This window comes from Tachyglossus aculeatus, chromosome 3, assembly GCF_015852505.1.
Source record: "Tachyglossus aculeatus isolate mTacAcu1 chromosome 3, mTacAcu1.pri, whole genome shotgun sequence".
Lineage (NCBI taxonomy): Eukaryota > Metazoa > Chordata > Mammalia > Monotremata > Tachyglossidae > Tachyglossus > Tachyglossus aculeatus.
In genome coordinates this window covers 22,047,783-22,170,294 of record NC_052068.1, presented here as the reverse complement: position 1 = coordinate 22,170,294, position 122,512 = coordinate 22,047,783, and the positions used below count along the sequence as shown (strand labels likewise).

The window sequence follows — 122,512 nt, the reverse complement described above, 5'->3', positions numbered from 1 at the left end:
GTATTTCAGTGTGGTGGATCGGGTAAACAAGGGAAGGACCGATTTCCTGTTGGACTCAGCCAACACATCTCCCAAACAGTGCCAACATTTTCCCCATTCCGGCGGCTGACGGCCAGCGTGAGCGGAGTAGGCTGGTGGAGGAGCGTGTGGTGTCACGGGTGACAGTGGCAGGCTGGACCCAGGCAGAGAGGTGGCCCACAAGCTCCCTCCGCCCAGGGCTTGCCTCCCCCGGGAAAGCAAGTCAGGCCAGCAGCCACGTTTCGGAGTTGCGGGCCTCCCCGCCACATCACACGCCGGAGAGGGGCAGGCCATTCCGATGGCTCAGCCCTCGTGGGAATGGGTTCACAAAGCCCGTTCTGTCCCGGGTTGAACGGGGGCGTGGGGGGGAGGTGGGGAGGCCCGCTGGCTGACATTGCTTATAAATGGATGAGGAATGCTAACAGCAGGCCAACCACAAAATTCCAGACAGGTCAAAACCTCACCGCCGCGTGCCCCAGCCCCGGAAAAGCCAACCTCTGGGGAAAGTTGGTGCGCTACTTGGGGCCCTAGCCTCCGACCAGAGGAGCTCCCTGATGGTTCTATCTACCTCAGCCATGACCTTTCACCCCAGGGTTTGGGGTCACTGACACCGGGTCAGCGGGGAGAGGGGTCACTTTAGGGCAAATGACTGGTTCAGGATGAATCACCGAATCAGAGGCCTGCAGGGAAAAGCTGGGAACAGCCTGTTCGGGAATGTCCAGTCCAGTTCTGGCATCAGACCTGGGGGTGGCCCTAGTCCCCACCTAGGACTCAGAGACATTGGCTTACTTCCAACATAGCTATCATTCATCAGATGCTCTCTGCCATTCCCCTTGTCTATGCGGAAGCTGTAGCCTACGCTAATTACAGCTGGGATCACCAGGATGTCAGTCTTTGTTTGTCACCTGTCACTAATGAGTTGACAAGCAGAGTTGCTGAGGCCAATCCAGAGCCTAAGAACGGGGCCACAGTAACGGTCACCTTTTCCTCCTGGCCAGGGCAAACCCACAGTCACGGAATCCCTGAGGACGAGCTGAAGGAGGGCAGGCTGGCGGCCAACAAGCATTCTGTGCTAGAATAGGGCAGAAAAAACTTCTGGAAAGAGCAGATAGGACGCCATCCAGCCTGGAACAGCCAGAAGATGTGACACCAGCTGACTCTTGCCACTGAAACTGCCTGTGAAAGGCTGAAATGCTGTCAGAAAGGGCGAGCACCCTCCCTGGGAAGAAAGCTGAAAAACCCATTTCCCTTTGCTGGTTCTAAGGTGACCTCCCAGACCCAAGAAACAAAGAATATAAAAAAATAAAATCCCAAACATCTGATAAGTAGAGGTATAAGAGGCCCAACAAGCTACGCCCAGAGTACCATCAGTCCCCTGGCCCTTGGTTTCAGACCATCCGAGATGGAGCTCCTTCCCGCAGGCCTGAAATAGCTGCCTTACCCACATCAGATCGCAGGGCTCACAGGAAGGGGAAGAGGGCTGCTCTGTGAATAATCACAATAATAATCATAATAATGGTATTTGTTAAGCGCTTACTATGTGCCAAACACTGCATTAAGCGCTGGGGTGGATACAAACAAATTGGGTTGGACACAGTCCCTTATCCCATGTGGGGCTCACAGTCTCAATCCCATTTTACAGATGAGGTAAGGAGGCATATGACTGTGGTATTTCTTAAGCGCTTACTATGTGCCAGGCACTGTACTAAGCGCTGGGGGGGGGGATTAGGAAGTAGGGTTGGACACAGTCCCTGTCCCACATGGGGCTCACAGTCTCAACCCCCATATACAGACGAGGTAACTGAGGCACAGAGAAGTGAAGTAACTTGCCCAAGAAAGCAGACAAGCGGCAGAGTCTGGATTAGAACCCAGTTCCTTCTGACTCCGACCCATGCTCTATCCTCAATGCCATGCTGTTTTTCTCGGCCGCAGTGGGCACAGGGTCCTGACCGATCACGTGTCCAGCCGGGATCCCAACCACGGCTGCGGTGACAGCGAGGGACGAGGGCAGGAGCGGGTGACGCTGGTCGACCCGTCGTTCGGCTATGGAGGTGGTTAGCCAAGATGGGGCACCGAGGCTAACCGGCAGATATACACAGGGGGTCCTGAGACTTGGCGGCCAGGAAACAGGGTTCAGGCAAGTGGGTACCACCTTGCGGGTAACGCTGAGGCCTGCCTTCACTGGCCTTTCCTAAGGAGGGTTATTAATCTCTCTGATCACGAGCTCCGAGTCGCAAGGAAGTGAGACGCTTGGCCTGGCCGAGAGCCCGAGACAACCCGTTCTTGCCACCTCAGCACCCTAATGCCCTGGCACCACGACTTCTCTCCATTTGGCGGGACGCTCCAAAAGCACTGAGAAGGCAATTTTGAGATTGGTAGGGTCTCGGTTGAAGTCTTTGATTTGTTCTCTGTCCTTTAGGAAATCTCCTTGCACTGCCCAGAGCTGTTTATTTTACCCTGGCTGCTCTTGGTCTTAATGGATTGTCGGCAGTGGCCTGCCAAGCGCTGCTGGCACAGGCTGAGATGATTACACCAAGAACATCCTGCGTGCCAGACATTTCCTGAGGGCTGACAGATGAGAGGGTGATGGGTGGGGAGGGGAGGGCAAGGGGTGGCAAGTAAGTCACTGATGTCACAGGTGGGCCATGGTACCAATACCCCACAGTAGCAGAGGCCATGCTCGGGGGCCTCTGGGAGGGTGATAGCTCAGGTCAAAGCGGGGAGACGTGAGAGCACCAGGCTGTTGTGACGAAGTCCAGAAGTAGGTCGCTGCCGTGGATGACGACAGAAATGAAGCCAACGGGTCCCAGAGCTACACGTGCTAGAAAGCAGGCTTTAATGTTGCTCTCTCCCGTTACGTCAGTGTTGACATCCGGATCCCGGGAAGCCGTCCTCATCAATGCCGGAACGGCCCCCCGGCTGTATCGGGCCAGAGGCGCCGCGGGCTCCCAGATCAGCGGCCACTCGAGATAGATTTTGTCCCTCGGACCGGCCGGCAAGCCAGAAAGCGCGGCACTTGGTGTTGGGCACGGCTCAACTGTTGGGCCGGGTGGCCTGGGCAGCTCGTTGGCACCATGGCTCTGGCTCCATCCGTCGGCTTTTCCAGCGATCCCATCCTTGCTGTGGGGAGGTGCCGGGGACTGGCTCGGAACTGTGGGTCGCAAACCCCTCTCCTTCTCTCCAGGTCCTCTGGAGGTCTGTGGATCTGCAAATTCCCGATGCTTCCGGCTGAGAGTGATGGTGCTTACTTAACCAGCCAGGGTCCCTGCTCAAGCCCGGGCCCTCTCTGACCCCAGGGGTCTTTAGAGAGGGATAAGCTTCCCAGGCTTCCTCTCGGCTCCCGAAGCCCGATTAATTCCAAGCTGCCAAAATGCACCAACTGGGTCTGAGAAGCCGAGGGACTATTGTGGAAGTCCGCCTGGCTCTCTGAACCCAGACTGGTAAACATTCACCTGCACACGCTCCAAGCGCACAAAGCTCAGGATGGGCCCTCTTGCTTGAAGACTCTCAGGATGGGGTTGTGCGAGTTCAGGGAACTGCCCCTTCCTCCGGGTGAGTCTCAGTCGGCGGCCGGGTCCCGGCCTTCCCACATGGCCTCCCGTTGCTTGGCCTCCAGTCGCTTTCTCTCTGCAAAGATGGGCAACATTAAGGAGATTCCGCACTTCCAACCCACTGGGCCCAATCGGCACCTGTCCTCTCAACCCAAACCGAGCAGCACCGTGGCTTAGTTTTTTTTTTTTTTATAATGGCATTTATTAAGAACTTACTATGTGCAGAGCACTGTTCTAAGCGCTGGGGAATTTACAAGGTGATCAGGTTGTCCCAAGTGGGGCTCACAGTCTTCATCCCCATTTTACAGATGAGGGAACTGAGGCCCAGAGATGTTAAGTGACTTGCCCGAAGTCACACAGTTGACAAGTGGTGGAGCCGGGATTTGAACCCATGACCTCTGACTCCAAAGCCTGTGCTTAGTTGAAAGAATACACCTGGGAGTCAGAGGACCTGGGTTCTAATCCTGGCTCCGCCACATTCATTCATTCAATCGTATTTATTGAGCGCTTACTGTGTGCAGAGCACTGTACTAAGCGCTTGGGAAGTACAAGTTGGCAACATATAGAGACGGTCCCTACCCAACAGTGGGCTCACAGTCTAGAAGACTGTCTAGAAGACATGCCGGCTGTGTGACCTGGGGCAAACCACTTCGCTTCTCTGTGCCTCCGTTACCTCATCGGTAAAATGGGAATTCAATACTTATTCTCCTTCCTACTTAGATTGTGGGCCTTGTATCTCACCTGATTATCTCATCTTCCCCAGAACTTAGAATAGTGCTTGACATTTACTCATTCATTCAATCGTATTTACTGAGAGCTTACTGTGTGTAAAGTACTGTACTAAACGCTTGGGAGAGTACAATATAACAATAAACATATTTCCTCCCACAACAAGATTACACATAGCAATCACTTAACATATACTGTTATTATTAATGTTGTTATTAAACAACAGACCGGCAAGGCCCAGGAAAACTCCGGGAAGCTTTCCCGACTTTCCCTGACCTCATCCCCTTTGACTACAAAGGGTTTCTAGCGGGACACCTCCCTTTGGTCTTAGTGGTCAACCCTAATGTCCCGAAAGAGAAATCCTAAGATTTGAGACAGCTAGAAAAGGTTCTTCCCAAAGCTGAGATCAAAATCTACCCCTTGTTTAGTTGAGAAGCACCTTCCACCAGTTCTGTTCAGTGGGGCTCCCTTCTTGCCCCTCCATGCCCAAGCCACTGGCATTCAAAATGCCTTACATTCTTCAGCTCCCCTCTCAGAAGGAGCTGTGTTTGAAAAAAAGAACACGTTTAGGCACTCTTCCCACTGCTCCAGGCTCAATGAGAACAAATATAGAACCATCAGGACCAAGTCTTCCCTTCCTATTACTGCAAAAACCGAGACATATTTCTGAAGCCAAGCAACCAGAGCTGTTGAGTGCTCTCAGATCAACCAAGAAGGCAGGGAGTTCTGAAAGGACACATCCCTCAGATAGAGGCAGGCAGTCCGACGAAATGGAGATAATAATAATGGCATTTATTAAGCGCTTACTATGTGCAAAGCACTGTTCTACAAGTTACAAGGTGATCAGGTTATCCCACGGGGGGCTCACAGTCTTCATCCCCATTTTACAGATGAGGGAACTGAGGCACAGAGAAGTTAAGCGACTTGCCCAAAGTCACACAGCTGACAATTGGCGGAGCCGGGATTTGAACCCATGACCTCTGACTCCAAAGCCCGACAGGTGTTTGCTAAGACGAGCACTGAAAATACTCCTACTGTAGAGGGAGCTTTATGCTCCATTTTTATTCATTCAATTCATTCATTCAGTCTTATTTATTGAGCGCTTACCGTGTGCACAGCACTGTACTATGCACTTGGGAAGTGCAAGTCGGCAACATATAGAGACAGTCCCTACCCAACAACGGGCTCACGGTCTAGAAGGGGGAGACAGGCAACAAAACAAAGCATGTGGACGGGTGTCAAGTCATTAGAAGAATATTTTAATATTTTTCACTTACTAAGGGAACAGAAGTGGGCATCCCTCCCCAGGCCAAGAGCTGGGAGCCAGTCATTGGGAGAGAGCCTCCTGACAACTTGTGATTGGGCTAGCGATGAAGTTTTTCATGTGCAATAAACATCCTTTTTTTCTTCTCCCCACAATTTTCCAATTTCCCACGTTCATATCGCTTGGCATATTCAATCAATCAATCAATCAATCAATCGTATTTATTGAGTGCTTACTTTGTGCAGAGCACTGTACTAAGCGCTTGGGAAGTACAAGTTGGCAACATATAGAGACAGTCCCTACCCAACAGTGGGCTCACAGTCTAAGAGGGGGAGACAGAGAACAAAACCAAACATACTAACAAAATAAAATAAATAGAATAGATATGTACAGGTAAAATAAATAAATAAATAAATAGAGTAATAAATATGTACAAACATATATACATATATACAGGTGCTGTGGGGAAGGGAAGGAGGTAAGATGGGGGAGATGGAGAGGGGGACGAGGGGGAGAGGAAGGAAGGGGTTCAGTCTGGGAAGGCCTCCTGGAGGAGGTGAGCTCTCAGCAGGGCCTTGAAGGGAGGAAGAGAGCGAGCTTGGCGGATGGGCAGAGGGAGGCCATTCCAGGCCCGGGGGAGGACGTGGGCCGGGGGTCGATGGAGGGACAGGCGAGAACGAGGTACAGTGAGGAGATTAGCATTATTCATCACACATTATGTAAGCACTGGATTGCGAAAGGAGCAAAGAGCCCAACTGTTTCATGCGGGCACAAAGGTACGGCAGTTCCTGCCACTGAGGTGGACATTCAAAGATTTTCGGTCCAGGGCCACAACCTGAAGCTCAAACTTTGGCCAGCCTGCTGCTGGCTACAAGGAAACAGAAGAAGCGTGCCCTAGTGGAAGCCAAATGGGCCTTGGAGGCAAGGGACCTGGGTTCTAATCAGAGCTCTGCCGCTTACCTGCTTTACGACCTTGGGTGAGTCACTTAATCAATCAATCAATGACATTTACTGGATGTTTTCTGTGCGGAGAGCACTGTCCTAAGCACTTGGGAGAGTTCAATACATAAGAGTTCACAGATTCGTTGGAGAAGCAGCGTGGCTTAGTGGAAAGAGCCCGGGCTTGGGAGTCAGAGGTCGTGGGTTCTAATCCCGGCTCCGCCACTTGTCAGCTGTGTGACTTTGGGCAACTCACTTGACTGCACAGTCCTTCTAGACTGTGAGCCCACTGTTGGGTAGGGACTGTCTCTATATGTTGCCACCTTGTACTTCCCAAGCACTTAGTACAGTGCTCTGCACACAGTAAGTGCTCAATAAATACGATTGATTGATTGATTGATTCTCTGGGCCTCAGTTACCTCATCTGTAAAACAGGGATGAAGCCTGTGAGCCCTATATGGGACACCCTGATTACCTTGTATCTACCCCAGCGCTTACAGCAGTGCTTTGCCCATAGTAAGCGCTTAACAAATGCCATTATTATTATTCATTTCCTGCCCACAAGAGGTTTACCATCTCTAGGGGAGACAGACATTAAAATAAATTACAGACAGGGGAAATGGCAGAGTTTAAGGATACTTATGGAAGTGCTGTGAAGCTGAGGTATCAAAGTGCTTAAGGGGTACGTAGCCAAGTACATGGGTGACACAGAGGGGAGGGAGAGAAGAGGAAATGAGGGCTTAGTCAGGGAAGGCCTCTTGGAGATGTGATTTTTTAAAAAAGGGTTTTGAGGGTGGGGAGAGCGGTGGACTTTCAGATATGAAGGGGGATGGAGTTCCAGGACCAGTGGAGGATGTGGGTATTGGGTTGCCAGCGGGTGAGGTGAGACTGAGGTAGAGAGAGCAGGTTGGTGTTAGAGGAGTGAAGTGTGAAGATTGAGTTATAGTAGATCAGAGAGAAGTGTGATGATTGGGTTGAAGTGGGAAATCAGTGAGTGCCTTAAAGCCTATTGTTCAGAGTGCCTGCTTGATGTGGAGGTGGATGGGTGCCCATTCGAGGTTTTTGGAGGAGTGGGGAGATGTGGACTGAACGGTTTTTCAGAAAAGTAGTCTGGATGGCAGAGTGGAACAAGGACTGGAGAGGGGAGAGAGGGGAGGCAGGGAGGTCAGTGAGGAGACTGATGAAACAGAGGTAATCACGGTGGAATACGCTAAGAGACTGGATCAGCATGGCAGCAGTTTGGATGGAGAGGGAAGGGAGGATTCTAGAGCTGTTGTGAAGGTAACGACTTCTCAGTCCTTCAATTTCCTCATCTGTGAAATATGGATTAAATGCCTGCTCTCCTTCCTTGTTAGCCTGGGAGCCCCATGAAGGATGGGGATTGTGTCCAACCTATCTGGTGTCTACCCCAGAGCTTAGTACAAGGCTTGACACATAGTAAGCGCTTAACAAATACCAGAGTTCTTCTTAATGCCGTTATTCTTCAACAATTTAGCACAACCCGTAACCTCAGGGAAAAACAACTCTAGGGCATAGCCTCCTGATAACAGGATGTGCCCCTGAACCCTCTACAGGTAGGCAGTCGAGGGCTTTGGTCCCCAACAAGGTTGCCATTCTGGGCAACTGACCAGTCCTCTAGCAGGCTCACCCTGAAAAGGCACTGCTAAAAAACCAGCCGCCTTGGCTAAACCAGGCTCACCAGTATGAGTTAGCCTTGAGGTACACAGGGGATAACTGTGTACATTTCATAGGTTAGAATTTTCACACATAATAACAATAACAATTGCAGTATTTGTTAGGCTTAGAACAGTGCTTTGCACGTAGTAAGCGTTTAATAAATGCCATCATTATTATTATTATTATTATTATTATTATTATTATTAGGCACTTATTATGTGCCAGGCACTATACTAAGCACTGGGGAAAATACAAGCAAACTGGGCTGGACGCAGTCCCTGTCTCCCATGGGGCTCAGTCATAACCCCCATTTTACAGAAGAGGTAACTGAGGATTAGAGAAGTGAAGTGACTTGCCCAAAGTCACACAGCGGACAAGCAACAGGGATAGGATTAGAAGGCCGTGCTCTATCCACTATGCCATGCTGCTTCTCAACATGCTCTTACCAAAGACAAATCTCTCTCCATCGAGAGCCTCAGCTTTACAAGTGAAGAAGAGCTCCATATATAATTTCAGCACCTAAGGAGGAGTAATACCAAGCAGGCCTAGAGACCAAAGCCGTAATGAGTCCTATTTCCAGCTATGTCCAGACTCACTGGGGAAGAGACATGTTCAATCAATCAATTGTATTTATTGAGCGCTTACTGTGTGCAGAGCACTGTACTAAGCGCTTGGGAAGTACAAGTTGGCAACATATAGAGACAGTCCCTGCCCAACAGTGGGCTCACAGTCTAGAAGGGTCACCTTCTCTAGCCTTCAGTGTTCCAACACGAAGGATGGGGATAACAAGGTTTCCTATCTAACTTCCTAAGGAAGGCCGGCACATCCTGTTCACAGAGGGAAGGCCCCTTGAGTGGGAGGATCAATGGAGGGGGGGCATCCACCACTCCGGGGCAACAATTCTGGGGGTGCGGGAGGTGGGTCCCATCTCACACTCGGCAGCCTCCACATCCTGCTGGGAGATCGGTTCAAAAAACGGTACCGGGAGCTCCAGGGAATGGATATGTGCACTCAGGCCCAGGCCTAAGACAGAGGTCTGCCCTAGGAAACACTGGAAATAATAATAATAGCAATAATAATAATAATTATTATTATTATAATTGTGCCAGGCACTGTATTGAGCTCTGGGGTGGCCACCGCTTTTGGGCAAGTCACTTAACTTCTCTGTGCCTCAGTTACCTCATCCATAAAATGGGGATTAAGATTGTGAGCCCCACATGGGACAACCTGATCACCTTGCACCCTCCCCAGCACTTAGAACAGTGCTTTGCACACAGCGCTTAACAAATACCAAAATTATTATTATTACTGTTATTCAAGCAAATTGGGTTGGACATGATGCCTGTTCCACCTGGGGCTCACAGTCTCAATGTTTATTTTACAGACGAGCTGAGGTACAGAGAAGTGAAGTGACTTGCCTAAGGCCACACAGCAGAGAAGCAGCGGAGCCGGGATTAGAACACATGACGCCCACGCCCATGCTCTATCAACTACGCTGTGCTGCTTCTCGGGAGAATGCAGGAGGGGCAGTCAGAACCCCTGAGCTGGGTGAAAAGCGGCATTAAATACCATTAGGAGAGACCCAATAGGCTGCCTGAGGGCCCAGGGTCAGATTATGCTAGCCCAGGGGGTTGTAAAAATTTCACGCTTGTGAAGGAGACTGCAATCCGTGAATAGAAGAAACTCCACAAAGCGCAATAACTGTTAACTATAAACCCTTCCGATTCTTGCACATCTCTGTAGCCAAGAGAATGAGTCCTCAACTGAATCGATCACCGCACTTTTATGGACAAGAAGGAAGGTCTGCATGATGGATCGGCACCGAGAGAAGCAGCGTGGCTCAGTGGAAAAGAGCACGGGCTTTGGAGTCAGAGGTCATGGGTTCAAATCCCGGCTCGGCCACTTAGCAGTGTGACTTTGGGCAAGTCACTTCACTTCTCTGGGCCTCAGTTTCCTCATCTGCAAAATGGGGATTAAGACTGTGAGCCCCCCGTGGGACAACATGATCACCTTGTAACCTCCCCAGGGCTTAGAACAGTGCTTTGCACATAGTAAGCGCTTAATAAATGTCATCATTATTATTATTGTTATTATTATTATTATCATTGAGCAGCAAAAGATTCATTGCTATTTGAGCTCCACCTTGTGGGGAGACCTGAATCCAGCAACGGAGGTGCAAAGGAGGAAAAAAAATCAAGCTGGTGGATGGACACGGAACAGAATTTGGAGAGAAACAACTATCTGAACACCTCCCTGCTCTTCATCTTCAGAGGCTGGCCCAGTTCAGGCTGTTTTAGTAATAATAATAATAATGATGATGGCATTTTTTAAGCTCTTACTATGTGCGAAGCACTGTTCAAAGCGCTGGGGGGATACAAGGTGATCAGGATGTCCCATGTTGGGGCTCACAGTCTTAATCTCCATTTTACAGATGAGGGAACAGAGGCACAGAGAAGTGAAATGACTTGCACGAGGTCACACAGCTGACAAGTGCCCGCTGTTGGGTAGGGACCGTCTCTATATGTTGCCAACTTGTACTTCCCAAGCTCTGCACACAGTAAGCGCACAATAATTGAATGAGTGAATTAAGTGGCAGAGCCGGGATTGGAACCTATGATCTCTTGCTCCCAAGCCCGGGCTCTTTCCACTGAGCCACGCTGCAAAGTTCTAGGCACTGCAATGTGAAGGTCTCCGAATATGGTTCAGCCAACCTGCCGATACATCATCATCATCATCATCAATCGTATTTATTGAGCGCTTACTATGTGCAGAGCACTGTACTAAGCACTTGGGAAGTACAAATTGGCAACATACAGAGACAGTCCCTACGCAACAGTGGGCTCACAGTCTAAAAGGGGGAGACAGAGAACAAAACCAAACATACTAACAAAATAAAATAAATAGGATAGATATGTACAAGTAAAATAAATAAATAAATAAATAGAGTAATAAATATGTACAAACATATATACATATATACAGGTGCTGTGGGGAAGGGAAGGCAGTAAGATGGGGGGGATGGAGAGGGGGATGAGGGGGAAGGAAGGAAGGGGCTCAGTCTGGGAGGGCCTCCTGGAGGAGGTGAGCTCTCAGCAGGGCCTTGAAGGGAGGAAGAGAGCTAGCTTGGCGGATAGGCAGAGGGAGGGCGTTCCAGGCCCGGGGGATGACGTGGGCTGGGGGTTGATGGCGGGACAGGCGAGAACGAGGTACGGTGAGGTGACACAGAATTCAAGGAGCTGATGGGGTTACGTGCCTGCCCTGATCGACCTTTCTAATCAATCAGTCAGTATTGAGTATCTACTTGGGAAGACAGCATTGACCTAAGTGTTTGGGAGACTATAATACAGTCAGCACACTAGACCTCAAGGAGCTTCCAGCCTAGCAATCAATCAATCAATCAATCGTATTTATTGAGCACTTACTGTGTGCAGAGCACTGTATTAAGCGCTTGGGAAGTACAAGTTGGCAACATATAGAGACGGTCCCTACCCAACAGTGGGCTCACAGTCGGGCGAAATCTCTCTCTGGGGGTGTGTTTCTTGCTTTTCATTTTCCTAAACATTATGGTTGGTTTAAGGAGACAAAATCTTTTGGTGAACGAGTGTCTTCCCAGAGGCCTAGGGGATTTCAGGGTGGGCTCTTGGCATTTCTTCCCTTGAGGCAGAGCCGGAGGGAGAATATAGGAGGCTGAGAGGCATGGGGACAGGGAGGAGAGATGGCTGGCTTCTCTGGGGAGTGTCTATCACATGGTAGAGCGGAGGGGGGAAGCTGCACGACCCTGAAACACTGGCTTTTATCTTCCCATCCCCCATTCTTCTCCCTGCTTGATGAGGAACAGTGTTTGCTCAATCAAACGTATTTATTGAGCGCTTACCGTGTGCAGAGCACTGGACTAAGCGCTTGGGAAGTACAAGTTGGCAACATATAGAGACGGTCCCTCCCCAACAGTGGGCTCACAGTCTAGAAGGGGGAGACAGAGAGCAAAACCAAACATATTAATAAAATAAATAGAATAAATATGTACAAGTAAAATAGAGTAATAAATTTGTATAAACATATATACACATATACAGGTGCTGTGGAGAAGGGAAGGAGGTAAGGCGGGGGGGATGGAGAGGGGGAGGAGGGGGAAGCAGGGAAGACAGACACTAAAAATAATTACAGATAATAAGTATTGGGGTATGTGAGATACATTACAAAAGTGCTAAAGGAAGTTCCGGCTCTGCCACTTACCTGATGTGTGTCACAACTTCTCTATGCCTCAGTTTCCTCAACTGCAAAATGGGGATTAAGACTGTGAGTCCCACGTAGGACAACCTGACTACCTTGACTTATTACAGAAGCAGCATAGTATAGAGGATAGAGCACAGGCCTAGGTTCTAATCCTGGCTCCGCCACTTGTTTGCTGTGTGACCTTGGGCAAGTCACTTCACTTCTTTGGGCTTCAGTTACTTCATCTGTCAAATGGGGATTAAGACTGGGAGCTCCATGTAGGACAACCTAACTTGTATAACAGTGCTTGGCACATAGTGAGCGCTTAACAAATACCATAATTATTATTTTTATTGTTATTATAAATACCAGTTTTCTCCTACTCAGACTGTGGATCCTATGTGGGACAGGGACTTTGTCTGACCTGATTAACTTGTATCTATACCAGTGCTTAGTACCATAAAAAATAAACAGAAGGTCTAGAGGAGATGAGATTTCAGAAGGGTAAAGAAGAGTTAAAGACCAAAAATAAAAGGCAAGCTTCAGGAAAAATGGCCCATAAATTAATCGAATTAAGGGTTCTAAATTGAGACAGGCATGAAATAAAGAATATACATTTTATATGCCTTGTTGGGCCTCAGTTTCCTCATCTGTGGAATGGTAATAATATTTCCCTCCCTTTCCCAGTCAAATGCTGTGCGGGGTAAAAACACAAAGGCATGAGAAAAAATTACGGTCTATATCGTCCCTTTATTTGGTGGGAAAGGAAAACTGATAATACGTGGCATCAAAAAGGCAGAAGCACTTAATGTTTTCTTAGCTCTCTTAAACAACAAAAAAACCTAATTGAAAGAAAAAGCCCAGGGCCATAAAAATTGGAAGAATGGAAAAGCAAGCAGGCAAAGGATAGAACCCGGTGAGCAAACACTCACATAATCTTGTAATATTCATATTTCCAGGCCCAGATGATTTACATTTTAAAATAATTAGCTAAAGTCATTTCTGAGCCACTACCTGTCACTTCAGAAGACTGATAGAGAACTATGGAGTTGTCTAACTAAATATTGGGAAAGCACAGATAGCCTGCCTACATCTTTAAATAAGGAATAAAGATCTGCCTGGAAAACTGAAACTTAAAAGTTTCTACCCAGCCAATAATCAATCAATCGTATTTACTGAGCGCTTCCTGTGTGCAGAGCACTGTACTAAGCGCTTGGGAAGTACAAGTTGGCAACATATAGACACAGTCCCTACCCAACAGTGGGCTCACAGTCTAAAAGTAAGAATCACAACATAAATTTGCAAACACCCTGAAAAGGTGAGAATACTGAATAATTAAGAATATATTCTACCAGATGAGTATAATATTCTAAAAGACTTCAAAGTTGGCCCCAAATCACCATTTCCAAGAAGAAAGGGGTGAGAAGGTGACTATGGAAAATAGCAGGGAATGTGACTGCTTTTCTTGGCAAGATTCTTGTGAGAATCTTCCCCAACAAGCTACTGAAGAACAACCTCAACCTTCGGTTCAAAATGCAGCCCCGTATATAGGGTATTTTCAGCATGACAGACACAAGAGAAGTGCAGAGAGAAATGCCAAGACCTCTCTACTGTATACATTGATTATACCAAAGCATTTGACTTCACCGACAGGCCACGGCTCGAGAAATTACTAAGCAAATTTGGCTGGCTGCCCAGGATAATTCACCAAGAGAATGGGGAGAAGCAGAAGCCCAGTGGAAAGAGGCCTGGGAATCAGAGGACCTGGGTTCTAATCCTGACTTTGCCAATTGGTTGTTGGGTGACCTTGGGCAAGCCAGTTTAATTTCTCTGAGCCTGTTTCCTCATCTGTGAAATGGGGATTCAATGCCTGTTCTCCCTCTTACTTAGACCCTGAGGCCCGTGTAGGACAAGAACTGTACCCGACCTAATTGACTTACATGTAATAATAATAATAATAATGATAATGAGGTATGTGTTAAGCACTTACTCTGTGCAAAGCACTGTTCTAAGCGCTGGGAGAGATACAAGGTGATCAGGTTGTCCCACGTGGGGCTCACAATCTTAATCCCCATTTTACAGAAGAGGTAACTGAGGCACAGAGAAGTTAAGTGACTTGCCCAAAGTCACACAGCTGACAAGTGGCATAGCCGGGATTAGAAACCATGACCTCTAACTCCCAAGCCCGTGCTCTTTCCACTGAGCCACGCTGCTTCTCAGCACTTTGTATATGTTGCCAACTTGTACGTCCCAAGCGCTTAGTACAGTGCTCTGCACACAGTAAGCGCTCAATAAATATGATTGAATGAATGAATGAATGTACCTCAGCACTTTGAACAATGCTTGACACAGAGTAAGCGCTTAATATGACAACAATAATAATAATAACAGATCTTTAGGCTACTCCATGACTGCATGACTGGCCAAGCCAGAGTTGAAGTTGCCCTGTCTGACCTTTTCCTCATCACTGCCAGAGAGCTATAAGGTTGTGTGGTAGGTCCCGTCTCCTTGCTCAACCTAATCTATGCTATCATGCGAGAAGATGTGAGAGAGCTGAAACTTGGAATCGGAAAAAAATTTCTGAGCCATTCTTCCAACCCAGAAGCGTACAAGCATCATCAAAAGTTTTAGAAACAGGGGCTGAGAAACTGCAATATGGAGATGACTGTGCTCTTGGAACACATTCACAAGGAGCCAAGCAAATCGGTCGCTTTGAAGATTCAGCAGGGGGCTATGGATTGGCAGTAAGTCTGGAGAAAACTGAAGTGATGTCCGGCCCACCTCTAGGAACATCCACAAATAAACAGAGATTTTCATCAGCAACCTAAAACTTAATGCTGACATCTAATTCTGCTACCCAGTTGGTGTAACTTTCAATAATGCAGAGATAGCCCAAAAGGTAGAAAACAAAATTAGATGCAAGACAGAGTGTGGGGCACTGGGGCATTAAGCTCCATGCCACTTGTCAGCTGGATGACTTTGGGCAGGTCACTTCACTTCTCTGGGCCTCAGTGACTTCGTCTGTCAAATGGGGGTGGAGACTGTGAGCCCCCCGTGGGCCAACCTGATCACCCTGTGACCTCCCCAGCGCTTGGAACAGTGCTTTGCACATAGTAAGCACCCCTCCTTCCTCTCCCCACCCCCCCCGCCTTACCTCCTTTCCCTCCCCACAGCACCTGTATATCTGTATATATGTTTGTACATATTTATTACTCTATTTATTTGCACATATTTATTCTATTTATTTTATTTTGTTAATACGTTTTGTTTTGTTGTCTGTCTCCCCCTTCTAGACTGTGGGCCCGCTGTTGGGTAGGGACTGTCTCTATATGTTCCCAACTTGTACTTCCCAAGCGCTTAGAACAGACAGTGCTCTGCACGCAGTAAGTGCTCAATAAATACGATTGAATGAATGAATACCAAGTTGAAGGTCGAAAAGGCTGTTGTGGTATCATATCTTCTATATAGCCGTGAGATGGAAATCTCTTACAAAAGTTACACGGAGCTCCTTAGTTTTACCAATGCCTCCTACAAACCCTACCCAACATCAAATGGCAGGCCAAAATTACTAACTACAAGGCCCGGGGATGGAGTCAGCTCACCAGCTCTGAAGCGATGCTCAAAAGAACACAGCTTTGCTGGAAGCGACAAGGGAGGAGAATGGATGATGGCAGAATAACCACGTGGCGACCGTGTTAAGTCTTAAAGAAGGGGGCAGGCAGGATAAATTATTTAAAAGGCATAGTAGAGCAGAGCCTCAAACAACTCGACATCACAGTGGACTGTGGGGAGATCACTAGATGAACCAGGCTGGTGGGCAGAGTCAGGAGAGATGCTGCTCTCCTTGAGAAAAGCCTTGGCAATGATCAGAATCTTAAAAGGCGAGCTGGAAAACCGAGCCTCTAAGGGTCAAACCCATCTGCAAGGAAGTGCTGGTTGTACCTTGGTCTTAGCCACACTCACATATAGTCATAGGGTCAGAGTCAACTTTGAAAAACAAAGGACAGCCATATATAATATCCTCCTCTACCAGAGGAACAGGCCTGGTAGATAGCAGGCTAAGCAAAGAAGTGATCTATCTTGACTTTTAAGGTTTTATACTGAGCTGCAATGACACAGTCATCAATAAACTGGGAAAATATGGCCTAGACTACAACACTATTGGGAGGGGGCACAGTAAACAAAATAAAGCTCAGGATAAGCATACTTATGCGAGAAAAAAACACGGAAGACAGAGAAAAATTGATCATGAGTCAGCACTAGCATCTGGTCATTTAAAAGCCAGGCATGATGAGATGCAAAAAAATAGGAACCACGAAGGTAATCGCTCATTATTCTAAGCCCTGATCATATCCATTCAAGAGGACCGTGTCCATGTCCAATTCTGGGCTCCATAATTTTAGAGGGAGGAAAAGAACTGGGAGACAGTTCAGAGAGGAGCCATAAGGATAATAATAGGGATGCAATAGGGATGCAATCCAATCCTGGTGGGACTGTCCAGAACAATCTGTGATTTTCAGATAACTGGTCTGGAAATGTGGCTACTCCAGTGTGCTGAAGCATCCTGTGGGGGGGAAAATAACCCAAATAAACTTGGGGTTGAACTGGCCTTTTGGGACTAGAAACAAGATACAGATACAGCCTAGAAACAAGATGGTCTCCTAAGTGCCCAACAGCCATCTTTTTGTCTCGTGTGTCTGAATAAGTGTAAGTTCAAAATACGATTCGGTCCAATGACTTCAATTTCTAGAAGCAGTCACTTTTTTTTTTAATCATATTTAGTAAATGCTTACTACATGGCAGGCATTGTACTAAACGCTGGGGCTGATCAGGTTATCAGGTGGACACAGTCCCTGTCCCACACAGGGTTCACAGTCTTAATCCCCATTTTACAGGTGAGGTAACTGAGGCACAGAGAAGTAAAGTGATTTGCCCAAGGCCACACAGCAGACAAGTGGCAGAGCCGGGATTAGAACCAAGGTCCTTCTGACCCCGAGGTCTGTGCTCTATTTACAAGGCCACGTTGCCACTCTGTAGTATAAGAACCCAACCCCTGCTCTCTCAGCCCTTGTTATGGCTACCAACTTAAAGATCAGCCTATGGTAGGAGAAAAATTAAGAGAACTGCATTTCTTTAGTCAGAAGAAGGCCAAGGGGTAATTTTTTTACAAAGGTCTTCCAATAAATGAAGGGCTGTTCAATGGAGAGTAACCTCTGTCTCCATGGAGAGCAGCGAGAGAAGAAATAAGCAGAGCTGATAAGTATGGGAATAGGTAGGATCATTTTTTCGTTTTCTGGGATATATGTAGCCCTGTTTGAATCGATTAATCAATGGTATTTACTGAACATTCAGTGTGCGCAGACCACTGTACTAAGCGCTTGGGAGAGTACAATTCAGAATTGGTAGACACATTCCATGCCTACAACAAGCTTACAGTCTACTTTGAAAATGGGAGATATCCTAAATGAAAGAATCTTCCAGTCCACAAGGGCATTATTTTGAGTTTATATTTCTTATTCTATTTGCTCTGGATTATAGTGTGTGTGTGTATCGAGGCCGGGGAAGGAAACAAGAGGGGTTGAGAGGCTGTGATGTCCAAGGTGAATAACCTCCTCCTCCATTCAGTTCATGTTCACAGGAGGAGGGAGAATTTGAGAATTCTGAACAAGAGAATAGCCTGGAGAATGGGAAGTAGTTGGGAAATTAAGAAGTGAGAGAACAAAAGGCGAACGAAACATGTGAGTGGAGGTTTCCTTTCTCAGAGATTCAGTCAAATGGAAGTTTTTTCCTCCAGGGTCTGGGGAGATTCTAGAATCATTATACCAAGCAAGGTTAATCTGTCTGAGATGTAAAGTTCCTAACTCTAAATAAGGAGGTTGCAGGAGGAGGAAATTTGTCTGAAACAAGACACTCTGCCAGTTGGGACATTGCTTCCCATTTCTTTTGTATATTAGCTGTAGCTAGTTCCTCCTCTGGTGCAAGAACTGCAGTTTCTGCCCCACTGAAGAATTTAAGAACAGCATCCTTTCCCATAGGGAGAACCCAGGGAGAATCCCAAATTTACAACCCGATAACTAAAAAGCCCGGAGATGCATTCACACCTGCTCAATAAGGAATGAAGCTGAAGAAAGGAATTATCTTCCAGCAAGCAGCTTTCCATACCCGTGTTCATCCCAGCAGCAGAAACTGGAATAATTTCTTGGGGCGAGAAGAAAGATTCTTTAGAACGACCAGCTCCACCAGATAGGAACGTGCCCCAGAAGGTCACTAGCATGAGGAAAAAGGGACTTTTCCTTATGCAAATCAGCCCAATTTTTAACTGCATCAACTAAACATCATTTGCACAGCCAGGTGATTAAAAATAGCACCCGGAGGGAGACCGTATGTGGAAATGCCAATGGAGAGAATGGGAATGGGGAGGTCTGCGGGTGCCCTCCGTATGGAGTAAATGCAGAATCCTACAAGGAGATGCCCGGGATGCTTTACTGGCAAAGAAACGCAATTCCCAGAGGGGAAGACATTCCGCTGCACTTATGTGAGAGAAGTTTTCTCATCAGCAAAGAGTAAACAAAGAGCTCAGAAAGGCAAGCCCCTGCTCTTCCTAACTGCCCAGATCATCAAGGCCCTTACCTCCTATCACCTTTAAACCCTCAGGGATTCTCGCCTGCCTCGGGTGCGGCGGTGGATGCGGAGGGGTTCAAACTGGCCCGCTGTAGTCATTCAGGCTTCCAAAACAGTAGGTTCTGACTCAAATTCCTGCACCCACCACGGCCCACTCTGTCACTGGTTATCTGGCCTGTGCAGCCGAAAGGCCACAGGCTGCCTGTTATCACCAAAGCAGAGTGGACAGGAGGTATTAATGGCCTTGTTAGACTGGCCATAAACAAGGAGTCCAAAACTTCTATTGGTTTAATGGAAAAATGAAGTGACTTTCCGAGAAGCGGAATGCTTGGGATAAATCGCCATCACCAAATTTCTCAGTTCGGGAGTGGGGGCCATGAGGTGGCCTGGGTCCTGAATGGGGGCAAAAATGTGAGTAGGTTCTAGACTTTATACAAGTCAACTGTCGGTAAAGGAGGAGAAAATTGCCACTCTCAACATCCACAGTATTTACTGAGTGCTTGCTACGCGCAGAGCACCGTACTAAGCACTTGGGAGAGTACATGCAACATACTTGGTAGACACGTTCCCTGCCCACAGCGAGCTTATGGTCCAGGTTCTCGGCCTCCAGGTGGCCTGGAGCCCTGGTTACTGGTGACTCAACCCCATGGGAACCTCACTGTTGCGCTGGCCTGTTCAGAGTTGCCACAGAGAAGAAAGCATCTCTCCCCAAAGCCACTAATACCCGCCCCTGATCTTTCTTTAGCTTCCCTCTCCTCTAGGGCCTGGGAAGAGCTGACCCAGCTAAGCAAGAAAGTTGTGGGCTGGGATTTGCCACAGTAATAGAAGTCCAGGCCATACCGAGGTGAATTTTCTTTCCTTTGGGGGAGAGCACTTTCAATGACTTTGGAGTCCCTTGAGGAAGCCGTCCTCTCAGCTTGAGCTAGGTCATCATTATGTTTTAAGAGACATGTTCATGTTCACAGAGGGGCCTACACACAGCATGCGGAAAGGGTACTTCAATCCCGATATGAGGGAGCAGAAATAGCTAATAAGTGCCAGGATGCCTTGCTCCTGAGGACCAGAATAAGCTCATTACCGGGGAGAGTTTTCCCAGCTCGGGTCACGTCAGAAGGGAACGTGCCACTCTCTCTTCCTCGTGAGTTCTGAAGTGAGCCCCGGGGAAGATTCCGAAAAGGACCAGTGAAGGAAGCAATGGATTCGCTCACCTCGGGCTTCCTGGAGCTTCTTGCGCTCCGCATCTCGCTCCGCTTTGGTCTGCTTACTTCGGACCCCGAGGGCGTTGACCACCAGCCTGCGGGCCAGAGCGGCGGATGTCTCGGGACGCTCCTTTGCTGGCTGGAGAAATTCTGAGAGGGAACAAAGGATCGGGAGTGGGAGACGAAAGAGGAGGCACTTTAGACTAAGTGATTTAACAAAGTAATTAATGTGCCAAATAAACGAACAAGGGCTGCATCAGCAGTAATTAATACCAGAGGAAATGGACGTGGAAAAACCGAACTGCTGAAGCTCCTTAGCTTCTTCATCTTCCATCCACTGGCCTGAGGGGCCAAGAGGAGCGGCAGGAGCATTGCCAGTAGAAGAAGGGAATACAGTCTTTCCTGCAACTGGCTTCTGCCACAATCCCACATCACGGTGTGATGGTGCCAGGGTGTACAATTCCAGCTTTTGTTGTTTTAGGGACAGAATATTTTTTTTAGTTTTAAGACCCTGTTTTATGGAGTGAGTAGCAAAACTACTTTCTCGAGGAGCAACCCTACAACTCCAGGGGGAGTGTGATTTCCGGGAAGCAGCAGGGCGTAGCAGATAGAGCACAGACTTGGGAGACAGGAGGTCATGGGTTCTAATCCTGGCTCGACCACTTGTCTGCTGTATGACCTTGGGCAAGTCACTTCACTTTCCTGGGCCTCAGTTACCTCACCTGTAAAATGGGGATAGAGACGGGGAGCCCCACATGGGACAAGGACTGTGTACGACCCAATTTGCTTGTATTCACCCCAGGGCTTAGTAATGTGCCTGGCACATGGTAAGTGCTTAACAAATACCATAGTTACTATTATTATTATTATTCTGGGGAGCAAAACCCCAGAGAGGGACTGAACTTACCAGCACAGGCTCTGGCTTTGGCCTTGGCTGCTCTCGTTGCCTGAGACAAGGGCCGGATCTTCACCATGGTATGTTTGCTGCCCAGGGCATCTCGAGCTGAAGATCAGATTTAACGTTAACAAGTGGAGACAGAGTGGCATCAAGCAGATGAAAAATTAAGGCTAGCTCTCTGGAGTTGCTTGATGGCAGCATGACTGTCCCCAGACAAGTTGAAGAGGCTCACTGTGGGAAAGGAACATGTCTACCAACTCTGCTATACTGTACTCTCCCCAGAGCTTAGTACAGTGCTCTGCACATAGTAAGCACTCCATAAATATGATTGACTGGACAGCAGGCAGATCCTAGGAAATCTCTGGTAGGAGGTAGCATGGGACCAATTCCTGGAGATGTCACAAATTCATTCAATCGTATTTATTGACCGCTTACTGTGCGCAGAGCACTGTAGTTGGGACTCAACTTTGCCCGTTCCACGAATATGTCTACCTTGGATCCTTCTACTTTACACATGTGATTAGATCCAGACCCAGACAATAGTTGCTCTTTTTTCCAGGAGCAACAGGATAAATGGAGGTGAAAATGAGGACCCTATTCTATATGACTCTCTGAGTCTTCTGCTTTATTCAGTCATATTTACTGAGCGCTTACTGTGAGCAGAGTATTGTATTAAGTGCTTGGGAATGCTTAGTACAGTACTTTGCACACAGTAAGTGCTTAATAAACACTCTTACTATTACTACTACCACCATTCCCAGTGATCAGTAACATACTAGCTTCCAAAGGATTATAGGAAGGCAGTCACAAATCTAAGTTGATTTACCTGCACTAGCTTAGGCAGTTCTTTCCCCACCTTCTTCATCTTCACCCAACTCTCGTTGTCCTGGAAGGAATTCAGTCAAAATCCTTCACCCAAAAAGCCCCGCAATTGGCCCACTGCCCCGACAAAAAGTCCAAAAGAGCAGGGAGAAGAGGGAAGGAGCCAAGCAGTAGAGAAAAGGGCAGGCAGGAACTAAGCAGGGGAGATGCAAGTGTCAAGAAAGAGTAAGGGGATCTGGGGTGGGGGGTATGAGGAGCGCATACCTGCAATGGGGCTGGAGAACACTCCTAGGGCATGCGTGTCATCCACCCATTTGATGTCAAATCCTTTCTTTCTGCAACAAGAGAGCCACAGTTTTTTTTTCCTTTTAAAATGTACTTTATGGAACACCTTTCACATAAAGACCCATAAAACACTCCACAAAGAGAGAAAGGAAAATAAACAGATGGGAGCCTCGAACAGGTATAAAGAGGATAATGACAGAAGGAGACCAGCTTGGACGACAGAAGCAGCAGCTGAATTTTAAAAGCAGTAATAATATCGCCGAGCGCTGCCCGGCAGACTCTACATTCCCAGGCCTTTATGGACATCAACTAATTAATCCTCATGTGCCCCTTGGGGAGGCAAGTATAAAATGCCTTATTTTATTTGGCCAGAGGTGCTCTTGTGGACAGGAGACAGAGAGAAACAGGCAGAAGGAACACAGGTACTGAGGAGAAGGGGAAAGCCGTTAGGATGGAGGTGAATGTAAGAGGTGAAGATCTGGGGAAGGTGAGTGGGGGCTTGATGCCAATGAAGGTTGAAGGACACTGAAAGATTACACAGCAACTTTACAGAGTGGAGAGAAGAATCAAACTATGGAAAGAGAGGGCAGGCCAAGTGAAAGAGATGTAATATTAATATTAACAATCATGATATCTGTTAAGTACTTATTGTATGTCAAGCACTCTTCTAAGTAGTGGGGTAGATACAAGTTATTCAGGTCGGACACAGTCCCTGTCACACATGGGGTTCTCAGTCTATGGGGAAGGGAGATTAGGTATTGAACCCCCATTTCTAGACTGTTAGCCCACTGTTGGGTAGGGACCGTCTCTATATGTTGCCAACTTGTACTTCCCAAGCACTTAGTACAGTGCTCTGCCCCCAGTAAGTGCTCAATAAATACGACTGAATGAATTTTACAGAGGAAATGGAGGCCCAGAGAAGAGAAATGACTTGCTCAAGGTCACCCAGCAAGCATGTGGCGGAGCAAGGATCAGAATAACCCAGGTCCTCTGATTCCCAGGCTTGTGCTCTTTCTGCTGCCTTCGTTTCTTCTTTCTAGCCCAGCCTGCCCAACTTGGGGTGAAGCAAAGAGGAACTCATGATGTACAGGAACCAAGATGGAAGTGATTGACAAACATGAACACAACTAGGGAGGGTTTACCAAGTTGGGCTTTGTGGGAGTTTCTGTGATGCCTGCCTCACTCCGGCCCCTAGGTAATAAGAAGCATCCACCACGGAGAAGCAGAGTGGCTCAGTGGAAAGAACACGGGCTTGGGAGTCAGAGGTTGTGGGTTCTAATCCCGGCTCTGCCACTTATCAGCTGTGTGACCTTGGGCAAGTCACTTCACTTCTCTGGGCCTCAGTTCCCTCATCTATAAAATGGGGATGAAGACTGTGAGCCCCCCATGGGACAACCTGATTACCTTGTATCTACCCCAGCGCTTAGAACAGTGCTTGACACATAGTAAGCGCTTAACAAATACCAACATTATTATTATTATTATTATGGCATTGGCTCTGCGTGACCTCAATGCTAAGGTGGTACTCACTACCTCAAAAGAAACACCATCCCCTCCCTACCACCTTGAATTCTGTCAGATAATCAGAAAAATGACTCCCTTTAAGGGGAGGAGATTGAATAAATAATAATAATCATTGTATTTGTTAAGCACTTACTAAGGGCCAGGCACTGTATTAAGCGCTGGGGTGGATACAGGCATATCGCAGAGGAGTGCAGATTAGCTGGAATGAAGAACTTGGTCGCTCTAAAGGCTATACCATCATCATGCTCATCCATTAATGTCTTTCCCAGATTGCAATAAGAAGAGGGGCAACACTCATATGTCTGAGATGGTTTTAAGTACTACCAGTTAGAGAATCAGGGAATGGGGCTCAGGCCCCTCCAGGGAAGGCTAAATTCCACCTCAGTAGTCTCAGGTATGGTAGAGAGCAGAGCAGAAAATCCAATATCATTACTTTGGGTTTTTTCGCACCTCCTGAAACCCCTGAAGCCCTGGGCAATCCCTGCTCTGCACCACTCCCCCAGGGAAAATGTGCTACATGGGTGGGATAAAGAATTCTTAGAGTCACCTTGAGGCTACTGGAATTTTGGGAACTCCTGCACATTCTCCTTGATCTTAGGAGGCTCCAGGGAACTTAGTATGCAGGGAGCACCTACTGTTGCAAGAAAGCAGCATGGCCTAGTGGATAGAGCATGGGCCTGGGTGGCAGAAGGACATGGGTTCTAATCCCAGCTCTGCCACATATCTGCTGTGTGACCTTGGGCAACTGTTGGGTAGGGACTGTCTCTATATGTTGCCATCTTCTACTTCCCAAGCGCTTAGTACAGTGCTCTGCACACAGTAAGCACTCAATAAATACGATTGATTGATTAATTCTCAGGGCCTCAATTACCTCACCTGTAAAATGGGAATTAAGGCTGTGAGTACTATGGGACAGGGACTGGCTCAACCTTGATTAGATCGACTGTACCCCAGGAATTCAGTAGATTGCCTATTTATAATCAAGTGTCATTGAGTCACTTCCGATTCATAGTGACTGTGGATATATTTTCTCCAAAACATCCTTGTCTTCTGCCATAATCCGTAACCTAAAGGTTCTTCTGTTATTGTTGTTCTTTGTCCATCTAGCTGCTGGCCTGCCACTTCCAAGTTTTCCCTGGACGTTTCCTAGCATTAGTGTCTTCTCCAGGGAATCAGTCCTCCTGATTATGTGTCCAAAATATGCTAATATCCAAAGACTACTTTGGCTTAATTTGCTCCAAAATCCATTTGTTTGTTTTTCAGGCAGTCCATGGACTGCAAAAGCCTGCTCCAACGCCACATTTCAAAAGGATCAATGTTCTTTCTATCCCTGTCTATTCACTGTCCAGCTTTCAGATTCATACATTGCCACTGGAAACACCACAGAATTGACAATTTGTACTTCTGCGGCAATTGTACAGTGCCTGGCACACAGTAAATGCTTAACAAATACCATTTTTTAAAAAAGTTAATTCTTTATTTTCCCTCCTCCTGGTACCAGTGTTTGTAAACAATATGTGTCTCCCCTGTTGGATAGTAAACTCCACTCAAGAGAAGAGACTGTGTCTTTTACTTCCATTACACTCTCCTGAGCCTTTTACTCAGCTGTGCTCAGCACATATTATTGGTCCAATAAATCCAACAGAGTGATTGATCAACACAGAGTCCTTTCAGTCATGGAAATCCACACAAGTGTTGCTTTGTAGAAATCTTTTCGCAAACGAGAGCCAGAACCGAAAGCCTCTCAATAGGGAATTACAGAAAACCAATAGAATGACTACCAGTTAAAACCTTTAGCCCCCGGCTTTCCGATGCAGTCATTTGCCAATCACAGTCACACAGGCTTCCAATAGGGTATCTCATCAAATTGACTGGTTTAAAAATGTGCATACATTTCATAGGTATCATCCCTTCCATTTTGGGCTTGGAATAGGCTAGAAAGCCAGGTCTGGCCTGCTTTCCTGCGGCCCAGTATTGACCTCACCTCTGAGCCAAGAGGTCTGTGCATTTAAAAAAACAAAAAAACAAAATAAGATTAAAAAAGAAAAACCCCAGGCGGTAGCACTGAGGTGCTCAGAGCACCCCCACACTTGGGTATTGAGGGCACCACGGTGTCTTGTTTTAGGCCGCTTTATGAGATGGATGCAGCACAGACCACCCTAGTTGGGGGCAGAGCGGAGATATACATCATACAGTCTGCATTAATTCAATCGTATTTATTGAGTGCTTACTGTGTGCCGAGCACCATGCTAAGAGCTTGAAACCAAGACCCCACAATAGTCTCTAAAGTGATCCAAGCTTCAGGGTGAGCCTAGAAATGACCCAGCCTCTCAGGTCAGGAGTCTATTTGGGGGCAGTCTACATACAGGACTCTAGACATTTACTTTTGAAGTGAAACTGCAATCATGTGGAGCAGGATCTGTACCTAATTCCCACATCAGTACAGCACATAGTAGGTGCTTAATTGCTTAGAACAGTGTTTGGCACATAGTAAGCGCTTAACAAATGTCATCACTATTATTACTACTACTACCACTACTACAGCAAATTTATGGTACTCATTTGGGGAGATTTTTGAAAGAAAGACCTAAATCTCCTAATAATAATAATAATAACAACAGTATCTGTTAACCACTTACTATGGGACAAGCACTCTTCTAAGTGCTGGGGTAGAAAAGTTATTTGGATTGGCCACAGTCCCTGCCCCCAACAGGGCTCACAATCTTGGACGGTAGGAGAACAGGTACTGAGTCCCCAATTTACAGATGAAGAAACTAAGGCACAGGGAAGTGAAGTGGCTTCCTCAAAGTCACTTAACATGCAAATGGAAGACTGACATTAGAACCCCAGTCCTCTGACTCCCAGGCTGGTGCTCTTTCCACTAGGCCACAACGCTTTCAAGCTTTTATGGAACACCTGAAAAATATGGCTTAAATAAAAACTTATTTATAGACTACCATTTATAGGGGTGTTACACAGAGGTCTAGAGGCACAAATGTTAACCATAATGGTCAAAGCCCTAGAGACAATAAATCTGTCCCAGCTCTAGAAAAAGACTGCAAATAATAATCATGAGTATTTATGATGTTTATTTTTCCCAAGTTCTTTCGAATCAACTACCTTAACCTTGAGATATGGAGAGTGGTAGATATTATCATCTTCATCTTACAGAGGAGGAACCTGAAGCACAGAGAGGTAAAGTGATTTGTCTGAGGTCACACGGCAGCCAGTGGTGGAGCTGGGACCAGAATCTATTTTTCTGGCTCCCGCATTTGTGATCCTTCCATTAGGCCTAGCTGCCTTCCAATCTATTTGCTAATTATTATAGGTTTGAGTGGCGAGCAGCCATGAACAAGGGAGGTGGTGATAGAAAACTTTCTGAGGTGAACAAGAAAGAGGAAAGCTCATGGTGAAAGATCGAAGAAGGGATTTAGAATTTTTAGCTAAACCTGAGCGAAGAAGGCCAGCAGCCCAGTCGAACGAGAAAGAACATTAATCAGAGAAGAGAGCTTTCAAAGGCATTTAGAAGAAAGAAATTTACGCAAAGTCAGAGGAGAGAGAATCCAGGTGGTCAGTTTGGCTGAAATGTATGTTTTCACTACTTGTTTTGGGTCGAACGTGACAGATTTAGGGAATGTGTTTCTGACCTATGAGCGTCTGCTGGAAGAAACGATTGGTCACCTGTGCTTGTCATTCACTCATTCAATCGTATTAATTGAGCGCTTACTGTGTGCAGAGCACTGTAGCATATAACATGGCTTCCCCTTAACTCATGCTCTGTCAGAACGATAACTTCCACATTCCAGGGGAACTGACAAATCCAGGGAAGGGAGTAAGGGGGGAGATGACTCAGGTGAACAACAAAGCCAGCCGGAATCACTCCACCCACTCCACAGGCTGGACGACGGGAAGCAACGAGACAAAGTGAGCTTCTGGAGAGCTGAGGCCCAGAGGGGCTGAGAGGCTTCCTTCACATTCACCGGAGGCAAGATGTTTGAAAGCGGAAAACGACTCCAAGGAGAGGCGCTGCTGTCGACATTACTGAGAAATACTCCAGGTAGGAGTTGAGGGGACAAGAAGCAGATCTGAGGCTTGAGGGACTGGCAAGAGGAATGGGGAGCGGGGGGAAGAAGTACTTAAGTGGGATCCTGGGGGTACGTCCATCACTGTTACCATCACCCACGTGGGAACACTCACTGGTAGCTGCAGAAGACACGCAGCAGGTCCTCGGTGCGGAATTCCTGAGGGAAGTCATAGATTTCGATGACATGAGGCAGTTCGCAATCACTGAGGTCAAGTTCGGGAGCTTCGTAGTTGTAATAGTCAAATCGAGGATCCTGGATGCTCTTCCTGCTCTTCACACTCCCCGATAACTAGGGAGGAGGAGGAAGCGCATCAGTGATGGGTACACCAAGTCAGGAGCTAGTGGAACTCCTTTCCAGGGCCATCCCTCTTCCCTGATTTTTATCTTATGTCTCCTCTGCTCCCCCAACCTCCCTGCCACACACCCCTGCTCCCCGATACCCACCCCCCACAAGCCCTGTCCTCATTCTGTTCCAAGGCCAGTGATGGGAAAGGGCTATCACCAGGTGTACGCTGAAGCCTTCCGGAATACTTGGACAGTTGGAGAAGCCCCAGTGAGGACAGGCAGAAATGGAAGCTAAATTTCCACCTGTCTGTTAGCAAGTGAGGAAATGCAGACTGATTAATGTGGTGAGTCACAAGTGGAGCATTTTGGGGCCTGAACTCCGGACACTGGCTCAGGAGATGGATGAATAGCATTTGTTATATTTGGACTTATTGATCAGGCCCCTCATGCAGCTTGTTTTTCCCATTAAAGGGAGGGGGGAGAGAAATTCCCTCTAGCTCCCTTTTCATTGGCTGTTTCAGAGAGTGAAGGACAAAAGGATGAAGTGGTCTCTCCCAGAAGCAAGCAGCTCTTAGGCTAGGCAGATGACGGCTAGTCCTAGGATCACCTGCCCTAAGAATACCAAAAGACATTCTCAAAGAGGATTAAAGCAGGACCAGAGAAAAGGGGTAGGAGGTAGGTCCTTGACCGGCCAGATCAAGGAGCCCAAGTGCCTTCTTAGCCTGCTGATCCTCAGTCAGATGGATTTGGTGTCTCTGGTCCCTGCAGGACCTCACTTAGCACAGGGTCCAAGGACTGCCAGCCGGACAGCAGAGGAGCCACTGCGGAAGACCCACAGCTCGGTCAGGGTGGATGGGCGGGACACTGCTTCAATGTCGGCTAGACAGAGCCACCGGCCTGTGGGTCCAAAAAGGCGCTGCTCTCATCACTGACGCTGCCACATTTACCACCACCGCCTGAAATCCTGCTGAGGAAAGAGGGTTCTGCTTGTAGGGGGTGGTGGCGGAGTCCAAAATAACCCACAGCCCGAACCAGGCCTTGGAATTAAAGTGATGGATTCACTGAAGGTTAGAGAGGGAAACGATAATAACTATTAAGTTACAGCACCCCAAAAGTCAATTGAAAACAATTTACTCAGCCAATGGGATGCCTAATTAGGTGCGAAAGGGAGAAAGAGGCTGAAACTTAATGATGGGAAATGGAACAAGCAGACCACTAAATCTCAAGGGAGAGGACCATTGTGCTTACCTCGCCCTTCCTTTTCACTCAGTAGCAGCAGAATCTAGTTGGTGGCCGCCCAGTGTTCCCCTGATAACGGTTTTAGTAAGTGTGTAATGGGGGAGATGGGAAAAGAAGAGACACAGAGCAGGAAGAAGGCTGGGGAGGGAATAAAGGACTCAGAGGCCACCTCCACATTCCTCCTACACCCACTAAGGAGCAGGTCAAGACACACACCCTCTTGTCAAGGCTAGCGGGAAGAGGTAGAAGGTTCTGGAGTTCCTCCATGCTTGCTGAAGCAGGATGCAAATGATAAAGGAGGAAAATCAGTTGAAAGAGAAGAGGCATGAGGAGTACGAAAAAAGAGGTAAGTCACGGAAAAACAGGGAAGGTGAAGGGAGGCCGAGGGGTAGAAGCATAAGGAAATTCATTCATTCATTCATTCAATCGTATTTATTGAGTGCTTACTGTGTGCAGAACACTGTAGTAAGTGCTTGGGAAGTAAAAGTTGGCAACATAGAGAGACGGTCCCTACCCAACAGTGGGCTTACAGTCTAGAAGGGGGAGACAGACAATAAAACAAAATGAAAATCACCCTGCACCTGTGGACACAGATCTCCAGTTCCACCTTTAATGATGAGATTTAATGACTGTATTTATTAAATGCTTACTCTGTGCCAAACACTGGGGTAGATAAAAAATAATCAGGGAAGATATAGTCCCTATCCCACATGGGGTTCCAGTCTAAAATGTAGGGAAAGCGGGTTTCTTATCCCCATTTTAGGTGAGGAAACGGGAGACCAGAGAGGTTAAGGGGCTTGCTTGAGGTTACCCAGCAGGCAAGTGGAAGAGCCAGGAATAGAATCCAGGGTCCTGATTCCCAGTCTTGTGCTCTTTCCACGAGGCCATACTGCTTCCCAAGAATGGTTGAGGGCTACACATCCGGAGAGCCGGGCTCTGAGTTCCAATTTCACCTGAGTTACTGACCTGCTACTTTGGGCACCCCTCTATACTGATGTTTACCCATTTGAGAATGGGGAAATCAACACAAAATCCTATTGTCAGAGGACCTGGGTTCTAATCCCAGCTCTGCTAGCTGCCTGCTGTGTGTCCTTGGGCAAGTCACTTAACCTCTCTGGGCTCCAGCTTCCTCATCTGTGAAATAAGATTTCAAAACCTGTTCTCCCTCCTCCTGTAAGCCCCATGAGGGACAGGGGCTGTGACCACCCTGACAACTATTTTTTTAATGGTATTTGTTAAGTGCTTACTATGCTTCAACCACTGTTCTAAGCGCTGGGGTAGGTACAGGTTAATTAGTGGGACACAGTCCCTGTCCCACATGGCGCTCCCAGAGAGCCAGGATTAGTTGAGGAAACTGAGGCAGAGAGAAGTGAAGTGACTTGCCCAAGGTCACAGAGCAAGCAATTGGCAGAGCCAGGATTAGAATCCAGGTCATTCTCACTCCATGACCCATGGTGCTTGACACATGGTAAGCACTTAAATACCATAAAAATTAAAATAAAATATTGCAAAGGCTGACGATTGTAAAAAACCTCAGTAATTATGCATGCTTCATAAATGTCAATTTCAGTGAGGAGTGATGGAGGCAGCGTGGCCAAACAACTAAGCTGGTTGGGCTAGGCTGGGCTTTGTAAGTGAAATTGGATGGGTCGTTTCCCTCTATACCCCGGCCTTCCCCCGTCTACATCAAAGGATGCGGGGAAGACGAATGAGGGGATGCCTGTTGAGCATTTTGACCTCATCTGAAGAGGGTAAGAAAATACAAAACATGGACAACTGTGAAACATTTGATTTTGTTTCTACATCTAATAGAAAAAGTGGCACAGACCCCCTGGGTCACTGACTCTATTCTGTGGGAAAAGCTCCTAGAGAAGCATCACCCCTTCTCCTTGTTCCACCCACAGCTCCCTGATGGTCTCCCAGCCAAATACTCTCTGAGTCCCAGGGCTGTTTATCAAATTGGAGATTTTAGCCTTTGCTTTAAACAGATTTATATCATAAGGGTGTGCTCTCCCCATGGCATGAAATCCCTTTCTGCTGTAATCAGTATCCTGATTTCCTATACTCACATTACAAAATCTGCCCTATTCTTTTCATCACAGTGGCATGAGTCAATATCACAACACAATACAGAAAGCAGCATGGCCTACTGGAAAGAGAACAGGATGGGGGGGTCTAAGCCTGGGTTCTAATCCAGCTCTGCCACTTGCCTGCTGTGACTTTGGGCAAGTCATGGAACTGCTCTGGGCCTCAGTTTCCTCATCTGTGAAATGGAGATCAAATCCTCCGCCCTCCTTCTTAGTCTGTGAGCCCCATGAGGGACAGGGGCTGTGTCCAGCCTGATTATCTTGTATTTACCCCAGTTCTTAGTACAGTGCAGGGCACATAGTAAGCACTTGACAAGTACCGTAACAACACATCAAGTGTGGTATTTTTTTAAAGGTATTTGTTCAGCACTTACTAAAGCACTGTACTAAGCACTGGGGTAGATAATAATAATAATGGCATTTATTAAGCACTTACTATGTGCAAAGCACTGTTCTAAGCGCTGGGGAGGTTACAAGGTGATCAGGTTGTCCCACGGGGGGCTCACAGTCTTAATCCTCATTTTACAGATGAGGTAACTGAGGCACAGAGAAGTTAAGTGACTTGCCCAAAGTCACACAGCTGACAATTGTACAAGTTACTAAGGTTGAACATACTCCATGTCCCATATGGGGCCTCATGGTCTTAATCCCCATTTTACAGATGAGGTAACTGAGGCACACAGTGACTTGCCTGAGGTCACAGAGCAGACAAATGACAGGCCCAGGATTAGAACCCAGGTACTTCCGACTTCCATGGCCAGCTCTATCCACTTGGCCATACTGCTTCTCAATGTTTTGTTTAGGACATGTTTAGTTTGAGATGTCAGAAGACATCCCATTGTTGGGTACGGACCGTCTCTATATGTTGCCAACCTGTACTTCCCAAGCGCTTAGTACAGTGCTCTGCACACAGTAAGCGCTCAATAAATACGACTGAATGAATGAATGACATCCAGACAAAGATGACCTGATGGTAAGAGGAAATGCAAGACTGTAGAGAAGGCGAGAAGTCAGGGATGGAGAGGGAGATTTGGGAATCATCCACATAGAGAAGGTAGCGAATAAAAGGGAGTGGGTGTAAATGGACAGGAAAAGGCCACTCAGAACTGAGACTTGAGGGCTCCCAAAGTTGGAGGGTGGGAGGCAGAGGAGAAGCCTGTGAAAGGAACTGAGAAGTAGGCAGAGATAAGAGGGGAACTGGAAGACCACAGTGTCAGTGAAGCCAAGGTTGGATAACATTTCAAGGAGAAGGGGGTGGTCCACAATGACAAAGGCAGCTGAGAGGTCGAGGAGGATTAGGTTGGAGTAGAGGCCTTTCGATCTGGAAAGAAGCAGGTCACTGGTGACCTTCGACAGGGCAGTGTCCACGGAGTGAAGAGAGCACAAACCAGATTGGAAGGTGTCAAGGAGAGAACTGGAGGAGAGAAAGTGGAGGTAGCGGGTGTAGACAACTAATTCAGGGCAGGAGCAAGGGCAGTTTTAGGGAGTTCATTCCTGATGGTTTCAGTTTTACCCATAAAGCATACGGTCAGATCACTAGGGGAAAGAGCTATGTGGGAAGCGGAGGGAACGGAGGTTTGAGGAGGGAGTTAAACATCTGGAACTGTTGTTGCCGGCAGTGGGTATGGGAATCAATATGGATGGAAAACTATTGTTGTTGGGCAGAGGAAAGGGGAGAGTGAAAGCAGGTGGGGATGAAATTGTAATGGACAAAGTCAGGCTGGAATCTAGATTTCTGCCGGCAGGGCTCCACAGCTGGAGCACAGGAGTGGAGGAAGCATCCTGCGGAGGTGATCCAGGGTTTAGCCTCTTCCCCACCTCCCACCATTAGATCATAAGCTCCTCGAGGACAGGTCCATGTCTCTACTCTTTTGTACTCTCCAAAATGCTTAACGCAGTGCTCGGCGGATAGCAGGCACTCGATCGATAAGGAGCAGGTTTCCTTTCTGCACAATACTCGACACGCTCTGAGTCACGTATTTGGGCATGCTGTCCACTAAGCCAATTTAAAATCTTCACTTTGTAAGTGTGAAAAGCACTTTAAAAAGATCTTCTGATTTAAACAAGAGCAATCTGAATTTGGGGAACTTGATTCATTCTGATTAATTAGCAGCTCACGAATCACGAATCACTTTGAACACCTCGGTTACAGGCCACATCCCACGTGGAGAGCGCAGTAGCCTTGTCCTCTGTTTACACCGGTGTTTCTTAAAAGTGGGGTCTTTGGCCACACTGCCATTTCCCACATCCAGAGCTTCTCATCAATCAATCAATCAATCAATGGTATTTAGCGAGTGCTTACATTGGGGAGAGCACTGTACTAAGTGCCTGGGAGAGAACAATATAACAGAGTTGGTAGATACATTCCTTCTTACAGTGTTTCACCTCCCCATCGTCATTTTTCCCAAGAAGAAAGGTCTTGGGATATGATGGTCTGCAGGGAATCAATCAATCAATCAATCGTATTTATTGAGCGCTTACTGTGTGCAGAGCACTGTACTAAGCACTTGGGAAGTACAAGTTGGCAACATATAGAGACAGTCCCTACCCAACTGTGGGCTCACAGTCTAAAAGGGGGAGACAGAGAACAAAACCAAACATACTAACAAAATAAAATAAATAGAATAGACATGTACAAGTAAAATAAATAAATAAATAGAGTAATAAATATGTAGGGACAAAGTGATCCTTTGACCCAAAAGTTTGAGGACGGCTAATTTACATACCAAGGGTCAAACCTAAGTTCTTTGCAAAACAGCTTCCGCGAGGCAAACATAATTTACGTTGGCCTTTATCTGTCTAGTAAGGTCACTTCTGAAAACGCCAAAAACTCCTCGAGTAATCTGTACCCGTAATAACTTATCTACTGCCCTTCAGCAGACACAATCTGGGAACATGAATGGTGCTTGGCCCAGTATGTTTTTCATTTTAAAAAGGGAAGCGGCATGGTCTAGTGGAAAGAACACGGGTCTGGGAGCTGGAGGACCTGGGTTCTAATCCTTCCTCTTCCAACTACTTGTTGTGTGACCTTGGGTAAGTCACTCGGTGCTCAGTATGAAGCCTGAAGCATAGAAGGCACCTAACAATGCCATATAAAAAAAAACCCAAAATTTTTATTTGCCTCCTTCTTCTGTTCTCTCTCCAACTTAGACTGTGAACCCCATGTAGGGAAGGGATAGTGCCCAACCTAATTAACTTGTACCTTAGAACAATAGTAAGCAGTTAATACCATAAAAAAAGGAGGTGGGGGGGAGCAACTGGAGCCAGCATTTGCAGTTTCATCAATTCCATGTCCCTCCTATTAATATCAAGGCAACAGACAGCATCTTGACCATAATCCCAGTTGGGTAGGTAAGCAACAACACCTGTAGCCTGTCACCTTACCCTTTCTGCCCAGATTAAAAGATACTCTGGGGATGATGTTGACCACTGAAATGGGTAGCTAGCACTGACCCTCTCAAGGGACGTAAAAACAAAACCAACATCTACTGATTCCCAGGTCACTGGCCTCACGATAACCAAGGCCGAATACCTCTTCCCAATTCATTTCACGTAAGCCCCTGACGCCCCTTGTCATCCTGGATTTTCAATCTGGCTGTATGTATAAAGAAACTACTTTGGATGATGTTTTGATTGGAAAATATATATAAATTGGCACTATTTTACCCATCTCTCAGCCCATAAACTCAAGTTCCCCTGGTAACCATGAGTCCTGGGAAAAATCAGTGCTAATAAATTTAAAAAGGGAAAAATTCCAAAAAGGTTTTAAAATAGATATTCTAAAAAATCTGACAGTGACGGTTTTAAAGACATGATATTTTACAGCCTGCTAGGTATAGACAGACAGAAATGTTTTTTGGCTTTTGGAAAGCCTTGAAGTCTCTCTCCTTCAAGGGAATAAAAACACAGTTTCTACCACTGACAGTTCACAGAACCTGAAACCTGCCACTTTGGTTGAGGAATAAACATAGTAATTTGTGCAATTCTGTCTCAGTCGAAACTTCGGTTGGCATTTGGAGAGGTCAGGATGGGAGGAGGACCACATTAATTCGGCTACTTTTAATTAAACATATTTAATAAATTATTTTTAAATGGCAGTTTGGGAAGAAATGGATACAATTAGGATTAAGTTATCCTCAGGGAAGGCACAGAGTTGAATGAGGTCAGGAGTGCAAAATGAATGCAGTTGATTCCTAAAGAATTGATTCAACAGTCATCTACAGCATTAACGTACAGCACAGTGACACACTCAGTTATTCAGGAACTGATTATCCAGTTTGTGCATGATTTGGGCTTCCCTTGTTTTTTACTCTTTCTGGTCATTTCACTACTCATTCTCCACTGGGGTGGGAGCCTGAAGGGGGAAAGATTGCAGCTCAAAAACAGTACGTTTTACTAGTAGGGAGACCATTCTGAAATTACTGGCGAGGACGGAGATTTAGGTTGTCGTGACTGCTCTCCTTATCCCTCATTGTTTCAGAAAGAGAAAAACATCGTTTGCAGCATAGCCTAGTGGATACACCATGGGCCTGGGAATCAAAAGGACCTGAGTTCTGGCTCCAACTCTGCCACTTGTCTGCTGTGTGACCTTAAGCAAGTCACTTTACTTCTCTGTGCCTCAGTTACCTCAACTGCAAAATGGGGATCAGGACTGAGAGTCCCATGTGAGACAGGGACTGTGTCCAACCTGATTAGCTTGTATCTTCCCCAGAGCTTAGAACAGCACCTGGCACACCATAAGCGCTTAACAAATACTTTTTTTTAAACGTTTTTTTTTCAATCCCTCGGGACCTAAGGACAAGGTGTCATGCCTCCTATAGTTAATTCTAAACCTCTACAGGGAGCCTGTAAGGAAGAAGCCCCTTGAAGGAACCAATTCAGTGCACAAATCCCAAAGCAGAGCAGGAGCTGTTAACTGGAATCGTGTGTTTGCTTTGTTAATTGCCTTGGGAATGAACACTAACAAGAGAAATCCAGATTTCTTAATTCCTATTTTAGCAGATCAATGGCTGAAGTGAATAATATGCTCTCAATTTTTCATTTTGCTACTCAAGGCTGTGAATAATAACAACCCGATGTACCGACTCTGGCCATTATTGCTCATGTCCCTGAAGCAGCCGTAGTCAAAAGTTGCTGGTAGTGACCAGTAATTAACTAGATATGGGTGCCCTCAGGGCACAGTATGTACATTTTGCTTCTTTTGTAATACTTTCCCAAGCATTTGGTAATAATAACAATAATAATGATGGTATTTGTTAAGCGCTTACCATGTGCAAAGCACTGTTCTAAGCCTTAGGGAGGTTACAAGGTGTTCAGGTTGTCCCACGGGGGGGCTCACAATTTCTAATCCCCATTTTACAGATGAGGTAACTGAGGCACAGAGAACTTAAGTGACTTGCCCAAAGTCATCATCATCACCATCAATCGTATTTATTGAGCGCTTACTATGTGCAGAGCACTGTACTAAGCGCTTGGGAAGTACAAATTGGCAACATATAGAGAAAGTCCCTACCCAACAGTGGGCTCACAGTCTAAAAGGGGGAGACAGAGAACAAAACCAAACATACTAACAAAATAAAATAAATAGAATAGATATGTACAAATAAATTAAATAAATAAATAAATAGAGTAAAAAATATGTACAAACATATATACATATATACAGGTGCTGCGGGGAAGGGAGGGAGGTAAGATGGGGGGATGGAGAGGGGGACGAGGGGGAGAGGAAGGAAGGGGCTCAGTCTGGGAAGGCCTCCTGGAGGAGGTGAGCTCTCAGCAGGGCCTTGAAGGGAGGAAGAGAGCTAGCTTGGCGGATGGGCAGAGGGAGGGCATTCCAGGCCCAGGGGATGACATGGGCCGGGGGTCGATGGAGAGACAGGCGAGAACGAGGTACGGTGAGGAGATCAGTGGTGGAGGAGCGGAGGGTGCGGGCTGGGCTGTAGAAGGAGAGAAGGGAGGTGAGGTAGGAGAAGGCGAGGGGATGGACAGCCTGGAAGCCCAGGGTGAGGAGTTTCTGCCTGATGCGCAGATTGATTGGTAGCCACTGGAGATTTTTGAGGAGGGGAGTGATATGCCCAGAGCGTTTCTGGACAAAGATAATCTGGGCAGCAGCATCAAGTATGGATTGAAGTGGAGAGAGACACGAGGATGGGAGATCAGAGAGAAGGCTGATGCAGTAGTCCAGACGGGATAGGATGAGAGCTTGAATGATCAGGGTAGCGGTTGGGATGGAGAGGAAAGGGCGGATCTTGGCAATGTTGTGGAGCTGAGACCGGCAGGTCTTGGTCACGGCTTGGATGTGAGGGGTGAATGAGAGAGCGGAGTCGAGGATGACACCAAGGTTGCGGGCTTGTGAGACGGGAAGGATGGTAGTGCCGTCAACAGAGATGGGAAAGTCAGGGAGAGGACAAGGTTTGGGAGGGAAGACAAGGAGCTCAGTCTTCGACATGTTGAGCTTTAGGTGGCGGGCAGACATCCAGATGGAGATGTCCTGAAGGCAGGAGGAGATGCGAGCCTGGAGAGAGGGGGAGAGATCAGGGGCAGAGATGTAGATCTGGGTGTCATCAGCGTAGAGATGATAGTTGAAGCCGTGGGAGCGAATGAGGTCACCAAGGGAGTGCGTGTAGATCGAGAACAGAAGGGGACCAAGCACTGAACCTTGGGGAACCCCCACAGTGAGAGAATGGGAGGGGGAGGAAGAGCCTGCAAAAGAGACTGAGAAAGAACGACCGGAGAGGTAAGAGGAGAACCAGGAGAGGACAGAGTCTGTGAAGCCAAGGTCAGATAGCGTGTTGAGAAGAAGGGGGTGGTCCACAGTGTCGAAGGCAGCTGAGAGGTCGAGGAGGATTAGGACAGAGTAGGAGCCATTGGATTTGGCAAGCAGGAGGTCATTGGTGACCTTTGAGAGGGCAGTTTCCGTGGAATGTAGGGGACGGAAGCCAGATTGCAGGGGGTCGAGGAGAGAGTTGTTATTGAGGAATTCTAGGCAGCAAGTGCAGACAACTCGTTCAAGGAGTTTGGAAAGGAATGGTAGGAGGGATATGGGACGATAACTAGAAGGTGAGGTGGGGTCAAGAGAGGGTTTTTTTAGGATGGGAGAGACATGGGCATGTTTGAAGGCAGAGGGGAAGGAACCAGTGGAGAGTGAGCGGTTGAAGATGGAAGTTAAGGAGGGGAGAAGGGATGGAGCGAGAGATTTAATGAGATGAGAGGGAATGGGGTCAGAAGCACAGGTGGCCGGAGTAGCACTTGAGAGGAGGGAGGAGAGCTCCTCTGAGGACACTGCTGGGAAGGATGGGAGAGTAGCAGAGAGTGTTGAGAGCCGGGGGGATGGAGAAAGGGGGGAAGAGACTTTGGGGAGGTCGGACCTGATGGATTTAATTTTGTTAATGAAGTAGGAGGCCAGATCGTTGGGGGTGAGGGAAGGAGGAGGGGGAGGAACCGGGGGCCTGAGAAGGGAGTTGAGTGTACGGAAGAGCTGGCGGGGGTGATGGGCATGGGTGTCAATAAGGGAGGAGAAATAGTTTTGTCTGGCAGAGGAGAGGGCTGAGTTAAGGGAGGAAAGGATAAACTTGAAGTGAACGAGGTTGTCATGGTGTTTAGACTTTCGCCAGCAGCGTTCGGCAGCTCGAGCATAAGAGCGAAGGAGGCGGACAGTGGCAGTGATCCAGGGCTGCGGGTTAGTGGTGCGAGAGCGGTGAAGGGAAAGGGGAGTGAGTGAGTCTAACTGAGTAGAAGGGGTAGAGCTGAGAGCAGTAATCTGATCATCAAGACTGGGTAAAGAAGAGAGGGCGGCGAGGTGGGGTGTGAGGCGCTCCGAAAGATGGGTGGGGTCCAGAGAGCGGAGATCTCTGTGAGGGAGTAATACGGATTTACAGGGGAAAGGAGTGTGAGTGAGGAGGCAGGTGAGAAGATTATGATCAGAGAGAGGGATTTCAGAGTTGGTGAGGGTGGACACAGTGCAGCGGTAGGGATGATGAGGTTGAGGGTATGACCAAGTTGGTGAGTGGGTGAGGTGGGGTGGAGGTAGAGGTTGGCAGCGTCAAGGAGAGATAGAAGGTGGGCGGCAGAGGAGTCGTTAGGGATATCCATGTGGATATTGAAGTCTCACAGCTGACAGTTGGCGGAACCGGGATTTGAACCCATGACCTCTGACTCCAAAGCCCATGCTCTTTCCACTGAGCCACGCTGCTTCTCGTGAGCACTCACTAGGTACTCAGTAAATACCACTGATGGATTGAGGTGGGGAAAGGATGCCTTGGGGAAATGCTCTGCTCCAGAGCAGCCCAGGGACTATAGCTGGCCTGCCGACTGACATCACTGCACATCAGGATTCCTCATTAAGGTTTTAACAGCACATTCTGAAAGTTGCAATGTGTGTGAAAATGACATTGAGTTCTTTACATAACACCATACCACGTTTATTGATACGTATTACACCTTGACACGTCCTAGACTGTAAGCTCGTTGTAAGCAGGGAATGCGTCTGTTGTATTGTTACAGTATACTCTCCCAAACGCTTAGTACACTGCTCTGCACACAGTAAGTGTGAAATAAATGCACTTCACTCACTGACTCTTCCCACCGAAACCTTGTCCTCCCCCGACCTTCCCATCACTGTAGGCAGCACCACCATCCTCCCTGCCTCACGAGTCCACAACCTTACCCTCAATTCAACCTTACCCCCATCTTACCTCCTTCCCTTCCCCACAGCACCTGTATATATGTATATATGTTTGTACATATTTATTACTCTATTTATTTATTTATTTTACTTGTACATAGCTATTCTATTTATTTTATTTTGTTAGTATGTTTGGTTTTGTTCTCTGTCTCCCCCCTTTAGACTGTGAGCCCACTGTTGGGTAGGGACTGTCTCTATATGTTGCCAATTTGTACTTCCCAAGCGCTTAGTACAGTGCTCTGCACATAGTAAGCGCTCAATAAATACGATTAATAATAATAATAATACTAATTCATCTTACTCCTCCATCCCACGTATTCAGCCTGTCACCAAATCCTGTCCATTCAATGTAACTAAAATCCACCCCTTCCTCTCCATCCAAACTGCTACCACATTAATCCAATCACGTCACCTACCCCATCTTGATGACTGCATCAGCCTCTTTGCTGACCTCCCTGCCTCCAGTCTCTTCCCACTTCAATCTTTACTTCACTAGGCTGCCCACATTATTTTTCTACAAAAACATTCAGTCCATGGTTCCCGACTCCTCAAGACTCTCCAGCGGTTGCCCATCAAACAGAAACTCCTTACCATTGGCTATAAAGTACTCAATCACCTTGCTCCTTAATAATAATAATTAAAATAATAATAATGATGGCATTTGTTAAGCGCTTACTATGTGCAAAGCACTGTTCTAAGTGCTGGGGAGGCTAAAAGGTGATCTGGCTGTCCCATGGGGGGCTCACAGTCTTAATCCCCATTTTATAGATGAGGTAACTGAGGCACAGAAGTTAAGTGGCTTGCCCAAAGTCACCTAGTAGACAAGTGGCAGAGCCAGGATTAGAACCCACATCCTTTGACTCCCATCAAGTGCTTACTATGTGCCAGGCACTGTACTAAGCGCTGGAGTGGATGAAAAGAAATCCAGTTCGACACAGTCCCCTGACCCGCACGGGGCTCACAGTCTCTATCCCCATTTTACAGATAATAATAATAATAATAATAATAATAATTATGGCATTTGTTAAAGTGCTTACTATGTGCAAAGCACTGTTCTAAGCACTGGGGGGGGGGATATAAGGTAATCAGATTGTCCCACATGGGGCTCACAGTCTTAATCCCCATTTTACAGATAAGGTAACTGAGGCACAGAGAAGTTAAGTGGCGTGCCCAAAGTCACCCAGCAGACAAATGGCAGAGCCGGGATTAGAACCCACATCCTTTGGCTCCCAAGCCCGTGCTCTTTCCACTAAGTCATGCCGCTTCTCTAAGTGCCGACCACTTCGAAACAGAGCGGCTCAGAGATCTACTGGGGACAGATGAGGTCACTGAGGCACAGAGAAGTTAAGTGACTTGCCCAAGGTCAAGTGGCGGAGTCAGGATTGGAACCCATGACCTTCTGACTCCCATACCATACTGCTTCTTACCTCCCTGATTTCCGACTACAACCCAGCCAGCCCACTTCACCCCTCTAACTCCAACCTATTGGCTTTACTTTGATCTTTTCTCTCTCGCCCCTGATCCCTCATCTACGTCCTGTCTCTGGCTTGGAATGCCTTTCCTCTTCATATAATAATTATTATTATTTTGGTATTCGTTAAGCACTTGCTATGTGCAAAGCACAGTTCTAAGCGCTGGGGAGGATACAAGGTGATCAGGTTGTCCCATGTGAGGCTCACAACCTTAATCCCCATTTTGCAGATGAGGGAACTGAGGCACAGAGAAGTTAGGTGACTCGCCCAAAGTCGCACAGCTGACAAGTGGCAGAGCGGGGATTTGAACCCATGACCTCTGCCTCCCAAGCCCGGGCTCTTTCCACTGAGCCACGCTGCTTGTCTCTCTGACAATCACTTTCCCCACCTTTAAACTTGTTAAAAGCACATATCCTCAAGAGGCCTTCCCCGACTAAGGGAAGGCCTCTTCTCATTTCTTCTTCTCCCACTCCCTTCTGCACACTTTATTCACCCCTCCCTCAGCCCCATGGCACTTTACTCACCCCCCCTGCCCCAGCCCCACAGAACTTATGTACATATCTGTAATTTATTTATTCATATTGGTATCATCTCCCCCTCTAGACTGTAAACTCACGGGCAGGGATTCTGTCTGTTATTACTGCACTCTTCAAAGTGTTTAGTATAGTGCTCTGCGCACAGAAAGCGGTCAATAAATACTGACTGACCAACGGATAGAATACAAGGTTGGACACGGCTCAGTGGAAAAGAGCATGGGCTTTGGAGCCAGAGGTCATGGATTCGAATCCCAGCTCCGCCACATGTCAGCTGTGTGACCTTGGGGAAGTCACTTCACTTCTCGGAGCCTCAGTTCCCTCATCTGGAAAATGGGGATTAAGACTGTGAGCCCCACGTGGGACAACCTGATCACCTTGTATCCCCCCCCCCAGCACTTAGAACAGTACTTTGCACATAGTAAGCGCTTAACAAATGCCATCATTATTATTATTATTATGTCCCAGATGGGGCTTGATCTCCATTTTACAGAGGCAGTAACTGAGGCACTGAAGCGAAATGACTTGCCCAAGGTCACCCAGCAGACAAGTGGCGGAGCTGAGATTAGAAGCCCCGTCCTTCCGACTCCCAAGCCTGTGCTCTATCTACTAGGCTCCACTGCTTCCCTAAACCTAAGTCCCAAGCGAAACTTTGCAAGGAGACTTTACTTCGAAGTGGTCGCCCAATAAAAACAAGAAAGCAATTTGTTCATGTTAATCTGATGAATCTACCTAATGTCCACGATCCATAGGTGAACTGGAGATCTAATCATCATCCTGTAATGGATTAGACTGCAGCTCTTTGTGCACAGTATATAATTCAATCAGACTCCTTTCCTGGGGCCTCAAGTGATGGCACCAGAATATACCGCGGCTGGAAGGTGAAAGTCTATAAATCCCCACCCAAGCGGTCAATAGAAAATGTTAATTCAGACAATTTTACAATGAAGATGAATTAGAGATGTGTTGAGATGGGCTGGAGCTGATAAAAGATACTGCATGAATAGGGGTTGGGGATAAGCCTGAATTATGAAGTGTTTAGGGTTGGTTGGTGTTATTAAAAAAAAAAGTCAGTTATACCAGGCCAGAGAAACGAGACTATTGAGGAAATGCAGCACTGCAGGCAGGATAAAAACAGAATCACCCCAAACTGGGAAAACAGGCAGGGAGCTCTTGAGATAATTAGACCTGAGGAACGGCGGGTTTGTGGCATGAAGAGAGTAAACATTTTTCGGGATGTTTTAATGCCCATCCTGAAACGGCAAGAGAGATTAACAACTTGGAGACCTCTCTTCCTGTTCGTACCTGGAAGGCCCTTAAAGAAGTGAGATCAGCCAACTGAGGAAGCAATCAATGGTATTTACTGAGTACTTTCTGTGTGCACAGCACTGTACTATGCACTGGGAAAGTACAATACAACAAAGTTGGTGGACGTGCTCCCTGGTCACACGGCACTTATAGTCTACAAGAGAAGACGGACATTAAAATAGATTAGGGATAAGATGATAACTAGTTCTGGGAGTACCTTTAAATACTGTACCATTAAATGCTGGGTTCCTTCATTACCATCTGGAGACCTACCTTCTGATCCGTACTTGTCTGATCCCCAGGCCAGACAATACGATAACTAGTCCTTTAAATATTTGGGCTCCTTATCTGCTTCAGTCAACGCAGTAGCTATTTTCAGAATTGAAACCTATGCTGGCCATCATTCCCTATCAAAAAAGTCCCTCAACAGTGCTGCAGGAAGGGAAGGAATTGAAACTTCTCTCAAAATATGTCAGGAGGCCTCATAATGGGTATCCTCAGGAGCTGAAAATAATTCCCCGGCTTTCAGGGATATCCCACATCAGGACTGCAGACACCTGAAACAATCCCTGGTGGTTTGGGCTGCAGGGAAAGTCTGTTCTAAGCTTGGATTTATTTTACGGTTACATGGGCTGGATTGGCACCCCAGGCCACTAAGTGACAATTGTTACCTTAGAGCTTTACGGACCACTGAAAATTGTTTTAGATGCCTTTAGGAAGCCACTCCCTTCCCTAAAGGTGCACCGTTCCCTCCCGGTACAGGTGACTAAATAATAGTAATAATAATAATGGCATTTATTAAGCACTTACTATGTGCAAAGTACTGTTCTAAGCGCTGGGAAGTTTACAAGGTGATCAGGTTGTCCCATGGGGGGCTCACAGTCTTCAACTCATTTTCCAGATGAGGGAACTGAGGCCCCGGGAAGTGAAGTGACTAGCCCAAAGTCCCACAGCTGACAACTGGCGAAGCTGGGATCTGAACTCATGACCTCTGACTCCAAAGCCCGTGCTCTTTCCACTGAGCCACGCTGTCATGATCTGAAATATTCTAAATTTTTAGACACTAGAATGCAGGGATTACTGTCATGAGCCCCCACAGGGGGATTGCTTCCCCTTAATATCAGGCGCTCGACCTATGAGCCCTTCACCAGGGATCTGACTCCCTCTTTCGTTCATTCATTCTTTCAATCGTGTTTATTGAGCACTTAGTGCAAGCACTGTACTAAGCGCTTGGGAGGTACAAATCGGCAACATAAAGAGGAGGTCCCTACCCAACATCAGGCTCATAGGCGCTCCATTTATGAGCCCTTCCCTCAGGATTACCTCCCCTCTAAATTCAGGCATTCAATAACTCGTTCCAAAAACAACAATAATAATAATAATGCCATTTGTTATGCGCCTACTATGTGCAAAGCACTGTCCTATGCGCTGGGGAGGTTACAAGGTGATCAGGTTGTCCCACGGAGGGCTCACAGTCAATCCCCATTTTACAGATGAGGTAACTGAGGCACAGAGATGCTAAATGACTTGCCCAAAGTCACACCGCTGACTAAAATTCCTACATTTCACTCCTCCAGCCACTGCAAGCAAGACAGACAGGGAAATTAGGTGACTGCAGCTTTACAGGATAGACAATCTGCTCTTTTGGTAGAACATGTGCGAAGCAATATAAATAATAAATTAAGAGTAATAGTTACCAAAGGACTGTTACTACTTTCAAAGCCACGAGCAAGTTTTAAAACCAAAGAAGGGAATACAGTTGAGAAGATATGGATCTTTACCCTTTTCTCGGTTTGGAGATGAATGTTTTCTATCTGCTCTCTTGACACCCTTGCCTGCCGAGTGTCCTTGCTTCCACCTTCATCCCCCCTCCTTGTCCCCTCATGACAAACCCTCTTTTCTTCAGGATCCTTCCCCTCTCCCCATCTAGAATGTCAGCTCCTTGTAGGCACAGAACGTGTCTCCAACTCGGTTTTATTGTACTCTCTAAAGTGCTTACTATATGGTGCTCTGCATACAGTTTTTCACTTGTACATATTTACTATTCTATTTTGTTAATGATGTGCATCTAGCTTTAATTCCATATGTTCTGACGACTTGACACCTGTCCACATGCTTTGTTTTGTTGTCTGTCTCCCCTTTCTAGACTGTGAGCCCGTCTCTATATGTTGCCAACTTGTACTTCCCAAGCACTTAGTACAGTGCTCTGCACACAATAAGCGCTCAATAAATACGATTGAATGAATACAGTAAAGCATTCATTAACTACCTCTGATCAACTGACTGACTCTGTCTTCAAACACAGCTACATACTGAATCTTCCAACTTCAACTACCCGCCCTTCTTCTAAAACGGTCATGATAATACAATATTTTACTGAACTCCTTCTTTGGACAAAACCTGAGGTAAGACACAATATCTAATGGACTTGGCAGGGGGTGGGGGAGAACGGGGAGGTATCGATATAAGAAATAACATTTCCAGGCACTTCTCATTGAAATATTTCACTGAGTTACCCTCCTCCCTTATCTTCAAAAGATAAATACCAGCAGTAAGATAAATGGTAGTAGTAGCAACAGCAATAAGAGCAGCATGGTCTCATGGAAAGAGACCTGGGCTCTAATACCAGCTCTGCCAGTTGCCTGCTGGGTGACCTCAGGCAAGTCACTTAAGTTCTCTGTGCCTCAGTTTACTCATCTGTAAAATGGGGACTGAATGCCTGTTCTCCCTATTTAGACTATGAGCCCCATATGGGACAGGAACTGTGTCTAATCTGATTAATTTGTATCTGCCCTGGTGCTTAGAATAAACAGGGCTCGTCACATAGTAAGTGCTTAACGAATATATATATTTGTACAGATTTATTACTCTATGACTTGTACAGATTTACTATTTATTTTGGTAATGATGTGCATATAGCTTTAATTCTATTTGTTCTGACGATTTTGACACCTGTCTACATGTTTTGTTTTGTTGTCCGTCTCTCCCCTTCTAGACTGTGAGTCTGTTGTTGGGTAGGGACCGTCTCTATATGTCACCGACTTGTACCTCCCAAGCGCTTAGTACAGTGCTCTGCACACAGTAAGTGCTCAATAAATTCGATTGAATGAATGAATACCATAATTATAGTAATAGTATTTATTGAGTGCCCACACAGCACAGTGCGCTGATACGAGGTGCTTATCAGACCAATGATCCATTGCACTTAATAACTGTGGCCCTGTTTTCGATATCAATCAATCAATCAATCAATCGTACTTATTGAGCGCTTACTGTGTGCAGACCACTGTACTACGCGCTTGGGAAGTACAAGTTGGCAACATTAGAGACAGTCCCTACCCAACGGTGTGCTCACAGTCTAAAAGGGGGAGACAGAGAACAAAACCAAACACACTAACAAAATAAAAAAAATGGAACGCTTCATGAATTTGCGTGTCATCCTTGAGCAGGGGCCATGCTAATCTTCTCTGTATCGTTCCAACTTTAGTATATGTGCTGCCGATATCTATTCCAATGGTTTGAGCCTTCCTCCAATATCCCCATTTTCACTCAAATAATCCATTATGGTCCTCTTTTCCTCAAGTTTATTTAAAACCCATCTTCATCATTCATTCAATCATATTTATTGAGCGCTTACTGCGTGCAGAGCACTGTACTAAGCACTTGGGAAGTACAGGTTGGTAACATATAGAGACGGTACCTACCCAATAGTGGGCTCACAGTCTAGTAGGGGGAGACAGACAGCAAAACAACACATATTAACAAAATAAAATAAATAGAATAGTAAATATGTACAAGATAGAGTAATAAATATGTACAAACATATATACAGGTGCTGTGGGGAGGGGAAGGAGGTAGGGCGGGGGGGGATGGGGAGGAGGAGGAGGGGGAGAGGAAGGAGGGGGCTCAGTCTTGGAAGGCCTCCTGGAGGAGGTGAGCTTTCAGTAGGGCCTTGAAGGGGAAGAGAGCTAGCTTGGCGGATGTGGGAAGGGAGGGCATTCCAGGACCGGGGGATGACGTGGGCCAGGGATTGACGGCGGGACAGGCGAGAACGAGGCCCGGTGAGGAGGTCAGCGGCAGAGGAGCGGAGGGTGTGGGCTGGGCTGGAGAAGGACAGAAGGGAGGAGAGATAGGAGAGGGTGAGGTGATGGACAGCCTTGAAGCTTAGAGTGAGGAGTTTTTGCCTGATGCGTAGGCTGATTGGTAGCCACTGGAGATTTCTGAGGAGGGAAGTGACATGCCCAGAGCATTTCTGCACAAAGATGATCCAGGCAGCAGCATGAAGTATAGATTGAAGTGGGGAGAGACAAGAGGATGGGAGATCAGAGAGGAGGCTGATGCAGTAATCCAGTCGGGATAGGATGAGAGATTGAACCAGCAGAGTAGGGTTTGGATGGAGAGGAAAGGGCGGATCTGGGCGATGTTGCGGAGGTGAGACCGGCAGGTTTTGGTGACAGACTGGATGTGAGGGGTGAATGAGAGAGCGGAGTCGAGGATGACACCAAGGTTGCAGGCCTGTTAGATGGGAAGGATGGTAGTGTCGTCAACATTGATGGGAAAGTCAGGGAGAGGGTAGGGTTTGGGAGGGAAGATAAGGAGTTCAGTCTTGGACATATTGAGTTTTAGAACATACTGATATTTTTGGCCCACATAACTTTCTCAGATCAACAATCTCCACATGTCTTCCCACCTACTCTGAGAGGAAATGTTTCATCTTGTTTTGTACCTAACATCTGTGTATTTCAGAGGGTGCTCCCATTACCATGACATTGTGGAATTTGTACAACAAATCCATATTCTCTCAACATCATTCACGATTCCACATGCTTCACTATGATCCCCTCAGCTTTCATCCTTCAAAACTGTAGAATCCTAATCTTTTCAGTCTATCCACATACAGAAGGTTCTCTACTGCCCTGATCAACTTAGTCTGTTCTTTTCTGAACTTTCTCTGGTTCTATTATGTCCTTACTACAAAACAACAACCAGAATCAATTAATCCATCATTCCAGAACTACTGAGAATATTCTTGGGGTATGTTAATAATAGTTTTATGAAGAGTTTTATTTTCTAAGTTATTCCTGCTGATGCTAAGTGTTGTGCTGACCTTTTAGTTACTCATACACTGAACTGAAGGAATAGTCCACAGAGGTTTCAAAATCTCCTTCTCTCCCTCTCCCGTAGATTAGGAAGCAAGCATGGCCTAGTGAAAAGAACAGAGCCCCGGGAGTCGGAGGATCTGGGTTAATCCTAATACCACTCCTTGTCCGCTACTGTGCACAGTTTTCTCATCTATAAATGGGGATTAAACATCTCCTCTCCCTCCCACTTACGACTGTGAGCCCCATGTGGGGCAGGGACTGTTTGACCCAATTTTCTTCTATCCAACTCAGGGAATAGGACTGTGCTTGGCATGTAGTAAAGTGCTTAACAAATACCACAATTATAGTAATTATTAGTATTGGATTGTGAGTCCATTTTAGAACAGGAACCTTAGTGTGTGCCAGAAGCTGTACTACTAAGTGCTGGGAAACAGTTAACTGGTGGGAATTAGACATGGTTCCTGGACCTCAGAGAGTGCACCAAGGTCATAATGAATGCCTCAAATATATGAATACACCTCTTTTTTGGGAGTAATTGATAAATTTGAGCTCCTGTTCATGGATTATTTTCATCCAGGCTCGTTACCTTGCGTTTGCTCATACTGAACCAGCCATTTTTCTACCCATGAGTTCTTTTTGCAGTTTATCACCATGGGCATGGGCACTTCGCCACCCAGAAGAGTTCATTACCATTTGGAGGATGTCACTGGGCACTCCCTCTTCCGGATCATTTATGAATATGTTAAACAAAATGGCTGTAACACCGATCTCTGCAGTACCCCACTATTCATGCTTTTTCCTGAAAAGAGGCCATTTATCTCTCCCCTTCATCTCCAACCGATTTTATCCATGACAAAGCATTTCCTTCAATCTCATTAAAGGACTCACCTCGAAGACTCTTGTGAGAATCTAAGTACAGTCTGTCTGCTGATAACTCTCTAATTCCATGCTTGTTCAACCCTTCCAAGAATTCCATCTGAATATAGGGCTATGCTCTCCTCACCTCACACTGGCCCTGACAACCCTCAACAAACTCTCTGATCTCTGACCCTTAATAATCCAGTTCCTGTTGACCTCACCATAGTCTTCAATGATTTCCTTGCAGTGAAAGCCAAAGGTCTCTAAAACTTCCTTGACCTCTCCCGCTGGGTTTGATCCGAGTAACCTCTCTCCACTTTTCTTGAGACTCTCTTCAAACGAAGATTATGAGGCATGGTTCTGTGAATCTGAAGGATCTGGGTTCTAGTCCCAGCTGTGCCACTTGTCTACTGTTTGACCTTGGACAAGTTACTTAACTTCTCTGAGCCTCAGTAAAATGGGGATTAAGACTGTGAGCCCCATGTGGGACACGGGACATGGACTGTGTCCAACCTGATTAGTTTATATCCACCCCGGTGCTTAGTACAGTGCCTGGAACATAGTAAACACTTAACAAATACTATTTTTAAAAAATGGTTCTCCCCAGGATCCCCTCAAGTTACTCCCTCTGGGGCATCCTTCAAGCCTCCTCACGCCTTCCACTAACAGAGTCTCCCGGGTCCCCTGTTCTTTACACCTACTCTTCAAGGAAACACATCAATTTCTACAGTTTTAGCTGCTACCTACATTCAGACAAATCCTAAATATACCTCATGCCCTACTTCTCTCTGTTCAATCCCAATACCTCCCAAAGTCTTTACACTCTTTACAAACGGACAGCACACCTTACAGTATGCCCAAGTCAGAGCCTTTTATCTTTATCCTCAATCCTCTCATCTACCTAACTTCCCCATTTATATAGCTAACACTCCACTAAGTTCTCACATGGGCCAGCTCAGGGGGACACCCTGTCACTACTGAGTCATCCACTTGCATATATTTTTTTTAGGTTTCCCCCCACAAAAGCATTCAGTGCCCATTATATAGCCCCAATTCTTTAATCTATTCAAGAGACAGTTCTCCATTTTGGACTTGACTGAACAAAATAATACTTACCCAATTTAACAACAATTATAGTACTTGTTAAGTGCTTACTATGTGCCAAGCACTATTCTAAGCTCTGGGATAGATACGAGTTAATCAGATAATAATAATGATGGTATTTGTTAAGCTCTTACTATGTGCAAAGCACTGTTCTAAGCGCTGGGGGGATACAAGGTGATGAGGTTTTCCCATGTAGGGCTCACAGTCTTCATCCCCAGTTTACAGACGAGGTAACTGAGGCACAGAGAATTTAAGTGACTTGCCCAAACAGCAAAGTGGCAGAGCTGGGATTAGAACCCATGACCTTTAACTCCCAAGCCCGTACTCTTTCCACTGAGCCACACAGTCCTTGTCCCACACTGGGGCTCACACTCCCCATTTACAGATGAGGTAACTGAGGCACAGAGAAGTGACTTGCCCAAGGTCATACAATAGACACGTGGCAGAGCTGGGACTAGAACTAAGGTCCTTCAGACTCCCAAGCCCGAGCCGCTCTGCTTCTCCGACAGTCTTCTCTGCAGCTCCATACCTGCAAATCTACTTAGGGTTTCTGCTAATATCAGCGTGAGCCTGTCAGCGGTGAATTCGGCCATGCTATAGCTAAAAGGTCTTGGAAGCTCAGGATCTGTAAGTCTCCCCAGTCTCAACCACCTCCATCTTAACCTACCTCTTCCAGAAGTCGTGGATCCAGGCAATCCCCGTCATCGTTGAACAAAGCATCCCAGCTGCTCTCCTCGGTGACAGTGCTCCCGTCACTGTGCGACGAACGAGTCACTTCTAATTCCATGGGTAGTTCTGGGGATGCCGTACCTTGATCAGAACAGGACATAACACGTTCCGTCTCCACTGAGTCACCTTCCTTCCTTATCTGGAACTCCCCACCTGTCCTCAGCTGATGTAATGACCTCGTGATCCCATCCACACCATCCAAGGCCTGCTCCTCTCCTGCCCCATTTAGCAAGCCATGCGCAGAGTCCAAAGAGACAGAGTCCCTGATCTTGCTTCCATGTACCGAAGAGCTACAGTCTGACGAGTCTTCTGTTAAATTCCCTGCTGACCCTAATAAACTGGATGCCATTTCCTCGGTATTCCTGGAAGTGCAGGGTCCATCTGGGGGATCTGCCCCCCATTCCAAGCTCTGAGCCACAAAAAAAGAGGCTGCAGGTGTAGTCAATCTACACCCTTTTGAGTTGTCCAGGCTACTGTCTTCCTGCGTAGCAATGCCATCCACCAGCCCACAGGCGTTTCCCACTCGGGAAGGAACTACCTGCTCGGATTCACTGCCTCTATAAACTACGCCAGCACACCCATCCGTGTTCTCAGGTTTGCGGCTCCCAAACAATTCATCACTAATGCCATTCTTGTTTTCCGATCTTCCAGTCATGCAGGCTGGCTCAGCAATGCCATCGGCACCATCCAGTTCACTGACCGAGCCTGGCTGGACAGTGATGTCACCACCAATACCTGACCCGCTGCATACTCCTTTATGATTTGAGACGTCAGAAGTATCGCTCAGGTAGGTTTGGTCGGTCACGTCACCCGCAGTCTCAGGATCGCTGCTGGCGTATGGCTGGGTGATGTCATCAGCCGTCTCCTGAACATCCACTACCCTATCGGGATGTCCGCCAACAGTCTGTAACATGCCATCGGCAAATTCCAGTGGCCTGAAAGGGCTTTCCTGCGTAATTCCAGGGATGGAGGATAACTGCGGAGGCACAATCACATGCTCAGGCTTTGCCACACAATTGAAGCCTCCAGGCTCAACTGGAGGCTGAGTGCCACGCGCTTTCTCTGATTGTTTGGAATCAGGCCTAATACTGCTCAAATCTTGGTCTTTGGGATTCATCCCATTTAACTCTGGCTTACCAAGCGTCCAGAATGATTCACTGGGAGTCTCACAGGGGTCACATTCAGGTTGGGATAAAAGTAGTAGCTGCTGCCCTGCCATTTCACTGGTTTCTGCCTCCGTGTACTCCTCCTGCTTTGGTTTGAAGCTGCTTTGAACAAGTGCATTACAAACAATATCAGGATTCAGGTGTCTCTGCTGTACTTCTTTGGTCAATGCTTCTTTGGGCTTTATGGCTTTCTTCTGAATCCTGACCCTTTCCCTGTTTCTGTCCGACAAGAGTGTCTGTCTCCTAGGTTTCGCATTGGGTTTCTTTCCCTCCCCGGCTGTGTGACCAAGGGTGCCAGGATTAGGGTCAGGTCTTTGATGGTCAGAGATGTCTCTGAAGACCTCCCCCTTCGGGAGGTGACTTTCTTCATGGCCTTTTGGTGTCATAGGCTTGGGGTGACAACCGCTTCCCTCTGTGTCACCTGAATTTTGGGGTGCTGCACCTCGTCTGGCTTTGGGAACATATAGGGCCATGTCGGGCTTCCTGGATCGAGATCTGCTCTTCTCTCTCTCTGGCTGCATAGCGCTACCTCAACCTGCAACAATGGGAGAGGGAAAATTAATTCTCAGACATTAATGACTATATTTAAGCCCCCAAATCACTGCATGTTTCCTTAAAAGAGTCTGGATACTAGTTCGTGAAGGACCGGGGTTACTAGTGTATGTAAGGAGATATGTGTTGGAGGAAAAGATCCTGGAAAACAAGGAAATACTTATGGAAAACATATTTCAAAAGGCTTGAGTCAACCCAAGAATCTCACCCCTGCTGTTCCTGTATCATTTTATTTGCTCCTCACCTCTTCACAGAATAATCCCTTCTCCTAACAAGCCCCGCTTATACCCTTCTGCAACAGAAAGTTTCCTGCAAAGAGGGAAGGAGGGAGACAGAATGGGGAAGAAAGGAGGGGGTGGGAGGGAGAGGGGGACAGGGAGGGGAAGGAGAGCTACAGCAGAATCTATGGCTAATCCTCTTACACCTGTTTAGACAAGAGCTCCATTTTCTCCTAGGGACAGTTTCTGAATTAAGGCCCCTTGGCCTGCTGGATGAAGCTTGTCACTTTCTTCCCTAAAAGCAGTGTCAGCCCCTCAGAGCTAGGCTCCCCATAAAAACAGGAACAAGAACTACGAGGAGGGCTTCTGAGTTTCAAAAGCAGATCTATACCAGCATTTGCATGTTGAAATAAAATGAACAGAATATTTAACAAGCAATTAAAAAACAATCTGTGGCTCTGGGACTGGGTCTATATTAAGACAATAATGCTAATATAACTTTTTTTGGGTGATCCTCCTGCAGCAGCACCATCTTTGAACCAAAGGATCATTCTGCAACTATTTCACACAAACACTAACAAAATCACTTCTGTCCGTACGAGACAGCCCACGCAGACAAGCGGCTTCAGAGGTGCAGAAATGAAATCACCTGCCCGCCACCTGGAAAAGTAAGGGTGTACAAAGGGTGTCCCATGCTCTTGAAATAGATGAAAAACAATCTATCCTCTGGTTGAGCAGTTTCCATTAGCAGCCTTGGAGATTCAGTAGATTGAAAAAGTTGATCGATCCATTAGCAAAAATACCTGTGCTTCCTGCAGGTGTGACAGACAGACGGCCATCCTCAGAGAGAGGCAACAGAGGGCTCAGGGGAGAGGTGACAGTCACAGAGAGGAAGCAAACTTTTGCTGCCCTGTCCTCCGTTCCACCTGCCTCCAAAACGGAGGCTGGGCTCAAAGCGAGTATCTCCGTGGCTTCCACCAACCTTAGCCAGCTGGTCCTGCTCCTAAAGGAGGCAGAGCGTAGGGTGAGGTGGCAGCAGCTTGACCAGTGACAGAATAATATCGCCCCAATGAAGGGGCTTTTGTTGCCTCAATCCCGCTCCTTTCAGAGATAGGGCTACCGCAATCCAGAGAGGGCCCCAGCCAAATGCCACCAGAGTTCACAACATTGACCCACTTGGCCCTTTACATATAAATCCCTCAGTATAACGGCTCAAGTCACACTTAAAGAGGAGTAAGCCTGGTGAAGTGCAACACCAGCATTGTGGAATTGTAATTCAATTTTCATTAAAACGCTTACTTGCTTCATGATTTCATTCAGGCCCAACCTAATTCCTTCCAGGATCTGGCTTGTGCTAATTTGCATGGCTGATCTAGTCAAGATAGAGGGCTGGCAAAGAAGTCAGAAGCTCATTAGTTCGAACACTTTCCGGGTGACATTGGGAAAGTCATTTAACCTCTCTCTGCTTTTCACTCCTTTACAAGAAGCTCAAAGTTGTGGTAAAATAAAAAGGAAACCCAAGTGGAAAGCTAAGCCAAAATCGTTAGGCTGAATAGACTTATCCTGCTATAATATGTGAAAAGCACGCAGCCTCCTGAATAGAAGGCCCCTCTGTGTGATTTAACCAAGTTGTGAGTTATTTCCATAAAATTGTTTGTATTTTCTGAGGTTCAAATTAGTGTCCTCAGGGCCAGGAGATGCTGCTAGAAGGATTAAGACCTTGAACAAAAAGGGTTAAGGACCAAAAGTAGACACTTGAGAAGATGCTTTGAAGGAACAGGAACTAGGACAGGCAGAGGAATGTAAGGGGAAAGAAAGGGAATCTTGGATCCACCGTAGAGGAAAAAGAAGCACTGTGTGGGTGCGGTGGGGGGGAGGAGAAACAGATATAGAACCTAAAAGGTAGCCCATGAAATCTGATTAAATAGAAGAGGTCTTCGAGAGAGAAAAAAAAATTGGGGTTACTGGAACGATCTTTCTTCGCAACCTCCACCCCGCTACCTCTCCTAAGAATAATAATAATGATGGCATTTGTTAAGCGCTTACTATGTGCAAAGTACTGTTCTAAGCACTGGGGAGGATACAAGGTGATCAGATTGTCCCACGTGGGGCTCACATCCCCATTTTACAGATGAGGTAACTGAGGCACAGAGAAGCGAAGCGACTTGCCCAAAGTCACACAGCTGACAACTGGCGGAGTCAGAATTTGAACCCATGACCTCCGACTCCCAAGCCTGGGCTCTTTCCACTGAGCCACGCTGCTTCTCTAGTAGCTCTCTAGTAGCTTCTTTAGTAGCTCAAGTAAAACATGTGCAAATAAGCTTAAGGAAAATGCCCTCCATTTACAGAAAAGGTACACATTAAGACACGCTTAATCCAAACAAAACACAGAGACGCTAGTCTGGGACATAGTAATCGGAAAGGTTCTACTTGGACAGCAGAGATATGGCTTCACATTTAAATAACTATGGGAATTGCTAATGAACCAAAACTGATTCTGCTGTAGTTTTCTTAATGCACCCTCCCGTAAATGTCCCGGCGCCAGTTAATACAATGAGATATTTCACACTTGGAATCACAGAATAATTTCCATGTCTGCTGGAGAGTTCAGTTCTCACTTCCGTTCGAGGTGCAGAGCGGAAAATACATTATTATATTTTAGATCAATAGCACAAAGTCGGCAACTCGTAACACGGCTACTATTAAAGTTTATGGAGAAAGAAAGTGAGAGTAGCCAATTTACGGATCTCTAAAAAAGAGGATCCAAACCGGTGGGAGATGAACTTCCAAGAGGCTTGGAGACAGTTTAGGAGTATTTCACAGAGAAAATCAAAATTAACAGCAGCTGGATAAAACTGGGCTGAGAAAAAATGAGACACGGCAAGGACACCGAAGCTACGACAACATGGATTTACCAGAATAGATGACCAGGCTCAGAATTAACAGCACTGTCAGGGCAAAGAAATAGCCCTTAACATATTGGTTGGGGCGGGGGGAAGGACCCCCACTCCACTTTTCACAGAAGAGCAGAAATTACAACCCGGAGATTTGGCAAGCAAGAAGGTGGACGATAAGGAATCTTGAAGTCAATCGTGGACATTGGGCCTAAGACGGCAAGCAATAAAACAGCAGCAGCAGTTGTGGTAGTAATGCTATTTACTGAACGTCCACTTCTGGCAATGCAGAAGGCGTGCTGCCCGCCCACAAGGAGCTTAATTCTAATGGGGGATGCGGGCATGCAAATATTTACAAATAATGGAATCAGAATAATACTCTATTTATTTATTTATTTATTTAGAGCAGTGCTTTGCACATAGTAAGCGCTTAACAAATGCCATCATTATTATTATTATTATTTATTTTATTTTGTTAGTATGTTTGGTTTTGTTCTCTGTCTCCCCCTTTTAGACTGTGAGCCCACTGTTGGGTAGGGACTGTCTCTAGATGTGGCCAACTTGGACTTCCCAAGCGCTTAGTCCAGTGCTCTGCACACAGTAAGCGCTCAATAAATACGATTGACTGATTGATTGAATGTACAGATGTAAGATACATAAATGGCAAGTGCTGAGGTTAGGTATGAATAAATATGTAATGCTGGAGATGGCTTTGGGTTGATATGATTTGGGGTGTTGGGAACTGTAGCCCATGCAAAGTTCTTGGACTTAATAATAATAATACTAATGGCATTTATTAAGCACTTACTATATGCAAAGCACTGTTCTAAGCGCTGGGGACGTTACAATTCATTCCTTCATTCATTCAATCATATTTATTGAGCGCTTACTGTGTGCAGAGCACTGTACTAAGCACTTGGGAAGTACAAGTTGGCAACATCTAGAGACGGTCCCTACCCAACAGTGGGCTCACAGTGTAGAAGGGGGAGACAGAGAGCAAAGCAAAACATATTAACAAAATAAAATAAATAGAATAAATATGTACAAATAAAATAAATGCATATTTATATAATATTTGTATAAATAAAATATTTATAAATAAAATAGTATAAATATTTGTATAATTAAATACAAGGTGATTGGGGGAGACAGAGAACAAAACAAAACATATTAACAAAATAAAATAAATAGAATAAATATGTACAAATAAAATAAATACATATTTATATAATATTTGTATAAATAAAATATTTATAAATAAAATAGTATACATATTTGTATAATTAAACACAAGGTGAACAGGGGAGACAGAGAACAAAACAAAACATATTAACAAAATAAAATAAATAGAATAAAAACGTACATATAAAATAAACAAATATTTATATAATATTTGTATAAATAAAATATTTATAAATAAAATAGTATAAATAGTTGTATAATTAAATACAAGGTGATCAGGGGAGACAGGGAACAAAACAAAACATATGAACAAAATAAAATAAATAGAATAAATACGTACAAATAAAATAAACACATATTTATATATTTGTATAAATAAAATAGTATAAATATTTGTATGATTAAATACAAGATGATTGGGGGAGACAGAGAACAAAACAAAACATATTAACAAAATAAAATAAATAGAATAAATAAGTACAAATAAAATAAATATTTAATATTTGTATAAGTAAAATATTTATAAATATAATAGTATAAATATTTGTATAATTAAATACAAAGTGATCGGGGGAGACAGAGAACAAAACAAAACATATGAACAAAATAAATAGAATAAATATGTACAAATAAAATAAATAAATATTTATATATTTGTATAAATAAAATATTGATAAATAAAATAGTATAAATATTTGTATAATTAAATACAAGGTGATCAGATTGTCCCACGGGGGGCTCACAGTTTTAATCCCCATTTTACAGGTGAGGTAACTGAGGCACAGAGAAGTTAAGTGAGGGGCCTAAAGTCACATAGCTGACAATTGGCGGAGCCGGGATTTGAACCCATGACCTCTGACTCCAAAGCCCGGGCTCTTTCCACTGAGCCACGCTGCTTCCCTTGAATCAATCAATCACTTCACATCTCTGTGCCTCAGTGACCTCATATGTAAAGTGGGAATCGAACCCCTCTATGCCCATTCTGTTGAGCACTAATGGGCATAGCGGGGTTCAATTCCCACTTTACATATGAGGTCACTGAGGTACAGAGAGTGCTCAACAATGTTGATGATGCTCTGCACACAGTAAGCGCTCAATACGATCCATGTCTACCTGTATATATGTATACCTGTATATATGTATATATGTTTGTACATATTTGTTACTCTATTTATTTATTTATTTATTTATTTATTTTACTTGTACATATCCCTTTTATACTGTGAGCCCACTGTTGGGTAGGGACTGTCTCTATGTGTTGCCAATTTGTATTTCCCAAGCGCTTAGTACAGTGCTCTGCACATAGTAAGCGCTCAATAAATACGATTGATGATTGATGATGATTGATGGATTGATTCATTCATTCATTCATTCAATCATATTTACTGAGCGCTCATCACTGCCTGCTAAATCTGGGGTTCCCTGGGAAAAACCCATCTCTAATCCCTTCAATTTACTCCTGTAGCTACTCTATGTGTGAGCCCAACCCACAGTCCCACTGGGAGCTCCACAAGCTTCCCAGTCACCTCCCAATTTACACACCGCTTGCCTGCCAAGAGGCTGGTTCCATCCCTGGCAACCGGTTGTCAGGGAACTTTGAAAGTCTGGCAATTAATCCAGAGGTGAAAGAGACTCAAGAGATGCTAGTTTGTTTTGTTTTTTTATGGCTGAGGGACGGCATTTGCACCTCTGCTCCCGACTGGATGGAGATACTGATGGAGAGGGTACCGCTCAAGAGCTGACTTTGTCCCGGCTACTCAATTTCAGCAATTCTTTTCCAAACCTTAGGTTTTCAATACCTGTGATGTTTTAAACATTTTTTTTCCATCTTCCCCCAACTGCCTGGTTGTGCCATCCCATCAGCCACCTCAATCTCACATCTTTGTTCATTTACGTTTGATCATTTGTACCTACTCTCTCACTTTTTCCAATTATAGATTCAGTAACTTGAACCGGCTTTTCTCCTCTAATTAGCTCCTTAATAATAATAATAATAATGGCATTTGTTCAGCGCTTACTATGTGCACAGCACTGTTCTAAGCGCTGGGGAGGGTACAAGGTGATCAGGGTGTCCCACGGGGGGCTCACAGTCTTAATCCCCGTTTTACAGATGAGGGAACTGAGGCTCAGAGAAGTTAAGTGACTTGCCCAAGGTCACACAGCAGACATGTGGCGGAGCCGGAATTCGAACCCATGACCTCTGACTCCAAAGCCCGGGCTCTTTCCACTGAGCCACGCTGCTTCTCCTTAAGGGGAGGGAAGGCATCTTACACATCAGGAAAGCAGCATGCCCTAGTAGAAAGAGCACGGTCCTGGGAGCCAGAGGACCTGAGTTCTAATCCCGGCTCTACCACTCGTCTGCTGTGTGACCTCGGCCAAGTCACTTCACATCTCTGTGCCTCAGTGACCTCATATGTAAAGTGGGAATCGAACCCTTCTATGCCCATTTTGTTGAGCACTAATGGGCATAGCGGGGTTCAATTCCCACTTTACATATGAGGTCACTGAGGTACAGAGAGTGCTCAACAATGTTGATGATTATCAATGACATTTACTGAGCACTTACAAAGTGCAGAGTGTATATATGTTTGTACGTATTTATTACTCTATTTATTTATTTATTTATTTATTTTGCTTGTACATATCTATTCTATTTATTTTATTTTGTTAGTATGTTTGGTTTTGTTCTCTGTCTCCCCCTTTTAGACTGTGAGCCCAATGTTGGGTAGGGACTGTCTCTATATGTTGCCAATTTGTACTTCCCAAGCGCTTAGTACAGTGCTCTGCACATAGTAAGCGCTCAATAAATACGATTGATGATGATGATGATGATGCACTGTACTAAGCACTCGGGAGAGTACAACAGCTATACCCGCCCAAAAGGAGTTTATAGTCTATGGTGACTGCACTGTCTCCTCTAAATGACTGTCCACTCAAAGGCAAGGACTATTGTATTTTTTACCCTAGACTTTAAGTACCAGTAAGGTGCTAAACGCTGGTGATAATTGCTGTGTCCCAAGCCAGGGCCCAGGATGGAGTGTGTTGGGTTTTAATATCCTTGGTACGTCTCAAGTGAGTCCCGACATCTCTACCCCACTGAGACATTCAGGAAAAATAAAATGCTACTAGAGCCTTTAAAGATACCAGGAGTTGTTCTGTAGGTGTATTAAGCACTCCATATAAATCTTACAAGAGTGTTCCTTTTTAAGGGTCCAATGGTCACCAGCAATAACTTAATCAGAGGAGGCCTGGAATTAACAGAAAAAAAGGGGAAATTCACATCAAGTTCAAACCCTTATTGCCTGCCCTAAGCTTCTGTCACAAGCATTACGAATTGAAGCCAGTGGTGAAATGATCATTCACCATGTGGTGAGGCCAATTCCCAGAGAGATTTACTCATTCATTCCCTCATTCAATCATTTTTATTAAGTGCTTACTGTGGGCGCTTGGGAGAGTACAACAATAAACAGATTCCCTGCCCACAACGTGTTTACTCCATCAACCTTGGGCGAGGCACAGAGGGACAGCAATAATAATAATAATAACGGTACTTGTTAAGCATTTACTGGGGCAGTGTGGCCAACAGATACATCCCAAGCACCAGATGAAGAACAAGGCAGAAGAAGGGCCAAAGCACCAGAGCCAGACAGACAGACAGAGAAAAAAAAGGCCTATGCATCTACTTTGAAAGCAACTGGCCCAAGAACTAAGTATGAGAACCTCCTTTGGAGAGGTCTTGATATTTCTGGTTCCTATCTATGAACAAGGAATAAATAGCCTTTTGCCTTCTGAGAAGTGTAGTTCCCTTTAGGAAGACCCTCTAGCCCAAACTCTTCTGCCCCTAACTCTTTCAGCTCCATTCCCACCAAGAGGCTGAGTGTTGTTTGCAAACAACACGGCCCAAAAGAATGTCCCAAGAGCAAGGATTTTTTTTTCTTTAGGAGACAGGAAAATAAGTCCAAGGATGCTCAGAGTGGCAGAATCTTTGGAAATCCAGAGAGAAGTCCCAAAGGGAAGTGACTCCCACCAAGTGACAAGTTTTATGCTCCTGGGAATCAGTGGGATGCCCTTCCTTATCTCCAACAACTGTCAGTCGCTTGAAATACAGACTATGAGAGTGCACAGTGAGGGCAGGTGAACTCTATTTGCCCGTGGATCATCAACTTCGTGATATAAAGGAGTCGGAGGAAACACTGTAAAGTGGCAGTAAAGCATGGCCATCACGGCTGAAAATTGGAAGCCATGAGCTTGGCTCGTGGCCATCATGAAAGCAGTGGATCTTTTTTGAGCAGAACCTTTAAGAAAATGAGGAATCAAAGAGACAAAAACAGTTCTGGCACTGCAAACAACAAGCGGGTCGGCACAAGGGACAAACTCTGTGTATGTGGTGAGGTCAGGACTTGTTCCCCGCATCATTTCTCTCAGTCGCACTTAAGCTCCTAGGTAAACCTCACTGGTGATCTGGGAATATAAAGGGCAACTATATATCATCATTTTCAGCAGGATCAATAAATAGTTAGTGCACACGTACGCAGTCAAAGCAGAGCTCTAGGTATTATATAAAATCTGATTAAAAGTTTATGGTCCCTGTCTACTAGAGGCTTCAAATCTCTATATAAAACACAGATCATATAAGCGTAGAGAATGAGGTGTGAATAAACAAATACACAAATAAACAAATAGAGAAGCAGTGTGGCTCAGTGGAAAGAGCCCGGGCTTTGGAGTCAGAGGTCATGGGTTCAAATCCCGGCTCCGCTAACTGTCAGCTGTGTGACTTTGGGCAAGTCACTTCACTTCTCTGGTCATCTGTAAAATGGGGATTAAGGCTGTGAGCCACCGTGGGACAACCTGATGATCTTGTAAACTCCCCAGCGCTTAGAACAGTGCTTTGCACATAGTAAGTGCTTAATAAATGCCATCGTTATTATTAAATACATTTCAACCAAATATACAAGAATACAAAAATAAAGATTTTGTGGTGGGGTGCACATTCTCATTCTAGGGTACGTGAGGTGGGGCTGAGGAGACGGCAGAGAGAGACAATATATCTGAGAGGTGATAATGTGGATTAGGTCCCATTCATGCTGGGCGGTCTGAGCTCTGAAGAGAAAAGCCTGGAAGGTCAAACAAAGACTGGGAAGTCATTCATTCATTCATTCATTCATTCATTCAATCGTATTTATTGAGAGCTTACTGTGTGCAAAGCACTGTACTAAGCGCTTGGGAAGTACAAGTTGGTGACATATAGAGATGGTGCCTACCCAACAACGGGCTCACGGTCTAGAAGAGGGAGACAGACAACAAAACAAAACATGTTGGACAGGTGTCAAGTCGTCAGAACAAATAGAATTAAAGCTAAATGCACATCATTAGCAAAATAAATCGAATAGTAAATATGTACAAGTAAAAGAAATAGAGTAATAAATCTGTACAAACATATAGACAGGCTCTGTGGGGAGGGGAAGAAGGTAGGGCGGGGGGGTGGGGAGGAGGAGAGGAAAAAGCGGGCTCAGTCTGGGAAGGCCTTTGGGAAGTCAGAGGGGCCAGAAAGAGTAATCAATCAATCAATCAATGTTATTCATTGAGCACTTACTGTATGCAGAGCACTGTACTAAGCACTTGGGAAAGTACAGTACAACATAGTTGGTAGACATGTTCCCTGCCAACATGGAGTTTACAGACTACAGGGGGAGAGACACTAAATTAGATAAGGCATAGGGGAAATAATAGGGTAAGCAAGCACTTGATAGTAGAATAATAATAATGATGGCATTTGTTAAGCACTTACTATGTGCCAAGCACTATTCTAAGCACTGCGGGATACAAGGTAATCAGGTTGCCCCACATGGGGCTCACAGTCTTAATCCCCATTTTACAGATGAGGCAACTGAGGCCCAGAGAAGTTAAGTGACTTGCCCAAGGTCACAAAGCAGACAGGTGGCGGGGCCGGAATTAGAACCCAAATCCTCTGACTCCCCCTCCTTCCTCTCCCCCTCCTCCCCTTCCCCATCCCCCCCCGCCTTACCTCCTTCCCCTCCCTGCAGCACCTGTGTATATGCATATATGTTTGTATGTATTTATTACTCTATTTTATTTGTACATATTTATTCTATTTACTTAATTTTGTTAATATGTTTTGTTTTGTTGTCTGTCTCCCCCTTCTAGACTGTGAGCCCACTGTTGGGTAGGGACTGTCTCTAGATGTTGCCAACTTGGACTTCCCAAGCGCTTAGTACAGTGCTCTGCACACAGTAAGCGCTCAATAAACATGACTGAAAGAATGAATGAAAGCCCACGCTCTTGCCACTAGAACATCCAAGCAGAGTAGTTGCGGTGTGTATCACAGTGCTTAAGGGGTACACAGCCTGACACTGTGGAGAAGCAGCCGTGGCTCAGTGGAAAGAGCACAGGCTTTGGAGTCAGAGGTCATGGGTTCAAAACCCAAGTCACTTCACTTCTCTGCGCCTCAGTTACCTCATCTGTAAATGGGGATGAAGACTGTGAGCCCCCTGTGGGACAACCTGATCACCCTGTAACCTCCCCAGTGCTTAGAACAGTGCTTTGCACATCTCCCCCTTCTAGACTGTGAGCCCGCTGTTGGGTAGGGACCGTCTCTATATGTTGCCAACTTGTTCTTCCCAAGTGCTTAGTAGAGTGCTCTGCACACAGTAAGCGCTCAATAAATACGATTGAATGAATGAATGAATGAATGAATGACACAGAAGGGAGGGAGGATACAGGAAATAATGGGCTCAATCTGGGAAGGCCTCTGGGAGGAGTTGTGGTTTTTGGAAGGCTTTGAAAACGGGGAGAGAGGTGGTCTGTCAGATATGAAAGGGGGAGGGAGCTCGAGGTCCGTGGGAGAATGTGGGTAAGGGGTCATAGGTGAGAAGCAGTGGGGCTCAGTGGAAAGAGCCCGGGCTTTGGAGTCAGAGGTCATGGGTTCAAATCCTGGCTCCGCCACTTGTCAGCTCTGTGACTTTGGGCAAGTCACTTCACTTCTCTGGGCCTCAGTTCCTTCATCTGTAAAATGGGGGTGAAGACTGTGAGCCCCCCATGGGACAACCTGATCACCTTGTAACCTCCCCGGCGCTTAGAACAGTGCTTTGCATATAGTAAGCGCTTAATAAATGCCATTATAAACAAGTTACACAGCTTCAATTGTGTAAGGAGAGGGGTGTGTGGGCTGGGTTGTAGTAGTGGATTGGTGAGATATGGTAAACAAGTAGAGATGTCTGTAAGGAAGGAGTAAATGTGAGGTTGCAGTCAGTGAGCCTCGGAGGATGCCCCACAAAGGAAAAACGTTCGGTAGGGGATGAGGGGAGTCTTTCTCGGGGAGGAAAGGGATTTCAACCAATCTAGAGCATTTATTGAACACCTTCTGTGTGGGGAGCATTGTACTAAGTGCTTGGGAGACTACAAAAACTTAGATTTGATTTCTGTCCCACAGAGACTTTACAGTCTAGGAGACTGTGAGCCCGTTGTTGGGTAGGGACCGTCTCTATATGTTGCCGATTTGTACTTCCCAAGTGCTTCGTACAGTGCTCTGCACACAGTAAGCGCTCAATAAATATGATTGAATGAATGGACAAACATTTAAATAAATTACGTCCTCTCTAATTCAATGAAAATTCAAGTGTGTAGGTGGCACAGAAGAGCTCAAGTGGCAGTTGGGGGATTATAAAGTGGGGAGTATGACAAGGTGAAGGGTTAGGTATGTGTGGGGGTGGTGGAAAGGGAGGGGGAGTTGGAAGCATCTGTTTCCTCAAGTGAGGAATGTTCAATGAGGTTGTGCCATGGGTTTTAAGGGAGGGCTTGAGCTGACAGCAGGGAATCCCAGGCCAACAGTGCCTCATCTCCAGGCCTCAAGAGGCCAGATGTGTCCAGTCTCAACCTGTTCCAGTTTGAAGGGACAGGGCCCAGGTTGGAGTATCCTGGGAAGAACTGTATTCTCTGAAAGAACCCTAAGTAACTCTTCATTCTGGAGCAATCTTAGAGGGCTGAACTGGATTCAAAGTTTCCCTGGAAGTTCACTTCCAGCAGATCTGGATGAGCATTTTCTTAATGGATCTGAAGTCGACACCAGAGCCAGCTGAGGGATTTCTTGGCATGAGAGACCTGGGACAGGGCTAAGGTGACTAATGATAATAACAACAATAGTAATAATAATAATTACGGTGTTTGCCAACCACTTATGTGCCAGGCACTGTACTAAATACTGGGACTGATAAAACATATCAGATTGGACACAATCCCTGTCCCACATGCGGCTCACAATCTCAATCCCCATTTTACAGATGAGGGAACTTAGGCCCAGAGAAGTGATGAAATTTTGCAAATGTCACATAGCAGACAAGCAGAGGAGATGGGATTAGAACCCACAACTTTCCAGGCCTGTGTTCTAACCACTCACTACGCCAGGCTGCTTCTCATCAGAACTGCAATTAAACCAGGTAATGAGATGAGTTGAAAGGGAATAGTCAGCACAGCAGTGGCTTTGATGGGCTTTGGGCGGTTGCATCCAGAGGCCTGGGAGTTACAGGAAGTAGTGAGAGGGACACGTGTTTCTGAGAGAGAGCCCTGTACTTTTTGAGTTCCCTTTCCTTTGCGTCGGGTACTCTCTATGTTCTCCACTGCAGTTGCTTGCCCCCTACATTCATTCAATCGTATTTATTGAGCACTTACTGTGTGCAGAGCACTGTACCTGCACTTGGCAACTAGATTTTTCTGCACGCTAAATGTCTTGTCATTGCATGAGATTTTTTTTTTCCAACCCTTCTGCTTATGCTTAGTTCTTCAAAAGGGCAAAGACCTGGGTGAGACATTTACCATATATATACATATTGGGAGGGAGGGGGGACAGGGAGAGAGAGAGAGAGAGACAGAGAATGACTAACAGGGACCTGCCAAAAACATTTGCAGTTAACTCGGTACCTTTCATGCAGGTAAAAAAGCTTCCAAACTCTGACCTCTCCCCTCTGCCCTCCGTACCCTCTTGCTCTGTCACTAATTTGCTCATCTCCTCTCCTCACCCTGGCTAGGGCTGGATATCCCAAGCACTTGGTACAGTGCTCTGCACACAGTAAGTGCTCAATAAATACGATTGAATGAATGAATGAATAAGGGGACGTACCAGTGAGTGTGCTGCTCTTGCTCCTATGGCGGGATGGGAAATCCATGTCTATGGTGACCAGAAGAGAGACAAGGCCTGCAATTACATCTCTTCCCTTCCCAAATCATTTTCTACATGTTCCTGAGCTGGCTTTCTGCTCCTGTAGAAGGTAGCGTCTCCAGGGAGGTGAAAGACAGTGGCAGAGAGAATGCCTTCACCTCCTGCCCAGGACTGGAAGCACCACGGATCCTCTCTCTCTCTCGGGGCATGGAGAGGTGTGCTACCACCACTGACTGCCATCGCTATCTCTGGTAGAATTTGTACATCTAGATTAGGGACCGGGGATTGCAGTACACTGGGTTAACTGAGGCAGCAGTGAACCAGGGCATTCAACAACACCAAGACCTGTTCGTAAATCTGACATCTCTAAACGTTCTTGCTGCTAACAGCTTCCTGGCAACCAGAAGTTTCCAGCTCTATTTCACAGACTTGGAACCACTTACTCTAACTCATCTTTACAGAAAATAAGCATTTTGTGAGGCTTGTAGAAATACCATGCTATCCTGGATTTAAGAACAAATTCATAACCTTTTAATTGCCGCTTGCTTTGTAACATACAAAGGAGGAGCACTAATGTGTATTAAACCACTGCTTTACATTTTCTGACTTATGGGTGTGTAGCCATGCAAATTAAATCTTGCATTTACAGAAAGATTAATGACAAAACCAGCCATTTAAAGGTGGGGCTTCTTCAGATTACTTCCCAAGTGCTTAGTACAGTGCTCTGCACACAGTAAGCGCTCAATAAATACCATTGAATGAATGAATGAATGATTAGCCAGAAAGACCCTGATTTTGCAGAGATCCACTGGAGAAAGTACCCTCTGAGGAGACAAATGCACTCCAGGAAAAACCTGAAATGAGCGAGTAACACTCCAGCTTCAATGGAGAAAGCTCATCTCGGGAAAATGCCATCCAGACACGCACTTTCCGAAGACCTCTGACTCCTCAACACTAAACTCAGGTAGAACTTGATATTGTTTTGGTCCATGGTTTGGAGAGAATGGCCCGGAGAGCGGAAGCTCTTTCAGGGCAGTGACCTGATTTTCCTCCTCTTTTCGAAGTTCCCTTTCTATCTCATACAGTGCTTGGCACAAAGTCAGGGCTCAAATACTTCTAAAATGATGGTTAAAATGGAGCAGTCTATTTCCATTCAGGCACTCTCCAGGAGGAGACACCAGCCTGGAGTTTGGCAGTAGCTGAGGAACCTGGAAAGGGGAGTCCTATTGTTCTAAGAGAAAGGGTCAAGCTTTAATGGAATTCTGACCAGCAGAAGCCAACACTGTCTTAAAGTTGGGGCAAATGGGAAATCCTTTCATGGAACCTAAAAGAAAAACCCCATCCATTAGAAGTTGCACTGACCCTTTAGTAGCTGATTCTCAGCTTAAGGACTTGCTGGTATGGAGGCCAGAGAATAATTAGTGCAGTCTTAATGAAGTTACATCGGCAAGCCAGAGAATCAATTTTCTTATTAATGCTTGAGGCCACAATCTCCCCTACTGTGATACTGCAGTCAGTGTTTAGAACTTCCATTGACTTATTAAGCTTTGCCTAAGGACTCGAGAACTGAGCCCCTGAAGACCGTCAACCCTATTATCATCAATCGTATTTATTAAGCGCTTACTATGTGCAGAGCACTGTGCTAAGCGCTTGGGAAGTACAAATTGGCAACATATACAGACAGTCCCTACCCAACAGTGGGCTCACAGTCTAAAAGGGGGAGACAGAGAACAAAACATTATCTTCTTCACAGGCACCTACCCACACCCTTGCTCTTTCGGCTCCCTGTCTTCTGAGCACCTGAACTTCTTCAGCCTCTTTCACTTGAGGATGACAAGAAAACTCTTGTTGGCTAGGCCACCAAATCTGAGAGAAAGCAGTTCACAGTTTCATTCTGCAGACCATGTACCTGAGCAAGAAAATGTTCAAGTGACCTGCCTAAGACCAGAAAGTCCACGTCAGAACCCAGGATTTCTGATTCCTAGACTTCTTCCTCCGCAGCGCATCTCAGGTTCCCGATCAGTTTTTCGCAAGTTGTTTTTGGAGGGCGATGGTTATGGGCCTCTCAGATTTCTGTAAGAGCTGCCAGATTGCTCCTTGCCCCGTGCAATCTTGCCTGGTGCCCCTTTCTGATGGGATGATTTATTTTTTATAATCTTTGGCCCAAGCACTAGAATGCTATCTGCCAGGCCCATGCCCCAATAAATATGCATCCGCAAACGTTTATGGAGATGGATGGCCAGGGTGGGGGGTAGGTGCTCCTTGGTCAGAACCCAATGCTGGCCTGTGGTTACGGGGGGGAAAGGAGAGTGGGGGAGGGGCGTGCCCCCATGATTAATCACTGCCCACTCTGTTTAGGGGTATTCATCACAGCCCGCTGTCAGGTAAATCACTGGAAAAACACCACTTCGGTAATTAATGTGAAGTGACGGATGGACAGCCCCTGGGCCCATTAATCAGGAACATCAGCAGCCTACTGAGATTATGAATGTCAGGATGCATAAACTGCCGGTGGATCAATAGGGCCAGGAATTCATCCAAGGCTCTCATTTCCGAGGCATCTCCGGTACATTAGGCTCCTTTCAACGCCCCCCCACCCCACCCCTGAAGCCGAAATGAAAACGGACCCTTCGGAACAAAAGTTAGGCCCAAAGTCGTGAAATGGCCCAGGGCCCCCACGTGAGCATACGGTCCGAGGAGGCTGGCCCTGGCAAGGAGAGGTACTTGTACACACCTCAGGAGCTACCGGTTCAAATCAAGCGCTTTACGAAGATTCCCGGAGCCGTGGCCGAACAAAACCTCAGCTCTAATTCTGATCTATCCTCAAAAATTAAAAAAACAAATCAAAAAACTACTTCAAATGTTTCCTTCGACCTGGCAAACTGGAGGGCAAGACTGCAAGCCAGGAACTGCTTTCTCCACCCCCACAATTCACTGAGATGCCAATCAAAGTCTGTCTAGGGGATCGGCGCTGTTTTCCCTGCCTTGAATTACACGGCACCCCGGGAGAGCAGTGACGGGAAGGAGATTACACTTGCTGCCACATCCTGCCCAACACCAGAGTTGCACTTTGCGGTCAGACCTCGGCCATGGCTGCAACCGTTGGTTAGAAAGTGTCTCGGAGTTACTCCTGCCTGTTCCGCTAAATCTCATTTCATCCCGCTGATGGATAGATGGACAGATGGCTGCTCGGTGAAAGCAGCATTATCAGCCAGCTTCTACGGAGCCTCGGCGTGATGGATAGCCCTTTCTCTACTTTCTCCAAACCGCCATCGATCCAAGCCATATTTCAGCGGTCAGGAGCCCAAGAATATTAAGTCACACAGACAATTAGGTTAAGTTGCTTGGGACATAAAACCTCTGGAAAAAAACAAACACACCACCACCTTTGCTTGGCCGTGCGCTACGGTCGTGTGTCAGACTGAAAATGTCAGACTCGTCTTCAAAATGCTGACCCATCAGGCCCTACAGATTCAAATCCCAGGGTGAGGTGAGTGAGGTAAGGGAGGGAACAACTAGATTCAACAGCTTCAACTAAGACTTGGAAAGGAACCTGTTATTGCCCCAGTCAACCTCCTTACCAACCAGGTAGATAAAAATCACCTCGCCACCGCCACACCAAACCTCAGTGATTTCTTACTACAATCCAGCACATTCACTCGGCTCCTCTAACACCAACCTACTCACTGTGCCTCAATCATGTTTTCCTCACTGCTGACGCCTCACCCGTGTCCCGCCTCTGGCCTGGAAATCCCTCCCCTTCCAAATCCTACAGACTCACCCCACCTCCAAAGCCTTATTAAAATCACATCACCTCCATGAGGCCTTCCCCAAGTAAGCCCCCTCATTAACCCTACTCCCTCTCCCTTCTGCATCGTCCTTGTACTTAGATTTATACGCTTTAAGCACTCGATAGTCATCCCACCCTCAGTCCCATAGCACTTAAGTACCATATCCATAATTTCTTTTTATGTCTGTCTCCCCTCTAAACTGTAAACTCCTTGTGGACAGGGAACATGCCAACCCATTCTGTTTTACTGTACTTTCCTATGCGCTTAGCATAGTGCTCTGCCAATTTAAATACATGCCTGTTTGTCACCGTTGGTGGCTATGACTTTTAGTCCCAGTAAGTACGTAGGGACCTGCACGTGCCCAGTCCTGTCCAGCGTGGCTAGGGAAGCAGCGTGGCTTAGCGGAAAGAGCCCGGGCTTGGGAGTCAGAGGTCGTGGATTCTAATCTCACCTCCGCCACTGGTCAGCTGTGTGACTTTGGGCAAGTCGCTTCACTTCTCGGTGCCTCAGTTACCTCATCTGGAAAATGATGAGGTATTCCCCAAGGTTCAGTGCTTGGTCCCCTTCTGTTCTCAATCTACACTCACTCCCTTGGTGACCTCATTCGCTCCCACGGCTTCAACTATCATCTCTACGCTGATGACACCCAGATCTACATCTCTGCCCCTGCTCTCTCCCCCTCCCTCCAGGCTCGCATCTCCTCCTGCCTTCAGGACATCTCCATCTGGATGTCCGCCCGCCACCTAAAGCTCAACATGTCGAAGACTGAGCTCCCTGTCTTCCCTCCCAAACCTTGTCCTCTCCCTGACTTTCCCATCTCTGTTAACGGCACTACCATCCTTCCCGTCTCACAAGCCCGCAACCTTGGTGTCGTCCTCGACTCCGCTCTCTCATTCACCCCTCACATCCAAGCCGTCACCAAAACCTGCCGGTCTCAGCTCCGCAACATTGCCAAGATCCGCCCTTTCCTCTCCATCCAAACTGCTACCCTGCTAATTCAAGCTCTCATCCTATCCCGTCTGGACTACTGCACTAGCCTTCTCTCTGATCTCCCATCCTCGTGTCTCTCTCCACTTCAATCCATACTTCATGCTGCTGCCCGGATTATCTTTGTCCAGAAACACTCTGGACATATTACTCCCCTCCTCAAAAACCTCCAATGGCTACCGATCAATCTGCGCATCAGGCAGAAACTCCTCACCCTGGGCTTCAAGGCTGTCCACCACCTCGCCCCCTCCTACCTCACCTCCCTTCTCTCCTTCTACTGCCCAGCCCGCACCCTCCGCTCCTCCACCACTAATCTCCTCACTGTACCTCGCTCTCGCCTGTCCCGCCATCGACCCCCGGCCCACGTCATCCCCCGGGCCTGGAATGCCCTCCCTCTGCCCATCCGCCAAGCTAGCTCTCTTCCTCCCTTCAAGGCCCTGCTGAGAGCTCACCTCCTCCAGGAGGCCTTCCCAGACTGAGCCCCTTCTTTCCTCTCCCCCTCGTCCCCCTCTCCATCCCCCCGTCTTACCTCCTTCCCTTCCCCACAGCACCTGTATATATGTATATATGGTTGTACATATTTATTACTCTATTTATTTATTTATTTATTTATTTTACTTGTACATTTCTATCCTACTTATTTTATTTTGTTGGTATGTTTGGTTCTGTTCTCTGTCTCCCTCTTTTAGACTGTGAGCCCACTGTTGGGTAGGGACTGTCTCTATGTGATGCCAATTTGTACTTCCCAAGCGCTTAGTACAGTGCTCTGCACATAGTAAGCGCTCAATAAATACGATTGATTGATTGATTGATTGATTGAAAATGGGGATTAAGACTGTGAGCCCCACGCGGGACAACCTGATTACCTTGTATCTACCCCAGAGCTTAGAACAGTGTTTGGCACATAGTAAGTGCTTAACAAATACCATTATTATTATTATTATTATTAATTGGGGAGTTGGATGAGTATATGTGTGCACACACTTGGCCCCAAAATTCCAATCAATCAATCAACCAATGGTACTTATTGACGGCCCACTGTGTGCAGGGCACTGCCTTAGGAGTTTTGGAGAATACAAGAGAATTACAAAACATGATCCCTGTCCTTGAGGATCCTGGAGAAGCAGTGATGCCTAGTGGATAGAGAATGAGCCTGGAAGTCAGAAGGACCCGGGTTCTATTCCCGGCTCCGCCACTTGTCTGCTGTGTGACCTTGGGCAAGTTACTTCACTTCTCTGGGCCTCAGTTACCTCATCTGTAAAATGGGGATTAAGAGTATGAGCCCCATGTGGGACAGGGACTGTGTCCAACATGATTTGCTTGTATTCACCCCCAGTAATTAGAACAGTGCCTAGCACATAATAAGTACTTTACAAATAACACAATTATTATTATTACTATCTTATAATTTAGCAGGGGAGACAAGACTCCAAAATAGATTAGACTGTAGGAAGTAACAGACTGTAAGCTCACTGTGGGCAGGGAAGGTGTTACACTGTTATATTGTACTCTCTCAAACCCTTAGTATAGTGCTCTGCACATGGTAAGTGCTAAATAAATACAATTGATTGATTAATAGAGCAAAAATAAACACACAAAAGTACTGTGCTGGGGATGTTAGCACCCAAATGCTTAGGTGAATTTCTAATTTCAGAGCTTAGAACAGTGCTTGGCACATAGTAAGCATTTAACAAATACCATTTTTATTATTATTATTATTATTATTATTATTATTATTATTATTATTATTAATGGTGGATTTGGATTGACATTCAATAAAACCAAAAGGGACGGATCAGAACTAAAGGAAAGTCATGCTAGTTCAAATGAATTCTGCTTTTAAGTCTAGAAATACTTTACAGGCTGGGCTGTCATACCTCAAAACACTCATGGGGGGTCTGCAGCAACAAAGAATGGCCGATATAAACTTCTTCCTCTTGTTTCTTTTCATCTAAGACCCGGGTGTTCTTCTATCTAGAGACCTGTGGACATCCAAGCCCACCAGCAGTCATCCCCTTGTTAGTTCCATTTTGCTGCCGGCTCCTTCTCTGGATGTGCAGGGTCAGAACTCTACAGCTCTACGTGGATTCCCTCGTGACACAACCAGTGCCCCCACTTCCCCTCAACACTCACACACCCATACCTGATGACCTTTCCAACTACTTCGAAGCCACCAAGTGCGAGGCCACCCCTGCCCTGCCAAAAAAAATAAAACAATACCCTCCACCTCACCTCCGCAGCTCTCTCAATTCCCACAACCACTCTCTCATCTGCTCAGCCATCTCTCCAAAATCCACCCTTTCCACCGGCACTTCTGACAACATCGCTTCTCCCTTTCTAAAAATACTAGGGCCCATGGTTCTTGCTGATCAGCCATGGCTGGATCACCACCCCACTCCCGCTCAATCCCTAAGGACCCCAGACGTCCTGATCCAAAGGAACCTCTGGACCATGAGGGCCTTAATTTCTGTTCATTCTCTGATCTTTCACAAGTCAAACAGCCAAGGCAAAGAGAGAACAGGGACACCTCATCAATGAATAGAAAATATACTTTTAGAATCTAATAAAATCACAATTGCGGCTAAGTCTTGGCCCTGTGTTTTTTACATTCAGGATTTATATGCAAAGATGACTACCTGTAGTGCCAGTGCTGGGCTGTAGCCCTTTAACTCAAGCCCTGTAACCCTTGGTAGCCACGTTGGGCTTCACTGTCTACTCTTCTTCCCTCTTATTACCACTAGCACCTTTTCTGAATCCCATTGGCACCATGCAACTACCACATCTTTCCCCAACTCCTGCGCTCATTGATAACTCACAGCACCATTTAGTGCACAAGGTTTCTGGTTGGAGAGATTAAACCAAATATTAGGGGGAACGTGTACGGTGGTAGATCTAGCCCTTCCTTGATAAAGAGAGTGGCATCACAAGGGCTACAGATGCTACAGAAATCAAATAGATAGGCATACAACTAATCAGAATGGGCCATCTAGAAGACAGACCGTGAAAACACTAATACCTCACACCAATATACTCAACTTGGGGCTTGAATCAATGCTCCCAGTTTCCCTTCAACTTACCTCCCCTGATTCTTTTAATTTGTTCTTGCTTCTGAACTCATTCTGGGCAAGTAACAACTTAAAATGGGCGAGTAAATAAAACGGATTTCATGTACTTAGTACTGTACTTGTGAATCTCCTGAGGAGGTGAGTGGATAAGAGAACTGTAACCATAGATTGTATACCATCGAAAGTCAGAATTGATTCTTTCCCTTCTACTACATGCTCCCTCATACTTAAAATGGTGCTCTGTGGCTAGTAAATGCTGGTTTCAACATGCATTCACAAAGGGTTGGACTGCGGTTCATCGGACCCAGCAGTCCAACAGAACTGTCAGTTCCGACTCCGGCTCACAACAAAATAAGCTAAACTCCCAATGGGGCTCCAAAAATCAATTCAACACACCAGCAGACTCACAACCACCCATACACTTCTGTACAAATTGACTTAGATACCATACTATTTTCCCATCTCAGGGTCACACCTGGAGATTTTCCAGTACTCTACCAGTCCTCTCCATCCCCCCCGCCTTACTTCCTTCCCTTCCCCACAGCACCTAAATATATGCATATATGTTTGTACGTATTTATTACTCTATTTATTTATTTATTTTATTTGTGCATATTTATTCTATTTATTTTATTTTGTTAATATGTTTTGTTTTGTTCTCTGTCTCCCCCTTCTAGACTGTGAACCCACTGTTGGGTAGGGACAGTCTCTATATGTTGCCAACTTGTACTTCCCAAGTGCTTAGTACAGTGCTCTGCACACAGTAAGCGCTCAATAAATACAACTGAATGAATGAATGAATGACTATGGGTGGGAGAGTCAAGCAGAGGCATACTCATTCCATTCCTACTTATGCAGGGGCTACAGAGTGGAAGGCAATCTGCTACATGTCAAAACTCCACTGTGCTGGGCAGCAGCAGCATGGGAGAGACTCAAGTTCACTGCGCGGAAGGAGACAACGTATTTTTAAGAAGAAAACTCCACGGATACACTACTACAACGACTACAAATGGAGGTGGGGTATTCTGGAAGAGATGTGTCCACAGTGTTGCTATGGGTCAGAGACGACTCGACAGCATAAGGCCCTACTATTTAGACACAAATTTAAATATTCAACACACTTGGAGACTCACAGCTACCCACGCACTTCTGTAACAGTTGACTTAGACACTTCACTACTTAAGCACTAATTCATATCCATTTCTTCTTCCTACCTGTAAATTACTTAGGTGTCTGTCTCGGTTGCTGGACCGTAAGCTCCTTAGGGACAGGGATCATGTGAACTAACTCTACCGTATTCTCCCAAACACCAAGTAGACTGCTGTGCCCACAGTAAATATTTACAAATACTATTGATTGGATTGATGAACCAAGGTTAGTCTCAATTTCCTGAACAGAGAGTTGAAGCACAAGCAGTCTGGGTTCAAAAATGTAGCAGGGCCAATGGTGTTTGAGCTTTCTACATTCATTCACTTCATTCAATCGTATTTATTGAGCGCTTACTGTGTGCAGAGCACTGTACTAAGAGCTTCGGAAGTACAAGATGGCAAAATATAGAGACGGTCCCTACCCAACAGTTGGCAACATCTAGAGACGGTCCCTACCCAACAGTGGGCTCACAGTCTAGAAGGGGGAGACAGAGAGCAAAGCAAACCATATTAACAAAATAAAATAAATAGTATAAATATGTACAAATAAAATAGAGTAATAAATACGTACAAACATATATACATATAGACAGGTGCTGAATCTGCTGAATCTGAATCTACAATCTGCTGTGCCCGCTTACCTGGTGTCCAGCCACTGCTGCCAGGTTTTCCAGAGGTTTCCGTGGAACCCCTTTTCTGTGGATTTCCATTAAAGAAGCAGTGGAAAGAGCAAAGGCCCGGGAGTCTGAGGACCTGGGTTCTAATCCTGCTCTACCACCTGCCAGCTGTGTGACCTCGGACAAATCACCTAACTTCTCTAGGCCTCAATTTCCTCATCTGAAAAATGGAGATTAAATGCCTCTTCTGCCTCTCCTCCAGACTGTGAGACCTACGGGGGATGAGGCCTGGGTCCAACCTAATTAACTTGTATCTACCCCAGCTCCTAGTATGTGCATGGCACACAGAAACCACTTAAATATCACAGTTAATTCCCTTATTATTAGTAGGGCTTTGAAGGTAGGGGAGATCTTGTTAGATTGTACCTTTTTAGATTACACCACCTCTCCCAATCTTGTTAGACTGTTAGCCTCTTGAAGGGACAGGAATTTTGACCAACTTGCTTCTCTTTTACCTATTAGTGCTTAGTACAGTGCATGGCACATAACTAGTAAGCACTTAGAATAATCATTTAGAAGGGCCTAAAACACAGGTCAGCCGATCAGCAGTATACAGAACTTCCAATCAATCAATCAATTGTATTTAATGAGCATTTACTGTGCACAGAATATCGTACCAAGTGTTTGGAAAAATACGATTTCCTCAAATCACTTCCTACTTATGCCACGGTTTAAAAGCAACTTTTGCTGTCCTGAGCCATGATGAACCAAGGCTAACGTTTTCCGCTCATGCCCACGGGGTACATGCTCTCTGAATGAAAGGAGTAGGATAGGCATGAGTGCCAGCTTGAAAAACTATAATTAGCTGCTTTGTCAAACCCTCCAGCTTGTTCTTCATGCCAAGCTTCAATAAAGACCCAGCCGTCGTCCAAATGCTTTGCATCCCAAGAGAGGAAGTCCTTGATGGGACCCTCGATCACTGCAACAGCACAGCACGTTTGGCAAGGAAAAGAAAATAAGAACTGGAGCATTCAGTGGCATGCCCATTCCCGGTAACCTTCAAAATTTAAGAGTCTTCACAATCATAATTTGCCGTTGTCTCCGAAACTATCCCATTCACCTTGCCTCACCCTCAGAGCCATATGGTGGGGACACTTCACTGTATGTCAGACGATGAGTTTCCTCCTTTCCTTTGCCCACATGGCTCCTCCGGTCTGTGTCTCCTCCTATCTGACCAACTTGTGTATGTGAAAACGTTGTTATTCTTGCCTGTTTCCCTGCCCCAAAACAGCAGAATGTGGAAACAGCAAATGTGGAAAAAGCGACCGACTCAAATGCCACTGTTTTCGCAGTCCAGAGCCCGGCCCCAAGGAGAGTGCACTTCAACTGCAAATGGTCTAAAAAGGGAAGAAATAGCTCAATAAATATCTGCTACAGTCCATCCTCGGAAGGAAACGGGACAAGCTCTTTAGAGCCTGCCTTGAATGGACTTTGGTAGCTTTAGCCTTCCCGCATGGCTTGCACATCTGGAGGAGTCATTTTGGAAGAAAGCTGAGCGCGCAGACAGAGAAAGATAAGGGCCACTACCCGCCTCCAGGGAGAATCTCGGCAGCCCCAAGTGCACAAGCAAACGAGCGGTGGCAAGAAGAGGTTTATCTCACAGCATAACACAACTCATGCCCCCAACTTATTTTACACTCCACTAGTCGCAGTGGCCATGCGTCGGCACTGACTGATTTCACGCTCTGGAGGCCAGGAAACGGCCCGCGGCTCAGTCTCTTTCACACTCCACTGACACGGTAACCCGGCAGCTCACTAACTTACTGGACAAAATTTTATGTTAACACCTGCAATCGTCACTGCAAAAGGCGGCAGGTTTGGGTCTAACTGAAGAACAAGGTGAGTCGTGAAAAAGAAAAGTTTCCCATATTCTACAACTCCCGTCCCTCAACTATACCGCACCAAAAAGCAGTATGTCAGTCACTCATGGGGGCGAATGGGAAACATTAGACGCCTCATTAGAGCGGTGTGCTGAGTAAAAAGTACTGAGGAGTTTAATCCATCTTGGCTGTTGGATAATTGGTTAAGCAGTGCAGTTAACCAGAGGTTGTCAATCGGGGGGGGGGGGCTACAAAATCCAAAGGGAACGGCCATAATGGCCGCCGACGGGGTCCAAAAATAGGAATTCCGGCGTCGGCAAGAAGCATCAAGACTGGAGCAGATGAAAAGAGTGCCCTGAGTCCTCCCTTATTCTCTTAATAATAATAATAATAATGGCATTTATTAAGTGTTTACTATGTGCAAAGCACTGTTCTAAGTGCTGGGGAGGTTACAAGGTGATCACGGGGGGCTCACAGTCTTAATCCCTATTTTACGGATGAGGTAACTGAGGCCCAGAGAAGTTAAGTGACTTGCCCAAAGTCACACAGCTGACAATTGGCGGAGCCGGAATTTGAACCCATGACCTCTGACTCCAAAGCCCTGGCTCTTTCCACTGTGCCAAGCTGCTTCTCCTACCTACCCTAGAGCTCAGGACAGTGCTTTACAGATAGAAAGCGCTTACTAAATACAATTATCATTATTATTATTATTATTATTATTATTATTATTACTACTACTTTGCTTTGGGCTCTGGGAACTGAGGAATTCAAGAACTGCTTCCTTTGTCACCAAGCTCCAATCAGGTCTTCCCAAACTGAGCCCCTTCCTTCCTCCCCCCTCGTTCCCCTCTCCATCCCCCCCGTCTTACCTCCTTCCCTTCCTCACAGCACCTGTATATATGTATATATGTTTGTACATATTTGTTACTCAATTTATTTATTTATTTATTTTACTTGTACATATCTATTCTATTTATTTTATTTTGTTAGCATGTTTGGTTTTGTTCTCTGTCTCGCCCCTTTAGACTGTGAGCCCACTGTTGGGTAGGAACTGTCTCTATATGTTGCCAACTTGTACTTCCCAAGCACTTAGTACAGTGCTCTGCACACAGTAAGCGCTCAATAAATATGGTTGATTGATTGATTGATTGATCATTGCTGTTGCTACTCTGTATGCCACCAGAAAGATCTACTCGGCTTGGTATTTCTTTGGGTTGGTGGAGGTTTAGATTGAGAGTTTGGTGTTGTGGAAGGATCTGGGTGGAAGGCATCCTTGAGACTCCAGGGGTAGAAAAAAAAGGTGAAAATCCCTGGCATATGCACCAAATCATTAAATATGTGACGGTGCAAAGGTCTGATTTTCCCGGTACGAACAGAACTCACGGCTGAACACCATGATACCCGTCAGGCCTGCGTCTGGGTGTGGGCCTGGGGAGCAGGGGAAGCAGGAGAAGGGAGAGGGGGAGGTGCTACCACCCACCTGCAGCAGCTTAGCTCAGTGGAAAGAGCCCGGGTTTTGGAGTCAGAGGTCATGGATTCAAATCCCGGCCCCGCCACTTGTCAGCTGTGTGACTTCAGGCAAGTCACTTCACGTCTCTGGGCCTCAGTTCCCTCATCTGTAAGACTGTGAGCCCCCCGTGTGACAACCTGATCACCTTGCAAACTCCCCAGCGCTTAGAACAGTGCTTTGCACATAGTAATCGCTTAATCAATGCCATCAAAAAAAAAAAAAAATCCCGGCTCCGCCAACTGTTAGCTGTGTGACTTTGGGCATGTCACTTAACTTTTCTGTGCCTCAGTTACCTCATCTGCTTCTCGTACCTATCCAAGAGCTCAGGACAGTGCTATGCAGATAGAAAGTGCATCTGTAAAATGGGGATGAAAACTGTGAGCCCCACTATGGGACAACCTGAGCGTGGCTCAGTGGAAAGAGCCCGGGCTTTGGAGTCAGAGGTCATGGGTTCACATCCCAGCTCCGCTACTTCTCAGCTGTGTGACTTTGGGCAAGTCACTTAACTTCTCTGGACCTCAGTTACCTCATCTGGAAAATGAGGACTAAGTATGTGAGCCCCACATGGGACAACTTGATTACCCTGTATCTACCCCAGCGCTTAGAACAGTGCTTTACACATAATAAGTGCTTAATAAATGCCATCACCATAATTATTATTATTATTATTATTATTATTAACCTCCCCAGCACTTAGAACAGTGCTTTGCACATAAAGCGCTTAACAAATAACCATCATCATCATTATTATTATTATTACTACTCAGCCTTCACATAGCAGCCAAGATTCTGAATTGCCTGTTTGACTTCACTGCTTGTCAGGAATCAAGACGGCCAGGAGTTTAAGCCATCTGCAAACTCATTTTTGCTTTTAGGAAGAAAGTTGATGGCGGGGACTGTACTGAATGCCCCAGGGGAAGGTGCCTTCCTCTGGCTCCTTTGGACACTTCCTGAGGCACGGGGCCAGCATGGAGAGGTCTACTCCTCTCTGCTTTTGCATATAAAAGTCAGGTGCTAAGGTAAGCTGGGGCTTTTAGTGGACTGCATCATTTTAATTACACAGAATTAAATGACAACTATTGTTATTCTGGTATTTGTTAAGTGTTTACAAGTGAGAAGCGGTACGGCTAAGCGGCTAGAGCACGGATCTGGGAGTTAGAAGGACCTGGGTTCTAATCCCAGCTCTACCAAGTGTCTGTGTTTGACCTTAACTTAACTTTTCTAGGCCTGTTTCCTCATCTGTAAAATGGGGATTTAGACTGTGAGTCCCATGTGGGTCAGGGACTGTGTCCAATGTGGTTAACTTGTATCTACCCCAGTGCTTCCCCCTTCTAGACTGTGAGCCCACTGTTGGGTAGGGACTGTCTCTATATGTTGCCAACTTGTACTTCCCAAGCGCTTAGTACAGTGCTCTGCACACAGTAAGCGCTCAATAAATACGATTGAATGAATGAATGAAAGAATGATTAGAACAGTACTTGACAACTTGTACTTCCCAAGTGCTTAGTCCAGTGTTCTGCACACAGTAAGCACTCAATAAATACGACTGACTGACTGAATGAATGAATGAATGATTAGAACAGTACTTGGCACATAATAAGCACTTAACAAATACCATAATTTTTTTTTTTTTTACAAGTGGCAAGCACTGTACTAAACATCGGGGTAAATAAAGCACATTCAGATTGGGCATAGCCCCTATTCTACATGGGGTTTTACAGTTTAAGGAGGAGGGGGAACTGGTATTTACTCTCTATTTTACAGATGAGGAAACTGAGGCACAGAAAAGTTAAGTGACTCGCACAGGATCACACAGCAGGTAAGGGGAAGAGCGGGAGTGGAACCTGGGTTCCAGAGGACCAAAATGAGAATCGACGAGAAACGGTCTGCCTCGAGTCCAGCACCAAAGTGAGGGTCACACTGGGAACAGCGGCCAAACAGCGTAACTTTGCACTTCCTCTATAAAATGGCAGATGCCAAACCTTCGCTCGATCCCTCTCAAGACTCGGCCTGAAGTTGGAGTGAATAGACATTCTTGTCAATCACAAAACGGCAAGCGTGGACTTCTTACCGAATATGGTCACGTGCCCAATCAGCTATATAGAAACAGGATAAACTAAGGCCTTGTATAAGAGCAGGGTCAATGGGTGATAGTCTCACGGGTGGCTGGACTCGCATCTAGAGCACCAGTTCCTGGAAAAGGTAAACCCCACCTCCCGATCACCCTTCACCCTGCTCCTCACCGCTGGCAGTCTCATTTCCTGGCAGTGAGCGGTATTTTTAGTCTCCTCAAGGTTTCTAATTCCATCCAATCCATATTCCCATCAATAGAAAATCTACTCTTGCAGCCTTGGTAACCAAATGAAACTGAAACACCTTGAAGGGATTGAAACCCTCCCTACCTCCCTCCCCAGCCCCCCAAACACTCCTCTCGGCGGCCAATTTGGGGGCCAGGTCTGGTCACGAAATCCCAAGGGCACAGATGACTATTCCCAAATACCTAAAAAGATCCAAAGCTGCCCCTTTGTTCGCCTCCTCCCCTCTTCCTCAGAAACTTGCAAACACCCATCTCACACGGCTGTCCATCTTCCCCTGCTGCCTCCCACCAATTCACCGCCCGCCGCAGATTGTCAGGGCTGCGTTTGGGGACCCGGGAAGTGCTCTTGTGGGACGACACGGTGTGTCAGCGCAGCGCTTTCCCAGACACAAAGTCATTCTTTATTGCCGGTTGCAGATTGGTTTCCGACTTAAAAAAAAAAAAACATAAGAATGCTAATAAAAGACAAGTACAAGGAGATTTTAAATAGCCAATATTAAAATTTGCTTTGGTTTGCTTTGGGGCCGGGGCAACCTCAGACCCATGCGAAAGGGATTTCTTCTCTCTGCTCACACCTGCTGATACCATCTGCAGATGGCTTTTTAAGGGAAAGACCAGGCCCCAGAAACACGGGGCAATGGAGACACCGACAACTACCTAAACATACATAAACAATCCTACCTTTAAGTCTTCTGGCCCTGCAGTCCTTCTTTCCTGGAAGTCCACAAATTGCTATTTACTGGGGAAGAAACTGCAGCTTTTAGCACGATCGTTCACTTCACCTTGTCCAATTCTCCGGGAATTTTGGCCATTAGTGCTCCTTGCTAAACTAAAGGAGCATTCAATGTCAAAATGAACAAGTACAGTAATATCTATGATCTAGCTGAGCACAGTTTTCCTTATGCAGTAAGATGTCCTAATGGTACACATTACACACATGCAATAACCAGCTGCTTTCCTAGGCGAAGGCCAGATTACTGGGCCTTCGGAGAGCATCAAAATGTAGACGCAGCGTGGCTTAGTGGACACAGCATGGGTTTAGGAGTCAGAGGTCATGGTTTCTAATTCATTCATTCATTCAATCGTATTTACTGAGCGCTTACTGTGTGCAGAGCACTGTACTAAGAGCTTGGGAAGTACAAGTTGACAACATAGAGAGACAGTCCCTACCCAACAACGGGCTCACAGTCTAGAAGGGGGAAACAGACAACAAAACAAAACATGTGAACAGGTGTCATCAGAAAAACAGAATTAAAGCTAAATGCACATAATTAACAAAGTAAATAGAATAGTAAATACGCACAAGTAAAATAGAGTAATAAATCTTTACAAACATATATACAGGTACTGTGGGGAGGGGAAGGAGGTAGGGCGGGGGGGGATGGGGAGGAGGAGAGGAAAAAGGGGGCTCAGTCTGGGAAGGCCTCTTGGAGGAGGTGAGCTCTCAGTAGGGCTTTGAAGGGAGGAAGAGAGCTAGCTTGGCGGATGTGTGGAGGGAGGGCATTCCTAGCCAGGGGAAGGACGTGGCCGGGGGTTGACGGTGGGACAGGCGAGAATGAGGTACAGTGAGGAGGTTAGAGGCGGCTCCACCACATATCAGCTATGTGACTTTGGGCAAATCACTTCACTTCTCTGCACCTCAGTTACCTCATCTGTAAAATGGGGATTAAGACTGTGGAGCCCCAAATGGGACAACCTCATTACTTTGTCTCTACCCCAGCATTTAGAACAGTGTTTGGCACATAGTAAGTGCTTAACAAATACCATTATTATTATTATTATATGTGGGAGATGGATGGATGGATGAGCAAGCAGAGCATGGCAGATATGGTACAGAGGTAACCTCTTTCTTTTCTGTTCTATAGCAAGAAGTGGGAGTACAGCTAACTGAAACATCGTAATGCAGCGTGAAACATCAGAAAATGAAACATCAGAGAAGCAGTGTGGCTCAGTGGAAACAGCCCGGGCTTTGGAGTCAGATGTCATGGGTTCAAATCCCCGCTCTGCCACTTATCAGATGTGTGACTTCGGGCAAGTCACTTAACTTCTCTGGGTCTCAGTTACCTCATCTGTAAAATGGGGATTAAAACTGTGAGCCCCCATGGGACAACCTGATCACCTTGTAACCTCCCCAGCGCTTAAAATAGTGCTTTGCACATAGTAAGCGCTTAATAAATGCCATTAAAAAAATGCAATTTACAGTTTCTTTATTTGCCATCACTATGGGTCTCCCAGCAGGTGGAAAGTTGGCTCTTGGGGCCTTCAAAACAAAATTTACTACTGCTTGAATTAAGTATAATTCTGCAGCACAGGGTTACCATCTTTCTCAATATATTCCTCCCAAGGGCAGCTATCTAGGGTTCAGACATAAAGGTCTATCCTGGCCACGTCATGTCCAAGACCTTCCCTTTCCTCTCCAGCCCAACTGCTACCACACTGATTCACTTCCTTATTTCCCACCTTGATTACTGCAGCTGCCTCGTCGCTGACCTCCCTGCCTCCTGTCTCTCCCTCCTCCAGTTCATATTTCACTCTGTCTGGATTATTTTTCTGAAAAATTGTTCAATCCACATCTCCCAGTTCTCAAAAATCTCCAATGCTGCCCAATCACTTCCACATTAAACAAAAACTTTTTACCACCAAATGCAAGGCATTCACTCAGCTCTCTCCTTCTTAGCTTATCTCATTGATGTCCTACTAAAACTCAATCTGCATACTTCACTCTTGTAATGCCAACCTTCTCATAGCACCTTAATCTCATCTATCTCGCCATTGAGCCCGTGCCCACATCCTCTTTCTGGCCTGGAATTCTCTCCCCCTTCATATCCAAATGTCCCCCATTCTCCCCACCTTCAAAACCCAAATAAAATTACATCTCCAAGGAGTTTCCCCCAACCAAGTCCTTATTTCCCCTATCCACTTTCCTCTGTGTCGCCTTGGATGTGTCCCCTTAAACACTTTGATACTTACCCCAGTCCCACAGCTCTTATTACAATAATAATAATAAAAATAGTGGCATTTGTTAAGTGCTACCTACAGGCCAAGCACTGAACTAAGCGCTGGGCTAGTTACAAGACAGTAAAGTCCTACATGGGGCTCACAGTCTAGTGGAAAGAAAAACAGACACTGAATCCCCATTTTGCAGATGAGGGAACTGAGGCCCGAAGAAATTAAGTGACTTGCCCACGGTCACACAGCAGGTAAGTAGCAGAGATGGGATTAGAATTCAGGTCCTCTGGCTTCCAGGCCTGAGGTCTTTTCACTAGGCCATAATGCTTCCCATATGTACATAAATATGTACATAGGAACTTAGGTACAGGTACTTTCATTCTGCCATTTCTCTATTCTGTAATTTATTTTCATGTCTACCTCCCCCTGTAGACTGTAAACTCCTTGTGGGTAAGGATCATGCCTACCAACTCTTGTATTGTACCTTCCCAGTACACAGCAAGCATTGACTATCACTGATCGATTCACTGATTGATTGATGGAAATGAGATGGGTGGGTAGCTATGGCTGCAAAGAATGAGAGTGCGAAAGGATCTGTTAATTTCATTCATTTATTCATTCAACCGCATTTATTGAGCGCTTACTGTGTGCAGAGCACTGTACTAAGTGCTTGGGAAGTACAAGTTGGCAACATATACAGACGTTCCCTACCCAACAACGGGCTCACAGTCTAGAAGGGGGGAGACAAGGAAGGCCCGTGAGAAGGGCAGAGGCATCTGGAAGCGCTAAGGGAAGCAAGTAAACATGGCTTTGGCCTCTGGTTGGAGGAATCACAAGCTAAGATTATGGCCAGACACTGCTCCGGTGAGCCTGGAGGTGCTGGGAAATTCATCTTGCTAGAGTTAAGTCTGGCTCACCCTAGTGAGCAAGGAACCAGGAGACATCCGAGAGCCAATGTGGCTCCTGGCAGGAAACAGGGCACTGGGCCTCGCTCTTCTGGCTTACGGGTTCATTCCTTAGCCATCCTGCTCATTCCTGGGTCCTACTAGCCCCCATCAAGCTTTTAATCGCCAGTGGCCCCATTTGTGGCTCCGGGTTGCTGTGTCCCATGTCTCCTCTGTTGTTGTTTTTTTAATGTTAATGCTACCAAAGAGTTGAGGATGAACAAGAAAATAATTTACAAACACAATGATCCTGTCTCATTCATTCATTCATTCAATCGTATTTATTGAGCGCTTACTGTGTGCAGAGCGCTTGAAAAGTACAATTAGGCAACAGAGACAATCCCTACCCAACAACGGGCTCCTTGCTTCCTTTGTCCATCCCCCCACCCAGCCCCACAGTGCTTATGTAGCTCACTGTGGGGAGGAAATGTGCCTGTTTGTTGTATTGTACTCTCCCAAGCACTTAGTACAGTGCTCTGCACACAGTAAGCGCTCAATAAATATGATTGATTGATTGATTGATATGTCTGTCACCCCCCACCTAGACTGTAAGCTCACTGTGGGCAGGGGAGGTGAATGTGTCTTTTTATTGTTGTATTATTACTCTACCAAGCACAGAGTATAGTGTTCTGCACACAGGAAGCACTCAACAAATACAACTGAATGAATGAATGAATTTTAAACTGCCCCTGCAGAAAATGTGAACTGTTTTGAAAACCTGGATACAGGATTTTCTTCCCTTGTTTTGAATATAGCTATTAGTAGTAAAATATTCCAATCACTCCAAACATACACATCTTTTTTGGTTGCTCAAAAATAGCCAACTCCCTGAAACACTATATCCTCCCTCCCATGTGACCCACATGAGAAAGTCTGGAATGAAGCAGTAGTAACAGGCTCCTTTCCCCAACTCTCCCAGAAGAGACAGGGCAGCCCCTGAATTATTTAACACTTCCCACCTCTAACCAAATATGAGAGGGTGATGTGGGGGGAGGATCCCCAAGTAATAAGAAATTAGTAGCATTTTATCAGAGTTCCCCATCCTGACAATAATAAAGTAACCACCCCTGTGAATGTGTCTGGGTGTTTTGTTGTTTTTCAAGTGCACTGCTGTTCGGCTAAAGAGAAGATGCACATCCAGTGGGGTATTAAGAAATAAAAAATAGCCATAGCTTTGTGTCCCGCTCTGAAAAATATCTGTTTCAAGGTAGATGGCAATACCACCTGCTGCCCGGTATTTCAGAGTGTTAAAATTGCTGAACACTGGATATCAAAATCAAGGTGGCACCCTAAAGAAACACAGGAAAAGATTCATGTTTACTTTCCTTCCCCCGTCCAAGAAGGAGAGAGTGGAAGGACCATTTCTGGACAGGCCAAAGCCTTCTAGAAAAGAAGCAGCGTGACTCAATGGAAATAGCACGGGCTATGGAGTCAGAGGTCATGGGTTCAAATCCCGGCTCCGCCAATTGTCAGCTGTGTGTCAACTTGTCTGTGCCTCAGTTACCTCATCTGTAAAATGGGGATTAAGACTGTGAGCCCCACGCAGGACAACCTGATCACCTTGTAACCTCTCCAGCGCTTAGAACACTGCTTTGCACATAGTAAGCGCTTAATAAATGCCATTATTATTATTATTATTATAGGGCATGCAGGGCAGTAGCTGGGCAATGGCTCTCTAGCAAAATTCTCCGTGGCAGGAGAGGGATTCAGAACCCCTGCCTCTCCGCTCCCACCCACCCCAGCCCTCACTCTGCCCTTCCCTCCCTTTTGAACAATAATCATATTTCTCAAGACAGTAATAATAATAATTGTGGTATTTGTTAAGCGCTTACTACATGCCAGGCACTATATTAAGAGTTGGGGGGTACACAAGAAAATTGGGTTGCCTGTCTCATGTGGGGCTCACAGTCCTAATCCCCATTTTATAGATGAGGTAACTGAGGCACAGAGAAGCTAAGTGACTTGCCCAAGGTCACAGAGCAGACAGTGGAAGAGACAGAATTAGAACCCATAACCTTCTGACCCCCAGGGCTGCCTCCATCCACTACGCCATGACCAGGAGTAGCCAGTCAAAGAGGTGGTGGGGTTTTTTTTAAAAAAGTCTGCATTTACAAAAAGGATTGGCATGAATGAAAACAAATAAGACAGCATAGGACTGAAGTGTGTATGACAGTTAGTAACTGAATAACATGTGGATATTTGACAGAAATAAACAAATAGTTTTTCATCAACTTACCAAATCACTAGTAACTGCTTTTGAAGAGGTGTGAGGAACCGTAGACGGGCTGTGTCTGAACACTGAAAGAGTCTTCCAAATAAAAAAAAAAGGAGAACCCGGGCAATTCTCATCTAGAAGTCGGCTTCAATGCCTAGGAATCAAAAGGATGAAAGTTTGTTTTTAAAAAGCAGCAAACGAGTTTGACACTGAGCCGCAAGTAGATGTCATGATTTGTAAAGAAAAAATTAATCAGGCAAAATGATTCCTTTTTTGAAAAAATGAAGATATGGGAATAAGGAACCCAGGAAGGAACAAACTTTGAAAAATTATTTCAAAGGGTAAATGAAGCACCACATATAAAAGTACAGTGAGTAGAAAGCAGATGCTCTTAGGTTGGCAGGGACTACAAAGGGACAGAGAGAGAAGGAGAGAGAGAGAAAGCAGGACAAGGAGAGACTGGAAGAGGAATAGGGAGGAGGGTAAAGGGGAGATGGGAAGAGGGCATTGGGAGGCAACACAAGACAATAGAAGGGAACAAAGGGTGCAAGAAGAAAGAGAGAGGGGTGGGATGGGAGGAAGACAAGGTAAGGGAAAATGAGTGGGAAGACAAAGGAAGGGCGATGGAAAAGGAGGGAGGGATGCTTTAGTGCCACTTGGACTCTTCCCCACCATCTGTGCAGTCTGGGTGGCAAAAACCCCACTGCTGTCTGTGCTGCATGGGCTGCAGAACACCTGCCACCTGGATTGTGTTGATGAGAGCCCCACCATCACCTCAATCCAAGTGTGGCAGTCCTGCCCTGCACCAGTCAGGAAGGTGGAGTGGATGAGTGTGCCCGTTTATCGTTATATTGCACTCTCCCGAACGCTTACTACAGTTCTCTGCACACATTAAGCGCTCAGTACATATGATTGATTAAATGAATGACTGATTGAGTGACACTCAAGTCACCTGGACTGTGGCGGTGGCAGCCCTTGCAGGTTCATTCATTCATTTATTCAATCGTATTTATTGAGCGCTTACTGTGTGCAGCACACTGTACTAAGCACTTGGGAAGTACAAGTTGGCAACATATAGAGACGGTCCCTACCCAACAACAGGTTTTCACTGGCACAGTCACTGGAACTGTCCTGAAGATTTCCAACACAGTTCAACAACAACAGAGTGGTCACGCTCTGGAAACCTCTCTGGGAAACAGCCATTTTAGCCACTGAAGGAATGGGAGTTAGAGGCTGTACCCTAATGAGTCAATCAATCAATCAATCTATCATATTTATTGAGCGCTTACTGTGTGCAGAGCACTGTACTAAGCACTTGGGAAGTACAAGTTGGCAACATATAGAGACAGTCCCTACCCAACAGTGGGCTCACAGTCTAGACGGGGGAGACAGAGAACAAAACCAAACATACCAACAAAATAAAATTAATAGAATAGATAGGTACAAGTAAAATAAATAAATAAATAGAGTAATAAATATGTACAAACATATATACATATATACAGGTGCTGTGGGGAAGGGAAGAAGGGAAGATGTGGGGGATGGAGAGGGGGACGAGGGGGAGAGGAAGGAAGGGGCTAAGTCTGGGAAGGCCTCCAGGAGGAGATGAACTCTCAGTAGGGCCTTGAAGGGAGGAAGAGAGCTAGCTTGGCGGATGGGCAGAGGGAGGGCAGCTAGAGGCTTTTTAGATCGTTAGAATGAACCCCAAACCCTATCTCCCCACCAAAATTGGGACATCTGGTCACTTCATCCTTCACATGCAGATTTTCCAAACGTAGTACTGTAAAAATGAGATGCCCTAGTCTAGAAAAAGAGCCATAGGCAAGGAGCAACACCAGGAATTATTTTTTCAAATCCTGGGCTGACCGAGCCATCTTTTCAAGGCCATATCAAGTGGTCAGGGCAAATTCAGTAATTTTAACCCAGAGAACATTGTTAGATCTAGTCTTGTTTATCATATATCCATAAGTAATCTGAAGGCGGGGGCAGTAATACATTGAATTTAGTTCAGTGAGGAATTTAAATTGGGAAGTATAACCATCAGCCAAAAGGACAGAGAAAAACCTCCAAGGGGACCTAACAGAATGAAGAAATGGGGTAGAAAGCTCCAAATTGGACTGTAGATTCAAGAAACCCGGAAAGGGAGTGGGCTGAAAACACCAAGAAGGCTGTGAATCTGAGGGACCCTTGCCAAAACCCCCTGATGCACCTCAGGACCATTTCTTATACGAAAACCAAAGTGCACAGGTCAGCTAGTAAGGGTTGGCAAAGGGTTTTCCTCTTGCAAGCAATGCGTCTGTGTAAGGGCAGAGCAGGTTTCACATCAATTCCCTACACTATCTGAGCTAGCTTGCTTAGCACAGTTCTTGGCAGAGAATATGTGCTCAATACACACCATCTCTAACAGAGGGTAAGCCACAGAGACCCTTAAAGAACAGATAGCAGGAATCCTTCCTAGCCTTCTCTGTTTCCAATGGATTAAGTACTTAGAAGCAGCTTGGCCTATTCGCAAGAGCACCGGTTTAGGAGTCAGAGAATGTGGGTTCTAATCCAGCCATGGTTCTAATTCAACCCATGAGCCATGTTTTATAACCTTAAGTGCTGTTTACACCACAGGCAAGAACACCTAGCACCAAATGTCAGTGACAGGAACAAGATCTAATTCGAGTCAAAGCGTCTTCATCTGCCCTAATACCACGCAAGCACAAGTTTCAAATTTACACTCAGTCCACCTTAACCCTGGTGTAACTTCATCCAGAAGAGAGAGTTTGGTTCTGTACAACTTAGTTCCATGAAGATGTTGACAAATTGGAGAGTTCAGTGAGCCACAAAATGATGAAGGAGCTGGAGGGACTGACTTTTAGGAGAGGATGAAAAGAATTAAATCTGTATAGCTAGGCTATGTGTCCACTGGAACAGAGAGGGGCAAAGAAGAAACAAACTGCCTGCCCATAACCAAAGGATGTAATCAGTAAAGTGAGACAAAGTACTTAATATGATACAAAGAAATGAAAGTTTAGGAATAAAGGGCAAAAGGAAAATGTAAACTAAACACTGGGACTGTTTCTCCCCCAGAAATGAATGCAATGTAAACTGAATGCAATGTAAACTGAATTGTGCCCTAAAAAATTAAAAGAACTTAGAAAACTATTGGGATGCAGATTGATTCATCTTTTTTTAACTCCACTTTTTAATAATTGCTATGGTAAATAAGAAGACATCCAACTGCCTCTCAGAGGCCTGAGACCAGCCTCTTCCATAGTCTCTCCATCAAATGTGAGCCCATTGTTGGGTAGGGACCGTCTCTATATGTTGCCGACTTGTACTTCCTAAGCGCTTAGTACAGTGCTCTGCACACAGTAAGCGCTCAATAAATATGATTGAATGAATGAATGAATGAATGAATAAAGAATTACACTAAACCCTCGGGTAGGTACAAGATAATCAGGTTCCAGATGGGGCTCACAGAATAAGTAGGAAGAAGAATAGGTATTCAATCCCCATTTTGCTGTTGAAGGAACTGAGGCCCAGAGAAGTGAAGTGACTTGCTCAAGGTCACACTGCAGGCAAGTGGCAGGGCCGGGGTAGAACCCATGCCCTCTGATGCCCGAGGTCCACGCTCTTTCCACGAGGCCACAGTGCTTCTCTACGGGAAGTGCACGGGTCAGAAGATGAACAGGAGCAGTGAGGAGGTGAAACTGAAATCAACTAACTGTATTACATGGGAGATTGGCTCCTTGAGGGCAGGAATCGTGTCTACCCACTCTACTAGACTCTCCCAAGACCTTAGAAAAGTGCCTTGCACTCAGTAAGCATTAAACACCATCGGTTGACAGATTTTCGCAAACGGTTTGGTTGGAGGAGCAGGTTTAAATGAATGACCGCACATTTCGGGATTATCTGTGAATCTTAATAACCACACTATCTCTGTTCCCTAGTAATACAAATAATTGAGGACTGGCTCCATTTCACATGTGTCATGCAGAGAAAAGGAAGATTCTCTGGCAGTAGCTTAGGAATCAAGTTCACTTCAGTGTGCTAAAGCTTAGCTGGGTGAACATGAAGGAGACTAAAAATTCTAAACCTAACCTTGCCACCAGTTTGCCACACAGTCTAACTTTAGGCAGAGATCAACCACTGCAGGCACCAGTTTCTTCATCTAGATAATAGCCAAGAAAATGGCCAGGGTTCACAGGGTATTCTGAAGAGATAGCTTCTCCAGGGGCAGATGATCATAAAGGCAATTTTACCCAGAGAGACTCAAAGGGAACCATATAAGAGCAGGTTCAGCAGCAGCCAAAGTAAGGGTTGATTATTACAAAATCAGTGATTAGGAATATTTGAACTTTTCTCCTCCAGCTAAATTTGGCTTAGGTCTGACTGAACCCACCCAAGGCCCACAGCTCTCACAAAAATACTGCCATTCTTTCCCAGGTGGGTGGGTTTGTTAAGGGTCTCTCTCTTTCTCCTACCTGTTACCCAAGCCCATTCTCCCATGAATAGTTATTCAACGACTAAACAGAAACAGTCCAAGTATAGTTCAGGGGGCTCCACTTGCTATTTCATTTTCTACTTCACAACATAATTGTGAAGGAACAAACTCTATAGACTGCTTTTCCGGCAGTTAACTTATATCATTCCCCCAAATGACCAAAGTTGATATCGCCCCCAAAATCTCCACATTCCTACTAAGTTTAACTACAAACATTTCACCCTCCCAAAGCCTTCTCACTATTCTTTTTCCATTTCTGTTGAAGAGTAAAATGGAGGGTCTGTATAAATTCGAGCATGCAGGAAGCAAATCCAATTGATCTCCTTTTCTTCCTGCGTCCAAACGGCTGGCACCCATGGGAGGCAGGACCACGAAGCGGTCCATCCCCGAGCCCGCACCGCCACCTGCCAAATAACAAATCTTCTCTTGCACCAAGCTGTCCCCCATTCTCTTCATATCTGCCACCCCTCCTCACCAAATGAGGCTAAACTGCAGGCCACCTCCTTGGTCCAGAAACTCACTCCACCAGCCTCCTCTGCAGTCTCTGATTTTTGGCAGCTTTACAATCCTAAACACTAGCTTGCTGTCTCCGCGGCTGCTTGCCCGTTATCGCCAGCCCAAGACCAGTCCTGTTTGGAGCACAAAGGGAAAAACACAGGAGGGACGACAATTATTAATATAACTGAACAGTGAATTTGAAGAATGGAAGATACACAGACGGTTGGCAGGAGACAGTGAAAAACTGACTGCAGGCTGAGCGCGCCCAGAACATGTTTTACGAGAGGAGAGGCAGCACCGAACTCTCCCGAATGGAGGCTCGATGCTGCTGAGCGACACCATATAACTTCCCTTCTATCTGAGTCTCTGACAACTGGAATCTCTCTGTAATTCAATAAGCTCTTAGGAGTTAGAGGGGCTTCATCCATCGTGCTAGCCTCATTAATGGAGGGAGGACTCTAAATGCTTCCCCCATCAGCTAACAGCGGATTTCTTGGAGGGTGGGGAGGTAGGGGGGTCTCTACTGCCTGATTTACTTTTTTCTTCCCTCTTCCATACGTGCCAATGGTTTGAGGGGGAATGGGGTCATTGTCCCCATAGGTTTCCAGCAGAAGGGGTGAAGACACTGTTTTTCACCCTACCTTTTTGGGGACTGGACTCCCAGCCTCACTCATCCCAGGTCTCCAACAAAGACTAAAGAGCTCCCGGGAAGGGCTGAAAAGCCCCCAGATCTGGTCTGAGTCAACTTTCAAAGCCTCCCTTCTACTCCCAAGCCCCCTTGCATTTTCTCCCAACCCTTCAACCAGCCCACTAGTAAAATGAAAAGTTATCATCAATGCCCCTCCAGAGGCAGCTAGAGGGGAAAGTCTGCTATAGACTTGGCCATTCAACAACAGCCAAACTATAGTTTAGGGGACCGTAACTGGCTATTTCGCTTTTATTTCTCTTTGTCTAGTGGTGAGAGCATGAGAGTGGAATGTGTTGACAAACGGGTTCTTTAGGAGTTATCAAAATGATAGTCAATAAGGATATATTGAGTGTTCTTCATGTACATGGTGCTCAGCTAAGCTCTCCATCTGCTGGTGTGCTCTTGCTCTTCACATTCTACTATTCATTCATTCATTCAATCGTATTTATTGAGTTCTTACTGTGTGCAGAGCACTGTACTAAGCACTTGGGAAGTACAAGTTGGCAACATATAGAGACGGTCCCTACCCAACAGCAGGCTCACAATCTAGAAGGGGGAGACAGACAACAAAACAAAACATATTAACAACATAAAATAAATGGAATATGTACAAATAAAATACAGTAATAAATACGTACAAACATATATACATATATACAGGTGTTGTGGGGAGGGGAAGGAGGTAAGGCGGGGGGATGGGGTGGGGGAGGAGGGGGGAGAGGAAGGAGGGGGCCCAGTCTGGGAAGGCCTCCTGGAGGTGAGCTCTCAGTAGGGCTTTGAAGGGAGGAAGAGAGCTAGCTTGGCGGATGTGTGGAGGGAGGGCATTCCAGGCCAGGGGGATGATGTGGGCTGGGGGTCGACGGCGGGACAGGCGAGAACGAGGCCCGGTGAAGAGATTAGCGGCAGAGGAGCGGAGGGTGCAGGCTGGGCTGGAGAAGGAGAGAAGGGAGGTGAGGTAGGGGGCGAGGGGATGGACAGCCTTGAAGCTGAGGGTAAGGAGTTTCTGCCTGATGCGCAGGTTGATTGGTAGCCACTGGAGATTTTTGAGGAGGGGAGTAACATGCCCAGAGCATTTCTGCACAAAGACGATCCGGGCAGCCGTGTGAAGTATGGACTGAAGTGGGGAGAGACAGGAGGATGGGAGATCGGAGAGGAGGCTGATGCAGTAATCCAGTTGGGATAGGATGAGAGATTGAACGAGCAGGGTAGCGGTTTGGATGGAGAGGAAAGGGCGGATCTTGGCGATGTTGCGGAGGTGAGACCGGCAGGTTTTGGTGACGGATTGGATGTGAGGGGTGAATGAGAGAGCAGAGTCGAGGATGACACCATGGTTGCGGGCTTGTGAGACGGGAAGGATGGTAGTGCCGTCAACAGTGATGGGAAAGTCAGGGATAGGGCAGGGTTTGGGAGGGAAGATAAGGAGTTCAGTCTTGGACAGGTTCAGTTTTAGATGGCGGGCAGACACCCAGATGGAGATGTCCTGAAGGCAGGAGGAGATGCGAGCCTGGAGGGAGGGAGAGAGAGCAGGGGCAGAGATGTAGATGTAGATTCTACTACATTCTACTACACTGCACATGCCTTTGAAGTAATCTGCCCGAAGATCACCTTTTCAGTCTTAGGGGCTTCCAGGTATCTCTGACCCACTGCTAGTCAAGCTACAGAAAACAAGCTCCCTCCCCAGCCTCTGGGGCCCCATCTCCTCCCCACACCCCAAACTCACCCACCCAGTCTCCCTATGCTCTCCTCCACTCCAAATGTATTCTGCTTCCCTCCCCATAGCCCCAACACAACAGATCCCACTGCTGTTGGAGAACCTGCCACCGCAGACCCCTCTGCCACTGCCAAGTGAGAGAACCCAAGTCAGATCCAGGGGCGGATCGGGGGGAGAAGAGGCAGCGGTGAAGGAGGAAGAAAGGATGGGAAAGAGCTCCAGATCTTCTCTAACAAGCAGTGTGAGAAGCAGCTGAGAAGCAGCGTGGCTCAGTGGAAAGAGCACGGGCTTTGAAGTCAGAGGTCATGGGTTCAAATCCTGGCTCCACCAATTGCGAGCTGTGTGACTTTGGGCAAGTCACTTAAATTCTCTGTGCCTCAGTTACCTCATCTGTAAAATGGGGATTAAGACAGTGAGCCCCCCATGGGACAACCTGATCACCTTGTAACCTCCCCAGCACTTACAACAGTGCTTTGCACATAGTAAACGCTTAATAAATGCTATCATTATTATTATTATTATTAACAAGCCCTCTCTTTCCCAAAATCCTCTTCTAGGGCTTCATCACCTGCTCTCTCTCTCACTGGTTTGCCCAAGCCAGTCTCTTGACCTGGCACCCCAAATTTGTAGTCCGATGGGGTAAGGACTGTCGAATGCAGAAGGCGTTGAGGGTTGGGGGGCGGGGGGGGACACAGATGCAGATCAGAGCAAGGCACGGGATGACGGGGATGGGCCCAGGCTGGGGAGGGGGTCCAGAGAGCCAACGGAGACAGGGATGGCTGGGCTACGCAGGATGGGGCAGGGCTATTTCCAAGACAAACTCACTAAATTCAAATTTGAGCACAAGTGTTAGTAGTAAGAGTATTTAATGGTATTTACTGAGTGCTAAGGAGCTCAATGCACTGATCTGAGTGCTTGGGGATGTGATTTCCACTTCAATGCCATGGGACCCTCTTTGCTTCTCCCAAGCTAACCTCCTAATTATTCCTCACTCCTGACTGTCCCAACACTTTCACAGGAGGCATTCTCTGTTAATCTCCCCACATTCCCAGTCTGACCACTCCAACAGCATCTTCAATCCTCTATTTAAGTGTTATTTACTTCTTCACTTTATACCTATAGTCAACTACTGGGTATTTTTCTATTTATGTCCGAGTCTCCGCCATTAGATTGAAAATTTCTTGAGGGTAAGGATCATCTGTTCTACTTCTTTTGAATGCTCCCCGAGCATCTAGAACAGCATTCTGCAAACTGTAAGAGCTGAATAAATACTGCTCCTATTGACATAGAAGAAAGGACGGCTCTAACTTCCAAAAAGTGAAGAAAGGAGTGTGAGCAAAGTACAAAGTTTAAAAAAAGGCCTAAGTGAAATCAGGGGGAAAGAAACATGAAATATAAAGGACAGATTTGGCCTAGTAAGACACAGTAGAGCATACAAAGCAGATTTAGTTGAAACTCTCTCTATTCATCACCTTTATGTGCAAGCACTTTGTTCCTTTTAGTGGTGGGGGAAAAAATCCTAGATTCACTGTGTAATTGAGAATGCAGCTGGCAGGGCAGAGCTGCATTAACATGACACCAAAGAGATGAGGGACTCTTTCCAAACATCTGGCTCTGAGCACACCAAGCAGTGCTCATGGAAGGAAGGGGAAAGGGGAACAAAATCAAATCCCTACTCCAGACCCTTTTGCGGATCCCTCCTGTTCATGAGATCCTTTTCTTCTCAAAGTGCCTCTATCCAACAGATTTTGCTGTTAGGCCCTGCCAGCCGGACTCCACCTCTTAGAGGCCCGATTATTCTCCTGTCAGCATACACAAAGGGAAGAGGAATAGGAAAAACAGGGAAGATGACAAATCTCTCCCACCCCACTCTCCTGGGCTCTACCTTCAAGTGTCATATCCCACTGTCAGGCATTTTTTCAAACTAAGGGGCAAAACACATTCCCTCTATAAAACTCAATCCCAGTCAATATCTAAGTCATAAAGATAGATAATTGCATTGCGACTGGTGGTTACAATGTGCGGATAGATAATTGCTCTGTTACTACAGGTTATGAATGCTGCATCAGACTCCCGTCTCAGCAAGCTACGTACAACGTAGCACCCAGAATCTAATGAAAAGTCACTACAGCACCTCCCAACCTTGCCTTCCAAAAAACAGCATTTTAGAGCAACTAATGGGGCAAAAACTTAATGCACAGCTTTCATTAGAGCATACACAAGACTCCTCAAAAGTGTTTTAAAAGTGTATAGTGTGAGATTGAAGACCTCAAATCGCTTTACAGACATCAATTAATTCTTATAGCCCAGGGTAATAATAATAACTGTGATATCTGGAAAACACTAGGGCAGAAACAATCACAACTCGTCCCCTTCCCATGTGGGGCTGACATTCTGAGGGGATAGTTAACCCTATTTTACAGATGAGTTAACTGAGGCACAGAGAAGTTAAGTGATTTGCCATGGTCACATAGCAGGTAAGTGGCAAAGCTGGAACTAGAACTCCCAGTCCTGTGTGCTTTCCCTGAGGCCACACTGTTTCTCTGTCACCCTCATTTTATAAGTATCAAAACCATTCACAAGATGACTTGCTTGATGCTGATGCTACGCTGTATGTCAACTACAAAAAAATGATTCCCTATTTCCTGAGTTTTTTTGGGCTACGTGGCAAGCACACCTCTGTTTTTCAGAGTGGTAAATGGGCTACAAACACCTCATTAATCTTCCCTACATCCATCATATAATGTGAGTAAAGGAAGTTATTCTGTTATAGAGTTGGAGAAACTGAGGCCTCAAAGCAGTAACTTGCCCAGGGTCTTACAGCAATCCAGCTAGCAAAGGAATTGGGTGAGAGTAGGAGACCATTAATTCATTCATTCATTCAATCATTTATTGAGCGCTTACTGTGTGCACAGCACTGTACTAAGCGACGGGAAGTACAAGTTGGCAACATACAGAGACGGTCCCTACCCAACAACAGGCTCCAAGCAATGCTCTAACCATCAGATAACACTCCCTTTGAACACAAAACCTAAGAAGGGCCGAATGTGGGGGATAGCATGGTGACGTCTATCAGTGTGTGCACAGATGTTCGGCTTTAGATGGGTGATTTCAGCACCAGTCAGGGGCTAGGAAAAAGATCTACCATCCCTTCGACTGTGAGCACCACACTGGCCGGGGATGGTGTCCTGGTCCTAATGTACTAAATCTACCCCAGCGCTTGGCACACAGTAAGCACTTAATAAACACCACAGTTGATCAGCAGAAGTGGCAGCAGCCATCCCCAGTTTTCTGTGAGTACTGACTCCAATGCTTGGGGAGCAGGGAGAATCCTAACTACACTTCGAAGGGCCAGGGAAAGTAATTCCCTTTGGTAGCGGTCACTCGGACCTGTACGCCGTATGCAAAGATGTCAGATTCCTGCCCTGAGGAAGAGGTTTGCGGGGCGAGGAGCCTGGTGAATCATTGGAGAGGAATATTCCTTTCCCCTTCAGACCCTTAAATGGAGAGTCTTGGGAATCTCAGGGGTAAGGATTGGATCTCTGGGTTCAGAGGGGACCATGCCTGCAGTCAACCCCAGCAGCTTGGCTTAGGGCCTGGGAGTCTAAAGGACGTGGATTTTAATCCAAGTTTTGTCACTAGTCTGCTGTGTGATCTTGGACACATAATAATAATAATAATAATGGCATTTGTTAAGCGCTTACTATGTGAAGAGCACTGTTCTAAGCGCTGGGGGTGGATACAAGGTGATCAGGTTGTCCCACATGGGGCTCACAGTCTTAATCCCCATTTTACAGATGAGGTAACTGAGGCTCAGAGAAGTTAAGTGACTGCCCAAGGTCACACAACAGACATGTGGCGGAGCCGGGATTCGAACCCATGACCTCTGACTCCAAAGCCCGTGCTCTTCTCCACTGAGCCACGCTGCTCACATCACTTACCTTCTCTGTGCCCCAGCTCCCTCATCTGTAAAATGGGGATTAATTCATTCAATCGTATTTATTGAGCACTTACTGTGTGCACAGCACTGTACTCAGCGCTTGGGAAGTACAAGTTGGCCCCATATAGAGACGGTCCCTACCCAACAGCGGGCTCAATCAATCAATCAATCGTATTTATTGAGCACTTACTGTGTGCAGAGCACTGTACTCAGCGCTTGGGAAGTACAAGTTGGCCCCATCTAGAGACGGTCCCTACCCGACAGCGGGCTCACAGTCTAGAAGGGGGAGACAGACAACAAAACAAAACATATTAACAAAATAAAATAAATAGAATAGTAAATATGTACAAGGAAAATAAATAGAGTAATAAATCTGTACAAACATATATACAGGTGCTGTGGGGAGGGGAGGGGGATTAAGACTGAGCCCCATGTGGGATGGAGACTGTGTCCAACCCCATTAACGTGTACCTACCCCAGGGCTTAGAGCAGTGTTTAGCACATAGTAAGTGCTTAAAAAATACATTTATTATTACTACCACTGGCTCTAAAGCACTCAATCACTTTGACCCCTCCTACCTCACCTCACTACTCTCCTACTACAACCTATCCAGCACATTTCGTTCCTCTGATGCCAACCTTCTCATTGTACGTCGATTTTGTCTATCTCACCACCACCATCTCGCCGACGTCCTGCCTCTGGCCTGGAACGCCCTTCCTCTTCATATCCAACAATGACTCTCCCCACCTTCAAACCCTTATTGAAGGCCCATCTCCTCCAAGAGGTCTTCCCTGACTAAGGTTCCTCTTCTCCCACTCCCTTCTGCATCGCCTTGACTCACTCCCTTTATTCATCCCCATCCCAGCCCCCCAGAACTTATATATCCATATGTAATTTTATTTATATTAATGTCTGTCTCTTCTACTCTCTGTAAGATCGTTGTGGGCAGGGAATGCGTCTGCTATATTGTTATATTGTACTCTCCCAAGCACTTAGTACCGTGCTATGCGCACAGTAAGTGCTTAATAAATATGATTTGGCTGACTGACTGGGAAGGGAATGTCTTCCTTGGAGCTCCCAGCTGAGAAGAGAGGGAAAACGGTGAGTGCCAGGGCTTCTGTAAATAATTCAGACATGGGGCAGGGGTGAGGGGGAAAGGGGACATGGAGAGGAGGGAGAAGAGATGGGGAGGCTCCCCAGTGGGCTAAGGATGGAAGGGGAGTGAGGGGCCTCTTCAAGTACCTCAGGGGTGAACGTGGGGGAAAGGAGAGTAGGAAAGGATAAGGAAGGGAAAACTAAATGAAGGGATGGGAGAGAAGGGAAGAAAGGAGAAGGGGGAGAAGGGCATGAAGGAGAACGGTGTGAGCAAGGAATGTGTCTGTTTATTGCTGAATTGTACTTTCCCAGCACTTTGTACAGTGCTTTACACACAGTAAGCACTCAATAAACATGACTGAATGAATGAATGAGAAAGGAGAGGATGGACGGGGGCGGGTAAGAGAAGGAAAAGGGGAGAGAAGGTTCATTCTATTTTATTAATGATTATATATATATATATTTATAATTATATTTATTTATTTTGATGCTATTGATGCCTGTTTACTTGTTTTGATGTCTGTCTCCCCCCTTCTAGACTGTGAACCCGTTGTTGAGTAGGAATTGTCTCTATTTTGTTTTGCTTTGCAAGCGCTCAGTAAGTGCTCTGCACACAGTAAGCGCTCAATAAATACGACTGAATGAATGAGTGAAGGGGAGTGAGGGGGCTTCTTCAAATACCTTAGAGACAGGACAGGGGTGAAGGAGGGAAAAAGGTTTGAAGAGATGAGAAGCAGTGTGGCTCAGTGGAAAGAGCACGGGCTTTGGAGTCAGGGGTTATGGGTTCAGATCCCAGCTCCGCCAATTGTCAGCTGTGTGACTCTGGGCAAGTCACTTAACTTCTCTGAGCCTCAGTTACCTCATCTGTAAAATAGGGATTAAAATTGTGAGCTCCCCAGGGGACAACCTGATCACCTTGTAACCTCCCCAGCGCTTAGAACAGTGCTTTGCACATAGTAAGTGCTTAACAAATACCAACATTATTATTATTATTATTAGAAAGGAGGAAAGGGGACACATTGGACAGGGAGAGGGCAGAAGGGAGGGGGGTGGTTGGAGAGGAAAAATAATAATTATGGTATTAGTTAAGAGCTTACTATGTGCCAGGCACTTTACTAAGTACTGGGTGGATACAAGGCAATTGGGTTGGGCATAGTCCCTGTCCCATATTGGACTCACATCACCACTTTAGATGAGGTAACTGAGGCACAGAGCAGCAAAGTGACTTGCCCAAAGTCACACCGCAGACACGAGGCGGAACCGGCATTAGAACCCGGGTCCTCCCAACTCCCAGGTCCGGGATCTACCCACTGGGTGGAAAAAAGGCTCCCTCGGGGGCTACAGGTGGCTGGGGAGTGTGGGAGCCTCTTCAAGTACCTCAGACATGGGGTGGGGGAGAAGAAGGGGAAAAGAGAGGGGAAGGGAGGGAAAAGGAGTTGGAGAGATGGTCAAGATAAGAGGGGAGGACATGAGGGAGGAGGGCGAAGGCAGACAGAAGGGGAGGCTCCTTCGGGGGCCTGAGAGTCAGAAGGTCATGGGTTCTAATCCCAGCTCTGCCACTTGTTCGTTGTGTGACCTTAGGCAGGTCACTTAACTTCTCTGTGCCTCACTTCCCTCATCTGTAAAATGGGGATTAAGAATGTGAGCCCTCTGTGGGACACAGACTGTGCCTAACCCGATTACCCTGAATTTACTCCAGCGCTTAGAACAGTGCCTGGCACATAGTAAGTGCTTAACAAACAATAATAATAATGGCATTTATTAAGTGCTTACTATGGGCAAAGCACTGTTCTAATACCATATTTATTATTATTACAGGTGAATGGGGAGTGTGGGAGGCTTTTCAAGTATCTCAGACATGGGGTGGGGGAGAGGGGAAGGGAGGGAAAAGGAGTCGGAGAGATGGTCGAGAAGAGAGTTGGCGGGAGCCACGAGGGAAGAGGGAAAAGGCAGAAGGAAGGAGAGGCTCCCTCGGGGGCTAGGGGTGAATGGGGAGTGGGGGAGCCTCTTCAAGGACCTCAGACATGGGGCAGAGGGAGAAAGGGAAGGGAGAGAAAAGGAGTTGGAGAGATGGTCAAGAAGGGAGGTTAAGAGGGGAGGACACGAGGGAGGAGGGCGAAGGCAGAAGGAAGGGGAAGCTCCCTCTGGGGCCTGAGAGTCAGAAGGTCATGGGTTCTAATCCCAGCTCCGCCACTTTGATGTGTAACCTTAGGCAAGTCATTTAACTTTTCTGTGCATCAGATCCCTCATCTGTAAAATGGGGATTAATCAATCAATCAATCAATCACATTTATTGAGCGCTTACTGTGTGCACAGCACTGTACTAAGCGCTTGGGAAGTACAAGTTGGCAACATATAGAGACAGTCCCTACCCAACAGTGGGCTCACAGTCTAAAAGACTGTAAAAATCTAAAAGGATTAAGACTGTGAGCCTTCTGTGGGACAGGAACTGTGTCTAACCCAATTACCTAGTATTTACGCCAGCACTTGGAACAGTGCCTGGCACATAGTAAGCACTTAAATACCATAATCATTACTATCATTATTATTATTATTACAGGTGAATAGGGAATGTGGGGGCCTTTTCAAGTTCCTCAGACATGGGATACGAGCAGCATTCATTCATTCATTCACTCAATAGTATTTATTGAGTGCTTACTGTGTGCAGAGCACTGTACTAAGCGCTTGGGAAATACAAGGCTTGGGAGTCAGAGGTCGTGGATTCCAATCCCGGCTCCGCCACTTGTCTGCTGCGTGACTTTGGGCAAGTCACTTCTCTGTGCCTCAGTTCCCTCATCTGTAAAATGGGGATTAGGACTGTGAGCCCCACGTGGGACAACCTGATCACCTTGTATCCCCCCAGTGCTTAGAACAGTGCTTTGCACATAGTAAGCACTTAACAAATACCATTATTATTATTATGGGGGGAAGGAGGGAAAAAGGGAGGGAAAAGGAGTTGAAGGGATGGTTGAGAAGGTAGTTAAGACGGGGAAGACACGAGGGAGGAGGGCGAAGGCAGAAGGAAGGGGAGACTCCATCGGGGGCTATGGGTGGATGGGGAGCGTAGTAGCCTCTTCAAGTACCTCAGACAAGGGGTGGGGGGGGAAGGAGGGAAAAAGAGAGGAGAAGGGAGGGAAAAGGAGTTGGGGAGATGGTCGAGGAGGGAGTTAAAAGGGGGAAGACATGAGGGAGGAGGGTGAAGGCAGAAGGAAGGGGAGGCTCCCTCGGGGCCTATGGGTGGATGGGGAGTGTGGGAGCTTCCTCTAGTACTTCAGACATGGGTCAGGGGGAAGGAGGGGGAAAGAGAGGGGAAGAGGGGAAAAGAAGTTGGAGAGATGGTCGAGGCAGGCGAAAGCAGAAGGGGAGGCTCCCTTGGGGGCCTCGGGTGGAGGGGACTGTGGGACTTAATCCCCATTTTACAGATGAGGTCACTGAGGCACAGAGAAGTTAAGTAACTTGCCCAAAGTCACACAGCTGACAACTGGCAGAGCGGGATTTGAACCCATGACCTGTGACTCCAAAGCCCGTGCTCTTTCCACTGAGCCACTCTGTTTCTCTATGACAAGAAGCATGGTGACGTAGTGAGAAGTAGGGTGACCTAGTGGAAAGAGCATGGGCTTGGGAGTTAGAAGGACCTGGGTTCTAATCCAGTCTCTGCCACTTGTCTGCTGTGTGACATTGGGCAAGTCATTTAGCTTCCCTGTGCCTCAGTTGCCTCTGCTGTAAAATGGGGATTAACATTGTGAGCCCTATGTGCGACAGGGATTGTATCCAATCCGATTATCTGGGATTTACCTCAGATTTTAGGACGTAGCGGGGCTCAGTGGAAAGAGCCCGGGCTTTGGAGTCAGAGGTCATGGGTTCAAATCCCGGCTCCGCCAATTGTCAGCTTGTGACTTTGGGCAAGTCACTTAACTTCTCTGTGCCTCAGTTACCTCATCTGTAAAATGGGGATTAAGACTGTGAGCCCCCTGAGGGACAACCTGATCACCTTGTAACCTCCCCAGCGCTTAGAACAGTGCTTTGCACATAGTTAATGCTTAATAAATGCCATTGAAAAGTACCTCACACATGGGGCAGAGAGGGAAGGGAGGGGAAAGGAGTTGGGGAGATGGACGAGAAGGGATTTAAGAGGAGGACACGAGGGAACAGGGCGAACTTCTCTGGGCCTCAGTTCCCTCATCTGTAAAATGAGGCTCAAGACTGTGAGCCCCATAAAGAAGCAGAATGGCTCAGTGGAAAGAGCACGGGCTTTGGAATCAGAAGTTGTGGGTTCATTCATTCATTCATATTTACTGAGCGCTTACTGTGTGCACAGCACTGTACTAAGCGCTTGGGAAGTACAAGTTGGCAACATATAGAGACGGTCCCTACCCAACAGCGGGCTCACAGTCTCCTTCCCCACAGCACCTGTATATATGTATGTATGTATTTATTACTCTATTTATTCATTTATTTTATTTGTATATATTTATTCTACTTATTTTATTTTTTTAATATGTTTTGTTTTGTTCTCTATCTCCCCCTTCAAGACTGTGAGCCCAATGTTGGGTAGGGAACGTCTCTATATGCTGCCAACTTGTACTTCCCAAGTGCTTAGTACAGTGCTCTGCACACAGTAAGCGCTCAATAAATACGATTGAATGAATGAATGAATGGATAGAAGGGGGAGACAGACAACAAAACAAAACATATTCAAAAAATAAAATAAATAGAATAAAGATGTACAAATAAAATAGAGTAATAAATACTCTATTTCAAATCCCGGCTCTGCAAATTGTCGGCTGTGTGACTTTGGGCAAGTCCCCTCCTCCCCCTTTCCATCCCCCCGGCCTTACCTCCTTCCCCTCCCCACAGCACCTGTATATATACATATAGGTTTGTATGTATTTATTACTCAATTTATTTTATTTGTACATATTTATTCGATTTATTTTATTTTGTTAATTTTTGTTCTCTGTCTCCCCCTTCTAGACTGAGCCCGCTGTTGTGTAGGGACCGTCTCTATATGTTGCCAACTTGTACTTCCCAAGCGCTTAGTACAGTGCTCTGCATACAGTAAGCGCTCAATAAATACGACTGAATAGAAGGGGGAGACAGACAACAAAACAAAACATATTAACAAAATAAAATAAATAGAATAAATATGTACAAATAAAATAAATAAATAAATAGAGTAATAAATACTCTATTTCCAATCCCGGCTCTGCCAATTGTCAGCTGTGTGACTTTGGGCAAGTCACTTCACATCTCTGGGCCTCAGTGACCTCATCTGTAAAATGGAGATGAAGACTTGTGAGCCCTTTGTGGGACAACTTGATCACCTTGTAATAATAATAACGATAATGATAGCATTTATTAAGCGCTTACTATGTGCAAAGCACTGTTTTAAGCGCTAGCGAGGTTACAAGGTGATCAGGTGGTCCCCCAAGGGGCTCACAGTCTTCATCCCCATTTTACAGATGAGGTAACTGAGGCCCAGAGAATAAAAATAATAATGGCATTTATTAAGTGCTTACTATGTGCAAAGCACTGTTCTAAGCACTGGGGAGGTTACAAGGTGATCAGGTTGTCACCCAGGGGGCTCACAGTCTTCATCCCCGTTTTACAGATGAGGTAACTGAGGCCCAGAGAATCAATCAATCGTATTTATTGAGCGCTTACTGTGTGCAGAGCACTGTACTAAGCGCTTGGGAAGTACAACTTGGCAACATGAAGAGTCGGTCCCTACCCAACAGTGGGCTCACACTCTAGGAGAAGTGAAGTGACTTGCCCAAAGTCACCCACCTAACAAGTGGTGGAGCCGGGATTTGAACCCATGACTTTTCTAGACTGTGAGCCCACTGTTGGGTAGGGACCGTCTCTCTATGTTGCCAACCTGTACTTCCCAATCAAGCAATCAATCAATCGTATTTATTGAGCGCTTACTGTGTGCAGAGCACTGTACTAAGCGCTTGGGAAGTACAAGTTGGCAACATATAGAGACAATCATCATCAATCGTATTTATTGAACGCTTACTGTGTGCAGAGCACTGTACTAAGCGCTTGGGAAGTACAAGTTGGCAACATATAGAGACAGTCATCATCATCAATCGTATTTATTGAACGCTTACTGTGTGCAGAGCACTGTACTAAACGCTTGGGAAGTACAAGTTGGCAACATATAGAGACAATCCCTACCCAACAGTGGGCTCACAGTCTAAAAGGGGGAGACAGAGAACAAAACCAAACATACTAACAAAATAAAATAAATAGAATAGACATGTACAAGTAAAATAAATAGAGTAATAAATATGTACAAACATATATACAGGCCTTCCCAAGCGCTGAATACACGGCAAGCGCTCAATAAATACGCCTGAATGAATGAATGACTTCTGACTCCAAAGCCCGGGCTCTTTCCACTGAGCCACGCTGCTTCTTGTGACCCCCCCCACGGCGCTTAGAACAGTGCTTGGCACGTACTGAGCGCTTAATAAATGCCGTTATTATAAGAAATACGACTGAATGAATAATAACTATATGTTTGGTTCTGTTCTCCGTCTCCCCCTTCTAGACTGTGAGCCCGCTGTTGGGTAGGGACTGTCTCTATATGTTGCCAGCTTGTAGTTCCCAAGCGCTTAGTACAGTGCTCTGCACACAGTAAGCGCTCAATAAATACGGTTGATGATGATGATGATAAATACGATTAATTGATTGATTGATTGATTGACTGAAGGGGAGGCTGTGGGGAGAGGGGAAGGGCGGGGGCCTCCCCAAGTAGATGAGCCATGGAGGGGGCCATTCCCCCACCTCTCAAGCCCGAGGAGGCAGGATAGGCGTCCTTTACGGGACCGGAGGGGGAGTCCAACCAGTTGGGAAAAGTCAGGGCGGGGGAAGAAGGCATTACCGAGCAGTAAGGGAAGGTCACCAGGTTCCTCAGCTTCAGGCCACCTCCTCCATTGTGGGGCTCTTCCGCTCACGCCAAGCATGGCCAAACTCCGCCCCGCGGGGGCTGCTGGGAAGCGTAGTTCCTGAGGAGAAGCAAAAAGGGAGGGCCAAAGGCCGAAAAGGCCCGGCCCCGGTTGAGGGTCATCAGAATAAAGAAGAATTAAGGGCCTTGTTAAGCCCTTACTAGGTGCCAAGCACTGTTCTAAGTACTGGGGTACGGACGAGTTAATCAGATGAGAAACAGTCCCTCGCTGAGCCCTTAGTCCCCATTTCCCTGAGGCCCAGAGAGGTCAGAGTGACTTGCCCAAGGACACACAGCAGACAGAGTAATGACTGTGGTATTTCTTGAGCGCTTACTAGGTGACAAGCACTGTTCTAAGTGCTGGGGTACGTACGAGTTAATCAGATGAGAAACAGTCCCTCACGCCCCATTTCACTGAGGCCCAGAGAGGTCAAAGTGACTTGCCCAAGGACACACAGCAGACAGAGTAATGATTGTGGTATTTGTTGAGCGCTTACTAGGTGACAAGCACTGTTCTAAGTGCTGGGGTACATATGAGTTAATCAGATGAGAAACAGTCCCTCACGCCCTTAGTCCCCATTTCACGGAGGCCCAGAGAGGTCAAAGTGACTTGCCCAAGGACACACAGCAGGCAGAGTAATAATTGTAGTATTTGTTGAGCCCTTACTAGGTGACAAGCACTGTTCTAAGTGCTGGGGTACATACGAGTTAATCAGATGGGACACAGTCCCTCACGTCCTTAGTTACTGAGGCCCAGAGAAGTCAAAGTGCCTTGCCCAAGGACACACAGCAGACAGAGTAATGATTGTGGTATTTGTTGAGCGCTTACTAGGTGACAAGCACTGTTCTAAGTGCTGGGGTGCGTACCAGTTAATCAGATGGAACGCAGTCCCTCACGCTCTTAGTCCCATTTTGCAGATGAGGGAACTGAGGCCCAGAGAAGTCAAAGTGTCTTGCCCAAGGACACATAGCAGGCAGAGTAATAATTGTGGTATTTGTTGAGCCCTTACTAGGTGCCAAGCACTGTTCTAAGTGCTGGGGTGGATACGAATTAATCAGATGGGACGCAGCCCCTCACGCCCTTAGTCCCCATTTTACTGAGGCCCAGAGAAGTCAAAGTGACTTGCCCAAGGACACACAGCAGGCAGAGTAATAATTGTGGTATTTGTTGAGCCCTTACTAGGTGACAAGCACTGTTCTAAGTACTGGGGTGCGTACGAGTTAATCGGATGGGACGCAGTCCCTCACGCTCTTAGTCCCCATTTTCCAGATGAGGGAACTGAGGCCCAGAGAAGTCCAAGAGATTTGTCCAAGGACACACAGCATACAGAGTAATAATTGTGGTATTTGTTGAGCGCTTACTATGTGACAAGCACTGTTCTAAGTGCTGGGGTGCGTACAAGTTAATCAGATGGGACACAGTCCCTCACGCTCTTAGTCCCCATTTTCCAGATGAGGGAACTGAGGTCCAGAGAAGTCAAAGTGATTTGTGCAAGGACACACAGCAGAGTAATAATTGTGGTATTTGTTGAGCGCTTACTATGTGCCAAGCACTGTTCTAAGTGCTGGGGTGGATACAAGTTAAAAAGATGGGACACAGTCCCTGTCCAACATGGGGCTCACGCTTTTAGTCCCCATTTTACGGATGAGGGAACTGAGGCCCAGAGAAGTCAAAGTGACTTGCCCAAGGACACATAGCAGACAGAGTAATAATTGTGGTATTTGTTGAGCGCTTACTATGTGCCAAGCACTGTTCTAAGTGCTGGGGTAGATACGAGTTAATCAGATGGGACACAGTCCCTGTCCCACATGGGGCTCACGCTCTTAGTCCCCATTTTGCAGATGAGGGAACTGAGGCCCAGAGAAGTCAAAGTGACTTGCCCAAGGACACACAGCAGACAGAATAATAATTGTGAGCCTGCTGTTGGGTAGGGACCGTCTCCCTATGTTGCCAACTTGTACTTCCCAAGTGCTTAGTACAGTGCTCTGCACATGGTAAGCATTCAATAAATACGATTGAATGAATGAATGAATTGTGGTATTTGTTAAGTGCTTACCATGTGCCGAGCACTGTTCTAAGTGCTGGGGTAGATACGAGTTAATCAGATGGGACACAGTCCCTGTCCCACATGGGGCTCATGCTCTTAACTGCCATTTTACGGATGAGGGAACTGAGGCCCAGAGAAGTCAGAGTGACTTGCCCAAGGACACACAGCAGACAGAGTAATAATTGTGGTATTTGTTGAGCGCTTACTATGTGACAAGCACTGTTCTAAGTGCTGGGGTGGATACGAGTTAATCAAATGGGACACAGCCCCTCACGCTCTTAGTCCCCATTTTACAGATGAGGGAACTGAGGCCCGGAGAAGTCAAAGTGACTTGCCCAAGGACACACAGCAGACAGAGTAATAATTGTGGTATTTGTTAAGCACTTACTATATGCCAAGCACTGTTCTAAGTGCTGGGGTAGATACAAGATGATCAGGTGGGATACAGTCCCTGTCCCACATGGGGCTCATGCTCTTAATCCCCATTTTACAGATGAGGGAACTGAGGACCAGAGAAATCAAAGTGACTTGCCCAAGAACACACAGCAGATATAATAATAATGGTGGAATTTGTTAAGTGCTTACTATGTGCGAAGCACTGTTCTAAGTGCTGGGGTAGATACAGGGTACTAAGCGCTTGGGAAGTACAAGTTGGCAACATATAGAGACATTCCCTACCCAACAGTGGGCTCACAGTCTAAAAGGGGGAGACAGAGAACAAAACCAAACATACTAACAAAATAAAATAAATAGAATAGATATGTACAAGTAAAATAAATAAATAAATAAATAAATAGAGTAACAAATATGTACAAACATATATACATATAAACAGGTGCTGTGGGGAAGGGAAGGAGGTAAGATGGGGGGGGATGGGGCTCATATTTTTAATCCCCCTTTTACAGATGAGGTAACTGAGGCCCAGATAAGTGAAGTGACTTGCCCAAGGTCACATAGCAGACAAGTGGTTTAGCCAGTATTAGAACTCAAGACCTTCTCACTCACTGGCCCCTGCTCTAACCGCTACACCAGGCTGCATCTCAAGATACAAGATAATTAGGTCAGACACAGTCCCTGTCCCACATGGGGCTCACGCTCTTAATCCCCATTTTACAGATGAGGGAACTGAGGACCAGAGAAGTGAAGTGACTTTCCTAAGCTCACATAGCAGACAGGTGGAGGAGCCAGTATTAATAATAATAATAATAATGGTATTTGCTAAGTGTTTACTATGTGCCAAGCACTCCAGGCCCATGCTCTTTCCACTATGCCATGCTACATCTCAAGATACAAGATAATTAAGTCAGACACAGTCTCTGTCCCACGCGGGGCTCACAGTCTTAAGTAGGAAAGTAGGCCTGAATCCCCATTTTACAGTTGAGAAACTGAGACAAAGAGAAGTTAGGTGATTTGCCAAAGATCACACAGCAAATCAGTTTTGGAGCCAGAGTTAGAACCTAGGTCATTTTTCTCCCGAGACAATGCTCTTTCCGCTAGGCCACTCTGCTTCTCTTCTAGCCTGTGCTCAAAGTCACACAGCAGACAAGTGGCGGAGCAGGAATTAGAACTCAGATCCTTCTGACGCCCAGGCCTTTGCTCTATCCACTAGGCCATGCTGCTTCTCAATTTTGGTGGAAGCTGAGATTTTAGGATGCTGAGGTTTTTCCTGTTGTTACAACGTTTTACTGACTCATTCTCCATTTCTTGTTTCACATCGTCTCTCCAACTTCGAAGCTTTATAACAATCACATCTCCTCCAAGAGGCCTTTCCCAAGTCCTCATTTCCTCTATTTCCTCTCCCTTCTGCATCGCCCTTGAACATTAATTAATTAATGATGGCATTTGTTAAGCACTTACTATGTGCAAAGCACTGTTCTAAGCGCTAGGGGGGATACAAGGTGATCAGGTTGTCCCACGTGGGGCTCACAGTCATCATCCCCATTTTACAGATGAGGTAACTGAGGCTCAGAGAAGTTAAGTGACTTACCCAAGGTCACACAGCAGACATGTGGCAGAGCCGAGATTTGAACCCGTGACCTCTGACTCCAAAGCCCGGGCTCTTTCCATTGAGCCACACTACTTCTTCACATGGATTTGCACATCATCATCATCATCATCATCAATCGCATTTATTGAGCTCTTACTATGTGCAGAGCACTGTACTAAGCGCTTGGGAAGTACAAATTGGCAACATACAGAGACAGTCCCTACCCAGCAGTGGGCTCACAGTCTAAAAGGGGGAGACAGAGAACAAAACCAAACATACTAACAAAATAAAATAAATAGAATAGATAGGTACAAGTAAAATAAATAAATAGAGTAATAAATCTGTACAAACATATATACATATATACAGGTGCTGTGGGGAAGGGAAGGAGGTAAGAAGGGGGGGATCACCTTGTAACCTCCCCAGCACTTAGAACAGTGCTTTGCACATAGTAAGTGCTTAATAAATGCTATTATTATTATTATTATTATTATTATTATGAAGACGCACATGGATTTGTACCTTTTATTCACCCTACCCTCAGCCTCAGAGCACTCAATCAATCAATCAATTGTATTTATTGAGCGCTTACTGTGTGCAGAGCACTGTACTAAGCACTTGGGAAGTACAAGTTGGCAACATATAGAGACGGTCCCTACCCAACAGTGGGCTCACAATCTAGAAGTTCACATCCGTAATTCATTAACGCCTCTCTCCCCCTCTAGACTAGAAACTCCTGTTGGGCAGGACATTGTTATACTGTACTCTCCCAAGCACTTAGTACAACGTTCTGCACAAAGTTAGCACTTAATACATATGATTAATTGGTGATTGAGGGCCAGGGAGACTGGGTTAATCCAGCAGAACGAAAAACAGAACAAGGGCTCTTGAGTCCCCGCCTGCTTTCCAGCCTGTGGAGCCACATTGTCTCTCCCGGTTCATCGATAAAACAGCTAAATTCAAAATGGTGACTTTGTGAGTTTCTCATCTTTCTCAGTAATGATTTCTGCAGTATTTCACATTTCTAAAGCCACCCCAAATGTGCTTGTGCTTTCAAAATATAATAGAGTCTTAATTGTCCGAGATAATGAGACCAAATGACCTTAGTAAATAAAAGATGACTGGTATGTTTTGTCCTTCATTTCTTGGAAAATATTTAAGGTGCGCTTGTGTATTGCAAGCAAAGCAAATGCTTATTCTTTCTCTTCCCTAGCCTTCCACCCCAGCCGGAATTCATTCATTCTGGGGAGTGGGGGAATGGAATTAATAATAATAATAATTGTGGTATTTGTTAAGCAATTACTATGTGCCAGGAACTGTACTAAGCTCTGGGGTAGAATTGAGGTACTTGGGTTGGCACAGTCCCTGACCCACACAGGGTTCACAGTCTTCATCTCCATTTTACAGATGAGGTAACCGAGGCACAGAGAAGTGAAAAGTCTTGCCCAATGTCACACAGTAATAATAATAATTATGATGGTATCTGTTAAGCACTTACTATGTGCCAAGCACTTTTCTAAGCTCTGTTCTTACAAGGGAGATAAAAGGTTATCAGTTTGTCCCGGGTGGGGCTCACAGTCTTAATCCCCATTTTACAGATGAGGGAACTGAGGCACAGAGAAGTTAAGTGACTTGTCCAAAGTCACACAGCTGAGAAGTGGCGGATCCAGGATTAGAACCCACGGCCTCTGACTCCCAAGCCCGTGCTTTTTCTAGTAAGCCACGCTTCTTCCCTACAGTAGACAAGTGGCAGAACAGGATTAGAACCCATGTCCTTCCAAATCCCAGGCCCGTGCTCTATCCATTAGGTTAGACTGCTTCTAATGTGGCACTGAGCCCTTAAATGCTAAAATATGGAACACTCCCAGCCAGTTTACTGATGTTCTTCTTTTTCCTGGGGATGATGGTTGGGGGAGAGAGGCAGCAGCCTGAAAGTGCTTGCCCCTAAAATGACTGCAAATTCCTTGTGGGCAGGGAACATGTCTATCATACTCTTCCAAGTGCTTAGTACAGTGTTGTGTACACAGTGAGTGCTCAGTAAATACCACTGATTGATTGAAGACAGCCAGTGACAGCACTCAGAAAGGCCAGCCCCTGTGTACTTCACATGCAGCGTGGCTCAGTGAAAAGAGCACGGGCTTAGGAGTCAGAAGTCATGGGTCTAATTCCAGCTTCGCCGCTTGTCAGCTGTGTGACTATGGGCAAGTCACTTAACTTCCCTGGGCCTCAGTTCCCTCATCTGTAAAATGGGGATTAAGACTGTGAGCCCCACGTGGGACAACCTGATCACCTTGTATCCTCCCCAGCGAGTAGAACAGTGTAAGCGCTTAACAAATACCAACACTATTATTATTATTATTATGCAGAACACAATCACTCTGCGTAAAGCAAAGATGCCAAACATGTCTGTATTCCCCGCCCAAGGACAACGAGGATCCCCGCTCCTTCAGGGCCCACGGCCCACCAGAAGTAAGTAGACTGTGAGCTCTTTTAGACGGCAAGCCCACTGGTGGGTAGGGACTGTCTCTATATGTTGCCAACTTGTACTTCCCAAGCTCTTAGTACAGTGCTCTGCACACAGTAAGCGCTCAATAAATATGATTGATTGATTGATTGATTGATCTCCCAGAGGACCCTCAAGAGCTGAGGTCCTTGCTAACCATCCAGCACCCCCGGGCTGGGGACCCCTCATTCATTCATTCATTAAATCGTATTTATTGAGCTCTTACTGTGTGAAGAGCACTGTACTAAGTGCTTGGGAAGTACAAGTTGGCAACATAGAGAGACGGTCCCTATCCAACAGCAGGCTCACAGTCTAGAAGGGGGAGACAGACAACAAGGCAAAACATATTAACAAAATAAATAGAATAAATATTTACAAATAAAATAAATAAATAGAGTAATAAATATGTACAAACATATATATATATATATATATATATATATATGTAAACAGGTGTTGTGGGGAGGGGAAGGAGGTAAGGCGGAGGGGTGGGGAGGGGGAGATGAGCCCACTGTTGGGTAGGGACTGTCTCTATATGTTGCCAACTTGCACTTCCCAAGCGCTTAGTACAGTGCTCTGCACACAGTAAGTGCTCAATAAATATGATTGATTGATTGATTGATTGAGAGGAAGGAGGGAGCTCAGTCTGGGAAGGCCTCCTGAAGGAGGTGAGCTCTCAGTAGGGCTTTGAGGGAAGAAGACAGCTAGCTTGGTGGATGTACGGAGGGAGGGCATTCCAGGCCAGGCACTATACTAAGCACTGGGCAAAATACAAGATAATTGGGTTAGGCACAGTCCCTATCCCACATAGGGCTCAGAGTCTCAATCCTCATTTTACAGAGACTTAGTACACAGTGCTCTGTAAATACCACTAAAGCTCTGTAAGCACTCAGTAAATACTAGTCATTGGTAAGTAAGGGGAAACCACCAAGTACAAAGATGTGCACGCACATATATGATGAATGTTCCTTTCGGGCAGCGAACGTATCTACCAACTCTGTTGTCTTGTACTCTCCTGAGCACTTAGTGCATGTCTGTACACACTAAGAGCAGTGCAGCCTAGTGTGAAGGACATGGGACTGGGATTCAGGAGATCTGGGTTCCAATCCCAGCTTTGCCCCTTGCCCGCTCTGAGACCTGGAACATGCCACAGTTTCTCTGTTCTTTTTTCTCAGCTGTAGAATGGAGATTAAATACTTGTTTTGCCTCCCGTGATCACTAGAATCGTCCCTCGAAGCGGCCTCTAGCCGGACCAGGTCGCCAACCAGAACTGTGGCCCACACTATGTGGCCATCTTCTCCACCCTTCCTCCTTCCCTGTGTTCAGATTGGGTGTGGATGGCTCTCCCTCCACCCTCCCCGGGTAACAATGGTCTTGTTCTCACTGTGTTCTTTTAGCAACTACCTGCATTCTCACCTACTCAGAACAACCCACGTTATTTGGTTATATTTACTCCCAAGCATTTTCTCTCCCATGTCCCCTATGGCAGTTTCATCCATCTCCAGAACTGCCATCCACAGGACTCCTTCCTCGTCCCCCTCTCCAATCCCCCAATACCTCCTTCCCTTCCCCACAGCACCTGTATATATGTATATATGTTTGTACATATTTATTACTCTATTTATTTATTTATTTATGTATTTATTTATTTACTTATTTATTTTACCTGTACATATCTATTCTATTTATTTTATTTTGTTAGTATGTTTGGTTTTGTTCTCTGTCTCCCCCTTTTAGACTGTGAGCCCCCTGTTGGGTAGGGACTGTCTCTATATGTTGCCAACTTGTACTTCCCAAGCGCTTAGTACAGTGCTCTGCACACAGTAAGCGCTCAATAAATACGATTGATTAATTGATTGATTGATTCCTCCACCGCCTCAGAGACAGTTCAGCTAAGAGCCCCTGGATTCTCCTAACCATTAGCCTTTATGAACTGAATGACCTGTGGACAGTTCACCCTTCTACTCTGGGCGTCACCCGATTATGTTGTTATTGCTACCGTATTTTAATTGGTAACTACTTTAAGTGATGTCGTTTACCTCACTGACCTTTCATTCGTTCATTCATTCAATTGTATTTATTGAGCGCTTACTGTGTGCAGAGCACTGTACTAAGCGCTTGGGAAGTACAAGTTGGCAACATACAGAGACGGTCCTTACCCGACAATGGGCTCACAGTCTAGAAGGGGGGACCTCATCATGACCTTTCAATTCCCCTGCTCCTGTCTGCCCATCCCAGTCCTTACCTTCCCCTTCCCTTTTCTCACCCAGCTCCTCCCCTCCCTTTGCTCCACCTCCACTCCTCCTCCCATCCCCTTTCCTGGAATCCCTCTCTATCTGTGCCCCTGCCAAATCCCTCCCATCCAAAAAACCCTTCCGACCCCGTCCCCTCGCCCCATCGCCGTCCTCTAGTCTCCACGCCCCCCTTCATCCCCCTCCTCTCTCCCAGCCCCCCCACCAACACATTCCCACTCAAACATTCCCCACTCCCCTCATCCTTCCCCCTTCTCCTCTCCCTCCACAGCTGCTGCCAAATAATAATTGTGGTATTTATTAAGCGCTTTCTATGTGCTAGGCAATGTACTAAGCGCTGGGGTGGATACAATCAAATTAGGTTGAGCACAGTCCCTGTCTTATGTGGGGCTCACAGTCTCAGTCCTCATTTTACTGCTGAGAGCTCACCTCAAGGCCCTGCTGAGAGCTCACCTCCTCCAGGAGGCCTTCCCAGACTGAGCCCCTTCTTTCCTCTCCCCCTCGTCCCCCTCTCCATCCCCCCGTCTTACCTCCTTCCCTTCCCCACAGCACCTGTATATATGTATATATGGTTGTACATATTTATTACTCTATTTATTTATTTTTTTTATTTATTTTACTTGTACATTTCTATCCTACTTATTTTATTTTGTTGGTATGTTTGGTTCAGTTCTCTGTCTCCCCCTTTTAGACTGTGAGCCCACTGTTGGGTAGGGACTGTCTCTATGTGATGCCAATTTGTACTTCCCAAGCGCTTAGTACAGTGCTCTGCACATAGTAAGCGCTCAATAAATACGATTGATTGATTGATTGATTTTACAGATGGGGGAACTGAGGCACAGAGAAGTGAAATAATTTGCCCAGGGTCACACAGCAGATAAGTGGCAGATTTGGGATTAGAACTCATGACCTCCTGGCTCTCAGGCTTGTGCTCTATTCACCACACCATTCTGCTTCTCTAACCAACGGCTCCTACACTATCCTATTCCTCCTTGATCTCTCAGCTGCCTTTGACACAGTCGACCATTCCCTTCTCCTCAAAACATTACCCAACCTTGACTTCACTGACTCCATCCTCTCCTGGTTCTCCTCTTATCTCTCTGGCAGTTCATTCTCAGTCTCCTTCGTGGGCTCCTCCCCCCCCTCCCATCCCCTAACTGTAGGGGCTCCTCAAGGGTCAGTTCTTGATCCCCTTCTGTTCTCCATCTATACTCACGCCCTTGGTGAACTCATTCGTTCCCACGGATTCAACTATGATCTCTACGCTGATGACACCCAAATCTACAACTCCTCCACTGTTCTCTCTCCCTCCCTCCAGGTTTGCATCTCCTCCTGCCTTCAGGACATCTCCACCTGGATCATCATCATCATCATTATCAATCGTATTTATTGAGCACTTACTATGTGCAGAGCACTGTACTAAGCGCTTGGGAAGTACAAATTGGCAACATATAGAGACAGTCCCTACCCAACATTGGGCTCACAGTCTAAAAGGGGGAGACAGAGAACAAAACCAAACATACTAACAAAATAAAATAAATAGAATAGATATGTACAAATTAAATAAATAAATAAATGAATAGAGTAATAAATATGTACAAACATATATACAGGTGCTGTGGGGAAGGGAAGGAGGTAAGATGGGGGGATGGAGAGAGGGATGAGGGGGAGAGGAAGGAAGGGGCTCAGTCTGGGAAGGCCTCCTGGAGGAGGTGAGCTCTCAGCAGGGCCTTGAAGGGAGGAAGAGAGCTAGCTTGGCGGATGGGCAGAGGGAGGGCATTCCAGGCCCGGGGGATGACATGGGCCGGGGGTCGATGGCGGGACAGGCGAGAGGGAGGTACGGTGAGGAGATCAGCGGTGGAGGAGCGGAGGGTGCGGACTGGGCTGTAGAAGGAGAGAAGGGAGGTGAGGTAGGAGGGGGCGAGGTGATGGACAGCCTTGAAGCCCAGGGTGAGGAGTTTCTGCCCGATGCGCAGATTGATTGGTAGCCACTGGAGATTTTTGAGGAGGGGAGTGATATGCCCAGAGCATTTCTGGACAAAGATAATCCGGGCAGCAGCATGAAGTATGGATTGAAGTGGAGAGAGACACGAGGATGGGAGATCAGAGAGAAGGCTGATGCAGTAGTCCAGACGGGATAGGATGAGAGCTTGAATGAGCAGGGTAGCGGTTGGGATGGAGAGGAGAGGGCGGATGTCCTCCCACCACCTAAAACTCAACATGTCTGAGACTGAGCTCCTTATAATAATAATAATAACAATGTTGGTATTTGTTAAGTGCTTACTACTACTAAGAATGATAATAGTAGAATTTATTAAGCACTTACTATGTGCTAAGCACTGTTCTAAGCACTGGGGAGCTTACAAGGGAATCAGGTTGTCCCACCTGGGGCTCACAGTCTTAATCCCCATTTTACAGATGAGGTAACTGAGGCACAGAGCAGTGACTTGCCCAAAGTCACAAAGCTGACAAGTGGTGGAGCCAGGATTTGAACCTATGACCTCTGACTCCAAAGTCCATGCTCTTTCCACTGCGCCATGCTGCTTCTCATCTTCCTTCCAAAACCCTGCCCTCTCCCTGACTTTCCCATCATTGTGGATGGCACTACCAACCTTCCCATCTCACAAGCCCGCAACCTTGGTGTCATTCTTGACTCAGCTCTCTCATTCACCCCACACATCCAATCTGTCACAAAAACCTGCCGGTTTCACCTTCGCAACATCGCCAAGATCCGCCCTTTCCTCTCCATCTAAACCACCACCACGTTAGTACAATCACTCACCCTATACCGACTGGATTAGTAATAATAATGTTGGTATTTCTCAGGCTCAGTGGAAAGAGCCCGGGCTTGGGAGTCAGAGGTCATGGGTTCTAATCCCAGCTCCGCCACTTGTCAGCTGTGTGACCTTGGGCAAGTTACTTAATGTCTCTGTTCTTCAGTGACCTCATCTGTAAAATGGGGATGAAGACTGTGAGCCCCATGCGGGACAACCTGATGATCTTGTATCTACCCCAGCGCTTAGAACAGTGCTTGGCACATAGTAAGCGCTTAACAAATACCAACATTATTATTATTATTATTTGTGAAGTGCTTACTGTACACCAAGCACCGTTCTAAGTGCTGGGGGAGATACAAGGTTATCAGGTTGTCCCATGTGGGGCTCACAGTCTTCATCCCCATTTTACAGATGAGGTCACTGAGGCCCAGAGAAGTGAAGTGACTTGTCCAAGATCACACGGCTGACAAATGGCGGAGTCAGGATTAGAACCCACGACCTGGGACTCCCAAGCCCGGGCTCTTTCCGCTGAGCCACGCTGCTTTTCTACTCTGATGATTACTGCATCCTTTCTGACCTCCCAATCTCCTGCCTCTCCCCACCTCAGTCTATACTTCGCTCTGCTGCCCGGATTATCTTTTTATAGAAGCATTCAGGGCATGTCACCCCCCAGCTCAAAAATTTTCGGTGGTTGCCTATCAACCTCCGTATGATACAAAAACTCCTCATTATTGGCTTCAGAGCTCTTCATCACCTTGCCCCTTCTTTTAGACTGTGAGCCCACTGTTGGGTAGGGACCGTCTCTATATGTTGCCAACTTGTACTTCCCAAGTGCTTAGTACAGTGCTCTGCACACAGTAAGCGCTCAATAAATACGATTGATTGATTGATTGATTGATTGATTGATTGATTCTTACCTCAATTTCCTTCTCTCTTTCGACAGTCAAACCCGCACACTCCACTCCTCTGGAACTAACCTCCTCACTGTGCCTCATTCTCACCTGTCTCGCCGTCGACCCCCAGCCCATGTCCTACCTCTGGCCTGGCATGCCCTCCCTCCACACATCCGCCAAACTGGCTCTCTTCCTCCCTTAGAGAAGCCGCGTGGCTCAGTGGAAAGAGTGCGGGCTTTGGAGTCAGAGGTCACGGGTTCAAATCCTGGCTCTGCCAATTGTCAGCTGTGTGACTTTGGGCAAGTCATTTAACTTCTCTGGGCCTCAGTTCCCTCATCTGTAAAACGGGGATTAAGACTGTGAGCCCCACGTGGGGCAACCGGATCACTTTGTAACCTCCCCAGTGCTTAGAACAGTGCTTTGCACATAGTAAGTGCTTAATAAATGCCATCATTATTATTATTATTATTCAAAGCCCTACTGAAAGCTCACCTCCTCCAGGAGGCTTTCCCACACTAAGCCCCCCCTTCCTCTGCTCTCCCTCCCCTCCCCATCACCCCAACTTGCTCCCTTTGCTCTACCTCTTCCCCATCCCACACCACTTGTGTATATATGTATATATTTTTAATTATAATTCTATTTATTTGTATTAATGATGTGTATATATCTATCATTCTATTTATAATGATGCTACTTATGCCTGTTCACTTGTTTTGATATTTGTCTCCCCCCTTCTAGATTGTGAGCCCGTCGTGGCAGGGATTGTCTCTGTTGCTGAATTGTACTCTATGCTCTGCACACAGTAAGCGCTCAATAAATACAATGGAATGAATGAATTTTAGTGAAATTCTCCCAAATCCTAAGCATTTCTCCCAGTTCTTCTGCCACCCCCTATCGAGAGTCATTGTATTCCCCTTCCAGTTCCTTATGGGAAGCAGCATGGCCTCGTGGAAAAAGCATGTGCTTGGGAGGTAGAGAACATGGATTCTAATCCCAGCTCCACCACTGGTCTGCTCCGTGACCTTGGGTAAGTCATTTCACTTCTCTGTACCTCAGTTACCTCATCTGCGAAACGGGAATTGAAAGTGTGAGTCCCAAATTGGACAGGGACTGTGTTCAACCCAATTTGCTTGTACCCACCCCAGCGCTTAGTGCAGTGCCTGGCACATAGTAGGCGCTTAACATGGCCATTGTTTCTGGGCCGCAGAACTTGGAGGCGGAAGCTTTGGTGGAGACTGGCTGGGTTTTGGAAATATAAACAGATTATCTGACCTTTAGGATGCCACAAACTTTCAATGCTTCTAGTCTGTGTTCTCAAGTGACTGCATACTACAATGCACACACAGTTGGTGCTTAATAAATAGTGATGATAAGGATGACAAAACTGATAGTGACAGTTGAAAAGCAGCATAGCCTCGTCGATAGAGCACAGGCTTGAGAGAAGGATCTGGGTTCTAATCTTGGCTCTGCCACTTGTTTGTTGTGTGACCTTGGGCAAGTCACTTAACTTCCCTGTGCTTCAGTTGCCTCATCTGTAAAATGGGGATTGATACTGTGAGCCCCATATGGGGCAGGGAAGGTGTCCAACCCGATTTGCTTGTATCTACCCCAGCACTTAATATAGTGCCTGGCACATAGTAAGCACTTAACAAGTACCATAATTATCATTATTATTATTATCTGTTGTGTGACCTCGGGCAAGTCACTTAACTTATCTGTGCCTCAGTTTCTTCATCTGTAAAATGGGAATTGAAACTGAGATTCCCTATGTGGGACAGAGACTCTGTCCAACCTGATTACTTTGTATCTACTGAAATGCTTAGTATGTAATAAACGCTTGACAAACATTACAATTATTATTATAACAAATACCATTAAAAATGTCATGACCATTTAAAAATAGTCCTGATTCATTGTAGCTGAGTAATTGATCTGCTTGGAATGATGCCACTTGGTAAACTATGATGTAACTGCATAAAATTCTCTTCACTTCAACAGCAGTTCCAGGCCCCTTAAGCCACCAGAGTTTGTATTCTTGAGTTGTTGTTTTTTAATTGGCTTTGAAGGGAAAATCTGACATTCAGGGAAAAGAAAGTGTCCTGCCTGGCTTTTAACAGAAGGCAAGTTGATATGGTGCATATGATAAGAGGCGGCAGGGGTCAAACAGACGCTGTCTCAAGCTGCCTGACTAATCCTCTTCCAGATGAGCAATGTAGAGAGATGGAGTGAGGATGAGGATGAGGATAGTGAAGCAGCATGGTTTAGGGGGAAAAGCACATGCTTGGGACTCAGAGGACCTGGATTCTAATCCCAGCTCTGCCACTTGTCTGCTGCGTGACCTTGGGCAAGCCACTTAACTTCTCTGTGTCTCAGTTACCTCATCTGTAAAATGGGGATTAAGACTGTGAGCTCCACATGGGACAAAACAATTACCTTGTATCTACCCCAGCGCTTAGAACAGTGCTTGGCACATAGTAAGCTCCTACCAAGTACCATAATTATTATTATTATTCTGAGGGAACACACAGGGAAGAGCACAGTGACACGTCTTCAAGTTTGTCCCTGGCAGGAGAACTAGTAATAGTAGTAATATTAATTAAGTGCTTAGTATGTGCAGAACACCTTACTAAATGTTGGGAAAGAATATACAGTTGGAAATTAAATGCAAACACTGTCCCTTGGGGGCCTCACAGTTTAAAAGTGAAAAGGGAACGAGGAAACTGGTGACAGACACATAAGAAGAGATGAAACAAAACACAAGACAAAAACACAGATCTGTCAGACCCTGTGGCTGGAGGAGCAGAATTTCTGGCTATTTGCAGTTCAGAGTCCGCAGTCAACTGCA

The 122,512-nt window shown here is 46.1% G+C and overlaps 1 protein-coding gene and 1 non-coding gene across 2 annotated transcripts; both read right to left on the bottom strand.

Moving 5' to 3' along the window:
* Positions 1-1,906: 1,906 nt before the first annotated feature.
* Positions 1,907-87,976, bottom strand: R3HCC1L (R3H domain and coiled-coil containing 1 like). Its single transcript, XM_038743944.1, has 7 exons — positions 87,852-87,976; positions 51,162-52,924; positions 27,937-28,112; positions 22,195-22,265; positions 21,118-21,213; positions 20,220-20,360; positions 1,907-3,645 (listed from the first exon to the last, which is right to left on the bottom strand). Exons 2-7 carry the CDS (start codon positions 52,908-52,910, stop codon positions 3,578-3,580), a joined length of 2,301 nt encoding a protein of 766 aa, XP_038599872.1. The 5' UTR covers positions 52,911-52,924; positions 87,852-87,976; the 3' UTR covers positions 1,907-3,577.
* Positions 46,835-46,938, bottom strand: LOC119926337. Its single transcript, XR_005450223.1, has one exon. It is a non-coding gene; the product is annotated as a U6 spliceosomal RNA (small nuclear RNA).
* Positions 87,977-122,512: the final 34,536 nt, after the last annotated feature.

Coding starts and splice junctions, on each gene's coding strand:
- R3HCC1L (XM_038743944.1), bottom strand. CDS start 52,910: ATGCAGCCAGAGAGAGAGAAGAGCAGATCTCGATCCAGGAAGCCCGAC. Junction 22,266..27,936: donor CGTGTCTTCTGCAGCTACCA/GTGAGTGTTCCC, acceptor CTCTTGTTGCAG/AAAGAAAGGATTTGACATCA. Junction 3,646..20,219: donor GAAGCTCCAGGAAGCCCGAG/GTGAGCGAATCC, acceptor CCATCTTTGCAG/AGAGAAAGCGACTGGAGGCC.